Raw genomic sequence first — 114427 nt, 5'->3', positions numbered from 1 at the left:
CTAGGTAGCAGGAGGGACACAGTTACCTGGTTACCAGGAGGATATCATGTTGGTCACAGGAATCACAGGGATGCCTGTCCTGCCTGGTTACAGTGTTAACAGGCAGTCCCCTGTGATGTCAGCGATGATACCCCAAACCTTTCACCAGATACTTGGGGGGAATTGCTGGAGCCCCATCCCAGAGGGAACATGGAGTAGATATGGAGGGAGCATGGACCCCAAGGAGTGGAGGGGCTCTGTAACAGGTGTAAGAGGCAGCATGGTCTAGTGAGGAGTCAGGACTCCTAGGTTCTATCTCTGGCTCTGGGCAGGAGCAGCATCTAGTCAAGAGCAGGGGGACATTGTTGGAAATGCTTCTCCCAGTGGGTGTGGAGTGACTGCCCAGTCCCCGCACCTCTTTGTGAACCCTTTTCCTCATGCCCTGGTGTTTGCCTCACCACCAAGGGGCAGAGTTAATGGCCCCTTCCCTTGGGTTTGGGAGTGGTGGGTAGGTGGCAGTTCCCAGCACCATGAGAATGGCATTTTTTACCTTGGCAAAATGTATCTAGAGGGGAACAGGGTGGGGCCAGGACGCGGGGTGGGTGAGCAGAGCCAAGACATGAGGGCAGGAGGGAGCAAGGCCTGGACCAATAAGGAGGAGGAGGCATGGCCTGGTCGGGCACCATGTGCCATTTAACTGGGTGGGTGCGGCTCTTCCTAAGCAGGGCACATGTATCAGTTCACTTGCTGTAACTGCACTGAGTGGGCCCTAGGAGCTTGCCCACCTGGTGACCCCCACTGCTCAGTCCTGCACCAGTAGGTGCCACAGGGATCCCCAAGGCATCTCCCCTGTGCCCAGTATGGCCCAGTCCCAGCTGAGGGCATCATTAGTCCTGAGTTCTCTGACCTGACACACACACAGACCCAGGAGTGCTGATTCCCAGGAGCAATATAGGCAGGGACAAGGAGAGGGGAGTGGGTTCTCTAAACACCATTGTCAGAGCTGGGGATAGAACCCAGGAGTCCTGACTTGTAGCCCCCTGCTCTAACCTGCTGCTCACCCCCCACTCCCTGAAGTTCTGGGGACTTTCCAAACCAGTTTAGCAGGGTGTGGAGAAGGCTGAAGGTCAAAGAGAACCTCCCACTCCCCATCTGGCTGGGACAGTGCCTGTCTGGGGGTTCACCTTGTGATTAGCCAACTGTCCCTGCTCAGAGTCAGGGATGCTTCTGCCAAACCAGGAGCCCCATACAGGCTCAAAGGGCATGCCAGGGCTCCTGGGTTCTATCCCTAGCTCTGCCACTGACCTTGCACAAGTCCCTTCCCCTTAGTCTATTTAGACTGGAATCTTTTCGGGGCTGTGTGTCTGTACAGTGTCCGGAATGAGGCGGGGCCCCCATCTGGGTCAGGGTCTATGCAGCAGCACCCAGTGTAATGGCCCCAGGGGGCTGAGTGGGTGGGGTAGGCAGAGTGGGATGTGGAGTTCTGATGAGTACAGTCAGTCGCTAAGAGTCTGGGAAGGCCCCAGGCAACCTTCCAGTGCATGGGAAGTCAGGTCACACCTGTGTTTACAACTAACCGCAGCCCTAACTTGCCAGCTGGGTTAGCAGGGGTGGCTGCTACACACACGCAGCACCGGCCCTCAATCCCAACGCACAGCCTGCTGCTATCCCAGCTGGAGCTCCCCTCCAGCACTGCCAGTGCCCCTCAGTCCTGACCCACAGCCCCCTGCTACCCTAGCCCTGGCCTCCTCCCCAACTTCCAGCCTCTCAATCCCAACCTGCAGCCACCTAGTGGGCTGGTTGGATCTGCCCTGGGGAATTAATACTAATGACACTTAATGAAGGGCCATTTGTTTGGCCATGTCAGGCAGAGGTGGGTAAATGAGTCCCATGTGACTTGGGGGTGGGAGTGACAGCTGGGCCCCCCTCAGGGGCTCAAAGTGACCTTCAAAGACCTTCAGTTGCTAAGGCCAGGAGGAGGCTAGTTTGGCTGGGCAGATACCAGGAATGCAAACTGTGGTGGGTTAGACCAGGAGGGCTAGGCGGTTAGGATGTTCCCCAGCTCTGCCTCTGACTTGCTGTGTGACCTTGGGGGCACATCTCTTCCCTACTCTGTGCCTCAGTTTCCCCCTTTGGCCATGGGGGATCATGCCCTGACCTGACTCTCACAGGGTGGACAGGGCTGGTTCCTGAAGATTCAGGGATAAATGTGTGGGCTTTTGAGATCATCAGGTGAGTAGGGCAGAGGGGGTCTCCTCAACTCTCAGGGTGTGCCCCCCAGCAGGACTCCCCCTTCCCCAGTACATTCCCTGAATGGTTTGGCCTGGGCACAGAGTCTCCTTAGGGTCACTCCAATCTGGGGAAGTGTGGGAGACACTGTCCCATCTACCTGCTCCCAGGAGTCTCGCCACCTGCCCATTAAGTGAGAGCCCCCCCCGCAGTGTGGTCTAAGCTGCCCCTTATTTATTTCCCCTTTCCTCCTGCTATATGCCACCCCATGAACCTCCCACCACCTAAAATCAACCCCATGATCCTACAGCCCCCCCAACTTGCTGCCCATGGAGATGCCTCAATCATTTCCACCCACAGCGGGCTGAATTGTCCCCCCAGGATTCCCCAGACCCCCCCCCAGCACCAAATTAACAGCCCTTCATTGCGCCCCTCAGATCTGTAACCACTCTATGATCCCCCAGACCAGCCCCTTACCCACATTGACCCCCATGATCCCCCAGACCAGCCCCCTACCCCTATTGACCCCCATGATCCCCCTACCCACATTGACCCCCATGATCCCCCAGACCAGCCCCCTACCCCTATTGACCCCCATGATCCCCCTACCCACATTGACCCCCATGATCTCCCAGACCAGCCCCCTACCCCCATTGACCCCCATGATCCCCCAGACCAGCCCCCTACCCCCATTGACCCCCATGATCCCCCAGACCAGCCCCCTACCCCTATTGACCCCCATGATCCCCCTACCCACATTGACCCCCATGATCTCCCAGACCAGCCCCCTACCCCCATTGACCCCCATGATCCCCCAGACCAGCCCCCTGTCCCCATAAGCCCCCCCGTTAATTCCCTGAATGCCCCTAACAGAACAGGTCCGTGACCCGCCCCTCTGACTCCTCACAGCCCGGCCCCCAGGCCCTGGCCGGCGCTAGTTCGGTGGGGGCAGCGAGGTCGGAAGTGAAGGGCCGAGCGCGTGCAGCCCGGCCCCGCCCCGCTGCTGCATATTCATGAGGCGCCGCCCCGCCCCTTCCATTTGTCAGCTGGGAGCCCAGGAGGAAGTGCGCCGCGATGTCCTTTTGTGTCCTACACTCGGAGCGCAGCGCAGCGAGCCGGGCTGAGCCCGCGCCCATGGCCCGGCCGGCCCCCCGCGTCCCGGGCCACTGAGCCCCGCCCGGCCCGGACACGCCACGCCGGGCCCCAAGGTCAGTGCGGGATCGGGGCAGGGGGGCCCCCACCCGGCCCATGTGACTCCCGCTCCGCAGCGGGGGCTTGGGCGCGCACGGAGACAGACGGACGCTGCAGGGACAGACAGTCACGGGGCGGGACTCGAGGGGACACAGTGGGAACAGGCGGACGGACAGACGGAGGCACAGACAGACTTGGGGACGTGGGCGCTCCTGGGACCAGACAGACATACAGGGGGCTGCCCAGTCGGACACGGACAGACTGACAGACACGCGCACACATGGCCAGCGGGGACAGAGCTGACCAGCCAGGCACACATGGAGACTCAGGGGGTGGACCCCTGGGGAAACGCGGACACCTGGACAGACATGGAGACTTGCAGGGAGGTGAGCAGCTGTATCCTGGTGCCAGAGCGTGTGTCTGTGTAAGTGACCATGTGTCAGTCACACAATCTCCTGCCAGGACATGGCATCTCATGCCCCCCTGCTGCCTGGGGCCTGGTGTGTGGGTATGTGTGGAGTAACGGGAAGAGGGAGGGAAATGGTAGGTGTCAAACTGCCCCTGCCCCCCACACTCAGGGCTCCATGACCAGTCAAGCCAGAATCTTCCCGGGTCAAAGGTCACAGTCCTGAATTGGCCCAAGGCCTGACCCTGAAGGGGGGAGTGTGTGTACAGAAACAGTAGGGGTGAGCTAGTCTGGGATTAGAATGGGGAGGCTGGGGAATTCTCCCCCACACTATGAATCCAAACCCCCCCCCCCCCCCACACTGCCCGTCCAGCACATGATGGGGCCAGAAACCATCCACCTAGATGATGGGTAATGTCATTTACTGGGACTCCCTTTGACTGGGAGCAGGACGTGGTGTCACCCCTCCCATACACACCAGAGTGCCTCCTGGTGTACGTTCCTATGGTCCATTGCATCCCCTGAGGGGCAGGGGAAAGAAAGTTTGACCAACTTTTCTATCTCTGTTCTGCTGATGGGAGGGAGGTTACTGGGGGAAGGGTGTGCATGTGTGGGGTAGGATGTAGTGGCAGGGTAAGGATTGGAGTGCAGGGGGAAGGAGGGTGAATGGGTTGGGAGGGTGGGGTGAAATGGGGGTACTTGGAGGGGGTACCAGTCTTCCCCCAGTGGCTGTCCCAGATGTCTGGGTCCCAGTTCCCAGGGGCTGGGAGTGCCTTAGGGCTCCAGGTTAGTCCCGGGGCGGGGGGGTTGGGTCGGTATTGGGGGTGTGCAGGGAGAAGGGGAGTGCATGGATAGTGGGGTGCAGAGCAAGGGTGGAGGTTAGGGGACTGCAGAGGGGGAAGAGTGCAGGAGGATAGAGGACAGTCTTCTGTAAGCACAATGGGGCATGATGGAGGGTCCAGACCCCATTTCCCCTCCGCCTGCTCTTGCGTAACTCCCCCCGCCGCGGGACATTAGGAAAGAGACAAGACGGCACAAAGGGGACAAAGGTCGGGGGGGGGGAACATGGGGACAGACAGAGTAACAGACACGGCTGACATGCCTGGAATGCTCTTGGGGACTGGGATGCCATGTATGGACACAGTGGGGAGCACACTGACATGGGGCTAACACACATGGACATGGCCCCGTCCTCCCCTGCCCCAGCTGGACTAAAGGTGGCCTCTAGCATTCATTCCTGGCCCAGTCTGTGCCATCCCGGACACCTGGGTTCCATTCCTGATCCCAATTTCTCCCCCTCCTCATGGGCTGGGAGTGCTGCCAGATAAGTCCCACTGTGAGGGAGGAGGGATGTGGGTGCTGGGCTTGCCTATGTGTGTTTGCAAGGGAGGGTACAGCCCTGCAGGGCTACGACCCCTCCCTGACCCCACTGGCTCCATCGGAAGAGTGCCCTGCCTGGGTCTGTAGGTGGGGAGCACAGGCAGTTCAGCCATGCCTCCCATCCCCCGAATCCCAGTGGATCCCGGCTCCTCAGAGGCCCCCTGCCCAGAAACTGCTCCAGAGCCTGGCTCTGAGTCAAGCAGGGTGGGTGTGGGAGTGCCCGGCGGGGTGAGCCCTGGAGAGTATCTTTGGGGTAGGGGTTCTGAGCCCTAGTGAGTGGGGGTGAGTGTGTTGGGGAGGGGGAGCTGTCTGAGCTGTGGCCTCCAGACTAATCCCTCTGCCATGACCCTTATCTGCCTCCTGCAGCCTGGGTTGACTTGAGCCCTGGGGAGGGGGTTAATTCCTGTACCAGAGCTGGGGAGAGAGCACAGAGCTAAGGCTATTTCTGCTTCTGGATTGTTGGTACCAACTTTTGCCATCCCAGAGACCCCCCCGCTTGCATGCCCACTAACAGCTCCCCGCAAGCAAACACACACACAGCTCCCCGTACCCGCCCCCAGCCTGTGATCAGAGTCTCTCTCTGTGACCTTGAGCCTGTCACATGCCCGACCCTGAGATACTGGAGCTGGCATTGGGAGGGGGAGGGAGTGTGCTGAACATCTGGGAAGAGGCCCCTAGGTTGGGGGGGGGGGGAATCCCGGGCAGGGGTACCCAGCTCTGGGGGTCACAGCTCTGACATCAGAGCCAGCAGTATGGGACTGAATCTCCCCCTGGCAGCTATCCCAGGGGAGTGACCAGGATGTGGAAAGGAACCTGGGTGCCTGGGATGGCAGTGCAGGGCACTCGACCCTAGGGAGCTCCCACAGCGTCCTGGCAGAGTGTAAAAGGGCAGGGATTGGGCAGTCCAGATGTGGGGGAGGAGTGTCTGACTGCCCCCCCCAACCTCCCCTCTCCCACATGGATCACCCCCTGCAGGCCACCCCAGCCATGTCGTCTCGGGATCACCGAGCCGAGTTCTTCATCAAGACTGAGCCGGCCTCCCCGGACAGCCTGGCCCAGCGCAGCCCCAGCGGCTCCTCCGATGCCAGTGGTCCTCCCCATGACCCCGAGCCGGGGGCACTGACCCGCCGGCGCCATGACAACAACCCTGATGAAGCCTTGCCCCGGGGCAAGTATGTGCTAAGCTCCCTGCCCAAGCGTCTGTGCCTGGTGTGCGGGGACGTGGCCTCGGGATATCACTATGGAGTGGCCTCCTGTGAGGCCTGCAAAGCCTTCTTCAAGCGCACTATACAAGGTAACCCCCTGCACACCCCCAGCCTAGGGGGCCCCGCAATCCTGATCCACAGGCCCTGCTGTCCCAGCCCCAGGCCCCTCCTCCGCTGATCGTTGCTGCGTGGATGGGTGGTGGCTCCCTACCCTTCAGTGCACTTGGAATTGGGTCCCAGTTTCCCAAAGAGGGCCCGTCACACACCCCTGCCCCTGTCTCAGCTTTCCAAATGCTGGGTGATTGGCTCAAGGGAGAGGAACAGCTCCAAGGAGAGGGGATGCGGTGGCTGCCCCAGGGCTCCCTGCTCATGGCCGTTTGGTGATTTTCCATGGTGGGCAGGGGAATTTGATTTTGCTGAAATTGTTTTATTTTTCCCTTGGGAAAATTGAGATGAAATCTCTTGAGGTTGGGGGACTGCAGTGGAGCTTGAGTGGAGCCCAATTGACTCCACCGCCCTCAGCTGCTGCAGTGCCTCTTGGGAGCTGTAATTCAGATGCCTTGCACTCCCCATTCTCCTGTAGGCTGGGTTTCCCAACAGGACTACATCTCCCGTGATGCACCGTGGTCTCCCTTGCTGAGCCCCCCCAGTGCCTGCTAGGAGCCGTAGTGCAGGTGTTTCATGGGGTGGTTCTCCTCCCTGGGCTGGGCTACATTTCGCACGGTGCACAGCGGTCTTCCATCTCCTCCTAGCTGCATTGTGGGAGATGTAACCCAGGAGCTTGCAGCATTAATGGGGAGGATTGCTTCTGCTTTGTGGGTGGGTGGCCCTGGCCTCCCACTTCCTTGGGACTACGTCACCTCTCCCCTCAGTTTCTCCTCCAGCTTTCAGTGGTTTGGCCGCACCTCATTGCATGCCCCTACTTCCCCAACTCTCCCCCCAGCACAGGCTCAGCCTCATCTCCTCTCTCCCCCAGGATTTTCCCCACCACCACTTCAGCTCATCTCCTTCCTCCATGTTCCCCCACATCTTTGGTCTTGGCCCCTGTCTCCCCCCGAACCTGGTCTCAGCCCCGTCTCACCCTGCTCTTCCCCCAGGCAGCATCGAGTACAGCTGCCCGGCCAGTAACGAGTGCGAGATCACCAAGCGGCGCCGCAAAGCCTGCCAGGCCTGTCGGTTCACCAAGTGCCTGCGTGTCGGCATGCTCAAGGAAGGTACGGGGGGTGGAGGGACACGGTGGGGGCTGGGGGGAGAGCACAGTGGTTCTGGGGGCTTGCAGGGAAGGAGCTGGGGCGTTGGCAGGGGGAATTGGGCGGGAACTTGGGGAGGGGAAAAGAGCTGGGAGGGATTAGAGAGCTGCTGGGGGGGGCAGTGGTTGGTGAGCTGGGAGGTAGGATATGGGAGGGTCAGGAAGCCAGGGTAATGTCAGGGGGAACCATCAGGAGAACCCTGGGGGGAAAACAGCCCCTCAGTTCCCCCCTGCTGTTATGAGAGCAAATTAGTCCCCTTGGAAATAGGGGAATGGGCAGGATGGGTGGGGAAAAAGGAGGGTTTTGGGGGTGCATTCTGACCCCACGTCTTCTGCTCTGCCCCCTAGGGGTGCGGCTGGACCGGGTGCGAGGGGGACGCCAGAAATACAAGCGCCGCCCTGAGGTGGATGGGGCCCCATTCCCCAACACCTTTGCCACCCCCCAGATTGCCACAGCGAACAGCAAGAAACCAGGTGAGTGGAGTGAGGCTGTGGGTCAGGATTAAGAGGCAGAGCCGGGGGTGGGGGTGGAGGGGGAAGCCCAAGGCTGAGGTAGTAGGGGCCTATGGGTCAGGACTGTGGGGTATGGGCAGATCTGGGAGGGGGAGGAGCCCAGGTGTGATAGGGTGCGAGAGGGGGATGGGGTGCTGGGGGATCTCCTCTCACATTGCCCCTTCTCTGCAGCTCCCATTAACCCCATGGTGTCCCACCTGCTGGTGGCGGAGCCTGAGAAGCTGTACGCAATGCCTGACCCAGCGCTGCCCGATGGGCCCCTCCGTGCCACTAGCGCCCTGTGTGACCTGGCTGACCGCGAGATCGTCGTCATCATTGGCTGGGCCAAGAACATCCCAGGTGGGGCCTCACCCCCCCTGCAGCATTCTTTATGACCCCCATCTCCCGCCCAGCCTGTCCCCTTGGCCCCATCCCCGTGTGCTGCCCCTCCCACAGTGCTCCCCTCCTCATCCTTTCTCCCTCACCCCCCGCAGATTCCTGCTACAGGGTGCCCAGCCCTGCTCCCCCGTTCCCATCCCCAACCTTCAGCTCTGCTTCCTAATCCCTGTTCCCTTCCCAGACCCCTAACTCCTGTCTCCCCCTTGCCCCCAGCCCTGCCCCCCTGCAGGGTTCCCAGCCCGCACTGCCCCCTAACTCCCGTCTCTCCCCCGCAGGGTTCCCGGCGCTGTCGCTGGCCGATCAGATGAGTGTGCTGCAGAGCGCCTGGCTGGAGGTGCTGGTGCTGGGTGTGGCCTGGCGTTCGCTCCCCTGCGAGGACGAGGTGGTCTTTGCCGAGGACTTTGCGCTGGACGAGGAGGGGGCGCGCGCGGCAGGGCTCTGGGAGCTGAGCGCCGCCCTCCTGCAGCTGGTGCGCAAGTACCGCGCCCTGCGGCTGGAGCGCGAGGAATATGTGCTGCTCAAGGCCCTGGCACTTGCCAACTCAGGTGGGTCCTGCCCTATGGGGGGCTTGGGGTGAGGGCAGTTCTCTGCACCTGGCTTTCATCTCCCCTGGGCTGGGATCGGCCCTCCTCCCCCCACAGCTGCCTGCTTCCCCCCAGGCTCTGCTTGCCACAGCTCCCTCCTTGACTCCCACCCCAGACTTCATTCAAGGACGTGGTGGCCTTGGCCTCACCATAGTTTCCCTGCCCCTCTGACTTGGTGCTCAGCAGTGACATGGCAGAGCTCCTGCTCTAACCCTGTATGATTCCCCCCCAAGTGCACATCAGCAACATCGGCCATACCCCCGCCCCCCACGGGTCTCCCCAGACTCGGTGCATAGTGTTCCCGCCCAGGCTGGGTGCACATCAGCAAGATTGGCCACGCCGCCCCTCTAACCCCCATGGTCTCCCCCGGCCCCCAGACTCGGTGCACATCGAGGACATGGCCGCGGTGCAGCGGCTGCGGGACGTGCTGCACGAGGCCCTGCTGGAGTACGAGGGCAGCCGACGGCCAGAGGAGCCGCGCCGGGCGGGGAAGCTGCTGCTAACGCTGCCCCTGCTGCGCCAGACGGCCGCCCGCGCCCTGCACCACTTCTATGGCATCAAGCTGGGAGGGAAGGTGCCCATGCACAAGCTCTTTCTCGAGATGCTGGAAGCCATGATGGACTGAGGACCCCCCCCCGCCTCCCCCTCCCCGCCATGTGGGGGGGGCAGAGGCATGGACCGGGGTGAGGGGCTTGGGGACAGCCACACAGACCTGGGGCAGGGAGACAGCCACATAGATGCGGAAGATGGGCAGGGTGGGAGGGGGACAGACACACTGGAGACACACAAACGAGAGGAGTAGGGATGGGCGGGGGTGGGGACAGACACACGGACATTGGGGTACCAGGTTGCTGGGGGGACAGACACACAGACATTGGGGTACCAGGTTGCTGGGGGGACAGACACAGACTCTCTGGCTGGGGGACAGGGGGGATGCATGGGGACAGTAAGGCAGATAGAGGAAGGGGAGGATTGGACTGATGTGGCTGAGGGGAGCTGCAGCATGGCCACAGGGCTGGGGAATGGGCATGCTGGAGACGGACCGGGGGACACTGGTGGGAGGGGACAGAGTGACACGGGGACCCAGCCCCCCATATGCACTGGAAGCCATATTCTAAGTTATTAGCTGGGGGGAGGGATTTAGTAGCAGGGGGAGAAGAACCAGGGCCTCCAGTGGAAGCCATAATGGACCTGAACAACACAAAGCTGGACTGCAGGGGAGAGTGTGTTAACCCTACATGTGCAGACCTGGCCTGGGGGGGTCCCTGCTTGTCCCTGGCTCAGAGCAGGGGAAACCCCCAGCGGAGGGGTGCTTGCCCAGCAGCCAGTGTGTGCTCGGGCTGGAGGTAGCTTGGCACTGGAGGGGTCAGTTAGGTGGGGAGGGCAGTAGCAGGGGCAGCTGATTCTCACTGAAGGGGGGTGTCCCCCTCCTCACTGAGTCCATGGTGGGTGTCCATGGTGGGTGTCCCCCTCCTCACTGAGTCTCAGAACTCTCTGCTTAGAGGAGAAAGTATGTGTGGAGGAGAATAACCCCCCATCCCAAAGTGGGACACCCTGAGGCCTCCCAGCCCCTGCCCCCGAGTGGGGTGAGGGGTTTACAATGTCCCTTCAAGCAATAAATGAACAAACTATGTTTGCACTTGGTGGGGGGAGGGGAACCCTATGAGGGTCCCTTGGCTCAGGTCTGGGAGATCCCTGTAGTTGGGATACCTTAGATAAGGAGGGTTGTGGGGGTCCCCTGTAATTCAGGGGAGGGGAGTGTGTGTGGGTCTCTTAGATTGGAGGGGGGTATATTCTTCTGTCCTGGGAAGAGAATTGAGATTTGCGGGGTGATAAGCCCATACGTTGCCTTGAAACATGGGGGAGGGTGCTTGAGCCAGGGACTTCCAGTTGGGTTTTCCAAGGAACATCCAGTGGGGTGACATAAGTGGGGGTGAGGGGAACTTAGCAGCAGGGTCTGGGAACCTCCACTGAGTGCTGGTCTCTTCCCTCCCACCCCACCCCCCAAAAAGCCCCTGGATGGTGGAAAGTCTGGAGGGGGTGGGAGTCTGACTGGGGGAGCCCCTGCTGGGAGGGTGGGGGGGCGCTGAGACAGAAGCCTGGAATTGTGGGAGGGGGAGCACAGCACTGTGATAGGGTAGCTGTACAGATAGGAAGAGGGGTTTCAAAGGCATGGCCATATTGGGGGAGCCTAGGGATAGGAACAGAGGCCAGTATCCCCTCCACCCACCCTCAAATTTCCCTTGCCCTTCTGCTGCCCATAGCAATAAGCCCCCCCTTTCCCTTGGGGTGGGGGTGAAGATGCTGAGAAACATGTACATAGCAATATATCAGACTGTATATTTCTTGCAGGAGAATACGTGACCCCTTCATCTCTGCTCCCCTTGGAGGGGTGCACCCTCAGTCCCCCCATTTCTATAATGAGTGGGGTGACGTGGAGGAGGTTTGTATTAAATTATGTATGTGTATATATTATAAATACCTCTATTTTGTGTATAGGTGCTATACACACACATACATAGAGCTATATTCCAGAGCCAGAATAAACCATGGAGATCTCAGCCTGTGTCCATAGTCTTCCTTCCTAGCAGTTACGAAGGAGAAAGAGCATTGTCTACTTGTTCTGTGTTTGTGCAGCACCTGTCCCAATGGGGGCCTTGATCTTGCCTGGGAGTCTGAGCAGTGCCTGGCCCAATGGAGGACCTGCTTCAGGACTAGGTCTCCTAAGTACTACTTTCAGAGTAACAGCCGTGTTAGTCTGTATTTGCAAAAAGAAAAGGAGTACTTGTGGCACCTTAGAGACTAACCAATTTATTTGAGCATGAGCTTTCGTGAGCTACAGCTCACTTCACCTCACAAAGTTAAACCCTGGATTTGTGCTGGAAATGGCCCACCTTGATTATCATACACATTGTAAGGAGAGTGATCACTTTACATAAGCTATTATCAGCAGGAGAGTGGGGTGGGGGGAGAGAAAACCTTTTATAGTGATAATCACCCATTTTTTCATGGTTTGAGTGTATAAAAACATCTTTTGTATTTTCCACAGTATGCATCCGATGAAGTGAGCTGTAGCTCACGAAAGCTTATGCTCAAATAAATTGGTTAGTCTCTAAGGTGCCACAAGTACTCCTTTTTCTAAGTACTACTGCAATCTAAATAACTGTACACGAGGAAAGTGAGTACGGTGCAAGGTGTGGCAGGCCAGTGTTCAGATAGACCAAGGGCTAACTAGGGATGGGGACTGGATTAGAACAGAAGGGCACCAGCACAAGTGTGGTTGGGGGTAGCCAAGGGCTAGGATGGCAGAGTGCTGCAGGTTGTGATTGAGGGGCACAAGCAGGTGAGGGGGAACAGGTAATGGATGACACGCCCCATGCTAGGCTCCACCTCACCGGTTTATTTATACGCAAACCAAAGGAGCACCGAATGTCTTCTACTCCCTGTAGAACCCTCCCTCCCCCTGCCACACCCTCCCAGCCCAGGGACTCCCTCCCCCACCCCAACCTTCCCAGCTTGGCCATCCTGGCCCTTCACGTCTCCTCCTCGCTCAACAGCATGTTGGGGATGCCCTTGGTGATAGGGAACTCCCGGCCAGAATCAGGGCACTTCAGGATCCCCTCCATCACCTCCACCTATGCAGGGGAGGAAGAAACACAGGTCAGCTGCAGCCTAAAGACAGAGGGATGGGCTGTGCCCTGGCCCTGCCCCATAATGCTGTCAGGGAGGGATGGAACTTCCCCAGAGCACCAGCCCTCCCTTCTCGGTTTTATTTGTTTATTGGGGTAGGGGTATTTTGCTGCAGTCACTCTTAGCAGCTGGGGAAAGGGCAGGATGAGCCACAGAAGCAAAAGGATCCTGTGAGCCCAGTGCCAGGGCATCTGCTGGACTCTCAGCCCCACAAGAGTGGATTCCAACTTGCAGCTAGAGCAAGGGGAGAATCCCCCACCATCAACACACTCTCACTGCTTGAGGGAGCCCCCACAATGTCTACATTGGAACATGAGCAGCAACAGAGGTCCCCCACACTGGGGGATCCCCAATGTCTCTGTGGACTGATAAGTCCCTGGTGTCTTGTGGACCTGTGTGGATAAGGACCTGTGTTTGTAACATGGACCCAGTCATACAACCTCCGCCACAGGTTTGTGGTGCCTGGGAGATGGTGCCCAGCACCAGGCAAGGAGCTGGTGGGGGGTTGTGGACATAGATGGGGGGGTTTCTCACCTCCAGCAGCACGTGATGCACCTTCCTCAGGAAGTCCTCATTGTTCTCATACTCAGGGGGCAGCTGGTGGGGCAGGTCCGACAGATGGCCCAGCTGTAGGGAGAGGGAGATGAATGTTACAATGCTTGACCCCAGAAGAGAGACTTTGCTCTGATTGACCCAGACGCCAAAGCCACTTCCCTCTCCAATCCCCACGGTGTCAATCCACGTTGCCCATCTCCTGCCATGACAGCACTCTGGCCCTGTGCCTAGGGGCCCCAGCACCCAGGGTGAGCCCCTCCCCCTGCCAAACTCCACCCACCCATGCCCTGGACGCGGCCAGCCCCTCCCCCCATACTCACGCTCTCCGCAGCCTCCACCAGGGCCCCCCACTCCACCTTGGGGATCATCCGCGCCACGAACTCCTGGTTGAAATCCACGTTATTCACTTTCACCTCGGTGGCCTGCGGGGAGGGGGAGGGTCAGTCCGGCTAGGCACGGCGGGGGCGGGACCCCCATGGCGGGAGGAAATCAGCCTTACGACGCCCAGACCCAGCGCGGGGGCAGCCCAGGGGGCAGGGTTATGTGGCCTTCTGGTTGCGTGGGGGGGGGGGGGCGGGAATCCCTGTTACCTGGATACGGAGGGGGAAACCCCCCCCGGGCCGCACCCCCCGCACATGCGAGGTCAGCATGTTGTGCGTCAGCAGCTTCATCCTCGCGCCGCTCCCGGTGTCACAGCCCACCTGCGGAAGCCAATACTCAGCGACTTCCGGTTCAATTTCACCCCCCCACACACACACTATTTCCGGATGCAATGTGCCTACTCAAAGGCGGTTGACAGGGAAACACGGTCCCGAACCTGAGGGTTCCGGGGAGATCTGGAGACAGGGTGCCGGTGTCCGTTGCTCCCCTGGTGCCCCCGCCCCAATGAGGAGGAGAGGAGAATTAGACGCGAAACTAAGGAGTTGATACATGCCAATAGTAGGGAAATCACAAGCAGATTATATTTAAATTAAGAAATTAATATGTGCAAAAAGCAGGAGAAAAACACTTTAATCACAACTTATATGTTAATTGTATGCAAATTCAGCGTGCAAACCGCTTGTAATGTCGCCCTGCCAATCAAAATCAAGCTGTATGTAAAGCTGTGTGCAAACCGGCCATGCCAATGAACCACCAATGATATGCAAATGTGATGCAAACCAACCTGTGGGTTGCGGCGCATGGGCGTTCCAGTCCACCCCAAGGTTGGTAGGTCCCCCAGGCCTTTTCCATGGCAACTGTCATTCAAGCGGTCTCCATGGTGACCGCGTGGCGGGGTGTGGCGGGGCTGGGGCTGAGGCTGGGGCTGTTGCGGGCGGGGCGCCCCCCCGGGCCTCCCAGCTCCGAGCCGAGAGGAACCCGGAGGCGCTTCGGTGTCCGAGCAGCTGCCATGGCGCCCGTCAAGGTGAGTCCGGGCGGGGCGGTGAGCGGGACCCCCCAGGGGCCCTCAACCATCCAACCTGCCCCGCCCCTGGTTGGGGACCCCCCCCACACACACACACTCAGCCCCAGCGAGCCCCGGCGCAGGGAGCTGGAGAGCCCGATCCCAGGGAGCCCCCTTAAATCAGCCCCCAGCTGGGCCCCGGGGCAGACAACAGGGGCCCCCGAATGGAGGCTCCTGGACAAGCTCCCCTCCAAAATCGGGGCCCCTAGCAGGGCTCCTCCTGGCAGCTCCCCTCTCCAGCTGGGGCCCTGGGCTACAGAAGAGCCCCCGCCCCTTGGTTTAGCCCCCGATGCCTCCCCCCAACTGGGACCCTTGAAACCTGAGACCATGCCCCCGGTCCCTGAAGCTTGGAGGGTCACTACCCCCTTGTAGGGCCCCCCAGGGCTCTGCCTCACAAGGCAGGGAGTAAACTCAGAGGGGCGGGAGGATGGGGTTGGAACAAGGGAGGCACTGAGCTCCCAACTCCCTCCAAATCTAGAGGGGCAGGGAGAGGTTGGGAGTAGAAAGGGCTGATTTGGGGGGGTGAGTTTAAGGCAGGCTGGGGAAGGGTGAGCAGGGGTGGGGTTGAGAGTTGGAGGAGGAGTTAGGCTGTAGAGGGGGGAGCTAGGTTATGGGGTGAAATGGGAGGCAGGAGATGGGGGTTGGGAGGTAGGTGGGGTCAGAGGGAGCTGGATTGTGGGGGACGGGAAACGGGGTAGAGGCTGGGGGTGTGAGCTGGGGATGCTGGGTTAGTGGTAAGGGAGTAGTGGGAGGCAGGGGTAGGATGTGGGGAAGATGGGGGTTGGTTGGGGTTGTGGGAGCTGGGTTGTGGGGGTAGGAGGAGCAGGCTGGGAAGGGAGGATGGTTGGTTGTGAAGGGGGGTACACAGCAGCCCAGAAAGTTGGGGCTGTGGGCATGGCGGGCAGGGAACTGGGGGAGGTGTCTAACTCATGGGCTTGAGTAATCGGTTTGGAAACTCCAAGGTAGGAGTGCTGAATCACTGAGTCTCTCTCCTGTGGAGCTCCCCTCACAGATTGTAGTTACAACACCCGCCCCAGACACAATTGAGGGGGGCACACAGGGCTCTCCTGCTCCGCAGCTATGGAGAGGCTCATCTCAGGCTTTATGCATCAGCTGGAGGCTTGTCTTTGCCCCCTCCCAGTGCTGTGGATGGGGGTTTCAAGGCAGGAAGCTGGCTAGGTGACTGGGAAGGGAGACCCCCCCTCATTAGTCAGCTGCTTGAGGCCCCCATCTGCATCTGTTCTGGTCATGCCCTGTTGGCACTGGGGCAGGGGTGGGGGGGTTGTAGCTGGGGCAAGAGGAACCAGCTCCCAGGTGGAATTCCAGAGCTGAGGTAGCTCCTCCCCCTGCGTTGGGGGGGGTGGGACAGAGGCCCTGTGGGGGTCTGGCATAGACTTGACCTGGGCAAGGGGACTTGGCTAGGCCTCCCCCAGCTCTCAACCCCTGTGCCCGCAGGTCGGAGACAAGCTGCCCAGTGTGGAGGTGTACGAGGGGGACCCCGGCACCAAGGTGGATGTGGCCGCACTCTTCAAGGGCAAGAAAGGGATTCTCTTCGGGGTGCCTGGTGCCTTCACCCCTGGCTGCTCCAAGGTGAGGCATGGAGACCTCCTCCCCTCCGCAGTGCGTCCTTCCTCTCCCCCCACTACCCTACCCATTTTAGAACACACACACCAACTCCAGAGCATCCCCCCCAACTTTGCAACCCCTATCCTAGAGCACCCTCCCCCATTCTAGAATGGCCCCTCACATGCCCTGTTCCCTGAAACCCCCCATCCCAGAGTTCACTCACTCCCCTCCTCAGAGTATCCCCCACCCCACCCAGCTCCCCAGAATTCATCCACCAGAACATCCCTTCCACCATCCCATCCCTGGGGCAAGGGAGCCACAGTGTGGACTGGAAAAGGGACACATTTGTGAGCTCTGTGTGTCCTTGCATGCTGGGGCTGCCCAGCTCCCTCCTTGGATCCCTGGGCTGGTGTCTGATGCTCCCCCTCCCCCACCCAGCATGTTAAGGAACTAATGCTCTTCCTACCCCCCTCAGACCCACTTGCCAGGCTACGTGGAGCAGGCGGGGGCGCTGAAGGCCAAGGGCGTGGAGCTGATCGCCTGCCTGGCTGTGAACGATGTCTTCGTCATGAGCGAGTGGGGCAAGGCCCATGGGGCCCAGGGCAAGGTGAGCCATGGAGAGAGCGGGGCAAGGCCCCTGGGGCCCAGGGCAAGGGGAGTGAAGGGAGGGTAAGGCGGGGGAGTGTGTGTGTGTGTGGAGGGAGGGGGGTCGAGCTATTGCACCCAGGGTGAGGGGGCCACACAGCCCAGGGGAATGTGGAGAATCCCAGGGACCATAGGAAGGGGAATGCAGAAGGTGGGACTAGGGGACCCAGGGCAGGGGGAGTGAGCGGGGGTCAAGGCCCAGGGCAGTGTCCTTATAGGGGGTTTATGGTGCTGAGTCTTAGAGAAAGGGGAGGAGTCTTCTCTCCTCAACTCAGCAGCACCCTAACCCCAAGGCTGCAGGAGCCCTGCCCCCACCCCTGCAGGGAGTGGGTGACTTCCAGGCAGCAGTGAGCACTTCCCTTCCTCGTAGGAGCTGTTGGTTATGCAAGGGGGCATCTGTAGGTTGTGTAACTTCAGGAGTGGGTGTGGCCCTTGCCACTCCTACCCTGCTGCCACCTCACAGGTGCCTCGTCACTGGTTCCCTAACCCTTTCCCCCTCTCCCCTCAGGTGTGGATGCTGGCTGACCCCACCGGAGCCTTCGGAAAGGTAACGCCCCACCCCCCCAACCCATGCCCAGCTGGGGGTATCCTCCTCATGGATCAGGATCAGTCCCAGTCTCTACCTACCCACATGTCTGTGTATCAGTCCTTGGCCCTTCCCCACCTAACCAGCTCGACAGCCCAGAATCAGGGCCCCCACCCTCTGGCCAGTCCTCTTTCCCACCCCACCATGTGCCTGTCCCCTCCTCTGCTCCTCCCCTACCCGCTGTGTCAGATCCAGCTCTGGGACAGTGGGGGATGGGGCAGTGGAACCCCATCCCCTATTAGAGGCATCCAGGATTCTGTCCCTCCAGTGCCACCTCCCTGACACCGACAACAGGGGCTGGGTTGGGGTCAAAGGGCATCTGAGGACCAGGCAGCTCCAGAGGTGAAGGGTCTTTTGTGGAGGGCAGTTCCTCGGCTGTGTCATCTGCCTTGGGGTGGGACCCTGTCTGACCCCCCCCTTGCTTTCCCTTTCTCCCCTAGGCTACGGAGCTGCTGCTGGACAAGGAGCCCCTGCGTGACCTCTTTGGGACCAACCGCTGCAAAAGGTAAAGCAGTGGGCTCCCTACCCCCCAGCAGCCTCTGGGGATACCCCCCCGGGGGAGAGCTGGGGTTCCCTATCTGTACAGGCGAGGGATAGGCATGGGGATGAGTGTTAGGAGCTCAGAGGGGAGAGGATGCACCCCTGCAGCTACAACTATGGGCCTCTGGGGTATCCCCTTTGCTGGGGTGGGGAAGGAAATGAAGTCCTCCTCTCCATCTCCATGGGAAAACCTGGGAGAGGTAAAGCCTCCCGGCTATATCCCCACATTGATACCCCCAACCCTCCCTTCTCCATGATGGGGGCAGGGGCCACTAGGAGATGTGGGAAGGAGCCCTGGCTCTGTCCCCACACTGAATCCCCAATCTCCCCCCTGGATTCTCCATGGTGGTGGACGATAGGGTGGGAAGTGGGGAGTCCTGGAGGGATGAGAGGGGAACCCCTGGAGGGCAGGGGAGGGGGAGCCCCCATTGTGTTCTCACCCTGACCCCTCCCAGGTTTTCTGTGGTGGAGGCTGGCACGGTGGGAGGGGACCCTGGCACTCACACCCCCATCTATCTCAGGTTCTCCATGGTGCTGGAGGATGGCGTGGTGAAGGCTCTCAACGTGGAGGAGGATGGAACAGGGCTGACCTGCAGCCTGGCCAACCACATTCTGTCTCAGCTCTGAGCACCAGCATGCCAGGCTCCCTCCTGCTGCTGCTTCCCCCTGCCCCCCCCCCCCCCCGCCCACCCTAGCACGAGGAGCAGGGCAGCGCAGCATCCTTTCCCAGCATGATATGATGGTTTCCCTCCTGCGGGAGGGGGGGCTGTGCTCTTGCTGCTACTCCTGCTGTCATGGGCTTGGCCTCTAGGGGGCACTCGTGCCCTGGTGGTGGTGTACTGCCCCACCATGCTGTGTATCAACCTGGAATAAATGGCTCTTGCCAGCCCTGCCTCTGTGTCTCTGCTGGGGGTGTGGGGGAGGGGGAAGCTATAGACAGGGCGGGGGGAAAGCAAGGGAGTGATCCAGACCCCAGTTTTATCCTGCTCAGCCCTCCTGCCCGTGCTTCCTGCACATCGTCTGTCTGTCGTCCCCTGTCCCCGTCCCCCCCCCGTCGTCCCCCCCGCATCTCATAATCCTCTCTTGAGTGCAGAATAAACAGCCTGGGGGAGGCAGGGGCTACACAAGCAGAGGGAGATTGCTCCAGTGTGTGGGGAGTGTCTGTGCCCTAGAGATGGGATGGGGGAGATCTCTGGGAGCGTTGCTGAATCAAGGGGGGAGGGTTCCTGCTGCTGTGATTTCCCTCCCACGGGTGGGTGGTCATACAACATCCCCCTCCCCTGTGGTGCCTCTCCCCAGGGTCTCTGATTTGCTGAGCTGGGGCTGGCACTGGGTCCCCCTGGAGTCTCGCTCTCCCCTAGCCCTGGGTCAGAGGGTCACAAGATCTAGGCTAGGCCTCCTGGACTTGAAGTGGGGAATGGGACTCAGCACCTCCCGCCCCTGCCCCAAAGCAGGACCCCACTGACCACTCCTAAGCAGGATCTTTGGTGTGGGCCCCAGCATGGCCACAAGGGGGCGCTTGTGCTCCAGCAAACCCCAAGCTGGTCCCATGTTTGGTGTGAGGGGGAAAGGGGCGGAGGGATCTTGGAAACTACCCGTCCTGTGCTAGAATTCTCTCCCTGCAATGCCCTGGCTCCACTCCCCTATGTCTACCCAGGCCAGGAACCCTGACTACTCCCAGCTCTCCACCTCCCCCAGAGGGAGAACACCGGCCTCTTTCCCCCTCAGGCCAGGAACCCCAACTTCCCCCACCCCTCTAGCCCATGAGATCCAGCCCCCTACTTTTCCCAGAGTGGGAGGCTTGAGATTCTTACCCCTGCCCCATGTTCAGGCCTCCCTACCTTCCGACCTCAAGGGCAGGAGCCCAGGTTTCTTCCCCCACCCATTGGCTGTGCAGGGGGTCCTGGCTCCTTCCCAGAAATGAAATCTGAGCCAGGACAATGCACAGTGTTGGGGGCAGCTTTCCCGCCCCTCACAGCAGCAGGGGGCACAGGATGTTCACCTGCGGCTGCACTGCCACCAGCATGGGGAGCAGATTTGCCTCTGACCTAAAATAATTTATGAGGTGTATTATGGGTCCAAGTTCAGAGCCCTTGTCAGGCTGGGTGCTGCACAGACCCCTGCCCCCCAACCAAGAGTGGGCCCCCACCCATTGGGCCAGCCACTGCAGACATATAAGGAGCAGGATGTGAATCAGTTGGAGACCCATCCCCTTGGATTGGGGGTTCAGAGCAAGCCCCCCCAACCTAGCAGCATTGGGGTACTGGGAAATAGAGCAGAGAGACTCTTGGGGGGCTATTAAGTGGGGTTTAGGAGAAAGGGGCTCAGTGGTGGGATCTGAGAGCCATGTCCCGGCACGCTGCTGTGTTGCTCCCCCCATCACAAGGATGTGGGGTGCTGAAAGGCAGTACAGATGTCACCTACGGGGCACAGTGGGTCTCCCCACCACTGGATGATGGCAGGATCTGACCAGGAACGATGCCTATAGGTTTATACTGGGGAGAGGTGGTGGTGTCGAGGGGGTCCACCACACACACTCTCGATTAAGGAAAGGAGCCAGTCCCGCCCTGACATGGTTGGGAGAGTGGTGCCCATCACCTCCACTCTAGGTTTGCTCCATGGCTGTTGATTGTTGTGGCCCTTCCTCCAGGGCAGGGCCTCAGTTGGAATCAAGATGCTGGGCTAGATGGGCCCAAGGGGCTGATCTGGAGGGGGTGAAGCAGGATACTGATCTAGACGGGTCTGATCTCAGCAGGAGTCGGATGAGATACTGGCCAGATGGGCCTATGGATCTGATCTAGAGTAGGGGAGAGGTGGGATACTGGGGTAGATGGGCCAATTGGGAGAGGTCCCCAATTCCCCCCAAGCTGGGGGTGGGGAGAGACCTACCGGCAGCTTTCAGGGGGTTTCCCTCCTCCCACCCACAGCAGGTCTGCTGTGGGTGCTGGTTTCCTGGCGTCCGTGCAGGCCCCCCCCACTCCCCAGCCGCTCCCCACCCTCTGATTGCGGAAGTTCCTCTTTGCGCAGCGCAGAAAACCAGAGCAGGGGGAGCCTGGCTGGGGTGGGGGGGAGCGGACGCACCTGTGTGCAGGGGCCCTCTTTGTGGGACCCGCACCAACCACAGAGACCCAAGCAGAGGATGGATGGGGACGGGCGTGCCTTGGAGAGCCTGGGGGTCTTTGTCTCAGGTCCCCTTGTCACATGGGTGAGTGTTGCTGGGAGAGGGGCACTGTGTCTCTCTGGGGAGGGATGGGAGCCGTTTCCTGGGCAGAGCTGTGCCCCTCGGGGGAGAGGGAGCAATGCCCTTGCGGGGAGCTGTGCCGAGGCAGGGATAGAACCGTACAGAATCCTGCCCTCCCACGCCCTGCTGAGCCACCCGCAATTGGGACACTCTACCTGCCCCTCTAGCAATGGGGTGAAGAGGGGGCTGGGGTGAGGAGGGAGGGGATCAGGGGTTGGGGGTTAAATGAGATGAGGTGGAGGAAGCTGGAAAAGTTGGGGTGAATGGGCGCTTGGGGTGAGCTGGGGGGTTAGAAGTGAGTTGAGGGTTTGGGCTGAGGTGGGGGTGGTCTGTGGGGAGAGGGAGGAAGGACCCATCCCCAGGGCTGGTGTGGGGGAGGCACGAGCCCCAGAAGGGCTGGGGCCCTCCCCGACACCCTGGCCCTGACACCCTGGGCTGGGCCCGGCCTCCCACAGACAGCTTGGAAACGGGCGTGGGGGAGGGAAGCACATCCTGTGTGCACTGTGAGGGGCAGGGCAGGAGCCTCCATAGGACCCCTGGCTCGTAGGGGTGGGGACCTTGGGCCCGGGGGGAGAGTGAGCAGGGACCCCCTGGAGTGGGGGCACTGGTGTCAGGCCCTGCCAGGCCCAGGTCAGGGAGGGGCAATAACAGCGCTGCCTGTCTCTGCTCCCCAGGTGCGGACGCTGGAGAACCTGGTGCCCCTGGGGTGGATGCAGGACGAACCCCAAAGCCCCAGTGCCCCAGACAGGCAGGCGAGGGCCCGGGAGTATTTCCTGCACCTGGTAGATGGAGCCTTCCTCACCCAAGTCATGGGGCTGATGTGAGTGATGGGCAGTGAGGAAGGGGGAACGTAGGTGGGGCCCAGCTGGGAGGCAGTGGGGGGTTTGGGCTTTATTGTGGGGCTCAGCTGGGGGGCCATGAGGAGGGTCTGGGCTCTGTTGGTGGGACCAGCTGGGCAGGCAGTGGGGGACCTAGGCTGTGTTGGGAGGGCTTCTGGGCCGTGTTGGGGGGCCCAGCAGGGGAGCAGTGGGGGGACTCTCAACTGTGCTTGAGGGGCCCAAATGGGGGGCCCAGGCTGTGTTGTACGGCCCATTCCTTTTATTCCCCTCAGCAAAGACCCGACCCCTTGGCGTGCCCGGCCACCCCAGAGCCAGCAGGGTGACGAGAGGCTGCGACTCCAGACCCTGCATGCCCTGCTGCAGCAGCTTCGTGCTTTCTACCAGGTGGGGGTGCTGAGATGGGGGGCAGCACGCCCAGGGAGTGAACCTCTGTCCCCTGGGGCGTGGAGTGGCTGGGGGTCTGAGGAGCACGCTTGGGTCTTCCTCACCCCCTTCTGCCTGCCTACACTTGTGCTCTCATATGTGCACGCTTGTGTCTCTGCCGGTAGTGCACTTTCACACGCTCGCATTTGCACACTTGTGTCTGTGCACACTCATGCTCTCGTGTTTGTGGGCCTGCTGCCCCAGCTACGTGCACAGGGAGCTGTTCCTCTCTCACCTCTGTAATGTGCAATCCACAGGGGCAGGCAGGAAGGGGAAGTGGTTAGCATCTGTGCAGCTCCTGACACACAGCTGAGGGAGTCACTCACCCAATAGTGACACTCAGGGAGCTCCTCCAGGGGGTATGGGGCAGACGCAGGGGGAATCCCCCTCCTGAACCCCTCCCAGTAGTCAAAGCTTCTTGACACCCAACCTCTGATCTTTGACCTTTGCAGGATGATCTGCAGCAGCTGATTCTAATGACTCCCCCTAATGTGCAGCTTCTCGCCAGAGACCCCCTGACAGGTAACTGTTTGGAGGGGCAGTACCGGACTCAATGGACCCATAGGTCTGGTCCTTTCTGAGGAGCTGGAGAGGTGGGATACTGGGCGGGATGGGCCCAGGGTCTAATCTCCTGGAGGGGGGGAAGGGGTCTGTCTCTGGCCGTATTCAACCTTCCCTCCCACTGTCTTAGAGCAGGGCATCGAGGAGATGCGGAAGCTGCTGCTGCTGTTGCTGGGGGCTGCCGTGCAGGTACGTGGAGGGTATAGGGGTAGGGGAGGAGGGTCTGTGCAGCCAGCACTACCTGGTGTCTCCCTGTGCCCCCCAGTAGCACCTCTGGCTGGCTGGGACGTAGAGCAGCCTTCAATGGGGACTATGGGTTAATGCAAATTTCCTCCCAGGGTTAGGGGTATCATGGATTTCAAGGCCAGAAGAGCCCACTGTGATCATTCAGTCTGGCCTCCTGTCTAGCACAGGCCAGAGGCTGGCCCTGAAACAATTCCTGGTTGAACTTACCGAGCAGATCTTACAGAACAACATCCAGTCATGGTCAGGGCCTACCCTCAACCAAATGTTGCCCTAGGCAAGGAGCAACTTCGCCCTCCTTTTGTTAAACTTTTGGGTGCCACTAGTCCTCCTTTTCTTTTTGCGAATACAGACTAACACGGCTGCTACTCTGAAACCTGTTATTTTTTACTGCATTTGTAGCCCATTTAATGACTTTGATGCACGATTTGCATGCATGATTTATCCCTGTCATATAAGAGGATCAGTTTGCACACTAGAATCTGTAAAGCTGTATTTATTCATGCCATATATAAGCAAATAAAAAATAATAATTTCTTCTAAATTTACAGTAGCTTTTTAATTTTAAGAATAACTGAAGTGTACTAACATCAAGAAATTGAACTGTGCCCCAACATTGGGAGGACCAGTATTAAATAGGGTTCCAGCAGGTGACAGGCTTAGAATTTTAACCCTCGCCCTTTAGTTCAAAAGGTCACTTCTCTTGCCTTCATTTGTCCAAACCTTTCTTTGATGGACACTCAAGTAGTGTCAACGAGTGAGCAAAAAAACCTCCCTCTTGAATTTTTCTTCTGAGTTTCCCATCACCTCATCTCTGCCCTCATAACCAGACTGTCACTTCTTCTAATGAATACGAGTTTTCTTGAAGACAGGCTCAACTCCTAAGTTTTCTGCCATTTCTTTGGCAGCAGTGATGGCATCTTCAAATCCATTGTCTCTGTCGACCACGACGAAATCAAGGCAGATTCTTGTCAAAGTAGTAGCATTTCAATGTCCATCGACTGAGTTTGCAATGCCTTGCTTACAACGTTTGCTTGGAACAGGATATTGTGCCAAACTACAGTTGAGACCAGCAATTGGAAGTCAGTGATCTGGTTTGCCAGGCTTTGCTCCTCGTGTCAGATTCCAGCCTTGGCTTTACTCAACTGCACCAGTTCCATGAGGGTGTTGTAAACCTCAGTCACTTGGTACCTCACTGGCCTTACACTGTCAATGCGGCTCTCTCAGAGAATGTCACTTAGCAGCTTCATGGTCAGATTTGTAACATTGTCTGTGAGGATCTTCCACCTGATAGTTGGTGCTGAAAAGAGGACATATATCCTTTGCAGTGCTCCAAAGAGAGAGACTGAATCTAAAGAAGATGACACTGCATCTGACACAAGCAGGTTGAGCCACAAGGCACAAAGAAAGCTCTTGGATTCAGTGCAAGGATCCTTACGTGGACACCACAGTTTCTTCCCTTCACCTTCGTGCCGTTGTCACAATATCACAGCTGGGCTCTGACTTCACTTCAATTCCTTCTTATATCTCAGACTGACTGACTGGTAACACCCCGCCCCTTGTATGCCCACGAGGGCAGGGCTGACAGCATTCTTGGAGGGTCAAGGAAAATGAATCCACAGACAGAATATCTGAAACATTTTACTTCAAACATTCTATTTTCCCTTTTGTCGCTAACAACAAAAACAGCCCCCCAAGCCCGGTGCCCCCCAAGCCCAGCACCCTAGGCAGTCACCTGCCCCTAAATCAGGCCCTGGTTGTGGTTTAAACATTGTCAGTGATGGAGAATCCACCATAGCCCTTGGCAAGTTGTCCCCATAGTTAATTCCCCTCACTGGCACAAATTTACACCTTATTTCCAGTCTGAATTTGTCCAGCTTCAATTTCCTGCCACTGGACCATGTTAGACCTTTGGCTGCTAGGTTGAAGAGCCCTTTATTAAATATGTGTTCCCCATGTAGGTACCTCTAGACTGGGATCCAGTCACCCGTCAACCTTCTCTTTGTTAAGCTGAATAGATTGAGCTCCTTGAGTATCTCACTATGGCACGTTTACTAGTCCCTTAATCGTTCTCATGGCTCTTCTGTGAGCCCTCTCCAGTTTTTTAACATCCTTCTGGAATTTTTAGCACCCAATCTTGAGGCAGGAGTCCAGTAGCGGTCGTAACCAGGGCATCCCGGGGTGAGGGGGAACGGTGGGGCTCAGGTCCATAGCAGCCCTCAGAGGTACCCTGAGAAAGAGAGAGAGACTGACAGATGCTGACAGCTGTTTCTTTGTCACCCCACATCCCTCCACTCTCTGTGCCTCCGCCCCTTCCTTGAACTCCTCCCACTCTATGCTGCCTCTCCTCCCCTGCACCTCATCCCTCCACCCCCCCCATGCACCCCATTCCCTGCTCATCCCCCTGTACCTCACCCCCTGTGCTGCCCCATACCCGCTCCCTCCACAGTGTGAGCGGAAGGCAGAGATCATTGAACGGATCCAGGGGCTGGACATTGAGACCCAGACTGCGCTGGCCAGTGCCATCCAGGAGGTAAGAACACCCACTGTGGGCATGACCTTTTCTTCTGATCCTTGTGGCTAGGTCCCCCCACCTGATCCCCAAGGGACAGTCACCAGGTGGCACCCCATCGGGCAGCACCAGGCTGCACTTTCCCAGATGCAGGGGCTTGAGGGATAATGGGGGAGCTATAGACACGGAGGCTGTAGCACTTGGGCAAGGGGCTGGCCTTGGCAAGACTGCTGTGCGAAGAGCTGCTGTGTAAGGGCTGTGAGGTGTTGGCCTTTGAGAGCTGTGGGAAGGGGAGGCCATGTGAGGACATGAGGAATGTGCCGGGGCAGACGTGTGATGGGAGGCCGTGTGAGGAGCTGAAGTGCAAGGGGAGGCCATGTGAGGAGCTGGCATGTGAGGGGAGGATGTGTGAGGAGATGGCGTGCGAGGGGAGGCCATGTTAGGAGCTGACATGCAAGGAGAGTCCATGTGAGGAGCTGGCGTGCAAGGGGAGGCCATGAGGCATATGCCGAGGCGGACATGTGACGGGAGACCTGTGAGGGGAGGCTGTGTGAGGAGCTGATGTGCGAGGGAATGCTGTATGAGGAGCTGACGTGCGAGGGAAGGCCATGAGGCATGTGCCAGGGGCAGGCGTGCAGGGCTTGTGACATGTTGCTCTTGTGTTGCAGGTGACACAGGACCCAGGGGTGGTGCTGAGCCTGCAGTGGGGGGCGCTGGCTGAGCTGCACCCCCTGGAGCTGACACGGGTCCTGCAGGATCTGTCCTCCCGGCTGCAGGGCCTGGTGCAGGAGCGGGATGCAAGTGCGGAGGTGAGGGGGGCCCTCAGGCACATTCCTGCCACTCCCAGCCCTCCCTGTGCTCCTCCCCCCACTGCAGCCATCCACCTCTCTGTGGGTTTTCCCATCCACTGCTCCCTGGGTTCCCCTCACCCCCCCGAGGCTCTGATACCCCTTCCCCCTCATGCAGTCTCCTTGAGCTCTCCCCTTCCCTCTGCCCCCCTCAAATTCCCCTTGTGCTGCCTCCCACTCTCCCCTCCCCCTTCCACTGTTCCCTGGACATTTCCCACCCCCACCCATTCTTCCTACCCCATCTAACCCAGCTGTCTTGCAGAGGCTGTGGGAGCTGCAGCAAGAGCGAGAGTTATCGTCCCCCCATGGCCCGCTGCCCCCCGAGGGGCCCTGGGACAATCGCCAGCACCTCAGGGTGCAACTGGCTGATGCTCGGGGCCAGGCTCGGCGCCTGCGGCAGGAACTGTGAGTTGGGGGAGGGCACTGATGGGGTGGTTCTGGGATGGGAGGGCAGTGGGTGTAGGTCCTAGGGGCATTAGGGGGCACAGAGGACAAGAGGAGGATCCTGAGATGGGGGGGTTCTAGTGAGAAGGGGTCCTCAAGGGGATTGGGAATAGGTGTGAGGGATGTACCTGGGGATCTCTGTGTGTGTGTGTGGGGAGGCCGTGGGGGTATCCCTGACGTGCCCTCCTGGGGGCTCTGATCTCCTTTCCCCTCCACCCAGGGAGGAGAAGGCCGAGGAGCTGCTGGATCAGCACCAGGAGCTGCAGGAGCTGGAGGCTGAGCTGAGGAGGCTGCGACAGGAGGTACCAACACCCCCACCACCCCAGTGCCCTGGGCCCTGACCCTGTTCCCCCTGACTCTGTGCCCTGACCCTGTTCTCCCCACCCTCAATGCCCCAGGCTCTAACCTAGCGCCTCTTCCCCCCAGCACCGGGCGGTGGCGGGGGAGGCGCGCCTGGCGGGCCTGTACCGGGATGAGCTGGATGCCATGCGGGAGAAGGCGGCCCGGGCTGAGCGCCTGCAGGGGGAGCTCTCGGCCCTGAGGGAGCGACTGCCTGCCTTGGAGCGGTGCCGGGGGAAGCTGGAGGTGAGGGGGCATGGGGTGGAGGAGGCACAGGGGATGTGGGGTGTGTCATGGATCCACAGGATCAGGGCTATGCCCCCAGCTTTGGAACAGTCTCTTGGAGGAACCCCACTCCACTCTCCCTTCAGGGCAGGCCGCCTGCTGAGACTGACCCTCTGGGGCTCCAGCCGCTCTGCCCCATGCTGTGAAGAGTCCAGCTGAGGCAGGCTCCTGGTGGAGACTTGCCCACTGTGAAGGGGTTAATGCAGTGACACCAAACCACACAGAGAAAGGAAAGTAATGCCTAGTGCCATGTGGTCAGCCCAGAGCCCAGCCAGGCTGCAGCCACGCTCTCTGACTTCCTCCTTAGTCAGTCCCAGGGGAGAGCATCCAGCCCGTCTCCCCCATCCCCCCAGTCCTCTGGGCACCAGCTGGGGTCTCTAGAAATCCAGAGTCACGAGTTTGTCTTGTCTCTCTGGCCCCTCTGTTGATTGGGTGAGTTTCAACCAGTTCTTTAACAGCTCTTCACAGGGAGGTGAGACACGCCCCTCATCACCATGTCTCTAGTCTGCCCTGAGAGCAAACTTAATCCCTCCCCCGCCAACCCTGGAACAGAGAGGGGAAATTGAGGCACACATAGGATTCATAAAAAATACCACAAAATTCCTAGTTTGTCACAAAGGCAGTGGGGGGCTCTGGGTTAGTGGGGGTGATAGTGAGGGGCTAGTGGGGACCAGTGGGGGAGGGGAATGGGGCAGTACTTCTTGTCAGGAGGAGTCGGGGGATGGAGGGCTGTAAGGGGCTCAGGAGGCCAGTGTGGGTTTCTCAGCAGGAGGAGTGGGGGAGGGAAACAGAGGGGATCTGTGTGACAGTTCTTCGGGTACCCAGGACTGTGAATCACCTTGTTACCCCCTGCCTCTAGCGAGAGGGAATCTTGCCCAGTTGGGTGTCAGCTCCCTACCCCCACCAGCCTGTCAGCCCCCACGCACTCTCCTCTGGGCTGTGCCTGTCTTTGCCTTGCAGGGTAACTATAGGTGCACCCCAGTCCTTCCTCTGTGATACCCCGCCCGATGCTGGCTACTCACAGAAATCCCAGCTCCTCTGCCCCCAAAGGAGCAGTGCACCCCAGCTGACTAGTTTTACTTTAAATCACTGCTCCTGTAAACCTCACACTTATAATAAAACCCAGGTAGGTTTTGATAAGCAAGAGCAGAGATCCCACCAGAAATGAGAGAGAAGGAAACAAATAGTTACAATACAAAACAAAATCATAAAATGCTCACCAACCCTTTCCTAGCTAAACAAGTAGGTCTCCCCCCTGACCCCCATCCCCCCACCCCCCAAAAAGGTTCAGTCTGTTGCAGGGCTGGCTAGCTTCACAGGAACCAGGATCCAAACTTTCATGAGAAACACCCCAATCCATCAGATGTTTCCCCTGTGAATAGAAAAGGAGTACTTGTGGCACCTTAGAGACTAACAAATTTATTTGAGCATAAGCTTTCGTGAGCTACAACTCACTTCATCAGATGCATGTAGTGAAAAATACAGTGGGTAGATTTGATAGACACAGAGAACATGAAACAATGGGTGTTACCATACAGACTGTAACAAGAGTGATCAGGTAAGGTGAGCTATTACCAGCAGGAGAGCGGGGAGGGACGGGATGGGGACCTTTTGTAGTGATAATCAAGGTGGGCCATTTCCAGCAGTTGACAAGAACGTGTGAGGAACAGTAGAGGGGGAAATAAATATGGGGAAATAGTTTTACTTTGTGTAATGACATATCCACTCCCAGTCTTTATTCAAGCCTAAGTTAATTGTATCCAGTTTGCAAATTAATTCCAATTCAGCAGTCTCTCGTTGGAGTCTGGTTTTGAAGTTTTTTTGTTGAAGAATTGCCACTTTTAGGTCTGTAATCGAGTGACCAAAGAGATTGAAGTGTTCTCCAACTGGTTTTTGAATGTTATAATTCTTGACGTCTGATTTGTGTCCATTTATTCTTTTATGTAGAGACTGTCCAGTTTGGCCAATGTACATGGCAGAGGGGCATTGCTGGCACATGATGGCATATATCACGTTGGTAGATGCGCAGATGAACGAGCTTCTGATAGTGTTGCTGATGTGATTAGATCCTATGATGGTGTCTCCTGAACAGATATGTGGACACAGTTGGCAATGGGCTTTGTTGCAAAGATAGGTTCCTGGGTTAGTGGTTTTGTTGTGTGGTGTGTGGTGAGTATTTGCTTCAGGTTGGGGGGCTGTCCATAAGCAAGGACTGGCCTGTCTCCCAAGATCTGTGAGAGTGATGGGTCATCCTTCAGGATAGGTTGTAGATCCTTGATGATGCATTGGAGAGGTTTTAGTTGGGGGCTGAAGGTGATGGCTAGTTCTGTTATTTTCTTTGTTGGGCCTGTCCTGTAGTAGGTAACTTCTGGGTACTCTTCTGGCTCTGGCAATCTGTTTTTTCACTTCAGCAGGTGGGTATTGTAGTTGTAAGAATGCTTGATAGAGATCTTGTAGGTGTTTGTCTCTGTCTGAGGGGTTGGAGCAAATGCGGTTGTATCGTAGAGCTTGGCTGTAGACAATGGATCATGTGCTGTGGTCTGGATGAAAGCTGGAGGCATGTAGGTAAGTATAGCAGTCAGTAGGTTTCCGGAAAAAGGATGGTGTTTATGTGACTATCGCTTATTAGCACCGTAGTGTCCAGGAAGTGGATCTCTTGTGTGGACTGGTCCAGGCTGAGGTTGATGGTGGGATGGAAATTGTTGAAATCATGGTGGAATTCCTCAAGGGCTTCTTTTCCATGGGTCCAGATGATGAAGATGTCATCAATGTAGCACAAGTAGAGTAGGGGCATTAGGGGACGAGAGCTGAGGAAGCATTGTTCTAAGTCAGCCATAAAAATGTTGGCATACTGTGGGGCCATGAGGGTATTCATAGCAGTGCCGCTGATTTGAAGGTATACATTGTCCCCAAATGTGAAATAGTTATGGGTGAGGACAAAGTCACAAAGTTCAGCCACCAGGTTTGCTGTGACATTATCGGGGATACTGTTCCTGATGGCTTGTAGTCCATCTTTGTGTGGAATGTTGGTGTAGAGGGCTTCTACATCCATAGTGGCCAGGATGGTGTTTTCAGGAAGATCACTGATGGATTGTAGTTTCCTCAGGAAGTCAGTGGTGTCTCAAAGATAGCTGGGAGTGCTAGTAGTGTAGGGCCTGAGGAGGGAGTCTACATAGCCAGACAATCCTGCTGTCAGGGTGCCAATGCCTGAGATGATGGGGTGTCCAGGATTTCAAGGTTTATGGATCTTGGGTAGCAAATAGAATACCCCCAGTCGGAGTTCTAGGGGTGTGTCTGTGCGGATTTGTTCTTGTGCTTTTTCAGGGAGTTTCTTGAGCAGATGGTGTAGTTTCTTTTGGTAACCCTCAGTGGGATCAGAGGGTAATGGCTTGTAGAAAGTGGTGTTGGAGAGCTGCCTAGCAGCCTCTTGTTCATATTCCGACCTATTCATGATGACAACAGCACCTCCTTTGTCAGTCTTTTCGATTATGATGTCAGAGTTGTTTCTGAGGCTGTGGATGGTATTGTGTTCTGCACAGCTGAGGTTATGGGGCAAGTGATGCTGCTTTTCCAAAATTTCTGCCCGTGTACGTCGGCGGAAGCAATATATGTAGAAGTCCAGTCTGTTGTTTTGACTTTCAGGAGGAGTCCACTCAGAATCCTTCTTTTTGTAGTGTTGGTAGGAAGGTCTCTGTGGGTTAGTATGTTGTTCAGAGGTGTGTTGGAAATATTCCTTGAGTCAGAGACGTGAAAAATAGGATTCTAGGTCACCATAGAACAGTATCATGTTCGTGGGGGTGGAGGGGCAGAAGGAGAGGCCCTGAGACAGGACAGATTCTTCTGCTGGGCTAAGAGTATAGTTGGATAGATTAACAATATTGCTGGGTGGGTTAAGGGAACCACTGTTGTGGACCCTTGTGGCATGTAGTAGTTTAGATAGTTTAGTGTCCTTTTTCTTTTGTAGAGAATCAAAGTGTGTGTTGTCTAGTTTTTGTAAAGTCCAACCACGAGGAAGTGTGTGTGGAAGGTTGTTTTTTTATGAGAGTATCCAGTTTTGGGAGCTCATTCTTAATTTTTCCCTGTTTGCTGTAGAGGATGTTGATTAGGTGGTTCTGCAGTTTCTTTGAGAGTGTGTGGCACAAGCTGTCAGCATAGTCTGTGTGGTATGCAGATTGTAAAGGGTGGCTCCAGGGCACCTCTCCCTATTCTGTGTGATACTGAAACAGTCTTGTCTCTATTCCTAGATAGGGCCGTCCCTGTCTGTTGTAATGGTCTGTCTTTGCCTCCAAGTGGTTTCCGTTGTTTGCAGTTGGCTCTGATGGTTTTCTATTGCTAGACTTGGAGGAGGAGCTGAGGGACGGAGGGGGACTGTGTGGTGGTCAGTGGGTCTGGGGGGGGGGGGGGCTCTGATGGGGCCCTGTCCCTGACAGGAGGAGGTGTGGGCCAGGGGATCTCGGGAGCTCTGACCGGGCTCTCTCCCTGGCAGGAGGAGCGGGCCTTCTCCCAGGCCCTGCTGGACAGCAAGGCCCAGCTGGAGGGGCAGCTGGAATCTGCTCGCGCCCGAGCCCAGCACCTGTTCCAGTTCGAGAAGGAGAATCTACTGCTGCGGAGTCAATTAGATCAAGTTGAGGAGGTGAGACCCCCAACGGGCCCCCTGCACCCTCTCCACAGTGCCCCCTACGGTCCCCTGTGCACACAGCCTGTCCTGTTACCAGGCTAAATGCTCACTGCCCCTCGCTGGGCTTTCCCCAAGTGACCCCCACAGGTGCCAGCTGGGATCCCGTGATTCACCCCTCTCAGAGCAGCTCCCGGGGACAGCCACGGGTCAGCCAGCAGGTCTCTGTGTCTCAGTCAGGCCGTCAGCCTTGTCCCTGGCAGCCTGGCCGGCCTCTCCCAGCTCACCCAAACCTCTCCCTGCTCTAGAGACTTGTCAGGGGGGAGGTCAGGGCTCCTTTGACACCAGGCTTAGCCTTGGGAAGAGGAACACTCCCCGGGCCAGCCAAGGGAACTGGTCCCCATTGCCATTGTTCCCATCACTCCTTTGAAGCTGGTACCTGAGAGGCTCTTTTCTGTGGCTCAGTTTGCCCTGCGCTGCTCTGTTCTAGCTCTGTGCACTTGGGCAGGCAGCAAGACTCAAGAGAAACCCAGTGACCCAGAACCCTCTGAATAAAGGCTACAGACCTTTTCCCCAGTCTGTCACACACCCCGTGGCACCCTTGCTGGGAGAGGCTGGGCTGGAGTAGCAGGGACCTTCCCCCACAAGCAGTGCTCCTGCCCTGCTCTTTACAGCGCCTGCTGCTGGGAGAAGCCGGGCTGGAGTAGCTCTCCCCACAGCTAGTGCTCCTGACCCTCCCTATGGTGCCCCTTGTAGGACTCTCTCAGAAGTGTAGGGCAGCCCCTATGTTAACAGTCTCTGTGTCATGGATTCACAGGGTCTGGTCTATGTCCCAGCCTTTATCCTGTCTCCTGGGGTTACCCCTCTATTGTGCTGGACCCCAGGGATCTATACTGTTCTGCTGGGGCAGGCCTGTGGCCTCCATGACTCCAAAACTGGGCCTTTGGGCTCCAGCTACCCCTGTGTCCCTCCGTGGCTCCCTGCAGCGAGTCCAGCTGAGCTGTCCTCCCGCAAGAGACTTTTCCCCCATCAGGGCGCAATGCTCCTTAGGCTTGGCCTCCACTGAAAAGCTAACTCGACCCAGCGGCGTGGCTCAGGGCACCCCCTGAGAGACGCAGTGAAGCTGAGCTAACTCCTAGCGTAGACAGCGCTAGGTCACTGGGAGAATTCATTTGCTGACCTAGCTACCACCTCTTGGGGAGGTGAATTAACTAATGGGACGGGAGAGTCCCTCCGCTCGCTCGGCAGGGTCCGCTCTGAAGCGCTGCAGCTGTGCCACTGAAATGTGTCAAGTGTGGACAAGGCCTCAGTCAGCAACGGCAGCAATACCAGGCGACTGGTTCAAAACCTTCGTTCATCACCTGGTCAGAAGTCTTGGGGTTAGCGTGAGAGAGGCCGGCTCCGGGCAGAGTTCCTGCTTTGCTGGGCCCCGGCCCCTGCTTCCCCTGAGCTCCATCCGCCCTCTCCCTGTCCTCTTTGTCTGCCAGGGCCAGGGGCGCCGCCATGTGGCTGTGAACCCCGCTCTTCCTCACCCTGCTTCCCGACACCTCTCGTCTTTGCTCTCCGATACAGCCCTGCCACGCTCCCTCAGCTGCCTCTGCAGCCTGGAGTCTGCTGTCTCTGGGGGTCTGCTGATGCAGCCCAGCCTGGACTCAGACCCTCGTGCCTCCTGTTCCGTGCCAGGAGAAGCATTGTAGCCCCTCTGCAACCAGTGGGCAACAGTACCAAGGCTGAGGGGGAGACGTAATAAGGCTATTACAGAAAACTCCCGCATGGGTCACTCTCTGCCCCCAGGAGCAGGAGCGGGAGCGTCAGCGGCTGGAGGAGCTGCAGCAGGAGAAGGTGTTGCTGGAGGGGGAGCTGAGGCAGAATCTGGGGGTGCCCCAGCACCTGTCCTGGGAAGAGGAGCAGGAGCCCAGTGAGGCTCCCAATGGTGAGTGCCTCCTTCTCCCCTTTCCCCCAGGCCCGCCAGCTGTCCCCTCCCGGCTCATTGATGTGACACTGTCTCCCCCCAGACCCTGCTGAGACTCCCAAGTCCCTGAGCTACGAGGTGACCGAGGTGACCGAGGTGACATCCAGCCGCCTACTAGCGCTGGAGCGGGAGAACCAGGAGCTGCGCCGGAGGCTGCAGGAGGCACTAGAGGCCCCGGGAGAACCCAGGAGTCCGGGCCTTGAGCAGAAGAATAAGGCCCTCAGCAAAGAGGTGAGGGAGATGGGGCTCCTAGAAGAGAATCCAAGGCCCTGTCTGTCCCACCTCTCAGCCAGCCAGTCCCCCGGCCCTGGGGCTGGATTGGAGCTGGCATCCCCCAGAAGGGAAAGACCCTGTGTCCCATTCCTTAACCAGGGGCTATCTGGTGAGGAGTCGAGTATGTGTCGGGGGGGTGTCTCCATGTTGTTTTTTGGGGATAGGAAGGGTTGTGTGTGCGGGGGAAGGCTGTATGTGGGGATTTGAAGGGTGGGATCTCTCTTTGGGGAAGCCTTGTGGAGGGGTCTGTGTGTTGGGGAAGGATAGAGAAGGGGAGTCTGCTGGGCTTTAGTGGAAGGGTGGTCTCTGGGGGGGGCTGTGTGTTGGAGAGGGTGGAGGAAGAGGCATCTGTGGAGGAGGCTGTGGTGCGGGGGACGGGGATAGGTTGTTTCTGTGGGGGAGTGATGGGAGATGGGCTGTTTCTGTGGAGGGGTCAGTGGAAGGGGGAGGGGTGCCTTGGCGGGGGGGGTGTCTGTGTGTTGGGGTACAGGGAGAGAGGGTGTCTCCATGGGAGGTGTCTGTGGGGTGAGGAGAGGGCTGTCTCCATGCCGGCCCAGTCCTCCCTCAACCTCCAGTTGCCTGGCACAGGTGCAGCGGCTGGGGGCAGAGCTGGAAGCCCAGCGGGCCTGGAGCTGCCAGGAGCGGGAGGAGCTGAGTGCCGCCCTGCTGGGGGAGAAGGAGCAGCTGGAGCGGGAGCTGCGCAGCTTGCAGGAGCAGCGGCACTGCCAGGTGGGGCACGGTGCCCGGCGGGGAGGGCAGGGCATGGTGTGCAAGGGATTGTCATTTGGGGCAGTAGAGGGGCGCTGCAGGGAAGGCAACAGGCCCTGGCGTGCCCCTAGCGTGGTTCCCCCACATGGCTGCAGGCAGCATGAAGGGGTCAGTCCCATTGCCTGGAGCCTGAGTGGCTGGAGGAGTGGGTGGGCAGGGTGGGAATCCCATCACCCTGCTGCCAGCCTGTCTCCCATTAGAGGAGACCAATGCCATGGCAGAGCATGGGGACAGGGGATTGGCTGCAGGTTGTCACAGATTGACAGGGCTGTTACACCCCAGCCTTTACACAGTCTCCCAGCAGTGCCAGTGACCCCTTTAGTGCACCAGACCCCAGAGCAGCCATGCAGCCTCAGCAACTCCAGGTCTGGGCCTTTGGGTGCCAGCCCCCCTGCTCCGCCCGTGAGTTCCCCCCACCAGTGCAACTGCGACCAGACTGCCATGGAGACTCTTCCTTCTCCGGGAGTGACACGCCCAGAGAGGATCTGCAACGAGGTCGGGCAGCCTGGCCAGGTCAAGGGAGCATTGATTAGTCACCTGGGATCCAGCATCGCAGGGTCCTCAGGCCGGCCTGGGAGCCCAGGCTTCCGCCAGAGCCCATGTTAGTGGGAGCCAGGACCCCAGCATGTCCTGCTGTCCTGAGACCCAGCTTTGCTCTCTGCCCCTTCAGGGAACTGTGACACTGCAGTCATGGGGGGTGATTGCTGCTCGTGCAGACCTAGTGGAGCTAGCTTCAATCTGGCTGGCTTGGACCCCAGAGCAGTGAAGCTGCAGGAGCATGGGCTAGCGCCCGAGTAATGACCAGGGTTTCAGGCAGGTGTGGGCAGTTGTCTGGTCTGGAAGCAGAGAACACCAGCCATGCCTCGCCCCCTTTCCCCTCAGGAATAGCAACACGAAGCCTGTGGGTGCAGAGTCCTACACAGGGATCATAACCCTATTACCAAAACTGCCCTTCTTTGGGTGGGGCTGGCTCATATGGCTTAGGCCAGGAGGACACATGGGTAGGCAGGAGGCTCAAAGGCAGCCTGGACCCCTGGGATCAGCCTGGGGCAGGGCCCTCCTCTTGAGTTCCCACCACAAGGGGCAGGAGGCACCCTGGGCTGGTGGAGGCAATAGAGGGCATCCCTCAGTACATCCAGTTGCTATGCTATTGCTGGAGGCGGCCTAGGGCACAGGGCAGCTTGGGGGGGCAGTGAATCCTCACAGGCCTGCTGAATTGTCCCTGGTACCAATGCCAGGTTTGTCTCTGTCCAGATCAGATGCAATCCTGCGTCATGTCTGGGGGCAGCATTTATGTGGGGGGTTGATTCCTGCCTTCCTAGGCATTGGGCAAGGGAACCAAGGGGGGCTCAGGCACGTGGCTGTGGATTTGGGAATCTAGGGTGTCCCTGACCAGCTCTGTTCCCCTTCCCCCCAGCAGGAGTCTCTGCAGAGCCAGGGGGACCCAGGCGCCTGGGCCCAGGAGCAGCAGGAGGCACTGGCAGAGAGTGGGCGCCGGCTGTGCCAGGTAGAGGAGCAGGCATCCAGCCTGCAGGAGGCATTGCGCCGGCTGGAGGCCACTCACGCCAAGGCCCTGGAGGGGCTGACGGCCTCCCAGGAGGCCCGGGGGCGCCTGGAGCAGGAGTTGCTGAGACTGCGGCAGGAGCTGGAGCAGCAGCGCCTGGAGGCCCTGCTTCTGGGGCAGCTGGAGGCCGAGGCCCAGGCGCTGGAGAAGGAGCGGGAGGCGTTGCGGGCAGAGTTGAGCCAAGCCGAGCAGGAGCTGGTGGAGACTCGGGGCAATCTGGAGGCGGAGCGGCAGCGGGCTGGGCGCCAGGCTGAACAGGCGCGGGAGGCCGCGGAGGAGTTACGGGCGTCCGAGCGCGAGCTGGGCACCCTGCAGCGCGGGCTGGAGCAACACAAGGCGGCCCTGACCCAGCTGGAGGGCGAGCGAGGGGCGCTGGAGGCGGTGCTGAGCCAGGCCGAGAGAGAGCGCCGGGCACTGGACAAGGAGACCCGGCGTCTGCGGGCCCAGACCCAGGCCCAAGAGGAAGCACTGGCAGAACAGGGCCGCCGGGCCGCCCAGCTGGAGGCCCAGAGCCGGCTGCAGGCGCTGGAGTTGGGCGGGCTGAGAGAGAGAGTGCAGCGGCTGCGGGAGCTGGAGCAGGAGAGCAAGGGGCTGCGCGAGCAGCTGGCAGCTGAGCGCAAGGCCGCAGCCGCTCTGCGGGAGGTGATGGGGGCATCAGGGGCAGGGAGCGCCAGGGCTGTAAGGAGCAGGAGTGGGAGTTGGGGGAGCTCCTGGCTACTCCCCCCTGGCCTCTCCCAGCAGGGGGCACTGTGGGGAGCAGGGCTGTGGGGGGCACCCTGCAGGTGACAGTGGGGGACAGGGAATGGCGATGGAAGCCCACCCCAGTGGTCAGGGTCCTGGTTGGGGTAGTGGAGGCAGGAAGGGGGGGCCACGGGTGCCCCACTCAGTGCTCAGAGTTTTGCTTGTTCCTGCAGGAGCTGCTGGGCGAGAAGGTGAAGGGGCAGGAGCGGGAGGCTGACCTGGTGCGGCTGCGGGAGCAGCTGGAGCGGAGGGAGGAGGAGCAGCGCCTCCTGGAGGAGCAGCAGGGCACCCAGCAGAGGTAGGCATCCGCAGGAGGCCCATACCCACACTTGGGATCTTGGGAGACGAGAGACAAGATGGTTGGGGGGCAGGGATCTTGGGGGGATGGAGGGGGTGGGGGAATAGGTGTCTTGGGAAGATAGACAGGTGAGGTTTGGGGGATAAGGATCTGGGGCGCTGGGCGGAGGGATTATGGGGAGAGGGCTGTATAGGGGGCAGGGGATCTGGACAGGGGGGATGGGGGGCAGCGATCTCAGGGAGGGGGTGGCTGGTCATGGGGGCTAGGAGCAGGGATCTCAGGGAGGGGGCGACTGGTAGTGGGGCGTGGGGGGCAGGGATCTCAGGGATGGGGTGGCTAGTCATGGGGGCTGGGGGGCAGGGATCTCGGGGAGGGGCGGCTGGTCATGGGGAAGCTAGAGGGCAGGGATCTCGGGGAGTGGGAGGCTGGTCGTGGGGCAGGGATCTTGGGGAGGGGGCGGCTGGTCGTGTGGGAGCTGGGGGGCAGGGATCCTGGGGAGGGGACAGCTAGTCGTGGGGGAGCTGGGGGGAAGGGATCTCAGGGAGGGGCTGGCGCAGTTTCCAGGGGCTCCTGGGTGTAATGTGCCCCCCTCTCGTCCTAGCCAATACCAGAGCCTGGAGCAGCGGCTGGAGTCGTCCTTCAGGGAGATGCTGGCTCTGAAGGAGGAGAAGATCGGCGCCCTCCGCAGCCGGGTGGAGGAACTGCTCACCCTCAATCAGCACCTGGGGAAAGAGCTGTGCCAGGTGAGACACCACCCCCAGCGCCCTCTGCTGGGAGAGGCCGGGGCTGCAGTAGTCATGAGCTCCCTCCTGCTCCCTTTCATCCCCTCCTTTGTTCTCTATGTCCAGGTGAAGAGCAGCCCTGGGGCCCACCCACCCGAGGCTCCAGGGGCCGTGGAGCAGGGCCAGGGGGACCCCGAGCCAACGCTGGGGCTTCGGGCTGAGCTGGAGAGTGACACCCTGAGCAAGCATCTCATCGAGGTGGAGCGCAGCGTAAGTCCAGCACAGGGGGTGTTTTGGGGGGCCTTTCCTTTGGGGTGGGGCGGGATGGGGGCTGGAATCTGGTGCTCTCTGGTTCCCTCTGCCTTTGGGGTGAGGCAGGGAAGGGGGCTGAGATGGGAGGCCCCTCAGGGAGTCTGGGCAGGGCCGGGAGATGGAGGGAAGGGACTGTGCCCCTTGATAGACTCCGTGGGGCTACAGATTCCTGTCCCCTCCCCTTAGCAGGGGCAGAGATTGTGGGGCTGGAGGCCCCTGAGGGGAGCTGGGGACCCCCCATCACTTGCTGATGCTTCCCTCACAGAACGCGGCGCTGCTGGCAGAGAAGGAGGCTCTGATGGGGCGGCTGGGGCAGCTGGAGTCGCAGCTGGGTGCCCTGCAGGGGGAGCTGCTGAGCCTGCAGGGGCAGAGCGGAGGCCTGCGGGAGGAGACTGGGCGGCTGCAGGCCCAGTGTGGGGCCCTCCAGGTGAGACAGCCCGTCTGAACCTCCCAACCCCACGTTGTCCCTCTCACACAGCCCAGTGTGGGGCCCTCCATTGAGTCAGAGTTTAAGGCCAGAAGGGACCCCCAGATCATCTAGTCTGACAAGTCATCCCAAATAAACCCAACCAGAGCCCTCAGGAGCCCTGCCTGTTGTGAACCCCAGGCAGAGAACAGGGGAGAATGAGGGACCCCCTGTACCCTGCACTGGCAGGGAATCGCTTCAATGAGCCACGCCCAGCTGATCCCAGGAGGCGACCCACGCCCCATGCTGCATGGGGAGGTGAAAACATCCCAAAACAGTCCCTGCCAATCTGACCTGGGGGAAATTCCTTCACAGCCCCCAGTCTGGTGATCAGCTGGACCCTGAGCATCTGGGCAAGACCCACCAGCCAGGCAGCTAGATAAAAGCTTCTCTGGACCAGCTCAGAGCCTGGCCCACCCTGCCTGGTGTCCCGTCTCAACTTGCGGCAGATCTCAGATATTTCAGAGGATAATGAAAAAAACAAACCAACCCAGAATTACTTTTGGTGAAAAAAACCCTTCCTGACCCTGCAAGTGCCCGGCTGAAGCCCTGAAGCATAATTAGGAACATAAGACATAAACCAGGAGTGACTCGCAGGGCTGCCGAGCCCTGCCCTCCTCCGCCATAAACAACCCCATCGTGTAATCCCACTCACAAATGTCTCAAGCTCTGTCTTAAGACTAGCTGGGTGTTTTGCCCCCCACAATTCCTCTGGGGAGGCTGTTCTAGAACCTCCCTCCTCTGATGGGTAGAAACCTTCTCATTGCCAGCCTCTGGGTATGGCTGTACCACAGGCTATCCTAGCATAGCTCTGCCAGCAGCCTCCGAGGCCAGACTCAGCCTGCATTGACAGCAGGGGCTTTCTGTCAGAATAGGAACATCGCCTCCCCGAACGACGGGAGCTGTGTCAATGGAAGCCCTCTTCTGTCCCCAGCACTGTCTGCACTGGGGGGAGGAAGGGAGGTGTCACATCTGACTGATGTTGATAGAACTTTTCTGTGTAGACCAGGCCTCCTTTGATTCCTGGCCAGTTTGTCCCCATTTGTTCTTGTGCCAATATTCTCCTTTAGATTCAGTAGCTTTTCTCCCTCCCTGGGGTTAAACCCACCTGGTGTATTTATAGAGAGCAACCAGATCCCCTCTCAGCCTTCGCCTGGCCAGGCTAAACAGGCTGAGCTCGCTCAGACTCCTCTCGTAAGATCAGTTCTCCGCTCCCCTGATCAGCCTGAGAGCCCTTCTCTGCACCGGGCCGGTTTGGATCCCTTGTTCCTGAACGCAGGTGACAAGAACTGCACACAGTGTTCCCGCTGAGCTCTTCCCAGTGCCCCACCCAGGGGCATTAATGCTTCCCTAGCGTCCCTGGAAATCCCTCACTGGATCCAGCCTAGGATCGCATTGGCCTTTTTTGTGGCTCATGGCATCCTGCGATCAACCCATACCCTAGGGCTTCTCTTGCCTTCTGTTGCTTTCAGGAGATGAGCCCCCAGTCTAGAGGAAATATTAGACCCTAGTGGCATGACCTTGCATTTTACACAATTTCATCCCATGTCTGTCACTCTGGCCCCCAAGGTTTATCCAGTTCTTTCTGTGTAATATTTCGCACCTCTGTATGGCCGATGGCTCCCAACTCTGTTGTCCCCAGCAGACTTCGTTCACACCCGTCTTTTGGGCTAAGGTCATTAATGAAAATATTAAACGGGATCGGGATCAGGCCCAAGATTGATCCTTGATTCCCTGGCAATTTCCCTCCTGTCTGCAGCTCAGCCTTCTGTACAGCCTCTCATCTTCTCTCCTTTAGCCAGGTTCCTGGGGAGACATCGGCCCTCTGAATTCCCCTGTCCCCCACTCCCCTTACCCCCAGATCCAGTGTGGGCCCTCCAGGTAAGATACTAACCCCCTAAACGCCACTGCCCCACAAGCAGGCCCAGTGTGGAGCCCCCAGGTGAGACACTGCGCCCCCTGGATGCCCCTTGCTCCCCCAAGCCCTCCTGCCCCAACCCCAGATCCAGTGCGGGACCCTGCAGGTGAGATATTGGCTCCCCCTCCCTCTCTCGCTCCCCTGCATGGTCTCTTTTGTCCTCCCCCACCCCGTGTCTCTCATTGCCCCCTCCCCTGGCAGGTGGAGCAGGCGGCGCTGTGCTCCCAGAAGGCAGCCCTGGAGGCCCGGGCGTCGGAGCTGCGGGAGCGACTGGCAGGGCTGGAGGCTGAGGTGCGGGCGGCCCGACAGGAGAGGGATGAGTGGCGCGGGCGCCACGAAGGGCTGGTGCGCAACCATGACAAGCTGGCGCTGCTGCACGAGCGCCAGGGTGCTGAGCTGGAGGGGCTGCTGGGCAAGCAGGCCGGCCTCAAGGGGGCCCTGCGGGCACTGGAGCAGGAGCACCGAGAGCTGCAGGACAGGTAACTGGAAGGGGCTGGGGGGCACCAGGCCAGGGAACCCCCAGGGCAGGAGTTGGGGGCACATGGCTGTGACAGGCCAGGTAACCCCAGGGGCAAGGGGAGCTGCAGGGCCAGGAAAGCCTGGGGAGGCTCGGCTGAGAGTGCACAAGGAGGCAGCAGGCCAGTTAACCCTACGGGAGGCGTCTCAGATCTCTGGGGGGTCTGGTCCCCCAGCCTATCTACCTCTGGGAGGAGCTCTGTTATGTGCCAGATCCTGGGCTTAGCATTTCACCAGGCCGAGTCCACAGCTCGACATGCCCAGGGCTGGGGCTCCTGGCTCCAGCACCCCTGTGGCTCTCCAGCCAGTCCCACTGAGTTCAGAGGAGCTTTACTCTGCCAGGGAGCCAGGCACCCGGGGGGGATATGCAGCGACCCAGCTCAGCCTGTTCCAAGCAAGGTTTATTAATCCCCTGGAATCCAGCATTACAGAACCCCTGGTAGGATGGGGAAGTCCAGCTTAACCCAGAGAGCCTCGGAACAGCCTGGCTGGGCCCTCTCCTCTCAGCATGGGGAGGACTTGCTCGGGCAGATTAGCTGCTGAGACGTACTGGTGACTGCACTGATCGCAGATCTCTGCGACTGTGGGTGAAGTACGGAACTGTCAGGGGAGCTCCGCAGGGGCCAAAGGGGCTGGGAGCCCACCCGGGAGGTTTGGACTCGGGCTGCTCTACACTTAAAAATGAGATCGACCCAACTGCTAGGAAAAGTTCAGGTCTGTGAAAAATGTCATGCCCTGAGCACTGGAGTTAGGTCGACCCCACGCCCGGCGTAGACACGGCAAGTCAATGGAAGAAAGTTTCCGTCGGCCTAGCTACCGCCTCTTGGCGAGCTGGATTAACGACAGCACCAAAAAACCCTTCTGTGGATGTAGGAAGTACCACAGCCCAGCACTGCAACAGCACAGCTGTAGTGTAGACGTGGCCTGAGCGAGGTCGGCCTGGTTAACCCCCTCTGCAGATGCAGCGGGGCTGAGAGAAGTCTGTCGCTACTGCCTCTTGAGGGGTGGACGTACTGCAGCGATGGAAACCCCCTTCCCGACTCCCCGGTGTGCTCCCAGCTGGAGTGTGCAGCCTGCCCTGGCTCGCAGCGGTCCCCATTGCTTCTCTGGGGCCCTCCGAGTATCTGGGTCGATTACATCCGCTTTTGGATCACATACCTGGCTTAGCCCAGACAGGCCTCGGTGGCTCACAACTGTCCCTTCTCCCTCTGCCTTAAAGAACTGGCCACTCACTAGGCGGGAAGGTTTGAATACCAAGTCAGTAGGGAAACCGAGTCACTCATGTGTCATACAACTCTAACAGTAATTCCTACATTTGTCACGGCAGGTAACCCTGGAAGAGGGATTGGGGGGCACAATGGGGGTGGCAAGCCAGTTAACCCCAATGGGGATGGGGCCCGGGGAGCTGCAGGGCAGGTGACTGCAGGGTGTCATGGGGGGCATCCTGTGGGGGTAAGCGAATGTGGGGGCAGCAGGGCAGGGCTGCAAGGCAGGTAACCATGGTGGAGTAGCAGGGGTTAGTGAGGCAACCTCCTGGGGAGGTCTCTCACCCCTTTCTCTCCCCCTCCAGGCAGAGCCATCTGGTGGCACAGCAGGCCGGGCTGGAGCAGCGGGAGGCAGCCCTGCGGGGGGAGCGGGAGCGGCTGGAGGGGGCTGAGCGGGAACACCGGCAGCTGGGGGAACAGCACGCCCGGCTGCAGGACGAGCATGCACGGTAACCACGGGGGGGACCGGGATATGGGAGACAGGGGAGGCCTGCACGTTGGGGTGGGTGGTGAGATGGGATGGGGGGGTCCCTAGCATATGGGGGCAGTGGGAGGGACTGGGACGTGGGGGTAGTGGGAAGTCTGTGGGTTGTGGGGGGAGTGGGAGATGGGGTCCAGCATTGGGGGCAGTGCGTGGGCTTCCCCTCGGAGTGCCCCACTGACCCCTCGCCCTGCGCAGGGTGCAGGCGGTGCTGGCAGCGGCCGAGCGAGCGCAGGAAGAGCAGCAAGGGGAGCTGCGGGGCCTGCGGGGCCGGCTGACGGGACTGCAGCTGGAGCAAGCGCGGCTGGAGGCTGAGGGCACCGCCCTGCGGGAGCAGAACCACCAGCTGGAGGTGGCGCTGGGCCGGCTCGGAGACCAGTGTGAGGTGCGCAACCCCCAAGCCTGCCTGCGGTACCCCCGCTCCCCAGCCTGAACCCCCCACTGTAGGTCCCCCCAGAAACCAGAGCGAGGTGTGCAGCCCCCAACCCTGCCCGCGGTATCCCTGCCCCCCTCATGGCATCCCTACTGGGGAGCAGAGCGAGGTGTGGAACCCACTACCCCCAGTTCCACCCCTGGTACCTCCCAGCCCCATTCCGCCAGCCTGAACCCCACCATTGTATCCTACCCAGAGACTAGTGCAAGATGTGCAGCCCCTGACCTCCCCCAGTCTGACCCCACCAAGAACACACACACTGCCCGATACCTTTCTCTTCCCAGCCCAGCTTTCCCCCACTACGCCCCCTGTTGGAGACCAATGCAGACCCCCTGATACCTCCAGACCTCTACCCCGGTAGCCACCTGCCACAGATCCACAGCCCCGGCGCTCTGAAGCAGTCTCTGGGAGGACCCCTTCAGTGTGTCAGCTCCTGAGGGTCACACTCTCGCTAGGGCAGGGCTCTTGGCTTCACCACCTCCTGGGGCCAAACCTTGGAGCCTTCAGCACCCCGGGTCATGCTGCAAGCTCCCTTCAGCAAGTCCACCTGAACTGGGCACCTGAGGGAGACTTGCACACCCGAAGGGAGCAGCGAACCCCCGACCTCCTTAACCTGGAGTCCCTCAGCCAGCGCCGTCACAGCAGGAGGGTTTATTAGGTGCGTGGAACACAGCCTAGAAAGTCCTTCGTTAACACAGAGAACGGAAAGTTACAGCCAAGACCTTCTGGGACTGTCCAGAGCCCTCTGCCCCCCCTCTTTAGTCCCAGTCACCCACACTTAACAACCCCACCTGGCCCCTCCCCAGTCCTTTGTCCTTGTTCCTGGCAATCACTGTCACCTGGCCCTCCTTAGTCCTTCTTCCTTCAGCTGGTCACACCTGCTGGCTTCCTAAGGAGGGGGGGGGCATCCATGGTCGTTAGTCGCCAGGTGCCAAATGTCCAGCCAATTGGACTGGCCTTTGTCTGCTGGGACTCTCCATGGGCATTGGGCCCAGACCCCAGGCATCAGACACGCCTATATCTCTGGGTCTCTGCAAGGAGTAAACCATCTTTTCCTTCCATCTAGTTAACCAGGCACCACATAGGGGAAACTGAGGCATGCACACTATTCATCCTAACGATTGTGAAAAATTCGCACTCCATCACACCACCCACAGCCCAGCTCCCCCTGCTCCAAGCAAACAATGGGAGCTGGTCCTCCATTGAACCCCTGATCAGAGAGTGCTTTCCCCATTCTGCACCTCCAGCCCCACTCCCTCTGTGAGGGGGAGCCCAGAGGGGCATGGCCTGTCCTATTCGTAACTCTGCTGCCCCCCAGCTCCTGGCCCAGCTGAAGGGGAACCAGGAGGAGGAGAACCGACACCTGCTGCAGGAGATCCAGAAACTGAGCCAGGAGAACCGCACCCTGCTGGAGCGCAGCATGGAGAGCCGGGAGCAGTATCACTCGGAGCAGCGCCAGCACCTGTGAGTGCCCCCCTTGGGCCAGCGCGGGAGGTGTGCAGGGAGGGGGCAAATTGGTGAGGCTGGCTGGGGGTGTCGGGGGCGCAGGGCAGTCCGGCTGTGGAGTACAGTGGGCAGGGAGGTCACCCCCAGATTCAGATGCTGTCCTGTGCTCACCCCCCAGGGATAAGCTGAACGAGCTGCGCCGGGAGAAACAGAAGCTGGTGGAGAAGATAATGGACCAGTACCGAGTACTGGAGCCAGCGCTGCCCAAGAGCAAGTGAGTGTGTCCACCCCCCAGGCCTGGCCCCAGCCACGGACCCCGCAGGGGCCAGCCCTAGCCAAGGGAATCTCCTAGGGCTAGCCACGGACCCTCCAGCTGCCATGGACTTCCACACCTGCCCCCTCGCCTGGGAACCTTCTCTGCCACCCTGGGCCCCTCATCCCCTGAAACAGACTGAGCCACCAACCCTCCAAAGCTGGCCCCAGCCAGGGGACCCCCACTTTTTCCTCAAACTAGGGATATACCTCCCAGAGCCTAGGACTCCCCACCCAGGGCCAGCCTGAGCCAGGGACCCTCCCTGACAGTTGACCTGAGTGCCCCTGCATGGGTCAGTGTTGGGGGGGTGGAATCTCCCAGGATGCGTGTGGGGGACTGGCCTAGGCCCCCCAGCTCCTGCCCGGAAGCATGAGACCCTCCCGCTCCCTCCACCCTGCAGGAAGAGCAGCAACTGGATTGCGGACAAGATGAAGAAGCTGATGAAGCCGCGGCGCGAGCCCTCGCGGGAACAGCAGCGCCCCCTGGCTGAGGGGGCCAATAGCATTGAGAACCTGCCGGGACTTGGACAGGATGGACGCGCACCTGATGGGGGTGAGTGTCCAGGACCCTCCACCTCGTGGGGTGTGGGGAGGAGAGATCAGGACAGGGGATGGGACCCAGGCATCCACGACGGCCATGCAGTGCTTGCAGCCCTAGGGATGAGAAGAGATTGGGACAGGGGATGGGACCCAGGCATCCGGGATGGCCCCTCAGTGCTCCCAGCCCCTAGGGATGGGGGAAAACCAGGCCAGGGATGGGACCCAGGCATCCGGGATGGCAGTGCAAGGTGCTCCCACGCAGGACTCACCATCCCCTGCCCCACTAAGCCCAGCTTTGCCCACAGACTCCAGCGCCCCTGCTTCGCCTGTGCCCCTGCGCAAGGCCAGCAGCATGCTGAGCCTGCCCGACACCCAGAGGCTGAACCTGCGGCTAAATCGGCGCAAGCTGAGCTCCCGCGTCCTGGTCAGCGAGTCCTTCGGGCCTGGGGACGCCACCCCCCGGCAGCGCTTCCGCCAGCGCCAGCGCCCCCTTGCCTTCCTGGGGGGCTCCCGCGAGGAGGCCGCTGTCTCCTGGGAGGCCCAGGAGGGGCAGAGACTCCCCAGTGCTGGCAGTGAGGAGAGAGGTGAGGTGTCATCCCCAGATGTGGGGATACAGAGAGAGATTGTGGGGGCAGGGACTGGGGAAGACTTTACTCCAGATATCGGGTGTTGTCCCTAAGTTATGGGGGCATCCCCCCAGATGGGGGCAGGGACTGGGGGGCATCATCTTTGGATAAGAGGGGACATTGGGGGTGTCACCCCCAGATGGGGGCAGGGACTGGTTGGGGGTGTCACTCCCAGAGAGAGAGATTCTCCCCCAACAACCAGAAGAGAGGCGGGAGGAAGAGGGCGGGTCAGGGAGGGGATCTCCTCTGGAGTGGGGGGGGTCCAGTTGGAGCACGGCAGGGGATCCAGAGAGCTGAGATCGACTGGGGGCTTGGGGCAGGTGTAACTGGGGGTCCTGTCTCTGCCCAGGGCTACTGCAAGGGAAGGAGAAGGCACCGCTCTCGCCCCAGCTCAGTCAGTGAGCCCAGCACAGCCCCGCCTGGATGGCAGCGACGCAGGGAACCGAACCAGGAAGGGGTCTTGCTACAGCCCCAGCTCCCAGGATCCTCCTGCAACATGCCAGGGGCACAGAGAATTGGCTCTGCCTCCCCACCCCCCATCTCAGCCCCTTATCCCTTCCGCCCCACAGGGACTCCTGCCCTGACACTGGCTCAGGATTTGTATTGTTTTTCTATAATTTATTAGAAATAAAATGTATTATTTATCGTCCCATCTGCTGCTGTCATTCCACCCCGCCCCACATCATGCCAGCTCCCACCCCTTCACTCGCCCCCATGCCCCCTCCATTTCCTCCCCTTGCCCCTCCCCACCGCCTTGCCCATTCTCCCCGCCTCCCCCCAGGCACTGATGGGAGAGAAGGGGTTTCCTCCCAGCCCTCCCCCACATCGCTCTTGCGCCACCAGTTCCTTCCGCTCTCATGGTTACACCACTTTCACAACCACAGTCCAGGAGCCCTTTCTGCCCCCTTCAGCTCTGCCCCGCCCCCGCTCTGCACCACCTCCCCACTGCACCCTCCCTCCTCTCCACTGCACCCCTGCTCTGCACCACCTCCCCTCTGCACCACCTCCCCACTGCACCTCCTGCTCTGCACCACCTCCCCACTGCATCCTCCCTCCTCTCCACTGCACCACCTCCCCTCTGCACCACCTCCCCACTGCACCTCCTGCTCTGCACCACCTCCCCACTGCATCCTCCCACACTCCCACTGCACCCCCGCTCTGCACCACCTCCCCACTGCATCCTCCCACACCGCCACTGCACCCCCGCTCTGCACCACCTCCCCACTGCATCCTCCCACACCCCCACTGCACCCCCGCTCTGCACCACCTCCCCTCTGCACCACCTCCCCACTGCATCCTCCCATCTCCCCACTGCACCCCCTGCTCTGCACCACCTCCCCACTGCACCCCCTGCCTTGCACCATGTCCCCCACCTCCCCTCTGCACTTCAAGCTCTGCACCACCTCCCCCACCTCCCAACTGCACCCCCCTTCTGCATTACATCCCCCCCACCAGCTCTGCACCTCCCACTCTGCACTACCTCCCCTTCCTCCCCACTCCATCTCCCGCTCTGCACCACCTCCCTCACCAGCTCTGTACCCGCTGCTCCACACTGCACCCCCTACTCTGCACCATCTCCTGACTGCATCCCCTGCTCTGCACCACCTCCCGCACCTCCCCACTGCACCCCAACCTGCTCTGCATCACCTCCCCACTACACCCCCTACTCTGTACCTCTTCCCCACTACACCCCCCCACTCTGCACCACCTCCCCTGCCTCCCCACTGCATCCCTCCACCAGCTCCACCCTCCCCCGCCCCGCTCTGTTCCACACCTCCACCCCCAACCGAATCCCTCTATGGGGCAGGCAGGTGGGGGAATCCAAGTTTGCAGGGGAGCTCACATTGGCACCCTACCCTTTTCAGGTTTGTCCGTGGGAGGGGGGTGCAGGAGGGTCCTCAGGAAGATGTGTGTGGACCTTGGGGGGGTCTGTTGGTTCTGCCCTTAGTCAAGGGGTTTGGGATCATGGGGGGTTCCCTATGGAGGGTGTGGGGGGATCTGTCGGTCCCTCCCCAGGGCTGGGGGTGCAGGATCCTGGGGGGGTTCCCTATAGGGAGTGTGGGGGGTCAGTTGGTCCCTCCCCAGGACAGGGGGTGTGGGATCCTAAGGGATTTCCTTGGGGGGGGGTGCAGGGAGCATGTCCTCAGGGGAGTGTATGGGGAGGTCTCTCTCTACCTTCTTGGGGCAGGGGGTATGGGAACCAAGGGGTTCCCTATGGGGGTTGGGAGGCCCACAGCAAGTGTGGGGTCGGTCTGTCCCTCCCCAGAGTTGAGCGGCATAGAGGGGCCTGTCAGTCCTTCCCTGGGGCGGGGCAGGATCCATAGGGGTTCCCTATGGGATGCAGGGGGGTCCACAGGAGTACAGGATCTGGGGGTTCCCTATGGCGGTGCAGGGGATCCCCTGTGGACCTGTGTGTCCGGTCCTTCCCCAGGGTCTGGGTGACAGGATGGGGGGGGGTGGTTATCACTGGGTCACCTGTGGGGTGATTTGTCTGGGGTGAGGGACCTGAGGGGGGGTCGTCTATTGGTTCCTCCCCGGGGAGGGGATGCGGGATCACTATGGGGGGTGAAGCGGGTCTGTCGGTCCCTCCCTGGGGCAGGATCAGAGGGGTTCCTTATGGGGATCTGGGGGTCCCCGGGGGGTGTGGATCCTGGGGTGGGGGTCCTGTGGCGTGCGGGGGGGTCCGTCTGTTCCTTCCCCTGGCGAGGGTGCGGGACCGTGGGCCCCCGGAGGCGCGGGGGGTCTGTCGGTCCCTCCCCGGGGCGGTCCCTGCGCTCAGCTCCCCGCTCGCTGTCACATTCCTGCCGCCTGAGTCAGGCCCGGAGGCGGCGGCGGCACCAGGAAGCGCCGGGCCCGGGCCATGTAACCGAGCCGAGCCGAGCAGATCCCGGCCCGGCGCGGCCATGGGGGACGGGGCAGAGGAGGAGACGGTGGAGCTGCCGCTCACGGACGGTACTGGGCGGGGAGCGGGCCCGGCGGGGCGCAGGGGCCGGGAGGGGGGCATCGTGTCGGGGTGCAGGGGGCCTGGAGGGCTTGGTGCGCAGGTTAGGGGCCGTTCCTGGTCTCGGGGGAAGGAGGGCAGGTCCCGGGAGTAGCGGAGGATGGTGGTGGGGGGGTGTGCTGCAGTTCTGGGGTGCAGGGAATCGGGTGCAGGGAGAAGGCGGGGGTGGCGGGTGCAATGTGGCGGGTGCAGGGAGAAGGAGGAGGTGGCGGGTGCAGTGCCGGGAGAAGGAGGGGGTGGCGGGTGCAGTGCCGGGGTGCAGGGAGAAGGAGAGGGTGGCGGGTGCAATGTGGCGGGTGCGGTGCCGGGGTGCAGGGAGAAGGGGGGGTGCAGTCCAGACGTGCAGAGAGTCAGGTTTAGTGCTAGAGTATAGGGAGAAAGAGGGGGTGGCGGGGTGCAGGGAGGAGAGTGCAGTGCTGGGGTGCAGGGAGAAGGAGGGGGTGGGGAGTGCAGTTCAGGGTCGCAGGGGGCCATTGGTTTGAACTGTGCATGTCCCCTGGGACCTTTGGGGGTGCAGGGCCCCTGGTGGCAGTTGTTGGGGGTAGGGTGGCTATTCGGGGAGAAGAAGTGCAGAGCCATGGGGAGGTGGCCCTGCCCCTCTTCTCCCTACAGACCTATCACACCCCCCATCAGTGCAGGCTCAGCCCCGTGGGTGGGCAGCAGCAACAGGGGAGCGGGGGTGGGGATTAGTCATTGCACCCCCTTCCCCAGGGACTGGCAGCTTGGAGGGCTCACGAGCTGGAGGCGTATGAGACACAGCCTGCTGGGGGTGTGGGGGTGGCCAGGGACATGGGCAATAAGGCCGGGTGCTACCTGGGTGTGTGTGTGACATGGACAGAGGGATAGGGCCTGCGTGGGGGATGGATGCTAGCCGGGGTGTGTGTGACACAGGCAATGGGGTAGGGGCTGCATTGAGGGCAGGCTGCCTCACCCACCCAAAGCTGGGCACTGGGCTCTCATCCACCACTGGTTCCAGACTCATGCCTAACCTGCCCCGAGCTGGGTCCTGCTGCAAGAAAGCTCACACTGCCTGCCTGGGCTCTAGGGTCTCTTGCATGGCAGCCCTGGGGTGATGCCTGTTTAAACCCATGGGAAGCCCCTGTCCCGAGTGGGTGGGGGATGGACAGGGGGCACTCACCATTCTGGGCTCGGGCAGCCTCCCATCCAGAGTCCTGGAGCCTTTGCAATGGAGGAGAGAGCGAGAGTGGTGGTGCCAGGTGGCCATCCTGGTACCTGCCACTCGGTGCCAGCTGAGTAGGGTCGCATGGGTGGATTGGGACCTCCTAGGACATGTGAAGGGTTGAGGGGAAGGAGCAGAAGCCTCCTTCTAGCTGCCAGGAACTTGGAGGGGCAGGGTAGTACACCCGCAGCCCTGTGGGGAACCTGGGGGAGGGGGACAGGTATGGTGGGGGGACGTAGGGAGATATGGCCAGAGTTGGCGGGGTGTTGTTAAGCAGGTGATCTCACCCCAAGCTCCTCCCAGCTGCAAGCTTCCTGTTTCCCCACTGCACCCTGAATTCTGTGCCGCCCTTCACAGGAGGTTGTGGAATGCCTCTCAGCTTGCCATCCCTATGAGTGGAAGGTGATGTCTCTCTGGGCACTTCATACCCCTGCCCTACACATTTGCCACCAGACCTAGATGCCCCCTTGATCCTGGGAACCCTCTTTGGGGCAGAGGAAAGTGGCATCTAGGATTCCCACTAGGCAGCACCACAGGGATGTGGGGGGATGAGTCAGTGTCTCCACCTGGAAATGGAGGGGTGATCCCCCCCAATTAACCCCACCCTGGCTTGGTCCCAGGGTGTCTGTGGGGATGGGAGTTGCTGGCCCAGCCCCTTGGCACCAAAACCTGCTGTGAGTCACCAGCAGGAAACGGGGGCTCCTCCTCACTGCACCCTGACCCCACCCATCCCTGGGGGAGAGGCTGAGGCAGGGGGTGGGGGCTGAGGTGCAGCAGGATGCGGGGGTAAGGCAGGGACATTTAGTGGGGGATGGGCCTGAGCTGGGTGTGGGCATAGGTGGGGGTTTGGGATGAGGTGAGAAGACAAGGCAGGGAGTATGGGCCTGCGGCATGGGATGAGGGAGTGAGGTGTGTGGACCTGTGGGCTGGGATAGTGTGGGAGGAGGTGAAGGGCAAGGTTTGTGGTGAGCAGGTGGGGAAGGGTGGCACGGGGCCCCAGGCTGGCTTTGACCCCCCATCCGCATAATCTTGTCTCTGTGGCAGCAAACCTGACTGGCCATGAAGAGAAGGTTGGCATGGAGAGCTTTGAACTGCTCAAGGTGCTGGGAACTGGAGGTGAGTGGGGGACACTGGGGGGCTGTGCCATGGAGAGGGGCACTGGAGGTGCACTGGGGGGCTGTGACCCCATTCCTCCTCCCAATGGGATGGCGCCTTCCCCATCAATCCCCTCTCCCCCCAGCCTGTAGGAAGGTCCCCTGCTTCCCTGAGCCTGCTGCTCCCATCCCCACTTCCTGGGTCCCATCGTCTCCCCAGTCTCCTGGGATCCTCCTGATGTCCCCCTCTGGGCTCCCAGCCTACAGGAAGATCCTCTGATGCCCCTTTGTATCCCCCAGCCTACGGAAAAGTGTTCCTGGTGCGCAAGATGACAGGCCACGACATGGGGAAGCTGTATGCCATGAAAGTGCTGCGCAAGGCTGCCATTGTGCAGAAGGCCAAGACCACGGAGCACACACGCACTGAGCGGGCCGTGCTGGAGCATGTGCGGGCATCACCCTTCCTAGTGACTCTGCACTATGCCTTCCAGACTGGCTCCAAGCTGCACCTCATCCTGGGTATGGGGGACCCCTGGGAGGGGGCAGGGGAGGGTGGGACGCTGGGACCCAGGGGATGGGGTGTGGCAGATGCCAGGGTGCAGAGGTGGATCCAAAGGAATGGGAAGGGTAGGATAATGGGACCCAGCAGGTGGGGGAGCAGGGAGACTCTAGGGTGGGGCAGTAGGTGGAGCTGGAGAAAGACCAGTGTTGTTTTCCACAGCAATATTCGATGAAAACAGAGGGGGAAATGGTTTTTGCCTAACTTTTCCAGGGGAAAATTTTCAAGTTTTTCAGCAGGAATTAAAAAACGGAACTATTATGATAGAGAAGTACTGCTGCCATGTCTGATGGGAGTTGTAGTTCAGATACCTCGCACTCCTATCCTTTATGTACAGTGCAGCCTGGTTGGACTACATCTCCCATGGTGCACCAGGCCATGGGCTTCTGACACACCACTTAGTGCCTCCAAATGGGGGGAAACTATGATGCATTATGGGAGATGTAGTCTGTTCAGGGAGCTTAGCCTATACAGGAGAATGGGGTGTGTGAGGCAGCTGACCTACAGCTCCCATGAGGAGCTCAAGCCACGCAGCAAGGGGAGGCTGTGGTGCATTGTGGGAGATGTGGTTCAACCAAGGAACTTGGTGTACAGCGAAGAATGAGCATGTGAGGCACCCAAACAACATCTCCCAGGATGCACCACAGCCAGGGGCTCATGACACTACTGGTGCTGGGGGGAGAGGGCCAGGACTATGGTGCATCATGGGAGATGTATGGTGGATCATTTGTTTTTTTGATAAAAAATCAAAAATTTCTGACAGACACAGGCTTTTGGGGAAAATTTCCCTTTTAACCCCACCACCTCCCCAAGTTTTCCTGGGGGAGAGGCAGTGAGGGTGGAGCGATAGGGGAGGCATATGGCACCCTCCCGTGCCATGGGGTGTGAGGGAATCCAGACCAAACTGAGAGGGGGAAGGGATCTGGCTGTGGGTGCTGGGTTCTCACTCCCTGTCCTCCCCCACCCCCTGGCCCTGCAGACTACGTGAGTGGGGGGGAGCTCTTCACCCATCTGTACCAGCGCGACCATTTCACGGAGGAGGAGGTGCGGATCTATGCAGGGGAGATCGTGCTGGCATTGGAGCATCTGCACAAGGTGGGGGGATATGCCTAGGGGGTGGGGCAGGAGGGAGCAGAACGGGCATCCACTTTCCAGGGGGTGCATGTTCTGGGAGGATGGGAAATATCTGGAGAGGATACTCCAGAGACCAGGTAGACTGTTCTGCTATGGAGGGGCTCTGAGGGGCCGTGCCACAGGGAATACGGGGGGTGCTGTCCTGTAGAGAGTTCCTAGGGGGCTCTTGGTCTGTGCGCATGGGCTATGTGAGTGTTGCCCTGTAGGGAGTTCCTAGGGGGCTCTTGGACCATGCTGGAGGTGCTATGTGGGTGCTGTGCTGTAGGGGTTCCTGGGGGGCTCTCGGGCCGTGCTGCAGGGGCTATGGCGGTCCTGTCCTGTCGGAGTTCCTGGGGGATTGTCGGGCCGTGCCACAGGGGCTATGGGGTTTCTGTCCTGTAGGGGTTCCTGGGGAGCTCTTGGGCCATGCCGCAGGGGCTATGGGGGTGCTGTCCTGTAGGGGTTCCTGGGGGGCTCTTGGGCCATGCTGCAAGGGCTGTGGGGGTGCTATTCTGTAGGGGTTCCTGGGGGCCTCTTGGTGCCATGGGGGTTCTGTACTGTTAGGGGTCTCTGGGGGGCTCTCGAGCCATGACATAGGTTCTACGGGGTTGCTGTCCTGCATGGGTTCCTGGGGGGCTCTCTGTCCATGCCACAGGGTCTATGGGGGTGCTCTCCTGTAGGGGTTCCTGGGGCCTCTCGGTGCCATGGGGGCTATGGGGGTTCTGTCCTATAGGGGTTCCTGGGGGGCTCTTGGGCCATGCCATGGGGACTATGGGTGTGCTGTCCTGTAGGCGTTCTTGGAGGATGGCACTCCAGGTTGGAGGGGCACTGAGGAGCCATGTTGCGGGTGGATGTGGGGGATGCAGGCTTTGGGGAATGCCTGTTCTGAGCCTGTGCTCATCTGCAGCTGGGCATCATCTACCGGGATGTGAAGCTGGAGAACATCCTGCTGGACAGCGAAGGGCACGTGGTGCTCACTGACTTTGGCCTCAGCAAGGAGTTCCTCACCGAGGAGGTCAGACACCCACACCCTGCCCCCGATGATTCCCCCCCATAGCCACCCCTGGGGACCTCAATATCCTGCCCCGGGGACTCCTCCCCCATCCCCTCACCCTGCCCCCTGGGAATCCCCCAATATCCTTCCCCTAGAGAGCCCCCCCATTCTGCCTCCAGAAATTTGCCCCTCCCCACAGGGATCTCCCTGCCTTCACTCTGTGCCCCTCTCCCATCTTTCTGATGAAAAGCAGGGAACAGAGAGTCTCTTTGCTTCCCAAGGGGGTGTCTCTTTGCTCTGCCCCCTCCACCAGTCACTGGTGTTTGGGGCCTGGGAGGAGGTGCAGCCTCTCTTCCTTGTGGGGGCTCCATAGCGGGAACCTTGGCACTGAGCCCCCACATTCTTCTCACCCCTCTCCCACAGAAAGATCGCACCTTCTCCTTCTGCGGCACCATCGAGTACATGGCCCCCGAGATCATCCGCAGCAAGTCAGGGCATGGCAAGGTGAGTTGGGGGAGGGTTGGGGGAAGGGCGTAATGAATGGGAGGGCATGGTGGGGGAGAGGAGTATGACGAGGGAGCCAGGGGTTCCATAGGGAGCATAGTGATGTGGGAGAAGGGGGTGGGAGAAGTGAGGGGCATGGCAAGATGAGGGGAGTGGGAGGAAAGGCATGGCTGGGGGGGGGTACTGTAAGGTCGGAGGGAGTGGCAAAGAGCCATGAGGGAGCAGGAGGGGGGTGAATTGAGCGGGGGGGGAGCTGGGTTTGGCAGGCAAATGGGGGGCTGGCTGGCAGGGTGTATCAGCCTGTCACTCCCACCCCAGTAGCAGTGTCGGGAGGGTTGGGGGGGGCTGTCTACTGGGGGGAGGGTGTCATTCCAGGTTCACTGCCCCCTCCCTAGCAGTGGGAGGTGGGGTCAGTCTTGGGGGGTTCCTGGCTCATCACCACCCCTCTCCCCCACAGTCTGTTGACTGGTGGAGCCTGGGGATCCTGATGTTTGAGCTGCTGACGGGGGCCTCGCCCTTTACACTGGAGGGGGAGAAGAACACGCAGGCCGAGGTGTCCAGGTGAGGAGGCTGCTGGGTAATGGGGTGCAGGGAGGGGGATTGTCAGGAGTCAGGGGGATAAAGTGGAGGGGGGTTTGGAGAGGCTGCTGGGTAATGGGGCGTGGGTAAGGGGGATTGGCAGGGGCTGCTTGGTAACGGGGGGCAGGGAGGGGGATTGGCAGGGGCATCTGGGTAACGGGGGGATTGGCAAGGGCTGCCAGGTAACAGGGGGCAGGGAGGGTGTTGGCTGGGTAACGGGGGATGGGGAGGGGGGATTGGCAGGGGCTGCTGGGTAATGGGGGGTGGGGAGCAGGGATTGGCAGGGGCAGCTGGGTAACAGGGGGCAGGGAGAGCATTGGCTGGGTAACGGGGGGCAGTGAGGGGGATTGGCAGGGGCAGCTGGGTAACAGGGGGATTGGCAGGGGCTGCCGGGTAACAGGGCAGGAAGGGCGTTGGCTGGGTAACAGGGGATGGGGTGAGGGGATTGGCAGGGGCGGCTGGGTAACGGGGGGCAGGGAGGGTGTTGGGTGGGTAACGGGGGATGGGGAGGGGGTATTGGCAGGGGTAACAGGGGGCGGGGAGCAGGGATTGGCAGGGGCGGCTGGGAAATGGGGGCGTAGAGGGGGCTTGGCAGGGGCTGCTGGGTAATGGGAGGTGGGGAGCAGAGCTTGGCAGGGGTTGCTGGGTAATGGGAGGTGGGGAGGGGGGATTGGCAGGGGCGGCTGGGTACCGGGGAGGGGGAATTGGCAGGGGCTGCTGGGTAATGGGAGGTGGGGAGCGAGGATTGGCAGGGGTGGCTGGGTAATGGGAGGTGGGGAGGGGGGATTGGCAGGGGCGGCTGGGTACCGGGGAGGGGGAATTGGCAGGGGCTGCTGGGTAATGGGAGGTGGGGAGCAGAGCTTGGCAGGGGCTGCTGGGTAATGGGAGGTGGGGAGGGGGGATTGGCAGGGGCGGCTGGGTACCGGGGAGGGGGAATTGGCAGGAGGTGGGGAGGGGGGATTGGCAGGGGCTGCTGGGTAATGGGAGGTGGGGAGGGGGGATTGGCAGGGGCGGCTGGGTACCGGGGAGGGGGAATTGGCAGGAGGTGGGGAGGGGGGATTGGCAGGGGCTGCTGGGTAATGGGAGGTGGGGAGGGGGGATTGGCAGGGGCGGCTGGGTACCGGGGAGGTGGGGAAGGGGGCTTGGCAGGGGTGCTGGGTAATGGGGGGCGGGGAGGGGGCTTGGCAGGGGCTGCTGGGTAATGGAGCTGTCTGTGCCACAGACGCATCCTCAAGTGCCAGCCCCCATTCCCAACTGTCATTGGCCCCGTGGCACGTGACCTGCTGCAGAAGCTGCTGTGCAAGGACCCCAAGAAACGCCTGGGCTCGGGGCCCAGTGGGGCCCAGGACATCAAGGAGCACCCCTTCTTCAAGGTGAGGGGAGAGAGGGACACCTTCACCCTGACCGCAGCCCACTCTCACGTGGCTCGAGACCCTCAGGAGGGCTCCCCACCACTGGGCACAACCCCCTTTCCCAGCAGGGTCCCCCAAGTGCAGCCCCCTCAGGTAGGGATCCTTGCCTCCTCCCCACAGCTCCTACACCCCGGGCAGGGACCCCCTCACGTTTACCCCCTTGTCCCAGGAGAGGCCCTACATAGAGCCCCCTCACCTACTGCCCCTGTCACCAGGGCCCCCTGGCCACGTCCCCCCCCCATCGCTTAGGTCGGCCAGGGATCCCCGCACAGCCCTCGCACACCTGGGAAAGAGCCTCGTGTGCACCCCCAGCCATGGTGCCCTCCAGTCCCCCCTGGCAGGTCTCCCCACCCACAACATGCAGCCCCCCCCAGCGATGTTCCTCCCTACCAGCCACACACACAGCTCCCCGTGGACATGGCTAGCGCCCCACATCCTAGAGGTGGTCTTGGGGGAGTGAGACCCAGTGCGCCCCCCCTCTCAGCTAGGCTCTGGCCCTGTGCTGGACCCTCCCCCGCATTAGACCCCTTTCCCCACTCACCTCCCCCTCATGCTGACCCTCATGTTCCCCTAGGGCCTGGACTGGGTGGAATTGGCCGCACGGCGGGTGAAGGCTCCGTTCAAACCCATCGTCCGCAGCGAGCTGGACGTGCGCAACTTTGCCGAGGAGTTCACCCGCCTGGAGCCCGTGTACTCGCCCGCTGGGACCCCACCCAACCTGGACCGCGTCTTCCAGGTGAGAGACACACGCCCCCTGCTGGGGTCCCCCAGCTTCCTGTGCGCTCGCCTGCTGGAACCCTCCCATCCTGGACTGACTCTTCCCAGGTTCCCCCAACCCCCCCGCTTCGGGTGTACTTGTCCATGGGAGGCCCCCCCCCCCCCCCAACCTGGACCACGTCTTCCAGATGAGCCCCCTGCTGACGTTTCCCCAACACCCGCCCTCTCATTTGCTCACCCATCAGCACCCCCCGTCCCAAACTTGGACCACGTCTTCCAGGTGAGTCCCTCACTGAGGTTCCCCCAACACCCGCCCTCTCGTATGCTCACCCATCACCACCCCCCAACCTAGACCAGGTCTTCCAGGTGAGACCCCTGCCCTGCTATCCCCTTCCCCTGCCAGCTTCGCGTATGTGGCCGCTGAGCTCTGTGCCCTGGCAGAGGGCACTGGTTCCTGAATCCCCTGCTCTCGCTGACAAGAGTGGGGGTGCTCTCTGGTGTGTGTGTGTGTGTGTGTGTGTGTGGAATCTCCTGCACCCGCCAGACCCACGAGGGGCTGGGGGGGGGTCTCCATTGGGTGCTGTAGCCATAGAGATGTCTGCAGGCTCCCTGCCACCGCCCCAGTCTTATCTCTCCCTCCCACCTTCTTTCAGGGCTACTCCTTCATCGCTCCTTCCATCCTGTTCAACCACAATGCCATCACCACGGATGTGCTGGACCTGGCGCTGAGTGGGGAGCGCCCGGGCAGTGCTGCCGTGGCACGCAGTGCCATGATGAAGGTAGGGGAGCCCCCTGGGGCTTGATGGGAGTGGCAGGGGCTGCTGGGTAATTGGTGAGGGAGGGGCCTTAGCGGGAGCAGGATTCCTCATCAGGGTCCCTGTGGGGAGAAGGGGGGATCCCTCCCCAGCAGTGGGCACCGCTGATGCTCCCCGCTTCCTTCCCCAGGACTCTCCGTTCTTCCAGCTCTATGACCTGGACCTGAAGGAGGCAGCCCTGGGCGAGGGGAGCTTCTCGGTGTGTCACCAATGCCAGCAGCACCAGGGTGGCACCGAGTTCGCCGTCAAGATCATCAGCAAGAGGTGGGGGTGCTCCCCCGGCAACCCCCCCATGCTCCAGCTGCTATGGCAACCAACCCCCCCACTCCCACGGGAACACCCCCACTCCTGCTCCTATAACAACTCTCGAGGTGCCTCCTCAGACTCACCCCTCGCTCCGGACTTTGCCCCCACCATCGCTGACCCCCCAGGCTCTCCATTGTCCTCCATCACCCTTTATGGGACCCTCCCAACACCTCCAGATTCCCCCCTTTAGCCACCAGACACCCCCCTCACAAGCCCCTGCTGCCTTCCCCACCCCCCATCATCTCCCTTCCCCGAACACTCCTCTCACCCCCTTGCTGTCCCCTTTCACCACAACTACCTCCTCCGGGTCCTTCCATTCCCCCATCCTGCAGTGCAGTTCTCCGGAGCCTCAGCTAACGTCTCTCTCCCTGCTGCCCCCAGGATGGAGGTGAACACCCAGAGGGAGGTGATGGCTTTGCAGCTGTGTGAGTCTCACCCCAACATCGTCAAACTACACGAGGTTCATCATGACAAGGTACCCCCTTCCCCGTCAGCACTCCCTGGGACTAGCACTCCCCTTCTTCCCTGGGCATCTACAGCCCCCATGCCCCACCCCAGAGGTGGCTGCATCTCAGTGCTGGGCGAGGGATCCTTGTGAAACTAGCCCCTGTACCCCACCCCAGAGGCAGCTGCATCTTAGTGGGGGCAGTGCCTCTGTGTTGCGGGATCCCCCTCTGCTCAGTGACACCCCCCCCCCCTTCTCCCCGGGCAGTATCACACGTACCTGGTGATGGAGCTGCTGCGGGGGGGTGAGCTCCTTGACCGCATCAAGAAGAAGCAGCATTTCAGCGAGTCAGAGGCCAGTCAGATCATGCGCAGCCTGGTGTCAGCTGTCAGCTTCATGCATGACGTCGGCGTGGTGCACCGGGACCTCAAACCTGAGGTATGGGGGGAATGGGAAGGCAGGGCCTCAGGAGGTTGGGTGCATGACTAGGGTAAAATGTTGGGGGATCAGGGCCTTGGGGGATTGGAGTGTAGGGCCTGGAGGACCATGGAATCAGGGTGCAGGGCCTTGGGTTTTGTGGTGTGGCGCTTGGGAGATTTGGGAATAGGGGTGTGGGGTCTGGGCGATCGGGATCCTGGGGTTTTGGGGTGCAGGTCCTGGGGGTGGGTGCTCTGCCCCAGGAGCTCAAGGCCCCATCCTCCTGCTGTTCCCCAGAACATCCTGTATGCTGATGAGTCAGAGGGTGCCCCAGTGAAGGTGATTGACTTCGGCTTTGCTCGCCTGCGCCCCTCGGGCTCACAGCCCATGCAGACGCCTTGCTTCACGCTGCAATATGCCGCTCCCGAACTCTTCACTGATGAGGGCTATGATGAGTCCTGCGACCTCTGGAGCCTCGGTGTCATCCTGGTATGCATAGGAGGGAGGCCAGCATTGAGTACAAAGCACCCCAGATCCCTACAGGGAGGGAGCATTACGATCCCAGGGCTCTGGAAGGGTCCCAGTCTCCCCGCTGCTGCTGTATAAGCACTGTGCGCTCCACCCCAGAGGTGAATGATTTCAGCAGGACTGAACAATGTAACCGCATGGTGGCGCTCCTCCCCCCCTGCCTGCCCATGGAGTCCTGTGGGGAGGAGGGGAAGTGCTGACAGCTTTGTTCCATGTCCTGCTGCCTGAGCAAGTCTGACTTCCTGCCCTCCAGAGGAGAGGAAGGATAAAGGCGATTGACTCCAGGGTCAGGGTGGGAGATCCTTTTGGGATCCAGGAAGTGGGCGGGCGAAGCCTGTCCACTGCTAAAGGATCCCCACCCAGCCTAAGAGGGGGATCCACAGGACCAGGATACCAAATAAATCCGGGGGACAACTAATGAAATAACAGGGACAGGAGTGCGGTCAAAGGGTCAAACGAAGGGAACCGGACGGGAACACTGAGCAGAGAATCCCGGACAGCGTCCACTGCTCCTCGAAGGTGTCAAGGGAGTCGATGGACGCCGTCCAGAGGAACTCTGCCTGGATACGTGAATGGACCGAGGATCGGAAATAGGCCCACAGTCACAGGAGACTCCATCGGCCAACCTTCTCACTCTGATTTTATGGATGGCCATTTTAACTAGGGCCAGGAAGAGGTTGACCAGGAGATCCCGTGACTTTGTGGGGCCACTGATAGGTGAGAGGAGGAAATAAAGGGTTAATCCTCCCCTCCCACTAGGGTCAAAGAATAGGCTCCCAAGGCTTGACTTTGGCTCCGCCCACAATTATAATCCTGTCCACACATGGAGGCCCCCCTCTTCTCCCACCACTCCTGGGAACGGCATCAGGCCCCCCTGGGCTTCTCTGAGGAATTCCTTTGCTTGGGGGGGGAGGGGGGTCCTGTGAGACACCCACAGCCCCACAGCGTGGGGTTGGCAGGGCCCCCCAAATCAGTGAGGCTGGGATTGAACATCCCATTGGGACACCCAGGGCAACTCCCCTCTCTCTGAGTGATGGGCACAGGCTCTTGGCAGACTCAGGCAGGCACCTCTGTGTCAGTTACGGTGAGGGAGCTCCTCGTCTCCCCCTCCCCCCCAGCAATTGGCTCAGGCTCTCCGCAGACTCAGGCAGGGATCTCTGTGTCAGTTACGCTGACGGAGCTCCTCCTCTCCCCCTCCCCCCCAGCGATTGGCTCAGGCTCTCCGCAGACTCAGGGCAGGGGTCTCACATTTTCCAGGTTTTCCCCCAAACCAGGATGCCTAGAAACTGATTTTTTTAGAACAGAAGCTGCCACTCTGCTGCAGTCACGTGACTCCAAGAGCTGGTGCACCGCGCACTGGGCCGTTAGAGCCAAGCCCGACACCCACCCTGACTCTGGAGTAACAGTACCGTATCCTGAAGAGCTGTTGGGCCTTGAGGGGTGTTAGTGAGGGCGTGTTGCTGGTGAGGCTACTCCAGGGCAAGGGGAAGGGAAATGCCTGAAAGCAGAAGTCTCTACTGGGGAGTCCCTGTGTCTCAGCCACTTCCACAATCTCGGTTCCTCTCTGAGCCATTAGAATGGAAAAAGCAAATGCTCAGCCCTGTGCCATGCTTGTGGGTTGGCGGTGTCTGGGGCTGCGGGATCACCCCCTTCCCAGGGGGCTGGGGGATCACTCCCCTTGGGGAAGCTTGCTGATATTTGCCCTGAGTCAGCTTCACCCAGACTGTCTGGTAACACCCCTACTCCACTGTCTCTCGCCCCACCCCCCAGTACACCATGCTGTCCGGACAGGTGCCTTTCCAGAGCAGCCAGGAGGGTGGCGCGTTAACCCATGCGGCTGAGATCATGCACAAGATCAAGGAGGGGCAGTTCTCACTGGAGGGCGAGGCCTGGAGGGGGGTCTCCGAGGAGGCCAAAGAGCTGGTCAGAGGTGAGGAGTGTGGCATGAAATAAAGGGTCAATATATAGGACTCTGTTCCAAGCGCTGGGGGAGTGGGAATCTGTGGGTCTGGTGTACCCCTCACCCCACCTCAGATGGAAGTGGTGCTGTCGGGCTTGGGAAACCCCTCTCCCAAGAGGTGGGGGAGGTGGCATGTGTGAATCTGGGAATTTCATGTAATAGCTTTGTATTAAGTTTCTGTATCATTGTGGGCCAGGGATTATGTAACTCCATGGGGGAGGGGGAACCACAGCCCTCCAGGATCAAAGAATAGGGGGGGCGGGGCAGGGGTCATTAGGCAAATTCACTCACCCTAGAAAGGTCCCTCCCCCTGGAGAGGCTGCAAAGATTGGTTCAGATGGGATTCTCCAGAGACCAACAGACCAAGAGGAGACATTTGGATAAACAGCCCGAGTTTAAATGGACTCGGAGCTGCTTTATGATCCAGCAAATGGGCAGACCTTTCTGTCCGAGGGGGGGCCCAATCCTTCCTGGGAAGGGTTGGAAGCACAGGTGCCAACTTTTCCCAGTGCTGGTGGGTGCTCGCGCCCCCTGACCCCGCCCTGACTCCACCCCTGCCCTGCCCCCATTCCAACCCCTTTCCCAAAGTCCCTGCCCCAACCCCGCCCCCTCCATGCCCCTATTGGACCCCTCCCAAATCCCCGCCTCCTCCCCTGAGTGTGCCACATTCCCCCTTCTCCACCCTCCCTCCCTCCTTCCCTCCCAGCACTTGCCACCGCAAAACAGCTGTTTTGAGGTGCAAGCGCTGGGAGCCAGGAGGAGAAGCAGGACACGGCAGTGCGCTCAGAGGAGGAGGCGGAGCGGAGGTGGAGGTGAGCTGGGGCGGGGCGGGGAGCTGCCAGTGGGTGCAGAGCACCCACCAATTTTTCCCCATAGGTGTTCCAGCCCCGGAGCACCCACGGAGTCGGCGCCTGTGGTTGGAAGGACTTTAGCCTGCTGAGGCCCCGGTTAGACAGGCTCTCTGTGAAGCCTTTAGCAGGGGGTAGGAACTGTCATATGCTTTCACCTTTAGAATAAATGTGTTTGCTTAGAAAGAGCTGTGCCATAACTTGGGACTGCTGGCAATCGCAGTTGGTCACAGATATGGCCATCACTGTCACAGTATATGGGGCTGGGGTATTGCTCCCCCCAGGGGAAGGGCTGGTGAAGTGCCATCCTGCTCATGCCAACCCCCACATCACTAAGCCATGGGTGTGTTCTCCTTCCCCTGCTCCAGGGCTGCTGACTGTGGACCCTTCCAAGCGGCTGAAGATGTCGACATTGCGCTACAGCGAGTGGCTGCAGGACGGCAGTGCCCTCTCCTCCACCCCGCTCATGACCCCTGACATCCTGGAGTCCTCAGGGCCCGCCGTGCGCTCAGGGGTCAACGCTGCCTTCATGGTGAGGGGGGGGTCTGGCGCATGGCCATGAGAGAGCAAGGGTGGTGGTGGAGGAGGAGGTGGCCTTGGTTGGGGGCCGGGGGACTGGCTGAGTCTCCCTCATGTTGGGACTGGCTCTTAGGCAGGGGCGTGGGGATGGGTTGAGGCTTTGAGGGAGGATAGTGTCAAGCAGGAAGAGGTGAGGGTCTGAATAGGTTGGGTGGGGATGCGAAATAGGCCATATGGGGTGGGGGTGGTGGCGGGGGGGGGGAACAGACCAGGTCAGGGAGAAGTTTGACGGGTGAATCTCTGGGTCTCATCCTGTCCCCCACCCCCAATATCTTGCCCCCCAGGCCTTCAACAAGGGCAAGCGCGAGGGCTTCTTCCTGAAGAGTGTGGAGAACGCCCCCCTAGCCAAGCGCCGCAAGCTCAAGATGTCGAGCACAGGGGCCGAGGCCCGGCGCAGCTCCTCGTCGTCCTCCTCTGGCTCCTCCTCAGCACTCCCCGCCCGGCCCCCGCGTCCCAAACCACCTGGCCGCCGCCACAACCCCCCCTCGTAGCGCCTGTGGGGCAGGGATGGGGGGCTATTTATTGTCTCTGTTGCTTGTGGGGGAGAATGTGGGCGGGTATCTCATTTGGGTTTTTTTAGGGGGGGATGAGCCTCTTTTGGGGGCATTTTGCCCCCCCCCCATGTGGACACGTTTTTTCGTTCATCTTGTTTTTGTTTTTTTCATTTTGATTTAAACCTGGAGGTTGCCCTGTGTATGTCTGGGGGTCATAGGGGGTTGTCTCAGTGTGACAGAAATGTGAAGTCCCCTAGGAGCTAAAGTGGGAATGGTTTTTGGGTTGACAGGAAAGTGGGGCAGCCCTGGGGTGATTATGGGTGGTGTTCTGTGGGGCAGGTGTGGGGGCCATAGGGCAAGGAGGTGTCTCTGGGGTGGATGCACATGTCTGTGGAGCAGTTCTAAGAGACATACCCTCCTTGGCTTCCAGGTCAGACTAGGGTCCATTTCTGCCACTGACAGTTCAGGGTTGCCCCACCCCACCCCACCCCACCCCGTGGAAGTCTGTACCCACTGTTGCAGAAGAAGGGGCAGCTGTTCCCTACAGGGGAGGGAGATCCTGTGAGTACTGCCACCGCCACCCCTTAAGATCTGAGGGCAGGTCCCTTCAGCCAGGCTCTGGGGCTGGAATGAGAAGTGAAGGTCAGACCGGTAGGGTCGCCTTAAAGAGAGGGTGGGGGGTGCTGGATCTATATTTTATTTCTTTTAATCCTTTCTTTGGGGGGGCGGGCAGGTGGCATAGGGCACTACCTCCTCTCAGGGCTGTATGCTGGGGGAGAGCCCAGAACAGGGGGCCAGACCCAGGTGATGTCTCCACCAATGTCTTTCCCCATCTCCCAGGGCCATTGTTAATCTGATACTCCTGCTGTGGGGCAATGGGGCAGGACCCCCATTGAGCAATGGCGCACATGGGAGAGAGGTGAACAGTACCCTATGTTTAGTCCCTGCAATGTGGGAGCTAGAATTGCACCTCCTGGATAAGATTGGGGTGGGGGGAGAGGGAGAAGGGAAGAGTTTTTTTATTGAGACAGAAATTTCTATCTATTTTTAAACTAAGAATGTTGGGGGTGGGTGCGTGGGGTGGTCTCAGAGTACAGGGGGTTGGACTAGATGACCTCCTGAGGTCCCTTCCAACCCTGATATTCTATGATTCTACAGCCCCCGCCCCTTCCCCAGCTGGGAGTGAGGCTAAAGAAAACCACCACCCAAGCAAATTAAACCCTAGACCATCCCTTCAGAGCAAGCTGGGTGAAGGGGAAGCAGGGCCATAAAAAGCTTAGGGAGAGGGGCTCGTTTAGACTTGGGGGTGAGGTGGGGGACTGAATCAGTCACTTTAAGGGGTGTTTGTGCAATTGGCTCCTCCAAAGATTGTGGGGGGTGGGGGAAAGGAGGACAGGCCCATGGGGGGTGGGGAGTCAGAGGCAAGAATGGGGAAGAGGGGGCTTGGGTTCATCCCACTTCCTGGGTGCTGCCATCCTTTGTGTTCCTCTCTCCCTCCACCCCCTTTTTAGGTGTGCGGGAAGGGCTGGCTAGTGTCTGTTCCCGCAGCTGCCCCCCCCGTCTTTCCGACACCCCCACCCCCCGTGGGGGTTGGGTAGGACCTGGGGCTCTCTGAGCACCCCCCCCCCTCGGTTTCTGTCCCTTGGTTGGGATCAGCTAAGAGTCGGGGCTGAGGGATTTCGGGATGCGAGCAGCCGTCCGCCCCCCCGACCCGTGCAGCTGCACTGAGACGGGAGGGGCGGGGCCGGAGAGCATGACGTGAATGGGGGGCAGCTCCTGTAGCCCCGCCCAGGGGGCCGTCTCTTATCCGTCTGAGCGAACCACCTGTATTTTGTATTTGAGAATAAAACTCCTCTGACGCCACCGAGTCTGTGCGGGTGCGGGAGCTCTACGCCTTGGGCTGCCGCTGGGCATGACGGGAAACAGCGGCCACCTCAAGCCCCCTGCAGGCGCCGGAGCGGCCCGCTCCCGGACCCGCTGCTGGACGGCGGGAAGCCACCCAGCCTGGCTGCGAACGTAGCCACGTGCCCGCCAGCCGCGGCGTTTCTGCGGGCGTCACCGCCTATTAGTACTTCCGTGGGGCGGGGTCGCTTCTCATTGGTTCCGACAGTGGCCAATGGGGTGAGAGAGGTCAGTACAAATCCAGCTGAAGGCCTCTCCGGGAAGGGGGAAGGTTGGCGCGGAGCGCTGGGGTTGGGCGTGATTCGCCGGGCCAGCGCTGCTCCTTGCACCCAGGCATAGGTGTGCTACTCTCCTCAAGCCTTTGAAGAAGGCCTATGCTGGGGGAAAGGAGGAGCGTGCCAGCCCACTATCCACAGGCCAGCTTACTGGCTACTGGCTACTGCCTCTCATCTGGCATGGCAGAATCAACTGTTCCCTAGTGTAGTTACTGCAGGCAGCCTTAGCAGGGCTAGCTGCAGCTGTCCTTTAGGACAGTGATTGATTCTGGAGAGTAGCCTATTGTGACACAGCAGGACTTCAACCGTCTAGCCTAACACTACCTGCAGTAACGAATGTGCCACCAAGCTGGCCTGGGGTAGTGTATATTGAAGCTTCTATCTAGACAGTGCAATGTTGAGAATAGAATTAGGGGTACTGGTCTAAGAGGTGTACAGTCTAATATATAAATAGCCTATTTCACAAGTCTGAGAAGTTCTTTTCAGTAGTACCAGTGGGTCTCAACAGTACACCAGCTTCACTATACACTAGGCAGTGTTAGCAGGAGTTCAAGCTACACCTTGGAGAATCACTCGGCTAGATTCCTAAAAAGAATTGCATCAAGCCCCTATCACTGCACCATCTAGATAGGAACCTGTTTTAAACTGGGATGCAGGGGAACAAGACTCCTAAAAGGAGTACATCGTGGAGGGGAAAAAAAAAGCACAACCTTCTTTGCATAACCTAATAGGTAGGATGCTCCCTTAGACTCTAGGAGACACCTGTTCAGGTCTTGACACAGCAATTTACATGAGGTCATATTAACTTTTTACTGCTGCTGTACCTGCTTTGCCCTAGGGTGACCCTAGCACACACTACCCCCTTGCTTTATATAGCACCAAGCCCCACAGGGTCCTCCAACTGAGTTGTGCACTGAACATGCTGAGGCAGCACGTGGAATAGGAACCACACAGAGAGACTTTATTGAAAATAAAACCTTACACCATCTGGAATGGAACCGAAGCATCCCCAGAAGCCAATATGGATGGGGGGGGAGGAAGGGGAGAAGGAAAGGAATTGGAGATTAAGGGGGGTGAATATTAAGCAGTTAAGAAATTAACAGTCAGTCACAATATCCAACATACGCAAACATGTCCAGGAAGGCAACAGTGGCTAGTCAAAGAGACAAGTCAGCTGCCCTGCCACAGTCCATGAGCATTCAGGTGAGATGCTGAATATGGGAGGGAAGGGGAAGAATTGCCAGATGCAAAACAGTTTGCAGAGCTAGCCAGGGGCCTGCTCCACCAAGCCACTTAGGGGGAAGCAGGCCATAGGCCCTGCTGGGCTCCTGTCTCTGTGGTGCCCAGCATACAAGCACACATTGCAGAGGAGGTGAAAGCATGCACTGTCCTCAAAGGAGAGCAGCTGCTGCTGACAGGATGGCACCAGGGACAGGGCAGGGGTGACATATGGCAGCAGTAGGAAGAGTCCATCCAGTCTGTACAGGTGAGGGGGATGTCCTACCAGAGCCTACTTAGCTGTCATCATCTGTACAAACTCTGCAAAACAAAGGCACAGGGTCAGAGAGCAGCTGACAAGCCTGATTCACCCCACTTCTGCCTTCTCTCAGGGAGAAACCATACCCCCACCAAGGCTGCAGTTGGAGGTGCCCTGTTGGGTCTCCCATTCCCTGGAGTTAACAGCATTTGTGACATTTCCAAGCCCCTTCACCAGGCTATGCCTGTCCCAATGCAAGAGTAAGAAAGCAGCAGACCCAGGAAGAGAACCCAGGGATCCTGACTCCCAGACCCATCCTACCCACTGCATTGGAGAGTCCTTAAGGGAGCCAAGTGCCCTCTCCAAAGTGGTACTATCCTGAGCAGCAGCCGTGCCCTTTGGACAGTCAGTGCAAGCGGCCCTGCCTCCCTCACCTTCATAGTTGACCTGTCCATCACCATCGATGTCAGCTTCCCGGATCATCTCATCCACCTCCTCATCTGTCAGCTTCTCACCCAGATTGGTCATGACGTGGCGCAGCTCGGCCGCACTGATATACCCATTCCCATCCTGGGGGGCGGGGGGGCAGGCACCATGTCAGGCAAGGGGGCCACAGGGTTGCCCCCAGTTAGCACAAGCACCACAGGGACCCCACCCTGTCAGCCTCAGCACAGGCCCTGGGGAGGGGAAAGCAGGTAGACTGCACAGGTAGACCGCACAGGCAGTCCCCACCCCCCACCCACCTATCTCAGGTAACTGATGACTCTCCAGCCCCCAACCCCATGTGGAAGGGGGAGGTATCCAGTTGTGAAGCACATGCACACAGGAAGGAGTACTGGACTCAGCTGTCCCTGCAGGGAGGAGTTTCACCCAGCTGCTATTTTGGAGCTCCTGGGGAGAAAACGGGGGGCACGCACAGCCACCAGGGATAAGGGGGATGAAGCCCCACTGCCTCACCTTGTCAAACACCCGGAAGGCCTCACGGATCTCCTCCTCGCTGTCTGTATCCTTCATTTTCCTTGCCATCATGGTTAGGAACTCAGGGAAGTCAATGGTGCCATTCCCTTGTGCAGGGGAAGAGGCCATTAATGCTGGGCCTAACTAACATTGGGTTGGGTGACCTGCACTGCCCCCACCCCCAGCATCCAATACCCTACCTCCCACAAATCCAGACACCCAAATACTGGCAGGGAGCTCTGGAGAATTCACTGAAACACCCTCTTCTCTCCAATGATGGGCTTGTCTTGAGGGGATTCCTCTTCACCCCCTCTGCAGAGATGTGGGGAGCCTAGAAACAAACTCCAGAGCTCTGTAGTTTGGGCAGGGGACTGGCCTACAAACCTTGGGTTAACCCCCTGGGTTTAACTCAGGTACAACCACCACACTGGAACAAGGACAGACAGCTCTCCATGGGGCCTGCATCACTTTGGGATGCAGAAGTGACAGGCCCTAGGATGAGGCGATTCTCAGTTCAGTCATGAGTGACCTTCAGCTGTGTGAGCAGGGTAGTTAACAGCAGCACCCACACAAGAGGGATAGTGCCAGGGGTTGGGATTGGGTGTATCACACAGAGACATAGGGCTAGAAGGGGCCTCCTGGGTCATCAAGCCCAGGCCCTGCTATCACAGGCAGGCCCATCAAAATCTCAATCAGAAACATATCAATGTTTGCTCCTACTGGGAGGCTGTTCCAGAAACTCACTCTTAGCTTCAATAGCTCTTCGCCCTCCTTGGGGTTTCCTCTCTGATATATTTACAGAGAACAATCAGATCCACCCCCCCACTCTCCAAGCTTCATCTGACCAAGCTATACAAACCCAGCTCTTCCGGTCTCCTCTCCATTCCCCTGATCAGCCTAGAAACCCTTCTCTCAGTCCCTAGCCCAGAGCTCATAATCTAAACAGACAAAGAATGGTAAGGGAAACTGAGGCACAGAGAAGGAAAAAGAATTCTCCAAGCTCATAGCCAAGAACAAAACACAGGAGTCCTGCCTCCCAGCTCTGATCACTCCCCCCCGCACCCCACTGCCACCAGTGCAATGGCTGTGTTCCCACTCCCCACCCATCTCACAGTTCCCTCTCACCATCAGCATCCACCTCATTGATCATGTCCTGCAACTCTGCCTCAGTGGGGTTCTGCCCTAGGGATCTCATGACAGTACCCAGCTCCTTGGTGGTAATGGTGCCATCCCCATCCTTGTCGAAAAGAGAGAAGGCTTCCTTGAATTCTGCGGGAGAGAGGAAAGGAATCAGTACCCAGGGGGGCCTGCCACAGGGTCCCTTCTCCTGCAGTGCCCTCCCTCCCCCCAGCACCCTGGGCAAAGAGGCGCCTGGGCCTGACCATACTGTGAAGGACCAGGTCCCCCATATCAAGGAGAATTTGGGGCCAGCAGAATGAAGGGGTGTCTCACCTGCGATCTGTTCCTCCGTCAGCTGGTCTGCCTGCAAGAGGAGACAGAGAGTTATTGTTCTGACTGTCTGACACCCTCCCCCCAGCCATGCCCTATACCCCATTGCCCCCCGGGCCATCTGCCCCCCGGCACAGCCTCACCCCCCTCCCACCCAATCTCTTAGGGGAAGAGATTCTGCCCTTCCCCCCAGCCACCCCGGAGTCCCCACCCCGCCCACCTCCCGCAAGACGCAGCATGGCTGCTGTCTCCAACTGCCCCTCAACTACCCGCTCCCGGCTGGCCAATGGGGAGGGACCCTACTAGCGCCAGTCTGAGGCCTAGACCCTTCCCCCCAGCAGTGCCCCCCCCCCCCAACACTCAGGGCCAGGCTCTCCACCCCCCCACCGCTCTCTCCGCGCACGCCCCCTGCCGCCCCCAGTTCCCAGCGCCCCCTTGCTCCGCCACCCGCGGCCAGGGAGCCCCAGCAGCGCCCCCCCACGAGCCTCCCTTCTTGCCATGGCGGCGGCGGCGGCGGGGGGCTGGTGCTACGACCGCTCAGTTCCCCGTGGTCTCCGGCTCCCTCCGCCCGGGCCGCGCCGCGCCACCCAGATCCCTCCGCCGGCAACCAGTCCCGGACCCAGCAGTGGCCTTCCGTTGCGTTTTGCGCCGACCCCTTTAAATACCGCCCGCGCGGCACGGCCACGTGACCCACCTGCCCCGAGCCCATTGGCCTGCTCCCACCTGCAATGCGTCAGGGAGGCCGCTTAAAGGGGAAGGCGGCGGCGGGGCCGGCGTTCGGCCGACAGAAAGCGGCCAGGGTGGGTTAAAGAGGACGGGTACTGAAGAGCAGGTGGATTTAAAGGCGAGGTGGTATCTTAAAGGAGAAGGCGTAAACTGCCCCTAGGGAGCTGTGGGGCCTCACCACCCTGAAACACTAGCACCCAGCATTGCCCAGTGCCACTGCCTCTTCTGCCAAGCGCCTGGCGCTGGGGGGCAGCCCTTGAGAGGTGGGCCCAGCATACACCCCCCCCTCCTTCCCAAAAAAACAGCTGCCCAGGCAGGACCCCAGGGGGCCTGGCCCAACCCCTGGAGATGGAATCACCTCCCTTTTCACACCCGGGGGGCCTGGCACAGGGCTGCCAGCTCAGCTGCTCCTCCCCCCTGCAAAGGGAGCAATCTGGGATAGGTCTCCACACCTGGGGCACAGCTAAGGTTGGGGGGAACCCATCCCCACTAACAAACAGCACCAGGCAGCAGCCCCATGCTAGGCAGATTGCTCCAGGGCAGCACCCAGACCCATGAATTTCAGAGTCCAGAGATCTGCTCCCCAGCTACGCAGTGATCACTGCAGGGGGGAGAAAAGGGGTCCTCCCAGTGCAGGTAGGAACCTAGGGCAGTAGAAGAAATAGCCAGTGAGGATGAAGGGCAGGGGGTCCTCATCTCTCCCTCCGCCCCCCCCCCCTTAAGGCATGATGCAGCCACAGGGAAAACAAGGAGGCAGTGGGGCACTTGAAGCATAGGGGGCAAGTGCCAGGACCACGCTAAAGGAAGAGACAAGCCCGAATCACTAAGCAGAGCCTTTTATTATTTCTATGCTGATCCCAGCAGCACTCAGGAGGAGCCCAGCACAAAGCCATCCATCCCGCGCCCAAACATCTGTCCCATTTCACACACAGCACTGGCCATTACAACATGGGAAGGGGTAGAGAGGAAGAAGAGGAGAGATAGAGACAGACCCTTGGTCCTGATCAGTCATCCCCACCTATCCCATCATACAGGGCACCCAAAGGAGAGGGTGACCCCAAGGGGGGGGGGGGGGAGACAGCAGGGGAGGGCCAGCCCCTCAGGAGCTGGAATGACTTTGTGGGAGGGTGAAGCTGCAGCCAGTGGGGCCTGAACCCTTTGGTCCCTAAAACTAGTTGCTCCCCCACCATGGGGAAACATGCCATAGAGCCCAGTCCTCACCCCAGCTCAGATTTCCCCTAGCATCCCTGAGGATGGTGCCAAAGCGAGGCTAGCAGGAATTCGGGCACACTGAGCACCGGCCCCCCTCCCCCAGCCAGCCCTGTGGGATGTATCAGGACAGACATCCAGGACTCGGGAGAGCAGAACCTAAGGGCCTTCTTTACCTTATGGCTCTAGCTCCCCCCTCCTGCCCCAAGGCCTCAGTGCGGCCCCTGGGGTGTTAGTAGGACTCACATGAGCAATACTCCTCCCTGGAACATGGGAGGCCCTGGCCTGCAGGGGAGGCCCTCTCCCCTAGGCTACATAGGGAAAATGCAGCAGCAACCCCTCAGAGGACTCCAATGTCAGGTCCTTCAGGGCCAGCTGCCCCTCCTGGCGCTGGGGGTCAGTGCTGAGCTCCACAGTGGCCTCGGGAGGCAGGAGAGAGTGGGAGATGGTGACAGTGCTGTGCGTGCCAGCAAAGTTGAGGACCACCAGAAAGCGTTTGTTCTGGTCCCAGCTGCGCAGGTAGACACAGACATCTGGCACCAGCCTGGGCAGCATCATGAATTCCCCATGCAGCAGTGAGCGCTCCTTGCCTCGCAGCTCGCTCAGGTGCCGGAACAGGGAGAGCAGTGAGGAGCTGTTCCCACTCTGTGCCTGGGGAGGGAGACATGGGATTAGTGCACGGGTTCTCAAAATAAAATTTTGGTGACCTCAGAGAGCAGCCACCAACTCTTGCAGGTGGCTGCCCTGTCAATTTTTCCTAAAATATGTAATTAACTTTAGGAAAAACAAATACATATGCACACAAACAAATGACAGTGATTTGGACATGTCTATGTAGAGTGTTTTTGCAGACTCAAAAATACAAATAATGTTCAGTTGTGTCTATTCTTTACTAAACCTAAACAAAACAGAAATGCAAATAAAGGTGTTTGGCACATTCTTTTGATTGCCCAGCTAGCAAGTCTACTGCTGTGAAAAGTGATACTTGTATGTTTGTTAATATCACTTTTCACAGAAGACTTACTCAGCTCCCAGCAAGTCCGAGAACAAGTTAAGCCCTGGATAGGGTCCAGGGGAGGTGGTGGGGGACAGAGCCTAACGCTGCACAGCCGGGGGTCAGGGAAATGGGGGTGGGTGGCATGCCCGGGACTGGGGCCAGGGCCTGCCATTGTGCAGCCGGACACCAGAGAAGGCAGCAGGGGGCCAAGGGCAATGGGGGAGGGGTAGACCCAAGGTCAGAGCCTGAAGCCCTGCCCCCTCCATGGCTGGAGCTTGGGGGCCAGAGCAGAGCCTACCTCTGTGCAGCTGGAGCCAGTTGCCTGCCACCCCAGGGCTGAAGCCAGACCCTCTTCATCCCCAGAAGGTGGGGGGCTGCCTGCTCCTCCAGCATTTGCATCCTCAGAGTGGGGTAGAGTCCAAACCCTGCTGGTGGCCCCAGAGAAGGAGTCGCTGCTTTGTCTGCCCCCCACCCGCCAAAACAACAACACTGCCCAGGAGGCTGTGGCTGAAAGAAAAGCCCCTGGTGGCCAAAGTGGCAGCATTTGAAAAATGCTGGGTTAGTGCGAGGCAGACAGTGCCCTCCCCCAGTTCTGCCCCCATCTAAGCGCACCCTCTCACACCACCCATGTTCCTCCCCAAAGCTCTACCTGCACTCCTGCCCTCACCTCCACAGTGATGTTGCTGCCGCTGCTGTCCCCACCTTGAGGAGAAAACTTTGAGGAGAAGCCAAAGTTGGCTGAATTATTCCACTGCATGCGGGATACGCCGGACTGGGGAAGTGACGGACATGGTTACAGGGAGTTGCACAGCTGGCTGCCCATCCCTTCTTGCACCAACGCACCCCACTCCTTCCCCACCCAGGAGCTGAACAAACTTCCCCATCCCCTCCCCCATCTGCACCAGCATCTTCGGGGACTTCACTCCCCCCCACCCCATCACCTTAACTAACCTTCCTAGGCCTCCCCCCAACACCTCCTCCAGAGGGATCCCCCAGCCCCACACTGCCCCTACCTGTCCAGGCAGCTCCTGCAGCCCGATTTCATCCCCGTAGTTGGTGAAGGGTGTCCCTGGCAGCGTGAAAAGTAGCATGTGATACAGCCGCAGCAACCGCTCCTTCACAAGAGAGGCCATGTGCCTCGTCCGTGGGCCCCCCACCTGCAGAGACAGCAAAGATGCAGTGTCGGCATGTCACAGGGGGCGGGAGGTGGACTTATCCCCAGCTCTGGGAGGGGATGGGGGCTAGTAGTCATATCCCTGGCCTATCCTTCTTGAGCAGCCAACACAGAACGGACCCACACACTTTGTGGCACGCATCTGTTGGGGCTCAGCTCCTGCCCTTTCTCCAAAAGGGAGCCCACTCTGAGCACTGGGAGCTATGATACAGATGTGGGGGCTTAGCATGAGGATCCTGTGGGGTAGGGGTGGGGTCCATGCCCCTCCTCCAATTCCAAGAGCTGGGGAAACAGAGTGAGGTGCGGGGAGGAGGGCAGCACTCACACTCCAGCTGGGCCACTTCTCTCCAGCAGCCTGGATGTACGCTCTGATCGCGTTTTCCACCTTCTGCCCACTGGGCTCCAGCTCTAGCCCCAGCAGATATGGGCTGACCAGAAGGTCAGCACTGGTCTCATTCAGCAGGGAGAAGATCTGCCGGGAATCCTGCTGGCCCGTCCAGGCGATCAGCACCCTGGGGAGAAGGGAGTCAGGGTACAGTGAGCACCAGAGTCAGTAGTGAAGTGCTAGGAATGGGAAGTCGGGTGTGGGAGGCAGGGGTGGGGCAGGGTGCAGAGTCTGAAGATGGATAGGAATTTTCTAGAGGATGGGGGAACATGGGGGAGCTATGGGTGCTTGAGGGGGGGTTGGCACCAGGAGAGCAGAGAGATGTCCAAGGTAGGGAGCCTGGAAGGTGGGCCTATTCAAGAGGGCGGGCATCCCAGGGGGGCAGCCAGTCAACCACCATCACAAAAGGGTCAGAACCATTTGGTGGGGGCTTGGTACCCACCTGGCATTGCCATCAGAACTGTACTGGCTGGTGAGGTTCTTCCACTCCCCCAGAAGCCGAGAGTCCTACAGGAGAAAAAGACCTGTAATACAGTCACCCCCCCATATTACCTCCCACCCCACAACCCTCACCCCCAACACACAGACAAGCCAGTCACTTACATTGAGCTGCTCCACTCCCTCAATCTGGATCCCTGCCACGCCAAGCTCCAGCCAGAACTTCAGCGCCGCCTGCCCAGAGAGTGTGTGTGTGTGAAGCATCAACACCTGGCATGCCCCACAGCCAACAACCCAGCATTTTCCCACCAACTGACAGTCCCCAGCCCCCAACACCAGTGTAGCCAACACCTCCTCCTTGCAGGTCTCCATACCCCTAGCCCCCCCACATGAGACACCCAGACAGTGGTCCCAGCTGCTTCCCCCAAAATAGTGAGGATTCAGGGGAAGTGGCAAACCAGGCCCAGACAGATCCCCATGGAGGATCTGAGAGAGAGCAGGACACCCTCTCCCCCAGAACATAGCCTTAAGGTTAGATTGCCTGCTCCCCAGGATGCCCCCCCATTGGAGCACACCCTCACCTTCATTTTAGACTGGAAATCACTGTTGTGGGGGGTCTCCAGGCTGAACCAGGACATCTTGCCACGGTAATTGGGGGTCAGGTCCAGGATGACCTTGAGACCTAGGGAGAAAGGGAGGTCAGGTGTACATCCTGGGGCAGGGAGAGCTCGCCTCCCCAAACACCCCATATCCCATTCCCCACCACCCATCCTGGGGCCAGATCAGGTCCAGCACCCCCAGAGGAAAAGGCCCCATATGGGGACACTTTCTTACTCTTCTTCTTGGCGGCCTCCAGCAGCTTGGCAACGGTCTCCTTGGTGCCGAGCCTGGGGTCCACTGTCTGCAGGTCCGTGCTAGTCAGGTTGTCAGGGGTGTTAATATGTATGGGCCCAATTACCAGCCCCTTCACCTTCAGGGAGCTCAGGTAATCGATGCGCTGCTCCACTCCTGGGAGGAGAACAGACAAGGGGGGAGGGATCAGAGGTTGGCAGCTCCCCCAGTCCCACATAATCCCCTCCCCGTCCCAGGCAAAGGCTGTCCCCATAGCCCCTGCCTCTTGCCCACATTACCCCACCCCCTCAGGTGAAGGATACTACCCCAATCCCCTTTCCTCCCCTACCCAGAATGAAACCTTTAACCCAGCCAATCCCCTCAGTTCACATTTCCCTCCATGCATTATGGGACCTTTAACCCCGGTGGCTCCCCACCCCATCTCAGGACCTTTAACCCCAACTCCCTTCCCCTCCCCCGCACGGGACCTTAACCCCAGCTCCCCTCCCCCACCCTTCACTCAGCTTCCCCTCTCCCCCCCCAACAGCTGAGTCAGCTCAGGCTGGGCTGACGTCAAAGCTGATGAAACAAAGCCCACTGGTTGCTGCTGCCAACCGGCTAGAACCGGCTGGGAGCAACTCTGCCAACCCCTCTCATCAGGCCGGGCGGGCAGGCAGGCAGCCAGCACCGGCTGCCAGTCACCTGCTAGGAGCACATGGGGGACAGATTGTATGGGACATCCTGTCCTGGGGGGGGGGGGGGGGAGAAGTGTTCCCACCCCCATAAGCCCCCCCAGATAGGGAGAACTTGGGGAGGGGGTCACCCCAGCAACACCTGGGCTCCAGTTTGTGCCAAGGCAACCAAACCCCAATATTCAACCGGATTTCTTGCCAACCCCCAGCCGCTACCCCCACCACTACCCCAAACCTCTCTCTTTTCCCACCCATAACACCCTCTTCTCCCCACACACCAGTGTCCTCCCGTCCCAACCCCCTCCTGGTTTAAGCCCCAGCTCTGGGAAGGAAGTAGGGTCTACTGGGTTATGAGGGGGGGCACAGGAGAAAGCCGGGGGAAGAGATGGCCAGGACTCCTGGGTTCTATCCCCAGCTTAAAGGGGAGTGGGGTCTAGTGAGTTGGGGGGCTGAGAATCAGGACTCACCTGCTAAGTCCCCAACTCCATCGCCATTCGAGTCCTGGAAGGCCTCCAGTGCCTGGATGCGGTAAATACCCCCCTTGTGCCACCACTCTTGGGGAGGCAGCTCCTTGCAGCGGGGAGCCTGGACGATGATGACGATGGCCCCTGCCAGCATGCCCAGCCAACCCAGCCAGAAGAGGATGAGCAGTGCCCAGCGGGTGCGCACCCACCCTGGAGTGCTCGCTACCTGCAGCAGCTCCTCCTTGGAGAGCCCCGTGAACTTGGTGCCAGCATCTGCCTCGCCGTCCTCCTTGGGCACCTTCACCATCCCGTTCTTCTCGCCCAGGGTGCCCAAGGCCAGGGAGGAGGGGGAGCCTGTCATGGGCTGCTTCTCTGGCTCCATTTCGTTCAACTCCACCTCCTTCATATCCACCTCTGTGTCCTGGCTCATGATGCCTGGCTAGATGCCACCGGGTATCGCTAGGGCCTGCGGTTAAGGGAGAGACGCAGAGCTTTGTGCCCCGGGCAGAGCACTCTCCACCACCTGGCCCCTGAGCATAGCCCTCCCCACAGGCACAGATTCCCCCCCTACCTGCCTGAGCCCCCTTTCTTAGCCCTGTGCCGTGATTCAGCCGCAGCCATGCTGCCTTCTCACCTCGTGCCCCCCTGCTCGCCCCCTCCCCACAGCCCCGTGCGCGCTGGTAGGTACCCAGCCCGTGCGCCTAGGGTGCAGCGCTAGAGCACGCCGTCCCCATGCGCCCAGCACGCCACGACGGATCATACCCAGCGTACCTGACTGACTCCTCTGACTATGAGACGGGCGCTCCGCCTTAGCCGGCACTGATATATCCCGATCCGCCTCCGCGACCCGCCCCTCGCCTGGTTTAAGGTGGAGACAGTTAATTACTGCGTGTTACCATGAATTAACGGCCTGGAGAAGTGGAGAGAATCCTGCTTGCTACAGAGCTGGGGGGAGGGGGATTATGGGAAATTAGGGGCTATGGAGAGAGCAGTGCCCAAAGGGGTGAGGGGTCTGTACCTGCTACAAGGCCCTAGATGGCGAAGGATAGGACAAGGAGGGGTTACCACTCCATGGGAAGTTTGGTGAGGAGATGAGAATGGAAGAGTTTCCAACTGGGGATAAACAGAATGTAAGAGAGCGATTTGGACTGGGTAGTTCCCTCTGGGGTGTGTGTGTAACTTGGCTTGAAGAGAATAGGCTCATGGGGGTGTCTAATGGTTAAAGCTGGGAGGCTGGGTGTCAGGACACCACTTTACCACCAGCATTCTATCCCCAACTCTGGCAGGAGTGGAATCTAGTGGTTAAAGCAGGGGAGTGGAGGCAAGATTCTGGGGGTCTAATCCCAGCTCTGCTGACTCACTGTGTGGCTGGACAAGTCCTTTTCCTTTAGTGTGCCTCAATTTCCCTGTCTACTCTTGGCTTAGTCTGTCCCTTGGAGCTGAGCCTTCTTGCTGAGAAAGAACCCTGTCTCACAGGGATGGGAAGGGGACAGAGATCAGTGTTTGGGAAACCTTGTACATCAAAGGCCAGGAACCCGAGGAGCAGGGGAGGGATCACAGTTGGGAACCCGAAGGAGGAAGGGTTCCCAGACCTTGGGAGACAGGCCAGTCCTCGCTTACAGACAGTCCCCCAACCTGAAGCAAATACTCACCAGCAACTACACACCACAGAAACACTAACCCAGGAACCAATCCTTGTAGCAAACCTCGTTGCCTACTCTGTCCCCATATCTACTCTAGCGACACCATCAGAGGACCCAACCACATCAGCCACACCATCAAAGGCTCATTCACCTGCATGTCTACTAATGTGATATATGCCATCATGTGCCAGCAATGCCCCTCTGCCGTGTACGTTGGCCAAACCGGACAGTCCCTTCGTAAAAAAATAAATGGACACAAATCAGACATCAGGAATGGTAACATACAAAAGCCAGTGGGAGAACACTTCAATCTTCATGGACATTCTATAACTGATTTGAAAGTAGCTATACTTGAACAAAAGAAACTTCAGAAACAGACTTCAAAGAGAAACAGCAGAACTAAAATTCATTTGCAAATTTACCACCATTAATTTGGGCTTGAATAGGGACTGGGAGTGGCTGGCTCATTACAGAAGCAGCTTTGCCTCTCCTGGAATTCACACCTCCTCATCTGTTGTTGGGAGTCGACTACATCCACCCTGATCAAATTGCCCCGATCAACACTGGTTCTCCACTTGTGAAGTAACTCCCTTCTCTTCAGGGGTCAGTACAGTATATTTATGTTTGCATCTGTAATTTTTACTCCATGCATCTGAAGAAGTGGGGTTTTCACTCACTAAAGCTTATGCTCAAATAAATCTGTTAGTCTTTAAGGTGCCACCGGACTCCTTGTTGTTTCTAAGGGGGAAGGATAGATCAAAGGCTAGGAAGTGGTGGGGACTGGGATCAGAGTCTGGGAACACCATGGGGGGGACCCACAATCAAAGGCTGGAAATCCAGCCCTTTCCCTCCGGCCCTGGCAATCACAAGAAACACTTGATTGTTCCCTGTTTCAGTTCTGTCACCAGTGAGGAAGCTCTGTGGTGGAAAACCACCCCCTCCACCACCCACACACAAGGGCCTAAGGGCTTCTTGAAGGGGCTGCAGCAGCCCGTCTCATTTTCTGACCCTCCTGAGAAGCCCCAAGGTCTGAATGGCCCCCATGCACTGTTGGGAATATGTGACCAACTCCCCCACCCCAACCCTGGGGGAGGGGGGGGGGATCTGGGGGAGATGCACTCCTTTACCCCTCCCCCAAGCTAACAAGCCTCCTCCCCAAATAACCTCTCAGGGGCCAATGACCCCTAATGCTCCCCGCTAACCTCCCAGCGCCACCCCAGCTAATCCAACCCCCTACCCAGCTAACACCACAAAAGGTTAAATACAGATCTGCTCTTATCTGTGGGCTTCCCACCCACCAGCAAACACTCCCAACTGCCTCCTGGTCCTGGAACACCCTACATGGAATCTAGTTGTCAGTTACATCTGAATGGCACTGGGCAGGGCTTCTGGGGCTGATCTGACCATGGAGAGACAGAGTGCCCCTGTCTCCCCATGGAAAGGGTCTCCCCAAAACACACACTGGGCAGGGGTGTTAGTGGGGAGCTTGCCAGGCCACTACTCTGTGCTGGGCACCCATAGAAGATTCTGTATGTAGCAGCTGGCACCAAACTGCCCCCCACTCTAGCACTGAATTTGCCCCGGGGTGGAACAGGAATAGGTTCGAGCCCCAGGGCCAGAGCTGAGGCACTGATCCCCACATACCTGGAGCTCCAGCTCTGTCACTGTAAGCAGGAATGCCTGACTCAGCAAAACAGACCAGGAGCCACACCCACCAAACATGACCTATAGCCAGGCAAGGGCCGTAATCAAGTGCTAGTCACACAAGCTGTAACCAGAGACCAGTGCATCTACCTCCTTCCATGAGCAATCTCCCTGACCTGACCAGCCCCCTGCCTCTCTCAGCACCCCCTCAGCCTCCACACGCTATGTATATACCCCCTCATTTACCCCCACACTTGTGCCCCCTGGCCTCACCCCACTCTGTGCCCCCCCTTTTCTGCCATATTATGTGCTACCTGGCCTCCCCCATGCTGTATGTGCCCCCCAACATCTCCCACATTGTGCACACACCCCTTTGATGCTGCCATTCTGTTGCACCCCTGGCGTCCCCCATGTTGTATGTGCCCCCCAACATCTCCCACATTGTGCACACACCCCTTTGATACTGCCACTCTGTGTGCACCCCTGGCCTCCTCCATGCTGTACACACACACTTAGTCCTTGCTCCTAATCTCCTCCCCCACCACACAACCCCCACTACCACCTATGCCCCTTGTCCTGCCATGTACACGCACCTCCAGTTCTCCCCTCACACCTCAACACACACACACAGTCAAAACCTGGAGAAGGCTCCCACATTGTCATGTTGGGGCTTGAATTCTCCTGAAGCCTAGGGCATGGAAGGGACAGGGAGGAAAACAGCAGGCGCCAAGATGCTGCTCCAGAGCCACAAATGGATCCCACATGCTTCTTGCCCCATGTTGCCAGCCAGTCCGGGTGGCGCCAGGAATGGGAGAAGAATTCACAGCCCCAGGGAAAGTCTGGGCCCTGGCAGAGTCCTGGGATTCCAGCTCAACCATCTTGGGAGAAGAATTACACAAAATGGCTGCCAGCAGCCTCTTTGTACCATTCCCGCCTTGGCAGCCATCTTTGTGTTTCCATCCATCCCCCAATAGGGTGACCAAACAGCAAATGTGAAATATCGGGACAGGGGGCTGGGGGGATAATAGGAACCTATATAAGAAAAAGACCCCAAAATCAGGACTGTCCCTATAAAATCGGGACATCTGGTCATCCTACCCCCCAATAGCCATTGCATCCTGTCGGGCAGCCATCTTTGTGTCTCCCCTATCAGCAGCCCTCATCCTCCCTGGCAGCCATCATTGTGCCAATCTCTCCTGGCAGCCATCTCTGTGTTATCACCCCAACAGCCATCAGCCCTTGCCTGGCAGTCATCTTTGTTTCGGCATCTTAGTGCTGCCCCCTGGGCCTGCGATGACTGAGAAAGGGGCACCCCCCACTCTTACACCAACCGATGCCAGGGTTGCACTGTAGGGAAGCATCAGGATTGGGTGTCATTTCCTAAGAGGCCATCCTGGGGGCCACAGGCAGAGCTAAGGGGGCACCTTCCCTGCGTGGGTCTCTGGGCTGGGGCAGAAGAAGCAGGCTCCATGGAAGCCCCAGCTCTGCTGACCTCAGCCCTGCTCAGACGAAGTGAAGGGGATACATCCCCCCTGACACACTGCATTTCCTCAGGGCGTCAGGGCTGGGGAGTCAGGACTGCAAAACCCTCAGCTTGGGGTTATGGGAGGCTCTTACGGGTCCTGCCCTAACCTGGGGGTTTCAGCCTGAATGACTAGAGTCTGTTCAGCCACACACACACCCACACTCCCCTTATTCCCAGTGCTCCAGCTTCTACTGCCCAGCTCCAGAATACTCCAGTGTCCACTGATCCCCAGTTCCCCCATACATCCAGCCTTCAGTGACCCCTACTGCCCATCCCAGCCACCAGTGACCTCCACTCTTCCACTCCCAGTATCCCCACATCACCCAGCCTCTGGTGTCCCCCATCATCCATTGCAGCCCTTGCTGATAGCACCCCCACTGCCTACAGTGTCTAGCCCCTATCACCCCTCCAGGCCCATTGGTCCCCATGTGCCTCTTCACCCATCGGTGCCCCATCACCCCATCAATCCCCAGTCTTCCCCTCACCAGCCCCCAGTCTCCTCTACTGACACTCTCTCCACCTATTGCCCCTCCTCCAACCCTGTTTATCCCACAGACCATGCATGCTCCTGGCAGAAGCTTCTTCCCCCAGTTGTTGTTGCTGCTCGAACAGGAGCTGTTTGTGGTTATTAATGAGGCCAGTCCCAGCCCTGGGCTCCTGCCAGGCCAGTTCAAGGGGAAGGGAGGGGCTCAGCTGTTTGTTGTTGTAGCATGTTTTGCAGCTGGAGTGTCCTTTCTGTGCCCTGCTGGAGAGACGCAGATAGAATTCCCTACACCCGACCTGCTCAGCCTTTCTTTCCTAGAGCCTAGGTTCTACACCCCCCTCCAGCCTAACTCCCCCAGTTTCCCCCTGCTCAACCCAGAACCCCACCTAGACTCACAATAACCCAGCCTCAGACCTCCAGGTCCACCTCCAGCCCTGGTCCCCACCACCAGCCCTAAGTCGTGTCCCCCTCCTCTGGCCCAGACGGATTTCCCCCTCCACACACAGTTCACACCCCCAACCCAGATCCAGGAAAATGCAGAGCCCCAAACCCACATGTAAATGACCCATATGGTGCAGGAAAGAGGGGTGAATTTAGGGGAGGCCATGCCCTGCTCCCCACCATCTCTTCCCCTCAAAATCTGCAGCTGGGTACCGAGGGATGGGATGGTTCAGGAACCCCCTGTCCTGCCAAGAGACAGGGATTTCTAGGAATCAGAGGAAGGAGTGGGGAGCCCAGGAATCCCTTCTCCCCCTCTGCCTGGCTGGGCTCCAAGGCAGGGATGTAAACAAGGCTATAATCATAGGGAGCATGGCTGGGAACAAGCCATCCAGGGCTAGGGCCATCCCTACAGGGATTAGTGAGTCACTGCTGTCCCCAATGCCCCAGGTGACCAAAGGGCATGGTGCTGCAGAAAGCGGGATGGGGAGCTCAGCAGGAGGAACTCTCCCCTCACTGTGGGCGCCCAAGGCCCCACGGTGATGCTAGGGGCACTGTGCTCCTGGCAGCACCATCTTTAAGTTCTGCAATAAAATCCAGGTCCTTGTCTCTCATTTTTGTTGTTATTATTATTATTTATTTGCATTCTAGTAGGGCCCTGACTGAATTTGGTGCAAGGTTAGGGCACTGTCACATGGGGATCCTGGAGAAAACCTGAGATCAGGGACTCCTGTTATACCAGTTGTTGCACAGATGATGACCAAGATTGGGGGCCCCATCACCTTGGGTGCAGCACAGCCACATGGTGACAAGTCCCTGCTCTGAAGAGCTCACAGTCAAACTAGAGAAAGGGTGGGAGGGGAAACTAAGGCACAAAGTGCGGGAAGGGATTCTCCCAAAGTTAGTTGCAGAGCAAGGAATAGAAGCCAGCTATCCTGGGTCTCAGTACAGGGCCCCACCCTCTGGGCCGCCTGTGACCCTAGACACCTTGCTCCTCTCCTCCTCCCTCCCCATGGCAGGTACCTCCAGTATGTTGGAAGGGCCATGGCATTGTTCTGAATGCACAGGTGTTCCCCACGCAGTTCATGAATTGCACAATGTCCCTGAGACTTCTGCTGCCCCTCCCAAGCTCTCCCCTTCTTGGGGGTCTAATAGCAGGGTCTCTCTCAGAACACTGGGGCCACGAGCCTGGATCAGAGTCAAGGTCCATCTATCCCAGTATCCTGTCTTGGACAGTGGCTGGCATGAGATACTTCACAGGAGGGCGCAAGAAACCCAGCAGTTACAGACTCCCCGCTCCTCCCAGAGCTAGGCATAGAATCATAGCATCATAGAATACCAGGGTTGGAAGGGACCTCAGGAGGTCATCTAGTCCAATCCCCTGCTCAAAGCAGGACCAATCCCCAACTAAATCATCCCAACCAGGGCTTTGTCAAGCCTGACCTTAAAAACTTCTAAGGAAGGAGATTCCACCACTTCCCTAGGTAACGCATTCCAGTGCTTCACCACCCTCCTAGTGAAAAAGCTTTTCCTAATATCCAACCTAAACCTCCCCCACTGCAACTTGAGACCATTACTCTTCCTTCTGTCATCTGCTACCACTGAGAACAGTCTAGATCCATCCTCTTTGGAACCCCCTGTCAGGTAGTTGAAAGCAGCTATCAAATCCCCCCTCATTCTTCTCTTCCGCAGACTAAACAATCCCAGTTCCCTCAGCCTCTCCTCATAAGTCATGTGTTCCAGTCCCCTAATCATTTTTGTTGCCCTCCGCTGGACTCCTTCCAATTTTTCCACATCCTTCTTGTAGTGTGGGGCCCAAAACTGGACACAGTTCTCCAGGTGAAGCCTCACCAATGTCGAATAGAGGGGAATGATCGCGTCCCTCGATCTGCTGGCAATGCCCCTACATATACATCCCAAAATGCCACTAGCCTTCTTGGCAACAAGGGCACACTGTTGACTGATATTCAGCTTCTTGTCCACTGTAACCCCTAGGTCTTTTTCTGCAGAACCCAGGAGTCCTGACTCCCAGTCCCCTCAACTCACTAGATTACCTGCCGCTCCCAGAATAGTGAACAGAACCCAGGAGTCCTGCCTCTCAGCTGGGATCCCTGAACTCCCCTCAGTCCCATCTCTGCTGGGGCCCATACAAGTATCACATCTGTCCCACCCCCATCACAGTTACTACGGTGACTATATGGAGGGGGCAGGGCCTCACTCTGGAACCCCCCACCCTTGCCATGTTCTGGAACCGGGTTAGTCACCGCAGTAACAGATGGGGGCGGGGCAATCAGGTAGGCACCATGCTGGGGGCCCACCAGCGCTCCATGTTCACCAACGCCTGCATCAGCCCCTCCCTGGACCCCAGCGACCGGGCACCTGGCACCCTCTACCAGAAGAAGGGAAGGGTGCACCTGCTAGGGCTGCTCTCAGGTTCTTGTCCTCAAGAGGTAACTCCCGGTACCCCTCTTCCCCACTGTGTACTGGCTTCCCCCACTCTTGGGGGACCCAACATCTAAACTCTAACTTCATCATCCTGCTGTTGGGAACTCCCCCAAGGGGCAAACACCAGGGGAAAATTGTTGGGTTGGGGTTAGTTTTCTTAGGGTCTCCTTAACTGGCGCATCTCTCTCTCCCTCACTATCCTGGGTAGGTGTTTGTAGAGACACCACTGGCTAAGGAGCAAGGGAGTGGGAGTCAGGACACTCTACTCCCAGCTTTGGGAGGAGTGGGGGCTAGTGGACTAGGGAGCTTTGCGCCAGGACCTCCTAGAGGGGAAATGCCCCATGTCCCATGCCCTGCCGCCCTGAGCCAGCCAGTCTCCCTGGGGAAAAGCTGGGTCCCTCCTGCCTTTGCTCTGTGGTTTCAGGAGGAGGTTTTCAATTCTGGTGACAGAATCGTGGTCTTGATGAGGAAAGGGAAGAGGAAGGGGTCACCCAGAGGCCCCCCCTCAGGGAGAAGAGTCAGCCTAGCCCCACATTGCAAGATGCAGGAGCCATGTGTGAGTGACACCTCTGACGGAGACCAGGACTCAGCCCCATCTGCAGGGAGGTGAGTAGGTTGCATGGGATCCTTATGGCCATTGGGACAAACTCATCCTTGCTGCAGCTCCACGGAGATTATATTAGTAGCACCTGGATGTGCTGACTGAGATCAGCACCTGTTTAGGGGAAGGTGCTGCACAGATCCCAAGACCAGGGCCACAGTTGTGCCGGGCGCTGCACAGACCCTGATCAATATCAGGGCTCCTATTCTGGTGAGTGCTGCACAGACCCCCCCCATCCCAGATCAGGGGCCCTCACTGTCCCAGGTGCTGCACAGACCCTGACCAAGATTGGGGCTCCCACTGCACTGGACACTGCTCAGACACACAGTGAGAGACAGTCCCAGCTCCAAAGAGCTCACAGTCTAAACAGACAAAGGGAGCGGAGTGTGCTCTACTGGGTTAGAGTGGGGAGGGAGTGGCTAGGAGTCTGTTGCCAGCTCAGAGGGACAGTATATGATATCCCCTGTAGATGGACCCACTGGTCTCGTCTAGAGTGGCATGGTAGGGATGGTAATACTAGACTAGATGAGCCCTTTAGATCTGATCTGGGGGCTACCAGGTTAGATGGCCCCGTTGCTCTTACCTTACACTTATCATCTCCTCTCCTTCCCACCACCAGGCAGAGAGACGTTTCTGAGGACGCCCTTTCCTCCAAGCCAGCTCCCTCCTACACCCCTAATCCCTTGCCCCACAGTCCCCGCCCCTCCTTCCCCTTCCAGTGGATGTGGGAGGAATTCTCACTCAATGGTCGCGCCCTCCTCCCAGCCCCTTCCCTGGACAAGGCCAAGAAGGGGGAGCTCCGCAGAGCCCCCAACAACTCCCCCCGTGAGAGTGTCCGCCCAACGGTGATAGGTTTGCAGGGGCGTGTAGACCAATGGGCTGGCAGTTCACAGAGGTGCAGCAGCGCTGAGCGGGGTAGGATCAAGCAAGCACCCCATCCCTCCCCCAGCACCCTCTCCTCACTGTATTGGAAGATGGAGGCCCGGAGCGAGGCCCGCAAACGCCAGCTCCAGGAAGAGCGGAGGCACTGGCTCCAGCTAGCTCAGCAGCTGTTGAGTCTGGAAGAGGCTGTGTCCTCCCCAGCCTGGGAGGCGGTCACCTCCACCCAGCAGCTCCGGGCCAGGCTGAGAGCTGAGGCCCTGTGCCTGGCCACAGAGCCCCAGGACCCAAGCCCCAGGGGGCACAGAAGGAAGGGCAGGGGACTGGCCCCCAAAGACAAGACCCGGTTTCAGCCCATCATCAACCAGACCATCCCTGATTTTGAGACACTTCACAAGAAGTTCCAGGAGCAGCTGGAGAAGAGGAAAGTGAGAGGTGAGCCAAGGAGATGGATGCAATTGCTTTTGGGGTAGGGTGAGGAAGCCGCTCATACAGAACCCCTTGCCTGGTACTGAGCTGGAGCTGCCTCTGAGGTGGGGCTGTTTATACAGGAATCCCTGGGGTGGGGCACAGGGGCTGTTTATACAGAGACCCCTCCCTTGGTGCTGAGATGCAGCTGCTTCTGGGGTGGAGCAGTGCAGCTGATGGGGGAGGGGTTCTGGGACCCTCCATTAATGCTTTCTGTGTCCCCCTCCTAGCCAAGCTGACCATCTGCAAACCCTTCCACCTCCATGCGGCCAGCAGCTCTCAGCACCAGCCTGGGGACGAGCTTAGAGACTGGGAGCAGCAACAGCTGCGCCAGCTCTGGAGCTTCCACTGTGGGTCCCAGTCCTGCTCAGAGTTCGACCCCCTGGCCTCGGTGCCACCCACCAGAGCCTCTGACAAACGGCAGGAGGCCACCAGGTATGGACAGTGCCCTTCAATCCATTCCCAGCTAAACCAGTCCTGGCCTCCCCACCCCCCTCCATCTCTGCTGCAGCCCCTCTGCTATTCCATCCCTAGCTCTGCTAGTACCCCTCAATCCTGACCAAGAGCGAGGGTGGCCACTCACACGTTCCCGGAATACCGAACATTCCAGTGCTACTGGGAATCGCATGAGCACACCTCCACCAGTGTCACACGAGGGACACCATTTTGAAGAGCATGCCGGATGGGGGACTAATGTTAGGAAGGCAGGACTGTCTGTCTTAAAAGCAGACAACTGGCCTGCCTACCTAAAGCCCCCTGCTATCCCAGCCCTGGGTTCCAGCCCTCTCTGCCCTCAGCTCTGCCCCTCAATCCTGACCCGCAGCCCCCTGCTATCCCAGCGTGGGATTCCCCCCAGCCAGGGGACCTGGAACAATTTTTATAGATGCCACCTGGCTGAGCCTTCTCCTTTGCTCCTGGTGCAGGCTATTGCTGTTGGAGTGGGAGCGGCGGGAGCAGCAGGAGAAGAGGCGAGCAGAGCAGCGCCGGGTCAAGCAGCAGCAGGTGCAGAGGGAAGTGGCCAAGTGCCTGGCAGCCTACAGTCCCCCGGGCAGCTTGGCCCAGACCACGCAAAGGAAGAGGGAAGAGCTGAGGTAAGGGAGAGAGAAAGAAGGAGTAGCCTGGTGTGAGAGAGAGAGGAGTGTGGAAACCACCACATGGTGCTGCTGGTGCCTCTCTATCCCAACCCTCAGCCCCCTGCTAGCCCAGCCCAGGGCTCCCGCAAGCTCTGCCGGCACCCCTTAAATCTGACCCATGGCTCCTTACCCTCTCTTATAGGAATTAATTGTCAGTAGATAGGGCAGAGGACGGGTGCTCAGAACACCTGGGTTCTGTTCCTACCTCTACCACTGTACTTCAGCAAGTCCCTTTTTTCACTCTGGACCTCAGTTTGCTCTCTGCCCCTTGTCTGTTTCGAATGGGAGCTCGCTGGGGCAGGGACTGGCTCTCACTGGGAGGCTGTCTACAGTGCACTTAGGAGGTGTGATTGCTGAACATGCAGAAATACCTGAACTACCTTTGATCCAGGTAGCATGCTAACAATAGCTGTGTAGCCGTGGCAGCACAGATTAGCAGCCAAGTACAATCCCACCCAGAACCCTGCGTATGTTTGTACTCCGGTAGCTAGCCTGTTCCACCATCTGTGCGGTCATGACTGCACTTCTAGTTTTAGCATGCTAGCTGGATTACAGCTAGCTCAGGAATGGCTACATATTCTGCAGTCACACTTCCCGGTTGCATAGTAGACAGACCCTGCATGTCTGTGCAACACCTGGTATAACAGGGGCCACGATCTTGGTCAGGGCCTCTAGATACCAATACACCTAATAATAACGATCTAGAGAACACTTTTACTTATGTTTATCTTTTCTTACATAAGTGGCCTTCTTGAAACCAGTGGGCTTGATAAAATACTAATAATTAATTGTAATAATGGTTCATAATATAGATACACAATAATTACATATTGATTATAATCAATAATGATTTAAAATAATGTATTAATAAATTTAATAAAAATGTATGGTTATTAACAGTGATCAATATGAAATCAACATGCATAATTATCAGTGGTAGCCTATAGTAATTCAGTAATAAATAATATTGATTTATTTTAATGTAATGCTATTAATGGTGATCAATATTAATTTAATTGTTTCGCAACAGTTCATAGTAATGTAGTTCATTTTAAACATTAGTGATTACTAGAAATTTAGTGTTAAATTTAGTGTTCCTGTCATTGTAGCAAATCTACCTCTCTGAGAGGTGGTGGCTAGGTCAGTGGAAGAATTCTTCCATCGAACTAGTGTTGTCTCCACTGGGGGTTCAGTCGGCTTACCTTCGTCACTCAGGGGTGTGGATTTTTCACACCCCTGAGCGACGTAGCTTTGTCTGCTGTAGTCCAGCCCTAAGTCTACAGAAGCACTCTTGTATCAGTATAGTTGCGTCTACACCAGAAGTGTTGCTGGCATAGCTATGTCAGCCAGGGAGTGTGAGGCTTTTCGCACTCCTAGTCAACACAGCTATGATGGCAAAACTTTGTAGTGTAAAGTAAGCCACACACGCACATGTAGTCCATGCCTAACCAAAACCATCTGCCCACATTGTTCCAATCCCTGGGCAAGCCTTTGTTGTACTGGGAGTGGTGCTTTACTGTCTCTCACTGCTATCTTAAATAAAGGGCAGCAGCCATCCTCACCAGCCTCAATGACATTTCACACACACACCCCACACACTAATATTCAATTATTAATTCATCACAGTGTTCACTCCGCTTGTGTGTTACATCCTTTCCCCCATCCTGTGTCTGTCTGATCTATGTAGGCTGTAAACTTTTCTGGGCAGGGACCATCTGCTACTTTGTGTTAGATGAGTGCTTTGCAAAATGGTGCCCGACCTTGATTGGCCCTTAGGCACTGCCATAATAAACTATTATTATTATGAATAATAATAATAACAACAATACTACTAATACTAATTAATAATAACAACATTAATCAATTGCCACTAGTATTTATTAATTGTTAATAGTGATATTAACCCGGTGTCTATCAATGATCATTATTAACATAATATTTATGAACCATAGAAATTAATATTTTACCATTCATAATAGAGTAGTAATATTTAGTATTTATGAATGATCAATATTTAATATTAACACTAAAATTAATATTGTACTCTATGACTGGAGAATTGCTAATATAGTTCCTATTATTAAGAAAGGGAAAAAGAAACTATAGGACTGTTAGTTTGACCTCAATTATATGCAAGGTCTTGGAACAAATTTTGAAAGAGAAAAGTAGTTAAGGACATAGAGGTGAATGGTCATTGGGATAAAATACAACATGGCTTAGAAAAGGTAGAAAATACCAGACCAATCTGATCTCCTTCTTTGAGAAGATAACTGATCTTTTAGACAAAGGAAATGCAGTAGAGCTAATCTACCTGGATTTCAGTAAGGCATTTGATACAGTTTCACATGGGAAATTATTAATTAAATTGGAGAAGATGAAGATTAATATGAGACTTGAAAGGTGGATAAGGAGCTGCTTAAAGGGGAGTCTACAACAGGTCATACTGAAAGGTGAACTGTCAGGCTGGAGGGAAGTTACGAGTGGATTTCCCTAGGGATCAGTCTTGGGACCAGTCTTATTTAAAATTATTACTGACTGTGGCACAAAAAGTGAGAGTGTGCTAACAAAATTTGCGTATGACACAAAATTGGGAGGTATTGCCAAAACCAAGGAGGACCGGAATATCAGACGAAAAGATCTGGATGACCTTGTAGACTGGAGTAATCGAAAAGGGATGAAATTTAATTGTGCAAAGTGCAAGGTCATGCATTTAGGGACTAACAACAAGATTTTTTGCTATAAACCAGGGATTTATCAGTTGGAAGCGACAGAGGCAGGGCTGGATTAACCTTTTGTGGGCCTGGCGCCAAACATATTTGTGGGCCCCCATTGAGGCAATGGAGCATGGCGCTGGGAGGTCAGTCCCCAGACCGAGGGACCAGCCAGGGCCATGGCATGGCAGGGGTGGCCCTGCTCTGCCCAGCCCAGTGCAAGGGCACTATTTATGAACTGGCAGTTGCCAGACGCACAGTGGCCCTGTGGTGCCAGCATGCCCCTTTCCCTCGGGGGTGAGCCCAAGCCACGCCACAGAGCCCCACGCCCAACACCCCCCCGACTCCCTATGACCAGAGTCCCCCCGGACCCTCTATGCCCAGTGCCCCTCACAGACCTCCCCCAGAAATGCACAGCGCTCTACACAACACTACCCCTGCCCAGCACTCCCCTGCCCACAGCCCCAGCACAACTGCCCAGCACCCTCCACAGAACCCCCACTCCCTGTTGCCCGAACACACACATCTTCCCCCCCCTCACAGCCCAGCACCTGCCCCCCCACTCAGACTCCACAGAGACCCACTCCCCCATGCCCTGCCTCCCAGCTGCCCTCACCGGCCCTGCTGGGAGCGGACTGTGTCTGCTGGGCTGAGCCGGCAGCGCAGCCAGGGCTGGTCCCGGGGCCAAGAATCACTCTGTCCCTTCAGGAGTGGTGCGATCAGCCAGGCCAAGGCCTGCCCCAGCCGGGCTCCCTCAAGACGCATTTGCCTGGAGGGGCCCAGCCAAGCCCCCACACTGTCCACCCCCTTCTTCCCCCAGGCAGAGACTGGCCAGGCTCCTGCACCAGCCCCAGGCAGCTCAGCTCCGGGGATACAGGCGGGGCCCCACTGGCCTAGAGCCAGAGATGCACTGGGGTCCTGCCAGGGGGCAGAGAAGAGCAGGGGTTGGGGCCAGGGGACGTAGAGGAGTCCTCGGCCAGCCGGCAGACAGGCAGGCTGAGAGGAGCAAGTGGTGGGCGGGGGCGGGGAGGGAGCCAGCAGGCAGGTGGGGTCTTGGGGTACAGTGCAAACGGAGCAGGCCGGGGCCCCTTCTGAGCATGAACCCAGCTCCATGGAGCCACTGGTGCCATTGTAAACCTGGCACTGGACAGAGGAGGAGAAAAATCCTGGGTATATTGGTTGATCACAGGATGACTATGAGCTATCAGCGTGATGCGGTCGTGAAACAGGCTAATGCAATCCTAGGAAGCATCAGACTAGATATTTCCAGTAGAGACAGGAAAGTGTTAGTACCATTATACAAAGTACTGGTGCTACCTCATCTGGGATACTGTGTGCAATTCTGGTCTCCCATGTTGAAGAAAGATGAATTCAAAGTGGAACAGGTACGGAGAAGGGCTACTAGGATGAGCCAAAGAATGGAAAACCTACATTATGAGAGGGAAATCAAAGACCTTGGCTTGTTTAGCCTAACCAAAAGAAGGCCGAGGGAGATATGATTGCTCTCTACAAATACATCAGAGGGATAAATACCAGGGAGGGAGAAGAGTTATTTAAGTTAAGCACCAATGTGGACACAAGAACAAATGGATGTAAACTGACCATCAACAAGTTTAGGCTTGAAATTAGGTGAAGGTTTCTAACCATCAGAGGAGTTTGTTTGTCAGAGGGTGGAGATGGATGGCAGGGGAGAGATCACTTATGTTCTTATAAGTGAAGCTCTGGATCAGCCTTCCTAGGGGAGCAGTGGGGACAAAATATCTAACTGGCTTCAAGACTGATCTTGATAATTTTATGGAAGGGATAGTATGATGGGACTGCCTACAATGGCATGTGGCCCATCTGTGACTGCCAGTAGCAAAAATCCCCAACGGCTGGAGATGAGACACTCGAAGGGGAGAGCTCAGAGTTAGTACAGAGAATTCTTTCCCAGGTATCTGCTTGGCGAGTCTTGCCCATTTACTCAGGATCTAACTGATTGCCATATTTGGGGTTGGAAAGGAATTTCCCCCCGGGTCAGATTGGCAAAGACCTTGGGTGGTTTTCACCTTCCTCTGCAGCGTGGGGCATAGTTCACTTGCAGGTTTAAACTAGTTGAAATGGTGAATTCTCTGTACTTGAAGTCTCTAAACCATGATTTGAGGACTTCAGTAACTCAACCAGAGATTAAGCATCTATTACAGGAGTGAGGTTCTGTGGCCTGCCATGTGCAGGAGGTCAGACTAGATGATCACGATAGTCCCTTCTGACCTTAAAATCTATGAGTCTATAATTATTAATATAGATATTTAGTATTTATGAATATGTATCTTAATTTAATATTAACTGCTTTAGTGAATATATTCATATTCTTGATAGTGATATTATTTATGAATATAAATCATGATTCATATAATATTTTTAAACATAGTCGCTAGTATTAATTTATTGTTTGCTGTGTTTTGTATCCATGTTGATCTCAGGATATGAGAGAGACAAGCTGGGTGAAGTAACCAACAGAATTTGGTCCATTAAAAAATATTACATCACCTAGCTTGTCTCTCTCAGTATTAATTTAGTAATTGTTAATAGTGATATTAACTTAGTATTCAGGAACTACTGATATTTTAACATTTATTAACAATAGTAATTTATATTTAGTAATTAGTAGTGGTGAGTAATATTTAGTATTATGAATGATCAACATTAATTTAATATTTATTAACATGACAATATATTTTAGTATTCAGTGCATACTCTTGGGTAGAGTACTGGACTGGGACTTAGGAGACCTGAGTTCTATTCATGGCTCTGCAAGTGGCCTGCTGGGTGACCTTGAGGAAGCCACTTCACCTTTCTGTGCCTCAGTTTCTCCATCTGTAAAATGGGGATAACGATACTGACCTCCTTTATAAAGCACTTTGAGATCTACTGCTGGAAAGTACTATAGAAGAGCTAAGTATCTATTTGTATTCTCCTTCGTTTTGTCCCATCACTCAGGGTCAGCAGTTCTTGTCCTTCATCTCCAAGCGTTCTTGTCAAGTGGGTCTTCCAAGCTGACAAAAACCTTTTCATGTCCTCCTTCAGCATCTCTAACCATCTTTTTCTAGCTCTTCCTTGTGGTCTATGTCCTGTGACTAGTAGTTCTTGTCTCTGGCTACCATATCCCACATCTCGTTGTCTCACATGACCCAGCCATCTCAGTTGATACTCCCTCAGCTTTTCTGTGATGGTGGCTACCTGCATCATGGTTTGTACTGTTTCACTGCATAGCCTATTAGCTCTCATCTTACTCAGTGTCCACCTGTAATAAGTTTGGATATTTCCCCAAAAATCTTGTTAGTATTGTTACCGTTGGTTTGGTCGTTGTCTTACCTCCATAGAATCCTTAAATCTCAGACTAACTTCCCTATCCACAAGCCTCCACCACTTTATCCGTTGTCCCACAAGTCATCTTCTGTCTTTTAATAGTAACTAATATTTAGTATTTATGAATGATTGATATTAATTTAGTATTTATGAACAGTGCTAAACAATATTTTGATATCTTAAAAGAGAATAATATTAATTTGTAGTTATGGATATCAATCAATATTAATTTAATATTTGTTAAAAACATTAAGAACATAAGAACAGCCATACTGGATTAGACCAGAGGTCCATGTAGCCCAGTATCCTGTCTTCTGAAAGTAGTCAATCCCAGGTGCCCCAGAGGGAATGAATAGAACAGGTAATCATCAAATGATCCATCCCCTGTCGCCCATTCCCAGCTTCTGGCAAACAAAGGCTACGGATACCATCCCTGCCCATCCTGGCTAATAGTCATTGATGGACCTGTCCTCCATGAACTTATCTAGTTCTTTTTAGAATCCTGTCATAGTCTTGGCCTTCACAACATCCTCTGGCAAAGAGTTCCACAGGTTGACTGCGTTGTGTGAAGAAATACTACCTTTTGTTTGTTTTAAACCGGCTGCCTTATGAGAAGGAGTAAATAACACTTCCTTATTTATTTTCTCCACACCAGTCATGATTTTATAGGTCTCTTTCATATCTCCCCTTAGTCGTCTCTTTTCCAAGCTGAAAAGTCCCAGTTTTATTAATTTCTCCTCATATGGAAGCTGTTCCATACCCGTAATCATTTTTGTTGCCCTTTTCTGCACCTTTTTCAATTCCAATATATCTTTGTTGAAATGGGGCGACCACATCTATACGCAATATTCAAGATGTGGGTCTACCATGAATTTATATAGAAGCAATATGATATTTTCTGTCTTGTTATCTATCCCTTTCTTAATGGTTCCCAACATTCTGTTAGCTTTTTTGACGGCTGCTGCATATTGAGTGGATGTTTTCAGAGAACTATTCACAATGACTCCAAGACCTCTTTCTTGAGTGGTAACAGCTAATTTAGACCCCACCATTTTATATGTATAGTTGGGATTATGTTTTCCAGTGTGCATTACTTTGCATATATCAATATTGAATTTCATCTGCCATTTTGTTGTCTAGTCACTCAGTTTTGTTAGATCCCTTTGTAACTCTTCACAGTCTGCTTTGGACTTAACTATCTTGAGTAGTTTTGTATCATCTGCAAATTTTGCCACTTCACTGTTTACCCCTTTTTCCAGATCATTTATGAATATGTTGAATGGGACTGGGCCCAGTACAGACCCCTGGGGGACACCACTATTTACCTCTCTCCATTCTGAAAACTGACTGTTTATTCCTACCCTTTGTTTCCTATCTTTTAACCAGTTACTGATCCATGGGGGACCTTCCCTCTTATCCCATGACAGTTTATTTTGCTTAAGAGCGTTTGGTAGGGGGCCTCGTCAAAGGCTTTCTAAAAATCTAAGTGCACTATATCCACTGGACCCCCTTTGTCCACATGCTTGTTGATCCCCTCAAAGAATTCTAATAGATTGGTGAGGCATGATTTCCCTTTACAAAAACCATGTTGACTCTTCCCCAACAAATTATGTTAATCTATGTGTCTGACAATTCTGTTCTTTACTATAGTTTTCCCGGTACTGAAGTCCGGCTTACCGGCCTGTAATTGCTGGGGTCACCTCTGGATCCCTTTTTAAAAATTGGTGTCACATTAGCTATCCTCCAGTCATTTGGTACAGAAGCTGATTTAAATGATAGGTTACATACCACAGTTAGTAGTTCTGCAATTTCAAATTTGAGTTCCTTCAGAACTCTTGAGTGAATATATCTGGTCCTTAATTTATCAATTTGTTCTAAAACCTCCTCTAATGACACCTTAATCTGGGACAATTCCTCAGATTTGTCACCTAAAAAGAATGGCTCAGGTTTGGGTATCTCCCTCACATCTTCAGCCGTGAAGACTGATCCAAAGAATTAATTTAGTTTCTTCACCAGTGGCCTTCTTGTCCTTGAGTATTCCTTTAGCATTAATATTAATTGAATAATTTATAATAGTGATTAATATTTTAGTATTAATTATTATCAATAGTATTTAATCTTTGTTATATAATATAGATATATTAATTATTAATAACAGTGATCAGTAGCTATTTAGTATTTATTATTGTTATTAACCACTAGGTGTCGCTGGTTCCCCACAAAATCCTGCTCCTATCCTGGCTGGGTCTTAGGGTGAATGGGACCCAAAAGTGTGTGGGGGTGTGTGTGTAAAAATTAGGAGTTAAAAAAACACACATACAAAAACCAAGAGTGAGAGACTGTCAGCATGGAAACATCTGGTAAAGATACACCCTGGCTATGCTGACACGCATCACAAATGCACCCCGATAACCAGACTCCCCCAACACACCATCACTCAGACATCTGCTACATTCAGACACCCCAGCTACACCCAGACACACTATCTCCCCGCCGACACCCAGACATGCCGACTTCTACAACACCTCTCATCCCCCCGCAATACTCAGACACAACAACACCTAAACATCAGCCTAATACATGGACACCCAGACAGTCTGACACCTCCCTCTGTTATCCTCCCTTGACACCCCAACACCCAGACACACTGATTTCCGCATTGACAACCAGAGACACTGACACACACACATTCTGACACCTCCCAGTTCCAGACAAACAGACACCCCTCTCTAATTCGTCCGCACACACTAACTCCCAGACACTTTGATCACCACCAACGTCCAGGCATACTAACATTCAGATTCTCTCCTAACACACTGACACCCAGACACCCCAACACCCCTCGACATCCAGGCAACCTGACACACACACCCCGACATCCAGACATACTGACTTCCACAAACACTCACGACACCCCCCAACACACACACCCTGAACACCCTGACACACGAACATGCAGACACACTGACACCAAGACATAAACCGTACATACAGACATACCCCCGCACAATGCCCAGACACACACATACTACACACAACTACACCTACACAGACACAAACACACTTGGATACACATCCACACTTAGGGTGACCAGATGACAAGAACAAAATATCGGGACACATGGGGGGGTAGCCACAGGCTTACCCCCCCCATCAGGGCTGGCTCTAGTTTTTTTGCAGCCCCAAGCAACAACAACAACAAAAAGCCGGAGTGCCACCAAAGCAAAATATTGGGACAAATGGGGTAAACAACTATATATCAGGACGTCTGGTCACCCTATCCACACTCTACACACCACATGGACACCAACAGTGACACACACAAAGACCTCTGAGGCCTCCTGGGCCCAGACATTGCAGCGAGTGCTGGGCTGAAACTGGGGAGCCATGTGACTGGGGCAAGTGTTAAATGACCTAAGTGAAAAGGGAAGATTTGAGATAAGCTTGATAGGCATATTTCAGATTCAAATCCAAACCCAAAGATTCTGCAGGATCACCCAGCGCCCCCACCCTCACCCAGGCCCTATAGAGCCTCCAGATCTCTCATACCCTATAGATCTCCCACAATTTCCCAGACTTCACAGAGCCTCTTGCATCTCCCAGCCCCAATGCCCCAACCCCTATATATCCTCTGGTTCTCCCAGGCCCTATAGTTCCCCCTGGATCCTCCAACTCTACTGGACCAGATCCTAAAGGACCTGGAGCGCAGGTGTTGGGTTTGGGGGATCCGTTCTGATCCTGGTGGGCGGTAATATTCCCCCAGTGCAGCCAATGCCCTGGGGCAGAGGATCCAGTAGATCCCTGAGCATCCTTGTGAATGGGCACTGAAGGGGGGGGGCAGTGATTGAGGGTGGGATTCTCTGCAGTCACTTTCTCTGTGCTGTTGCTCTAGGAGGCTGGAGCAGCAGCGCATGGCAGAGTATGATGCCCAGCTGCGGGAGATCCAAGAGAGGGTGGAGAGCCGGCCCTACCTCTTTGAGCGTGTCATGCAGGTGAGAGAGGAGTGGGGGCTAGTGGGTTAGAGCAGGGGAAGGAGGCTGGGAGCCAGGACTCCTGGGTTTCATCTCTGGCTCTGGGAGGGGAGTGGTGTCTAATGGTTAGAGAAGGGGGAACTGGCACCCAGGACTCCTCAGTTCTATCTTGAGATCTGGGAGGGGAGTCTAGTGGTTAGAGCAGGGAGGCTGGGAGCCAGGATGCCTGGGTTCTATTCCTGGTTCTGAACGCCCCCATTGCTCTCTTGGCTATAGGAGATCCCCATTAGCTCAGCTAGAAGAGGTTTGAGTGTGGGCAGTGAGGTGGGCAGTCTGAGCCCAGCTCCGTTCTGTGTGTGATTCGAATGATGTCCCTGCCTCTCGCCCCACAGACCAACGCCCGCCTGGCTGTGGAGCGGCGCTTCTCCCAGGTGCTGGCAGCACTGGGCATCGATGAGGGGCTGCTGTGGAGACATTCAGGGCGCCTGGCCAACGGCAACACTGCCAGGACAGCTGGAAGAGCCACACAGAGGCGGTCACGGAGCATCTCCTAGACCAGGTGCTGGATATCCCCCATGGATCCCGCTGTCCTGGGCCCTATACATCCCCCTGTCCCTATAGATCCGTGCTGGATCCCACTGCCCCAGGTCTGATAGAGTCTCCCTGGATTCCACAGCTCTGAGCCCTATAGATCTCACTGCCTTGGATCCTATAGCTCACCATCTGGCTGTCCCAGACCCAAGCACTATGGATCACCTGGATGCTGGGTACTCCAGGCTCTATAGATCCAGCTGGATCTTCCATTTTCCTTTGTCCAGGGTCAATAGCTCTCCCGGCACAGGGCCTTCTGAACCTCATGGGTCATCCAGCCCTCGCAGGTCTCCTAGGTTCTATTCCCACCTCTGGGAGGGGACGGGGAATCTAGTGGTTCCTTTGGTTCATGTCCTGCTAACAGGTTGCAGCTGAACAAGAGGCTAGAGTCTCCTCTGGACTCTCTGGACACCGCCTGAAAATAACCCCGGCTGGAACGGAGAAGGGTCACATACAGCTCCCTGCATTAGAGATACAAAGTACCAGCAAATAAATGAGTCTTTGAAAGCAGAGTTTGCTTTTTTCTTACTGGGATTACTGCACCAAATCGAGCAGGGGGCGTGCTGAACCGGAAACCAAGACAGCCAGGACTCCTGTGTTCTACGCCTGGCTTTGAAAGGAGGATGTGGCCCAGTAGTTAGAGGAGGGCAGGAAGCTGGGAGTTATTATTATTATTATTGTTATTTTTATTACTATTTTTATTGTTATTTAGTATCAGCTAGAGGCCTTGGCTGAGATGGAGGCCCTTGTAGTGCTGGGTGCTGCACAGACCCTGACTGAGATTTGGGCCCCCGTTGTGCAGTCCGCTGCATAGACCCCCCCCACAGTGAGATTGGGGCCCCCACTGTGCCAGGCAATGCACAGACCCTGACCAAGCTTGTGGCCCCCATTATGCTGGATGCTGCATAGACCCCAACTGAGATTGGGTGCCCCATTTTGCCTGGTGCTGCGCAGACACAATGAGAGAGAGTCCCTGCCCCGATGAACTCACAGTCTATAGTTTTCAGGGTTAATGCCTCACTGAGAAGCATGGAGCAGCTCCCCCTTCCTGGAGCAATCAGCTCAGGCTCTGTGCAGACTCAGGCAGCTGTTGCTGCATTGGTAATACTGGGATTGTGGGGTGCTGTTCGGTGGCAACCATGGGATCATGGAAGGGATGGTGCCTGGCAGATTAAATTAAAAACAGTAGGGGGATCGTGGGAAATCCATTTTAGGGACAATAAAAACATCAAATATGTTGCCAGGGGGTTGGGAGCGCCCAAGTCCGGAGAGACAGAACCCTAGTATCATGGAGCACGGCTGAAGAAAACATGGCCTGGGGGAGGTAAGAGTACAGCCGTGCTGCATCCACTGGGATGGGGCGAAGGAAGCTGTCAGCCCTGGATTTCCCCTGTTGCCCCCAGCCCCAGATCCCCTCAACCCTGTATCCTCTACAGCCCATGTTCCCCTCACCCTCCAGCCCTGAGTCCCCCACAACCTTAGATTCTCCCCTCCACTCCCCACAACCCCAGACACCCAACAGCCCTAGTTTCTCTCCCCCACAGCCCAGCTCCCCTCACCTCCCCCCTCCACTTGAGACAGCCCTAGATCCCCTCTTCCCTGCAGGCTTCCTTGCCTCTCCCTACCTAGGCAGCTGCCTGCTTCCCAAACCTCTGTTCAAGCTCGTCTAACATTTCTCTCCCCTCACCCCTACTTAGCTCTGTCTTTCCCTGGCTCCCCAGGGACTGACGTCTCTCCCCTCCTCCCCGAGTCCAGGTGAGAGGCATTGAATCTGGGGAACAAGGCTGGGAGTGGGAGAGCATCCAGATCCTGGGTCTTGGCTGGAGCACACCTGCCTCCCCGCTGATCGTTTAAAGAGCCCCAGCCCCGTCCCAGCCCCGCTTGGACACAGGACTCCTGGGTTCTAGGCTCGGCTCTGGGAGAGGACTGGGGGCTAGTGGGTTAGAACAGGAGGGACTGTGAGTCAGGATTCCTGGGTTCTATTCCCAGGTCTGGGAGGAGAGGGGGCCTCGTGGGATAGAGCAGGAGGGACTGGGAACCAGGACCCCCCGCTGCCCTCCCTGTACCAAATGGGGGGTGAGAAGCAGGACTAGCGATACGAACGAACGGCTAGAAACCGGTTTGTACTGACCCCACTGCTGCTGCGTGGCTCTCTGAGCTTAATGTCCCTCCCCTCCGCCCTTATTCTCATTGCACTGTCCCAGTTGCTTCCTCCCCCTCCCGGACTCTGCACCTGCCTCAAGGTAAGAGCAGATCCTTGCCCCACCCACTGAAAGCTGAGACCAGCTCCTCTTCAGAAGGGACGATCAGCTCCCAGCTCTAGGGGCAAAGTGAGGTCTAGTAGCTAGAGCAGGGGGCTGGGAACCAGGACTCCTGGGTTCTATCCTGGCTCTGGAAGGGGAATAGAGACTAGTGGCTACAGCAGAGAGGCTCGAACCCCAAACTCTGTCACTGCTGCCCCTCCAATCTCCAAGCTTCTGGTTCCAGCTCTCTACTGGATATAAAGAGACAAACCCACATGGGTGAAATGCTCTGAGAACTAAGTCAAGCAGAAGTGCCATGTAAATACCAAAAAGGGCAGAGGTGCGTGTATGGGGGTACCTGAAATACCTTGGGGGGGCTGAACGGGTGTGGGCGGGTAGCTGAATGGCCATGGATATCTGTCAGGGTTTGGGGGAGAGTAGATACCTGGAGGGGTTGTCAGGGTGCATGTGGGGGTACCTGAAACATGGGATTGTCTGTGTGGGGGTGCCTGATACATCCTGATACATCCTGTAAAGGGGTGTGTGCGTGTGCAGGGGGTAGTTGAATGGCCATTGGGGGCTGTTGGTGTGTGTGTGTGAGACAGGTACCTGGAAAGTCCTGCTGCACTGTGGGGTGTCTGTGGGAGGGGGTAGTTGATCAGGTGTTAGGGGTGTGTGTGGGGGGTAGTTGAGCTGTGGGAGGCTATTGGGGGTGTGTGGTGGTACAGGGAGGTGCCGTCTAACCCCTTCCCTTCCTTGCCCCACAGCACCCCTCCCCATACACACCATGAAGCTCCGCTACATCAAAGCTTATGTCTGGCTCTCCTGCGTCTTTGTCGCCAATGTGATAGTCTACACTGTAGTGATGCTCTCAAGGAGGCCACTCGGTCTGCAGGCTTCAGGAAGATCAGCCTTGGTTGGGGGCCATTTGAGGCTGTGGCAGCACAGGGACCTCCATGGCCTTCCCCTCTGGAACTTGTTGATGCTCTACATGGACCAGCTGGACAACCCCATACTGAGGAATGCCACAGCCCAGTTCAATCTCACGCTGCCAGGGACGTGTGGAGAGAGCTTCCATGAAGCCTCCCAGAGGTTGACAGATTTCTCCTCCTACCCCAGCCACCTCCAGGCTTTTGTCCTCTCCATGCACTGCAGGGACTACCCACTGCTAGTTGGGCCAGCAGATGATGAGGCCTGCCCAAATGGGACTCAACTGCTGGTGGCTGTTAAGTCCCAGTTGGCCAACTTTGACCGACGTCAAGCCATCCGGCAGACATGGGGCCAAACTGGGCTGGTCAGGAACGTGACAGTGCAGACGCTCTTCCTGTTGGGCAGGCAAGGCTCAGGGGATGGGCATCCGGATCTGGAGGCACTTCTGGAGCTGGAGAGGCGGAAAAACAGGGATCTCCTGCTTTGGGACTTCCAGGATACCTTCTACAATCTCAGCCTAAAGGACATCCTGTTCCTAGGGTGGTTGCAGGGCCACTGCCCCAGCGTGGAGTTGATCTTCCTTGGGGGGGATGATGTCTTTCTTAGGGTGGACTCCCTGGTGGCTTACGCTGGGAGCCTTGACGCTGTCACTCGCCGGGGCCTCTTTGCTGGCCATGTCATCCAGGATGCTGCCCCAGTCCATGACTGCAAACACAAGTACTATATCCCTGAGTCCTTCTATCAGGGCACCTACCCACCCTATGTGGGGGGTGGAGGGATCCTTTGCTCACGGGATGTGGCTGCCCGGCTCTACGAGGCTTCGTGCCACTTGCCCCTCTTCCCTATCAACAACATCTACCTGGGGATCTGCCTGAGAGAGCTGGCGCTGGTGCCCCAGAACCACCCTGGTTTTTGGACCCTCAACATGAAGGCTGAGGGACAGGAGGACTTTTGTGCTTACAAGGAACTCATCCTGGTGGATCACAGGACACCCCAGGATATCATCCGGCTGTGGCGAGGCCTGCATGACCCTGCTTTGGCCTGCTAGGCCCCATGGTGGTGGCCATGTTGATTGTCTACTTTTCTTTGGTGGCCATCTGTTTTCTAGCTTTCCTTGGTGGACATCTTGGCTGACTGGTTGGCCAGTGTTCTTTGGAGACTATCTTTGCCTCCTGGAGGATATTTCCCCTACACCTCCCTCATGCAGACACCAAGAACTGCTGCTACTCTGGAGGCTCGGCTCTGAATCCAAGGCTGCCATCTTAGTCCTTGACAGCTGGTCACAGTGCTGCTGCTTAGCCCATCGGGGACCACCCCACAGTGCCTCCTGCTGACTAAGCAGAGATTGAGTTCCTCGTGCAGACCAGATACATAGCCAGAGAAGGCTGGGGATGCTGCTGCTGCCGCCATGCCTGAGGGATGAACGGCTCAGTAGGGGGCACTGTCTCCTCACAGTAAGTGCTCCCCCCTATGCCCAGGGGGTTCTTTGCTGCAGGGAGCAGGATGGGGGGGCTGTAGGGGGTGCTCTCCTGTCACAGTCAGTGCTGATCCCAGCATGGAACTAGGGGCTGTTGTACTTAAGTGGTGCATAGACTTAGCAGTGGGGTGAATCAGAGGGAGACAGCCGTCTCAGCTGTAAAATTTGGATTTAGACTATTGAGTTGCAACTAAAAGGGTAATTTTTAAATGCAGTTCATTGGTAACATGCAGAAATTCTCTCATTTTGTTCTTGGTTCCTCCTGCATTCAGAGAAGCAGGGCTTTGTACATTTCTTATAAATAAACAATATTGCATCAAAGAAATACCGGAGTATCAGCAATTTCTCCTCTTCACTGGAACATCCCCAGAGTCCTGAAATTTGACTAGCTGCTTGGGTCAAAAACACAACAACACAAACTGTACATGGTGCTTCTTGCTGCAGGTAAAATATGCTACCCAAATAACTACAGCACTGTCCATGAATTGTGCTGGCTGCAATGTATTGCATGTCTGTGTGTCGTTGCCTCCTGCTGGACAGAATCAGGCTGGTGGGGAGTGTTTTCTCTGACCCTACTATTGCCTGATCTATGGCTGTTCTATAGCGACACCAAAGATACAATGATCAGGGACTGTAAGACACAGGAAGGCTGGCCTTGTCTTTAAGGCACAGAGCTGGGATCCAGGAGATCTTGCTTCCATTCCCAGCTCTGCTACAGCCTTCCTGTGTGACCTCGTGCAACTCACTTCATCTGTCTGGGCTTCAGTTTACCCATCTACAAAGCAGGTCTAATAATCCTTCCTTTGTCTAGTTAGACTGTGAGCTCTTCAGGGCAGAGGCTGTCTCTCAGTGCTTGTCTCGAGGCCTGACATGACGGGGGCCCTGAGTCAGGACTCCTGGTTTCTGTCCCTATTCCTGCCATTATGACTGTAGCCAGCTTGCTTCCTCTGTATTCCTCATTTTGCCTGTACCAAGGGTTAATTTATGAACAAGCTTTGAGCTTCCTTGGCAGCAAGAGGCTGGAGAAGGGGAGCGGGACAAGCAGCAGAGCCCTGGGCAGTCACAGGAATGTTATCTGATCATGCTGAGAGCTGCAATTTCACCCCCTAAGCTCCTGTTTACATCTCTCCCATTGCACTCTGGTTATGAACCAGCAAAGAAGTTGAGAGCAGCTCCTTCATACCTGGCCAGGAGCCAGGGTAATGCCATGAAATAACCCTCTGCGTAGCGGAAAAAAGAAGCTGAACTGGAAATACAAGATGAGGCGTCAAGGATCCTTGGGGAAATGCTATCTTCTCCCCCCTCCCCCCCCCCCGCTGTGCCAGTGGAAGTGGGGTCTAGTGGTTAGAGAAGGGGAGGCTAGGGGTGATGGTCAGGACTCCTGGGTTCTATCCCCAGATCTGGGAAGGGAGTGGGGTCTAGTGGGCTAGAGCAGTGGGGGGAGCTGGGGTTCAGGATTCTTGGTGACCCACCAACTGCATTTTGTCTTTTTTCTTTTTTTTTTTTTTTTAGCAACATGTGTAGGTCCAAATTCATGCCATCCCCCTCCCCAATCGTAGGTCAGCATTCTTCTCTTCCTCCTCCTCCACGCTACACAGACAGGGAGGGGACCCACCACTTACAGCAGCACCCTCTGGCCAGCGCCACAACCCTAATCCCAGCCCAGTGCAGAGGGGAGGTTGCAGGGGAAGGGAGCTGGAGAGCAAGTCTGCTCTGCACTGACCCTGCAGCAGCAGCTCCTGTCCCATGGTGCTGGGCCCAGTTCCCCAACCTGGTGCGTGGAGTTGCAGCACCACTCAGCTTTGGCCCAGAATGGCCAGAGCAGGGAGTTGGGACAGCCCTGCAGGACACTTTGGAGCTGCCTCTGTGGGGTGAGTGCAAGGCAGGCTCTCTTTCTAACCCCCTTACCCTGCTGGGACCTCCCATCCACACCAGGCCCATGACTCATCTACAACCTTCTCACAACCCACTGATTGGGACACTAGGTTAGTGCAGGGTATATTAGGTACCAGGACTTCTATTCCCAGCTGAGGGAGGAGTCGGGTCTAGTGGCAAGAACAGCTCAGGACTGCGAGTTAGGACTCCTGGGTTTTATTCTCAGCTCTGGGATAGGAGTGTGGTCTAGTGGCTAGAGAAGGGCAGGATGGGGGTAGGGGGCTGACTACCAGAACACCTGGATCCTCTGATTTGTCCCTGATTCGTCTTTGTCCCTGATTTTCTGTGTGATCTTGAGGCAAGTCTGTCTTAGTTATCTGGCCCCCATCATGATCGGATCTGCACCTCCCCATGCCTCAGTTTCCCTGTGGCATGGAGATGATATTTCCTTTTCTCCAAGGAGGCAGAATGTGATACAGTTACCTAATATCTGCACAGCCCTTGGGGTCTGCTGTATTCCTATTCCTCCTCTTGTCAGTTTTTCCAGCGGCTTAGCCCTTACTCCTATTAACTGCCACCAGGATCTACAGCTCTGCATTGCTGACTCCATCTCTACCAGGATGCCACCTCGTTGCACAGAAAGCCCTCTACCACACCCAAGAAAGAAGTATCTGCTTATTTTTAGGGATCAGAATGATTTAAGAGGTAGCCAGGGGCTTAATTCAAATATTTATATAGGGCTGCTTTGGCTGGCAGTATTTAAAGAAACAAACCGGGCCCTAAACTAAAATATTTATACTGGTCACTATCCTAAGGCTCAAGTGTAAGTAGCAGGGAGGCTGCAGAAATGTTGCACCAGGCTAGGATTGTGTCAGTTTTCACAAGCTAAGGTGGTGGTGACTCAGTAGGGGCACTCATTGGGGATGAACTGATTTCCCCCCTGTGATATGTCCCCTGATACAGAAGGGTGTATGGGGCATAGCATCCCTTCCACATAGGAGGGGAGGGAATGAGTCTTCTCCCCACCACTTCCAATGGTATTTCCCCCTGTATATACAGAAGGGTATATGGTTTTGTCAGAGTTCCGTCCCCACTCTGAACTCTGGGGTACAGTTGTGGGGACCCGCATGAAAGACCCCTCCCCCCCGCAAGCTTATTTCTACCAGCTTAGGTTAAAAACTTCCCCAAGGCACAAATTCTTCCTTGGATGGTATTGTTGCTCCCACCAAGTGAGTAAGACAAAGATTCAGGAAAAGGACCACTTGGAGTTCCTGTTTCCCCAAATTTCAGAGTAGCAGCCGTGTTAGTCTGTATTCGCAAAAAGAAAAGGAGTACTTGTGGCACCTTAGAGACTAACCAATTTATTTGAGCATAAGCTTTCACTTAAGCTTATGCTCAAATAAATTGGTTAGTCTCTAAGGTGCCACAAGTACTCCTTTTCTTTTTGTTTCCCCAAAATATCCCCCTAAGTCCCTCCATCCCCTTTCCTGGGGAGGCTTGAGAATAATATACCAACCAAACAGGTAAACAAGGTGAGCACAGACCAGACCCTTGGGTTTTTAGGACACTAAAAACCAATTAGGTTCTTAAAAGCAGAACTTTATAATAAAGAAAAAAGTAAAAGAAGCACCTCTGTAAAATCAGGATGGAAAGTAATTTTACAGGGTAATAAGATTTAAAACACAGAGGATTCCCCTCTAGGCAAAACTTCAAAGTTACAAAAAACAAGGAATAAACCTCCATCTTAGCATAGGGAAAATTCACAAGCCAGAACAAAAGATAATCTAATGCATTTCCTTGCTTTACTTATAATTTTTGTAATTTTAGATGCTTATTTCAGGTAGGGCTTTAGGAGAGGGTTTTTTTTCTGCCTGGTCCCTCTCTCTGTCCCAAGACAGCACAACAGAGAGAGCATAAACGAAACCTCCCCCCACAGATTTGAAAGGATCTTCTTCCTTTATTGGTCCTTTTGGTCAGGTGCCAACCAGGTTATTTGAGCGTCTTAACCCCTCACAGGTAAAGGAGGGATTTTATACTACCCGTAGCTGTATTGTTATGACACGCCTCCCCCAGATCACAGACTGTGTTGGACAGCCTGCTCCACACTGGCTGTGATTTCTTCCTGGAGCTGTGTCAATGGAGTGGTATCCCCGTTTGGTCCGTCCTGGGGTGGCTGAGAACATCGGTGCGAAGCTAGTGAACAGCTCCTTGATCTGCTGTTACTGCATACGTCTGAGGGTCATTGAGAGGTTCACCTCTAAAACGCCACCGTCACTTTTTCCTTTGTAGTAGACACCTTCAGGCCACTCAGCGTCATCTCCTCCCTGGGTTGTAAACTGACTAACCTTTAATTCTCTGGAATAAAAGGGCTTTAGAGAATTAAAATGGTACGCTTTAGGTTTGTGGTGGGGGATGCTATGAGATAGTTAACCGCTCCCAGGCGCTCTTAGACCGTAAATGGCCCGTCCCATGACGCTTCCATCTTATGGGCCTGGAGCACCTTCAAGACCATGACCTGGTCCCCTACTTTGAAGGAACGCTCTCTGGCATGTTTATCATACCAGGCCTTTTGCTCTTCCTGAGCATCTTTTAGGTTTTCTCTAGCTAGGGCTAAAGAGTCTCGGAGGGTGTTTTGCAGGTTGTTTACAAAGTCCAGTATGTTAGTTCCTGGAGGAGGTGTAAACCCCTCCCATTGCAGCTTCCCCAACTGTAATGGCCCTTAACCTCGCAGCCATACACAAGTTCAAATGGTGAAAACCCTAAACTGGGATGTGGTACAGCCCTGTAGGCAAAGAGCAACTGCTGCAACACTAGGTCCCAATCATTGGAGTGCTCATTTACAAATTTACATATCATGGCCCCCAAAGTTCCATTAAACTTCTCCACCAGGCCATTTGTTTGATGGTGGTAAGGGGTGGCAACCAAGTGGTTCACCCCATGAGCTTCCCACAGGCTTTTCATGGTCCCTGCCAGGAAATTAGTTCCCGAATCCATAAGGATGTCAGAGAGCCAACCTACCCTGGCAAAAATGTCTGTTAATGCGTGGCACACACTTTTAGCCCTGGTGTTGCTTAGAGCTACTGCTTCCGGCCATTGGGTGGCAAAATCCATGAAAGTCAGTATGTACTGCTTTCCTCTGGGTGACTTTATCAGAAAAGGACCCAGAACAGCCACAGCTACTCGCTGAAAGGGAACCTCAATTATGGGAAAGCTGGAGACGGGCTTTGACCTCGTCTTGGGGTTTTCCCACTCTTTGGTACACCTCACAAGACTAGACATAAGTAGGAACGTCCTTGCCCATTCCCTCCCAGTGGAAGGACTTCCCCAAACAGTCTTTGGACCTGTTCATCCCAGCATGGCCACTAGGATGATCGTGGGCTAAGCTCAAGAGCTTTACCTGGTACTTAGTTGGAACTACCAACTCCTCTTTGAGCATGCCAGTCTTCCTGGTACCCACCAGAAAGAGTTTCCTTGTACAAAAGTCCTTTTTCTACAACAAACCGGGATCGATTAGAATAGCTGAGAGGCGATGGGTTGCTCCATGCTGCCGTCCAAGCTCCCTGGAGGCTTTCATCTGCTTCCTGCTCGGCCTGGAACTGTTCCCTTGATGCTGGAGACATCAGTTCCTCACGGGATTGTGGACTTGGTCCTTCTGGAAGCGATGCAGGTGATGGGGCTGGTTCTGTTGACTATGAACCGCTTTTTGCTCGTGCACTATGGGGTATTTCAGGCTCTGGCTGAGCCTCTTCTGTCGGTTTATCTGCTGCTGCCAGGACAGGCTTGGTGGTGCCTTCTGGCGTTGGAATTGTAGACGGGGTTGCAAGCACTGGACTCAGTGCTGGCTGCTCCACCCATTCCGGTTCTGGGACTGGTTCTGGTTGGGTCTCTGTGACTGGATCCACTACGGCTGTTGCAGTCATTGGCAGGGGATCTGGTTCTACCACCTCAGTTTGGGTCTCTGGTAACACAGATGGAGCCCTCGTAGAAGGCTCAGGAACAGAGCTAGGTGTGACAGCTCGCTTAGCCTGGCTGTGGGTGACTGTTCCCACCCTCTTGGCTAGCTTCACATGGTTGGCCAAGTCTTCCCCCAGCAGCATGGGAATGGGATAATCATCATAGACTGCAAAAGTCCACGTTCCTGACCAGCCCTTGAACTGGACAGGCAACTTGGCTGTAGGCAAGTTTAAAGAGTTGGACATGAAGGGTTGAATTGTCACTTGAGCCTCTGGGTTGATGAATTTGGGGTCCACTAAGGATTGGTGGATAGCTGACACCTGTGCTCCAGTGTCCCTCCACGCGATAACCTTCTTCCCGCCTACACTCACAGTTTCCTTTCACTCTGAGGGTACCTGGGAGGGATCTGGGCTTGGGGACCTTTGGTGTGATTCCAGTGTAATGAACTGCAATCTATTGGGGTTCTTGGGGAAGTTGGCCTTTACATGCCCCAGCTCGTTACATTTAAAACATCGCCCAGCTGACTGGTCACTGGGGCGAGGTGGGTTGCTAGAGACTGGTGTGGTGGGACGATAAGGTGTTTGGGGTTTCCTTGGGAAGTAGGTGGGGCCTTGGGCTGCACCTGGTAGTAGGGTGTTTTCTCGGGTTGCCCCTTCTGATATCTGCTCCAACTGCTACTAGCTTTCTTCTTTTCCGTCACCTCCACCCATTTGGTTCCAATCTGCCCCGCCTCGATTACAGTTTTGGGCTTCCCATCTAGGATGTACCTTTCTATTTCCTCAGGAATACCCTCTAACAATTGCTCCATTTGCATGAGGAGAGACAGATCTTCCAGAGATCTAATGCTTGCTCCTGATAACCAGGCATCCCAATTTTTGACGATGTGGTAGGCGTGTTGGGAAAATGCCATGTCTGGTTTCCACCTGAGGGCTCTGAACCACCAACGGGCCTGCTCGGGTGTTAGCCCCATTCTAATTCTGGCCTTTTGAAAAAAAAAAAAGTTCGTAGCTGTTCATGTGTTCCTTAAGCATTTCAGCTGCCACCTCTGCTAAGGGTCCACTGAGCTGCGGCCTCAGCTCCACCATATACTGGTCTGTAGCGATGCTGTATCCAAGGCAGGCCCTTTTGAAATTTTTCTAAGAAGGCCTCTGTATCATTGCCTACCTTGTAGGTGGGGAATTTTTTGGAATGGAGAGCAGTACCTGGAGAAGGATTGTTAGGGTTATCTGGTAGACCCAGCTTAGCCCTTTCCAGATCTAAGCGCTTCAGCTCTAACTCCATAACCAAGCGTTTTGCCTCTGCCTCAAAGCGTTTCGTCTCCATTTCTGTCTCCAAGCGTTTTCCCTGTTTCCTCTCCTCTGCTTCCAACTCCAAGTGCTTTAAGGCCATCTGTCTTTCATGTTCTTTCTCTCTCTCTTCAGCTTCCAATCTGGCTAATTCTAGTTTCTTTTGGACCTCACTTTCTGTCATCCTAGCCTTCCTGCGCTTAGCCTAGCTTAACCCGAGAGTTAGAAAGAAAAGGAAAAAAAACCAAAAAACCCCCAGCTTGTGGATTCCCTTGCTGAAAGTTATCTCCTCTGCCTCCAGGCAGAGAAAAAAACAACTCCAGCTGCTCTCAGCTTAAAAAAAAAAGTGTCCTTTTAAAAAACAAACAAACAAAAAAACCTCCCTGGTTTTCAGTCAGCCAAAAGAAAAAATGTTTTTAAAATCCTGAGGTCTGTGCTTCTGGTTCAAAATGATCCCACCTCGCTGCCACCATGTCAGGGTTCCCTCACCAAATGAACTCTGGGGTACAGATGTGGGGACCCACATGTAAGCTTATTTCTACCAGCTTAGATTAAAAACTTCCCCAAGGCACAAATTCTTCCTTGTCCTTGGACGGTATTGCTGCCCCCACCAAGTGAGTTAGACAAAGATTCACGAAAAGGACCACTTGGAGTTCCTGTTTCCTCAAAATATCCCCCCAAGTCCATTCACCCCCTTTTCTGGGGCGGTTTGAGAATAATATACCAACCAAATAGGTAAACAAGGTGAGCACAGACCAGACCCTTGGGTTTTTAGGACACTAAAATCCAATTAGGTTTCCTTGCTTTACTTACAATTTTTGTAATTTTAGATGCTTATTGCAGGTAGGGTTTAAGGAGAGGTTTTTTTTGTTTTTTTTTTCCTGCCTGGTCCCTCTCTCTGTCCCAAAAGAACACAACAAAGAGAGCACAAACAAAACCTCCCCCCACAGATTTGAAAGGATCTTCTTCCCTTACTGGTCCTTTTGGTCAGGTGCCAACCAGGTTATTTGAGCTTCTTAACCCCTCACAGATAAAGGAGGGATTGCATGGTTATGACAGGCTTATACTTTCCCTTCCAGTGGGTGGGTGATGTTTCTTTTCCCCACTCCCAATGGGGTTTCTCCCTGTATATAGATATATTTATAAAGCAGAGAAGGAGTATTTAGTACAAACCATTCCCAATCCCTGCTGAGGTGTGGAGAAGAAATTGTACAACTAACCCCACCCCCAGCACAATAGTATGTTCCCCTGTTAGGAGGGAAGGACCTTCATGGTCCATATAATTGGTGGCCAACTTTTTTGCCAATTGTGGCACAATAGGAACTTATAACATACCAAAATGTCACTTTATTACTAAAGTGTCTAAAACAGTGGTTTTCTACTTGTGATCTGTGGATCTCTTGGGGTCTGCAGAATACGTCTTAAGATTTCCAAAGGGGTCTGCACCTGCATTTGAAATTTTTTAGAGGTCCACAAATAAAAAAAGGTTGAAAACCACTGGTCTAAAAAAGATTACACTTAATTACAGTATTTCCTATAATGTAATTAATGCAGAATAAAACTAACCATGATCTGGGTGTCATGGTAGCCGTCTAGAGGTGTTTCTGAATGTCCCTTCTTGTCCATAATGTCATCAATCCCTGGGTTCAGCTTTGTTGATGCTAGTACATCTAAGTCACTGAGCTGGGAATCTGTGACCTCGGAATGATATTTGCTTTTAATAAATCTCCTCTCTGAAAATGACTGTCCACAAATAGAAAAGGAGTACTTGTGGCACCTTAGAGACTAACCAATTTATTTGAGCATAAGCTTTCGTGAGCTACAGCTCACTTCATCGGATGCATACTGTAGCTGTAGCTCACGAAAGCTTATGCTCAAATAAATTGGTTAGTCTCTAAGGTGCCACAAGTACTCCTTTTCTTTTTGCGAATACAGACTAACACGGCTGTTACTCTGAAACCTGTCCACAAATATACATTGATCCAAGTCTGCCCACATAGCGAATGAAGGGCAAGGTCATTTATCTGAGGAAAATCTCCTTTAGGGAAAAATTTCCAGAATGTTATCATGTCTTGGTTCACTGGAGATGTACAGAATTCTTTGAATTTATTCTCAAACTCAGAATTAATGTATTAGTTAAAGAATTTCTAACTGTAAATTTGAAGGGTAATTATCAATATCCATATACAAAACAGTGAAAGGACTAGTAAAAAGAGCCATGGTGTACTTATCAACCTTAAAATCCTCTCAAATGACTCTAACAGTGAAAAGAAAAGGAGTACTTGTGGCACCTTAGAGACTAACCAATTTATTTGAGCATAAGCTTTTGTGAGCTACAGCTCACTTCATTGGATGCATCCTTAAGCTCAAATAAATTGGTTAGTCTCTAAGGTGCCACAAGTACTCCTTTTCTTTTTGCAAATACAGACTAACACGGCTGCTACTCTGAAATCTAACAGTGAAGAAACTGCATTGTGGTGTTTCTCATAATTTATACCCGGTCATTCTCAGTTCTTAACTGATGCAAATAAATAAAGTGGTCCAAATTATTGGGACAAACTGTTTTGAAAGAGTCACAGTTTTTTATATAAAAGAGGTAACTAAATTGAACAGTGTATCAAAGAGGCAAATCCTTCCCCTATACAGGTGTTGAGATGAAACACAATATCGAAAAGGAAAGCCAGATCACTTATCTAGTCCTTGCTTTTAATAAGCTTGCAATTGTCAACGAGTTCATTCCTCTTTTCCAAAAACTTTAGCACTGGTTCTCTTTGTTTCCCAAACCTTTTGAGATCATTTCCCTTTAACAGCCAATGAACATTCCAGTGGAGCACCAACTCTCCCTACAAAGGTGATCTAGTGGGATATTTTGTGTTAATTTCAGCGTAGGCTTATGTAAAATGCCACTGAAACTCAAACTTTTTCCATACAGCTGTAGTGTTGCATACCACACTATAGGTTTAGACTCTTTCCCTTCTATAAACAAGAACGAGTTTTCCCAAGCCAGGTTAAATTCTCTCCATGCAATGGCATTGTTGCCGTTTGGTTTGGATGTCGTGGGCCTACTAAACAACACGGTAAGTAGCCAGCTGTACATGGCCTAAAGGCACGTCTGAA

At 56.7% G+C, this 114427-nt stretch overlaps 8 protein-coding genes across 12 annotated transcripts; 5 read left to right on the top strand and 3 right to left on the bottom strand.

Annotated features, from left to right (window-relative positions):
- Positions 1–3274: 3274 nt before the first annotated feature.
- ESRRA (estrogen related receptor alpha) lies at positions 3275–11673 on the top strand. Of its 2 annotated transcripts, none has more exons than XR_013346693.1 (8): positions 3275–3416; positions 6161–6479; positions 7488–7604; positions 7988–8113; positions 8324–8491; positions 8806–9075; positions 9492–9797; positions 11467–11673. XR_013346693.1 is itself a non-coding variant. In XM_077822470.1 (8 exons), the coding sequence occupies exons 2-8, from the start codon at positions 6173–6175 to the stop codon at positions 11476–11478; spliced, it is 1197 nt and encodes a 398-aa protein (XP_077678596.1). In that variant the 5' UTR covers positions 3275–3416; positions 6161–6172; the 3' UTR covers positions 11479–11673. The 2 variants fall into 2 exon arrangements, 1 of the variants encoding a protein (XP_077678596.1); XM_077822470.1 differs by having other exon boundaries at positions 9492–9688.
- Positions 11674–12588: 915 nt separating this feature from the next.
- TRMT112 (tRNA methyltransferase activator subunit 11-2) lies at positions 12589–14101 on the bottom strand. The gene is made up of 4 exons (XM_077821723.1): positions 13950–14101; positions 13680–13781; positions 13339–13431; positions 12589–12749 (listed from the first exon to the last, which is right to left on the bottom strand). The coding sequence occupies exons 1-4, from the start codon at positions 14028–14030 to the stop codon at positions 12648–12650; spliced, it is 378 nt and encodes a 125-aa protein (XP_077677849.1). The 5' UTR covers positions 14031–14101; the 3' UTR covers positions 12589–12647.
- Positions 14102–14505: 404 nt separating this feature from the next.
- On the top strand, positions 14506–19032 carry PRDX5 (peroxiredoxin 5). The gene is made up of 6 exons (XM_077821547.1): positions 14506–14764; positions 16259–16393; positions 16845–16976; positions 17523–17561; positions 18041–18105; positions 18662–19032. Exons 1-6 carry the CDS (start codon positions 14591–14593, stop codon positions 18765–18767), a joined length of 651 nt encoding a protein of 216 aa, XP_077677673.1. The 5' UTR covers positions 14506–14590; the 3' UTR covers positions 18768–19032.
- Positions 19033–21129: 2097 nt separating this feature from the next.
- On the top strand, positions 21130–47795 carry CCDC88B (coiled-coil and HOOK domain protein 88B). Of its 4 annotated transcripts, XM_077822789.1 has the most exons (27): positions 21130–21345; positions 22056–22201; positions 22493–22604; positions 23096–23165; positions 23335–23393; positions 25897–25980; positions 26628–26768; positions 27070–27212; positions 27472–27553; positions 27678–27836; positions 32362–32508; positions 34285–34423; positions 34506–34693; positions 35324–35464; positions 36921–37709; positions 37982–38106; positions 38708–38849; positions 38955–39098; positions 39406–39567; positions 41726–42003; positions 43611–43754; positions 43985–44171; positions 45538–45683; positions 45844–45939; positions 46379–46530; positions 46823–47101; positions 47493–47795. In XM_077822789.1, exons 1-27 carry the CDS (start codon positions 21280–21282, stop codon positions 47543–47545), a joined length of 4374 nt encoding a protein of 1457 aa, XP_077678915.1. In that variant the 5' UTR covers positions 21130–21279; the 3' UTR covers positions 47546–47795. The 4 variants fall into 4 exon arrangements, with proteins under 4 accessions (XP_077678915.1, XP_077678913.1, XP_077678912.1 ...); XM_077822787.1 differs by lacking the exons at positions 21130–21345; positions 22056–22201; positions 22493–22604; positions 23096–23165; positions 23335–23393 and having other exon boundaries at positions 25702–25980; positions 34291–34423; XM_077822786.1 differs by lacking the exons at positions 21130–21345; positions 22056–22201; positions 22493–22604; positions 23096–23165; positions 23335–23393 and having other exon boundaries at positions 25702–25980; positions 36924–37709.
- Positions 47796–49957: 2162 nt separating this feature from the next.
- Positions 49958–66551, top strand: RPS6KA4 (ribosomal protein S6 kinase A4). The gene is made up of 17 exons (XM_077821692.1): positions 49958–50095; positions 52369–52440; positions 52719–52937; positions 53957–54072; positions 54998–55105; positions 55508–55588; positions 56046–56149; positions 57390–57540; positions 58154–58315; positions 58950–59075; positions 59242–59375; positions 59799–59892; positions 60130–60300; positions 60577–60768; positions 62578–62737; positions 63984–64147; positions 64479–66551. The coding sequence occupies exons 1-17, from the start codon at positions 50047–50049 to the stop codon at positions 64683–64685; spliced, it is 2310 nt and encodes a 769-aa protein (XP_077677818.1). The 5' UTR covers positions 49958–50046; the 3' UTR covers positions 64686–66551.
- Positions 66552–67800: 1249 nt separating this feature from the next.
- LOC144267683 (calmodulin-1) lies at positions 67801–71395 on the bottom strand. The gene is made up of 6 exons (XM_077821861.1): positions 71246–71395; positions 70752–70782; positions 70425–70568; positions 69300–69406; positions 68777–68912; positions 67801–68404 (listed from the first exon to the last, which is right to left on the bottom strand). Exons 1-6 carry the CDS (start codon positions 71246–71248, stop codon positions 68376–68378), a joined length of 450 nt encoding a protein of 149 aa, XP_077677987.1. The 5' UTR covers positions 71249–71395; the 3' UTR covers positions 67801–68375.
- An 899-nt stretch (positions 71396–72294) lies between these two features.
- Positions 72295–81157, bottom strand: SLC3A2 (solute carrier family 3 member 2). The gene is made up of 12 exons (XM_077821731.1): positions 80952–81157; positions 79459–79540; positions 78436–78522; positions 77668–78130; positions 76512–76685; positions 76259–76359; positions 75843–75911; positions 75682–75746; positions 75180–75366; positions 74694–74837; positions 74348–74452; positions 72295–73334 (listed from the first exon to the last, which is right to left on the bottom strand). Exons 4-12 carry the CDS (start codon positions 78092–78094, stop codon positions 72990–72992), a joined length of 1617 nt encoding a protein of 538 aa, XP_077677857.1. The 5' UTR covers positions 78095–78130; positions 78436–78522; positions 79459–79540; positions 80952–81157; the 3' UTR covers positions 72295–72989.
- A 21418-nt stretch (positions 81158–102575) lies between these two features.
- LOC144268024 (N-acetyllactosaminide beta-1,3-N-acetylglucosaminyltransferase 2-like) lies at positions 102576–103766 on the top strand. The gene has a single exon (XM_077822552.1). It carries the CDS (start codon positions 102576–102578, stop codon positions 103764–103766), a length of 1191 nt encoding a protein of 396 aa, XP_077678678.1.
- The last annotated feature ends 10661 nt before the right edge of the window (positions 103767–114427 follow it).

The sequence above is a fragment of the Eretmochelys imbricata genome, chromosome 7 (assembly GCF_965152235.1).
Source record: "Eretmochelys imbricata isolate rEreImb1 chromosome 7, rEreImb1.hap1, whole genome shotgun sequence".
Taxonomy (NCBI): domain Eukaryota; kingdom Metazoa; phylum Chordata; order Testudines; family Cheloniidae; genus Eretmochelys; species Eretmochelys imbricata.
This window is presented reverse-complemented; position numbering and strand designations above follow the sequence as displayed.

What these genes read in the sequence shown, in the direction of transcription:
- SLC3A2 (XM_077821731.1), bottom strand. Translation starts at nt 78,094, where the DNA reads ATGAGCCAGGACACAGAGGTGGATATGAAGGAGGTGGAGTTGAACGAA. An exon ending in TGGAGTTGGGGACTTAGCAG is followed by an intron (nt 76,686 to 77,667) that starts GTGAGTCCTGAT and finishes TTCTCCTCCCAG; the next exon opens with GAGTGGAGCAGCGCATCGAT. An exon ending in GGAGGCCGCCAAGAAGAAGA is followed by an intron (nt 76,360 to 76,511) that starts GTAAGAAAGTGT and finishes CTTTCTCCCTAG; the next exon opens with GTCTCAAGGTCATCCTGGAC.
- PRDX5 (XM_077821547.1), top strand. Translation starts at nt 14,591, where the DNA reads ATGGCAACTGTCATTCAAGCGGTCTCCATGGTGACCGCGTGGCGGGGT. An exon ending in CTGCCATGGCGCCCGTCAAG is followed by an intron (nt 14,765 to 16,258) that starts GTGAGTCCGGGC and finishes CTGTGCCCGCAG; the next exon opens with GTCGGAGACAAGCTGCCCAG. An exon ending in TCACCCCTGGCTGCTCCAAG is followed by an intron (nt 16,394 to 16,844) that starts GTGAGGCATGGA and finishes TACCCCCCTCAG; the next exon opens with ACCCACTTGCCAGGCTACGT.
- CCDC88B (XM_077822789.1), top strand. Translation starts at nt 21,280, where the DNA reads ATGGATGGGGACGGGCGTGCCTTGGAGAGCCTGGGGGTCTTTGTCTCA. An exon ending in CAGGTCCCCTTGTCACATGG is followed by an intron (nt 21,346 to 22,055) that starts GTGAGTGTTGCT and finishes TCTGCTCCCCAG; the next exon opens with GTGCGGACGCTGGAGAACCT. An exon ending in TGAGGAGGCTGCGACAGGAG is followed by an intron (nt 27,554 to 27,677) that starts GTACCAACACCC and finishes TCTTCCCCCCAG; the next exon opens with CACCGGGCGGTGGCGGGGGA.
- ESRRA (XM_077822470.1), top strand. Translation starts at nt 6,173, where the DNA reads ATGTCGTCTCGGGATCACCGAGCCGAGTTCTTCATCAAGACTGAGCCG. An exon ending in AGCGAACAGCAAGAAACCAG is followed by an intron (nt 8,114 to 8,323) that starts GTGAGTGGAGTG and finishes CCTTCTCTGCAG; the next exon opens with CTCCCATTAACCCCATGGTG. An exon ending in CCTGGCACTTGCCAACTCAG is followed by an intron (nt 9,076 to 9,491) that starts GTGGGTCCTGCC and finishes CCCGGCCCCCAG; the next exon opens with ACTCGGTGCACATCGAGGAC.
- LOC144267683 (XM_077821861.1), bottom strand. An exon ending in CAATGAGGTGGATGCTGATG is followed by an intron (nt 69,407 to 70,424) that starts GTGAGAGGGAAC and finishes CCCCTGCACAAG; the next exon opens with GGAATGGCACCATTGACTTC. An exon ending in TGGACAGGTCAACTATGAAG is followed by an intron (nt 68,405 to 68,776) that starts GTGAGGGAGGCA and finishes TTTGTTTTGCAG; the next exon opens with AGTTTGTACAGATGATGACA.
- LOC144268024 (XM_077822552.1), top strand. Translation starts at nt 102,576, where the DNA reads ATGAAGCTCCGCTACATCAAAGCTTATGTCTGGCTCTCCTGCGTCTTT.
- TRMT112 (XM_077821723.1), bottom strand. Translation starts at nt 14,030, where the DNA reads ATGAAGCTGCTGACGCACAACATGCTGACCTCGCATGTGCGGGGGGTG. An exon ending in GTTTCCCCCTCCGTATCCAG is followed by an intron (nt 13,782 to 13,949) that starts GTAACAGGGATT and finishes CCCTCCCCGCAG; the next exon opens with GCCACCGAGGTGAAAGTGAA. An exon ending in TGCATCACGTGCTGCTGGAG is followed by an intron (nt 12,750 to 13,338) that starts GTGAGAAACCCC and finishes TCCCCTGCATAG; the next exon opens with GTGGAGGTGATGGAGGGGAT.
- RPS6KA4 (XM_077821692.1), top strand. Translation starts at nt 50,047, where the DNA reads ATGGGGGACGGGGCAGAGGAGGAGACGGTGGAGCTGCCGCTCACGGAC. An exon ending in CAAGGTGCTGGGAACTGGAG is followed by an intron (nt 52,441 to 52,718) that starts GTGAGTGGGGGA and finishes TGTATCCCCCAG; the next exon opens with CCTACGGAAAAGTGTTCCTG. An exon ending in AGGAGCACCCCTTCTTCAAG is followed by an intron (nt 57,541 to 58,153) that starts GTGAGGGGAGAG and finishes ATGTTCCCCTAG; the next exon opens with GGCCTGGACTGGGTGGAATT.